Genomic DNA, 144,179 nt, shown 5'->3' with positions numbered 1-144,179 from the left:
TTTCATCCTTCAACCCAGACTTCTTTTGCATTATCACATGCTGGTAACAGGACTAGATTTATTCTGCTGTATCCCTCATTGTAAACCATGCTCAGAGTTAGCTGTTACAGTTACGCAGTCCCTGAAATTTCCTTTCCACCCTGTTTGTTCATAGATTGCTGTGGTGAGCCAGGATTGCGTGCTGTTTGCTCGCTCTGTGCGGGAGAACATCAAGTACGGCTTGGAGGATGCCTCTGATGAGGAGATGTACATGGCTGCAAAGCTGGCCAGCGCCCACACATTCATCATGGGTCTGTCAAAGGAATACAACACAGGTCAGAACAACAAACTCAGCATCTATTATACTGGTTCATAAAAAATAGTGATTTTGACAGCAAGTATTCTCCAATATCCCTGACTCCACATTTACATTGCATTCTATGTGGTATCAAAATGATTTGAATGGTCTTAAATCAAACTTTGTGAATCCTGCTGATGAGTACTGATAAATTGAATTCATTAAATGAAGTGATCCTGTAACCAACAACATTTTGGCATTGAGCCTCTAGCCTAATGCAACAGACTTAATCTATTTCCCAAAGATTTAAATGAACACATTGTATTGTGTCTTTCTGCAGATGCCGGGGAGAAGGGTGGCCAGGTATCTGGAGGCCAGAAACAACGCATTGCCATTGCCCGAGCTTTAATCCGACGTCCAAAAATCCTGATACTCGACAACGCCACCAGTGACTTGGACACAGAGAATGAATACCAGGTAGGAGATTCTTTAGTTACTCAAACTTTGCTCATTATTTCTGTTTGTTATCTATACTCTTCTTTTAAACATGTAATAACACCAAGTCATGATCGCACTCAACAGGTCCACCAATCTTTGTTAAAACAAACCGACAACTGCTCCGTGCTGTTGATATCCAACAAGATGAGTGTGGTGGAAATGGCGAATCACATAATTGTGCTGAATGACGGGATGGTAGCGGAGGAGGGTGTTCACGATGAGCTGCTGCAGAAAGGCGGCCTCTATGCTGAACTGGTGAGAAAGCAGAACCTGGGCTTCCACCGGCAAGAGGAGGAGACCAAGGATAACCACTGAGGCAAGAGGGAGAGGTTTAAATCAGCAGATGGTTTAATGTACATACTTTAGGGATCAAAACTCCAGCAATATTTTAACTATAAAACACAACTTTATTGTGAGAATGCACTTTATTTATACTATAGGTTTTGCTAGAGTTTTGGTGAAGTTGTACCTGAAATCCTTACTCTACAATGGAGACTGTCTGGGGAAAAATGTAGGTACCCTTCAATCAGAAGCCGCTCAGTTAAATGTGTGAGCCCCAACTGCTCCAGGGAGATTTGTTCTTACTTGTATTGGGGGCGATATGAATTGATATTGTGATATATTGTACATCATAAATAATATCGTACATTTTCTGGACAACTACCAAGCATGACTAAAACATTTCATAGTTCATCACGACATCATAAGTCAAGTCCTGCTTATTGATTTGCAACACTGCTACTTACACTGTCAGATACAATACAAATTACAATATAGCTAGGACCCGCAGCCTGTGGGTCCTCCAGTGGTATATATAATCATATTGATATTGCTCCACCATTACTTCCTACTCTGAAGCCAACAGATGTGAATGGGATGCATATTATGGTGATCAGACACTCTCTAACTTCACACACTTTGCAAATGTAGATGTACAAGAGATTCAGCCAGCTTTGAGGTATTTTATATTGCAATATTTAAGATTGAGTGTTTCGTAATGTTCTGTTTGTAAATATTTTTTTATTTGTCTTTGTTAATATTTGTAAAAAGCTCTATGATTGTTGTCTGTTTGCCTCCCTTTACTTTTGCCAATAAATAGTTTGAACTTTTCTCTTTGACCATTTTTTTGACATACAGTTTTACAACAGCAAATATTTTATTATGGGAATTTCAGTTATATAGTGGCTTGCAAAAGTATTCATACCCCTTGAAATGTTCCACATTTTGTCACGTTACAACCACATACGTACATTTATTTTATTGGGATTTTATGTGATACACCAACACAGAGTGGCGCAACATTGTGAAGTGGAATGAAAATGAAACGTGGTTTTGATTTTTTTTTTTTAAATAAAAAACTGAAAAGTCAGGCGTGCAAAAGTATTCAGCCCCCTCAGTCAATGCTTTGTAGAACCACCTATCGCTGCCATTACAGCTGCAAATCTATTTGAGTATTTCTCTACCAGCTTTGCACATCTACAGACTGATATATTTTGTCCATTCTTCTTTGCAAAATAGCTCAAGGTTCAGATTCAGCATCAGATTGGATGGAGAGTGTCTACCCTAAACATACGGCCAGATTTACAATGGAATGGTTTAAATCAAAGCATAGGCATGTGTTAGAATGGCCCAGTCAAAGTCCAGACCTAAAAACAATTGAGAATATTGAGAAAGACTTGAAAATTGCTGTTGACAGACGCTCTCCATACAATCTGATGCTGAATCTGTAGTTTGAGTTATTTTGCAAAGAAGAATGGGCAATAAATAAATCATTTATTTATATATTTTTTTTAAAACCACGTTTCATTTTCATTCCACTTCACAATGATGCGTCACTTTGTGTATCACATAAACTCCCAATAAAATAAATGTATGTATGTGGTTGTAACGTGACAAAATGTAGAACATTTCAAGGGTTATGAATACTTTTGCAAGCCACTGTATATCACACCTTGAAGTGCCCTGCACGTGTACACTTAGGATATATATCAGTGTCTTTCTTGACAGCCAAGCCCAGCACTGACTTTCAGAAAATAAATGTAGCCAGCTCAGGCTATTTTGGTTGTAAAATGTTAAGGCTTAGCCAAAAAGCTTGAGGCAAGTGTGTTGCTTTTAGTACAGAATGTAACAGTTTGAGAATAACCTGAAATCAAATCAATCACAAAGGTTTCTGGGTTGAAAATACCTTGTTCATTTTCCTGCATGTCGGATAAAAAGAACAAACATGTTCAGCCCACTCATTGCCCACATAAACTCCAAGCCAAAATAATTGTCCATACAAATACTTTTTGCCACCTAAGGAGATGTGCAGGCTAAGTAGTAGTAAATTACTCCTTGTGCATAAACTGTCAGGAATAAATAGAAATGCATAATAGGCATTAATTTAACCGAAAATAAATACAAATCATATTATTTTAGGAACTGCGAGTTCCAAGATATAAACAAATCAAAACAAAAACGCCAAGCATTTCATACAAAAACAAACCCTTTATAATTTGATTTTTTTTTTTTGGAAATTGAACTAGGCTACTATTTTTTAAATTCCATTTCAACATAGCTATTTCACAAGTTAACCCTTTCCCCCATGCTCTTTATTGTTTGTTTTTGCTTGTTTTAGCCCATAGACATATATACGTATAATAACTATGGTTTTAGCCATGGTTTTAGCCTATTTGTTACATAGCCTACAACCCAGAAAGGCTACCTAGCAACCCAGATACCAAGCAACCCAGATACTACACAGATAGCCTAAAATACACATATAATAACTCAGGAAGAAAAAAAACAATTATCGGTGAAATAGTACTTTGAAGACAACGTTTTAGAAGAGACAAACACAGAAAATCGACGCAGTGCTGCGTATGCAACCACAGAGCTTCTCCAACAATACAAGAACAACATGTACATGGGGCAGGTGGGCTTGTGTTCTGTTTGACGGGCGCCTGGTTACAGCCAATAGGAGCGCAGAGTCAGCCCGAGTGTGACAGGAAATACGCAACACTGCCACGTGGTCTGTTTATATAGCGTCAAGCGGAAGCGTTTCGGCGCCATTTCATTGCAGAGCTGCTCAGTGGTCTTTCAGTGGTAGTACAGCGTCAACAGCGGTGGAAAAAAAAACTGGATTGTAATAACACCCCGCCTACAGCCAAATGGAAGCGGCCGTCAACCCGCCTCACGACAGGTAATAAAGCCCAGAGGATTTTTTAATCGGTTTGCCAATACAAGTAGACTAGCATTTAAATGTCAACATATAACGTTAGCTACGTTACTTTAACTGTTAGCCTCCCGGTCACATCGCTAGCTTGTCAGCCGACGGTTGCCCTGGTAAACAGACTGGTATAACTCAGCTTTTGTCTGACTTTTGCAGCTTACATGGTAGACTTTAGCATCTTATTTATATTCAGCATCAGTAGTGACTAATGAGCTTGCACAAAGAAAAGGCAGATGACAGCTGCAGCCCCACCGCTGCTCCCCGCCCCGGCTTTCTGTCTGTCAGTCGGGTCCATTCATCGCTCACGGCAGCCTGGCTAACACTAATCTCCCAGCTCATGTGACTGTCACGTAAGATCACTAGTAACACCTACACATTGCATGTCAATATGCTTCTAAAACACATCAAGAGCTAACCGAAAAGGCAGCATCCCCCCATATGTCCGGTATCGCGAGCTAATACTCTGCTAGCGTGTAGCTCCTGCACCGGTGAACAAACGTCTGCATGAAGTGGCAACTTGACTAGGATCGACTGACAGGTGAAAAGTGTGTGACCGTCTCGTTTCAAATGAAATATTTATTAATTTTCTGCTTAGCCCTTTTGCCAGAACGTCGCTGTCCGTCATTCAGTTCTACTTGTCATTGTGAGGCAGTGTTTACAAACAGTGAGGGCGGGGCATTCGAACCACGCGATCGCCAGCTGTTGTATTTTAAAAACCACTCTCAATTCTTCTCTCATTGTTTTGATTCAAATGATGAAAACAATTTGTGTTGTCAATTATTTGAGTAATAATACATTTTGAGTAGAAGCAGAAGTTGATTTGACGCAGGTTTGCAATGGCAATTATTATTAGTTAGCTAGTAAACACTGTTTTACACTAGTTTCAATTGGCACTGTCAATCGTATAATAAATACACTCGGTTGGATTATTTTAGGCACTAGTTCAATTTCTCTATTCAAATTAGCTTCATTGGCCTTGACAGATCAGATATCATTATTGCAGGAAATGATTAATGTTGATAAATTATTTGCAAAATACACAATGTACAAATGTCAACAATCAATTGAAATACAATATAATAAAAGGCATTCATTAATTGATATAGGTATTTTTTTTAAACACGTTTAAACATTCAGCAACATTTATCTACATAGCTGTAGTGTGACAACCCTATTAATGTTATGATGATTATAACACAACATTAGTGACTGAACTCAGTGGCACACATTTCATTTAAACAGGTCTTAAATGAATACTTTGTTGGACACTCTGTACTAGGAAAATCTAACCAGCAAGGCCCAAAGTCAAAGGAAAACAATTCGGTCAAAGTCGGTCGAAAATTGAATTATTTATTATCTGGAAGGTTATAACTTAACGTATTCAGTGCACAGTGGCTCATGTTTTTCTCAGTGTTCATGCGGTTCAGCCATTGTTTGTGTTTTGATTCTGACCTGAAGAAGAAAATAATCAGCTCACAGGCTTTGCCACAGTTTGTGTGTCAGTGGGGCAGGTGTGTGTGTGTCTTGAACTCTAGGGTGACTTTATGGTTAACGAGTGACATCTTCTGACTACACGGTCTGAGAAACCTGTGTGTCTGTGTGTCTGTGTCTGTGTGTGTGTGTGTGTGTGTGTGTGTGTGTGTGTGTGTGTGTGTGTGTGTGTGTGTGTGTGTGTGTGTGTGTGTGTGTGTGTGTGTGTGTGTGTGTGTGTGTGTGTGTGTGTGTGTGTGTGTGTGTGTGTGTGTGTGTGTGTGTGTGTGTGTGTGTGTGTGTGTGTGTGTGTGTGTGTGTGTGTGTGTGTGTGTGTGTGTGTGTGTGTGTGTGTGTGTGTGTGTGTGTGTGTAACCACAGCCAATACTGAAGATGCCTTTTACTAACTCTGGTCATTCCTATTAAGACATGTGTCAAACGTTTGACAGTAAACACACTCGATCCTTGTAATTTTTTTTGTCAGTTCTGTCCCAGTTGTGTAGTAATTTAGATAATTTTTTTTTAAAATGTTGCATTTATTCAGTTTATTTGTGATCATATTCCATTGAGAACTTCCAATATATTGAATTGGAAAGCAAGATAAAAAAAAATCTGACTTTGCTAGTGTACTGGGTGCTTTGCTTTGCAATTTTTAACTTTTAGAAAAGTGCCTGGAAAACTCGTCTTGTTGACGATGTAAAGTGCCAATGAGTGATAAATGTAAGCTCATTCGTAAGTGTTTTTTTCTTTTAAATATCATCACTGTGAGATATTAAATTGAACTCCTTATTTCTGACATGTGCTTGTTGTGCTAAAGCTCAAGTATTTCATTTTTCCCACGCCATTTTCCCATGTTATGATAACATTTTTATGAGCGGCCAAAGAAAAGAAAACAATTGTGTATATGTATGTGAAGCTACATGTCGTTATACTGTATATCCCATACTGGGGTCATCCTTACTATAAGAGATTGTTTGTTTTTGTTAACTGGTGATGGCGGTTCCCATAACTCTGCTAAAAGTAGCGTCCTATTGATAGTCCTAGTACTAAAGATGACTGTTTGCTGAGAAGGCAGAGCCATAGCTTCATTGCTGCTCATGGGATGTTTGAATGAAGCACGTATAGGCTGCACTTTCTGACGTTGGCAGATTTTCCATGAGTGCGTGAGTGTATGGGAGTCAGTGGACATCAGATTGATGAATCGATAGCGGCATCAATAATGGCAAAGGTCACACTAGCAGCAGGCCTCTCTCTAGTCTCTCTGTGGACATTGCACATCTTTGTATTCCCACGCAAAGATGGGTTCAATGTTCTCTTTTTTTAATTAATCTGTTTATCATATAGTGTAAAGTAGTAGGGACGCACAGAATGTTTGGTGACCAACATGTTTCGTCCTGAAATAGCAAAAAAAGCACTTTTGGTGTTGGCCGACGTGAGTGACGATGAGTCAAACATGGCCAAATAAACATATTTTACTAATTTATTTAATTTACATTTCATTGTGCTCTTTGTGTAATGTCTGCTTGAATGTTAATTTTTTTTACATAGATATTTTTGAATTATAGTTTTATAAATGTATTTCTTCTTTGAAAAGGAAGACAAAAAAGTACTTAGTACTTAGTACGGCATCCAAAACGGTGGAATATTTTGTCAGATTATAGTCTGTGATGAATGAGTATGTTGTCTCAGTGAGACTGACATCTTCTGTATTTACAGAGTAAATTAAGTAATATTGTATCATAATCCTAGCTATAAACATGATTTTCAGGAGTTGTTTACATATACATATACATGATTACATAATATATACATAATTATTATTATTTTAATTGAATATTATAAAAGCATTATATTTGTTAAAAAAGGCATTTTTCAAACTTTTCATTCATAGGTTAAAGTATGTTACCATGGCAATCAGGATACTAAAAGAACATTTTATTTGAATATTCTAAATATTTCAGAACAAAACAAAAACAGAATCACATGTCCATCGTGATCACAAGAACAGAATAGAATAGGTCATGTAGTCCTGTCAGGTCTTACATCAGAAAAGTGCAGAACAGGTAAATAAAATAGGCTGCATTTATTTATTTTTTATTTTTTTATATGAAAGGGTCAATGTAAAATAAATAATTATAAAAGCAGCTGTTTTGTTGGAAGTTCCAGGAATACACACACCCTGCTATGGATATAGCTCCACTGCATTGTGGGTCAGCCTCTTTAGGCAAATGCTAAGGGAGCAAACCCTGACAGAAAAGCAGTGTGTTGGCGGTGCACTATAGGCGGGCCTTAACATATCAAGGACCCGGCAGCCTCCTGCAGTCAGGATGGGGACTGGTTGTCTTGGGACCACCCATGCCACTAGGTTTACCTCTTCCTGGCGAAGATAGTGCTACTTGTGTGAATGTGTATGATTGCTGTATGTTGAGGTGGTGGTCGGAGGGGCCGTTGGCGCTGAATGGCAGCCACGCTTCCGTCAGTCTGCCCCAGGGCAGCTGTGACTACTCTTGTAGTTTACCACCACCGGTATGACTGTGTGTGAACGAATTGAACCAGGAACCCTGTAAAGCGTCTTTGAGTGCCTAGGCAATAAAGCGCTATATAAAACTTATCAATTATTATAAATTAATTGTTATAATTATATGTTTTATAATGTGTTTTATGTATTCTAATCTTGCCCCTGTAAAGCACTTTGAGTGGCCTTGTGTCTGAATTGTGCTATATAAATAAACTTGCCTTGCCTTGCCTTGCCTAGTACAATTTCATTTTTGCAGTGCTGAAAAAAAAGGCATAATAAATAGCAATATGATGTTTTTATTTAATTCTAACCAACTTTATTGTGAGTTAGCATGTCTGTCTTTACAGATCCTCTTCATCTTTCTGTGTCCTTCCCTGCAGCTCTCTGGGGGGGTTGTCCGGCGGCGGCATGGACCAACACAGCAGTTCGGGCAAACGCATCCGTAAGCCCTCGCTGCTGTACGAAGACTTTGAGAGCCCGTCTCTGCCCCACACCCTGCCCCAGACGCCCCCTGTCCCACCTCAGCCCCCCGTCAAGGACCCCAGCCGGCCGGTACGCATGACCAACCAGCTGCAGTACCTCCTCAGGACGCTCATCAAGTCTCTGTGGAGGCACAACCTGGCCTGGCCCTTCCACGAGCCGGTCGATGCCTATAGGCTTAACCTACCGGTGAGTTAAAGGTGCACTATGGAACTGAGAGGGGCAACTTTTCCCGCTAAATTCCAAAGGTATATTATCATATAAAAAAAAATCCCTTGAACAATGTTTGAAAAAAAAAAGAAAGAAAGAGAGCTACCTGAGAAGTTACTGTTTCACAGTTTTTTTCTAAAGCAGCAGGGACCACAGTTTTGTTTACAAACATATTGTGTCTCAAAATAATTTTGTTTTGATTTATGATGATTGAATTATTCTATATTAAAAATTACATGTAGAGTAAAGAAAGTTTTGTTAAATAACTGCAGGTCCTGCAAATGTAAACAAATCCCCCTCCCCTGAAACAGCATACTAGTGCAGCTTTAAATAGAGGTGCCTGAACCAAATCACTTTCACTTTTATTTGTTGGGTTCTATTTGTGTTGCCAAGGCTCAGATGTTAAAGTAAAAATCCCCTACTGAATGCTCCTTCTGTTACATTCAATAAATGTGTAATGTTGTGCCATAAGTTTCTCATAAAATCTTCCTATGTGTCTCACACTTTTGTCACTCTATCGTTTTGCACCTTTTTTAGGATTACCATAAAATTATCAAACAGCCCATGGACATGGGGACCATCAAAAAGCGTCTGGAGAACAACTTCTACCGCGGCGCATGTGAGTGCATACAGGACTTCAACACAATGTTCACCAACTGCTACATCTACAACAAGGTACGTTAAAAGGTAAAATATATCGTGTCCATCGTGTTTTTGTCCTTTAAAAAATAAAAAATAAATCGTACCTACCCTTTCCTTACCAACATGGCCTCATCACTTTTACTTTTATGAGCTGGACCTTAGTCACAGTAGTGATAACACACTTTGGTGTTTTAACTGACGTAACAAAACATTTAGTGCTTTTTATATTAATGATCCAGGCCCGGGGATTTTCTTAACGTTGTGAGAAAGGGACATTTTAAACCTTTTCTTTATTTCCCATGAGAAAGTGTTAATCTAATACTTTGCAAACTGAATCTTATGTGGGATACTCTGCGGTCCTCTGTAATAACAGAACATGTGCTGACCTGTATGTTTTGAATGTGTGCTAAAGCAAGAGAGAAAATGAAAATGTCAAGTGTGGCCAAGGGTTTCTAAATTGTCCCAGCACTTATAATCTGTTTTAGTCTTATCATCTAAACCAAAGTCCTTTTCAGTTTCTGTTATAGCTGTTTTGTTTTACTTTTGTCTTTCATTTCACTTGTTCCCAGAACAAGTTGCAAGTATTAAGTTGTGTCAAACACATGTTAGGTATATAATACACAAATGACTTAGTTAAAGGTGCAGTGTGTAATATATAGCTTAGCTAAGGATTAAAAACTCGAATTCATTTGATATATTAAAATCTGTCCCAAATAAAGTATTTTTTTGTACAGTTATGGCTTATTTTCAGTGTACTTATGTGTTTGATAAATGTATTTCCTGGCTAGCCGACAGACGACATTGTGCTGATGGCCCAGTCCTTAGAGAAGATCTTTCTCCAGAAAGTTGCCCTGATGCCCCAGGACGAGCTTGAGCTGCCTCCTCCAGCTCCTAAGAGCAAGAACAGCCGGGGAAGAGGTCGCAAAGCTGGTCAGTTTGTGAGAAAAGCTTATGTTGCTGTAGCTGATATCACTCACTGTTGCTGTTGCCCTCATTTAGCAAGCCATGTAGAAATGTAAAATTATTCAGGTCTCAAGTGGTAATAACTACAAACTATTCAGACATCTATATTTTGTCACCTGTCATTCTGTAGCTGAGTTCTCTAACTAAAGTGTAACATTCTGTATCTCTCAGCTTCCAGGGCTCAGCAGGTGCCGGCGGTGTCCCAGTCAGCTTACTCCCCTTCCTCCTCCGACACTGGGGATTCCATTATGGCCAACTCTCCCCAGACTGTGCTGACCAAAAGCCTGCCACCAGCCAACATCATGGGCCTGCCCCCTACACAGCCCACAACCAAGGTACATACAAAAAAACATAATAGTGATAGTGACAATGTTATTTTCTGCGAGGGGCGTTTAAATGTTTATGAGACAGTTTAATTTTTCCTGTAACAGCAAATGAGTCCATCAGCGGAAACAAAGCTATTTTTATATACAGTAGTTATCCTTTGTTCGCTAGACAAAAAAAAATTCTGCAGGCAGACTGGAACATCCTGTGTTTCCCGAATGATACTAAATCAAAGTTTACATTGCTTCACCATCGTTATATTACTATTATTAATCTGACAATATAATATAATAATATATAATGTCACATATAATGTACAAACTACCTCACCAAAAAAAATCTGTAGTTTCTCTCTTCGCTCGCTTCCTAAACAAATGTACACGCCGCTGGCACGCACTTTGTCCAAAGGTGCCGCTAGAATCAACAAAAACAGAAAGTTTCTCGTACCCATATTCATTACACAAATTATAATGATTTGAACATAGCTACAATATTGTGATTACACTGAACTACAATCTCTTTATTTATAGAAAAAAGGCGTGAAGCGAAAGGCAGACACCACCACCCCTTCCACCATGGGCTTGAGTGTGAACATAACTGGAGCAACACACATGGTGGGCCTAGGGAAGGGAGGCCACGGGGGCCAGGTCCACGAGCCCTCCATGCACAGCATCTCAATGGGAGGGATGAACCTGGACACACCACCTGGGATGGGCCTGGTCAGGAGCTCCGGAGGTCCCGTCCTGCTGCAGCCTATGATGGCAGGCACCGGCCGCAGAGTGGGCAGCGGACGGCCCATCAAACCCCCCAAGAAAGACTTGCCCGACTCTGTCCAGTCTCAGCCCTCCAGGAAGGGCAAACTAAGCCCTCAGCTGAGGCACTGCAGTGGGCTGCTGAAGGACATGTTGTCAAAGAAACACGCCGCGTACGCCTGGCCTTTCTACGCTCCTGTGGACGCAAGCGCACTGGGACTACACGACTATCACGATATCATCAAGTGTCCCATGGACCTCAGCAACATCAAGGTAATGTCTAGTATGCTTTTAACTTGTGGAGAGAGTTACAGACAATCCATATACTGTAGCTACTACTTTGTTTCAGATAGCAAAGTAGAATTGTGTTGTTTCCCAACGTTTAATGTTGGCTTGTCCTTTTTAAAATTGAACAGACTGTGATGACGAACACAGAATGAAGCATTTGGGCTGCAAATCTGTAATATGGTGTTAATTGCAATTCTCCAATTATAAAGAATTAAATTGAGTTAAACAATCGTCTTGTTAAAGCCCTAAAATTGTCCATTCTTAACCCTTCAGAGGAAGATGGACTGTCGGGAATACAGAGACGCTCAACAGTTTGCGAGCGATGTCCGACTCATGTTCTCCAACTGCTACAAGTACAACCCTCCTGACCATGATGTCGTGGGCATGGCACGCAAGCTGCAGGTGAGTCCAGCTGGTCTGTTCTACTTTTCAAATTAAATAAAAATAATAAGACAGAAGTGAAAAATCTGCAGAATGTAAGGAAAGTCTTTTCTGAGATAGTTCAATGATAAAATAAAAGAACTACTTATATAGCACTTTTCTAGTCGTTCTTGACCACTCAAAGCCATTTAAACTGCCATCACACTCACCCATACACACACACACACACACACACATTCACACGACAGAAATCCTGAGGCTTTGATCTAACTAAATGGTTTGCCTTTCATTAACCAATTCACACACACTCATACACAATTTGGGGTTCCGTTTAATGTACGTTTCTTCACTTCCTCCCCCCCTTACTCACTCTTTGATTCTGGCCTTTTTTGCTCCACAGGATGTGTTTGAATTCCGTTTCGCCAAGATGCCAGACGAGCCACACATGGACCACACAGCCATGTCAATGAGTGGACATCAGTCGTCCTCGTCTTCCTCCTCTTCCTCCTCCTCCTCCTCTTCCTCCTCCACCTCAGAGAGCGAGCCCAGCAGTGAGAGTGAAGAGAGCGAGAGCAGCCCCAACTCAGACAGCGAGGAGGAGAGGGCACATCGCTTGGCTGAGCTACAGGACCAGGTCTGCACACAAGTAAGTACTATTCCATTTTCCAGGTGACTTCATTACAACACGTTTAATGTCTAAACAAAAACTTGTAAACCCAAATCCCCCAAATCATTCTATGCAATTAGGAGAATGAGTTGCACGATAGTAAGCATCTGAAAAGAGTTGGGCATATTTATCATTACAAATGAAAGATATTGTCGTTTAGGTTTGATATATTTTACGCATATTCAGTTTAGATGAGGCAGGCTATGCTCTTGTTCTAATTACACAATAAGTATTTTGTGCCTATCATGGCAGTGATCTGCCAGAACATTCAAATTTCAATCAGATTTTTTTAAATGCTTATTGAGACACCCACATTTGATATCATATATTGATTTTGACTCTTTTAGACCAGGTTTCCAAAAGGCTTAATATTATATTATTTTTTCTTCTTTTCGTTCTTAACAGCTCAGAGCTGTGCACGAGCAGCTGGCCGCCCTCTCTCAGGGCCCCATCGCTAAGCCCAAGAAGAAGAAAGACAAGAAGGACAAGAAGGAGAAGGAGAAAGAGAAGAAGAAAAAGAAGAAGACGAGTGAGAAGCGAAGTCGAGTCAGCAGGAGCAGAGCCGGCTCCGAGGAGTGGAAACTGCCCGGAGGCAAGATACTGAAGAGCAGCAAGTCGGCCAGAGCAGGTGTCCCCCCCACCAAGAAGAGCCAGGGCAAGAAGAGTAACAAGAGCAGCAAGTATGTAGTGGAATGAATTACCCACCTCACCAAATGACCGTCATGCTGTATCACTATTTTTAAGCTTAAAGGTGCACTATGTAACTTTGGGTTTTTCAGAGAAGTGAGCATGTTTGTTAGGTATATTCTTACAACGGATTAACAACCTTCACTCACAGGAAAATTGGATCCCTGGAGCACTGTTATGAAGCTAGAAAGTTACCTGAAAAGTAACTGTTTCACTGTAGTTGTTGACAGCTCAAAATAATTTTTGCTTTGATTTATGATTATATAATTATTCAATACTAAGAATTACATGTTGAGTAAATATGTTTTTTGAAACTAACTGCAGGATCTTCAAATGTCAACAAATCCCCCCTTAACCTGAAACTGCATAGTGCACCTTTTTAATAAACACAATCCTGTGTATTCCATTACCTTCATATAGACTCAATCGGCTGATGTTAATGAGCTTTTTCTCCTGACCGTTTCGCTTTTGCAGGAGCTCCAAGAAGACTCCGTTCTACCCCCCTCTGGCGCCCCCCTCCCTGCTGCCCCACTACGACTCGGAGGAGGAGGAGGAGATCGTCCCCATGTCCTACGACGAGAAGCGCCAGCTCAGCCTGGACATCAACAAGCTGCCGGGGGAGAAGCTGGGCCGCGTGGTCCACATCATCCAGTCCAGAGAGCCTTCACTGAGGGACACCAACCCGGAGGAGATAGAGATCGACTTTGAAACGCTCAAGCCCTCCACGCTGAAAGAGCTGGAGCGCTACGTCATGACCTGTCTGAGGAAGAAGCCCCGCAAGCCCTACGAACAAGGTAAATGGAACGTCCGCTATGGGAAGTACTGGGGTGCTTTGGTTTGGTAGTCAAGTCTGATGTGGACTACTATCAGTTTAGTACCTTAGTTTTCAATGCGTCGCCTTTACCATGACTGTGACGGCTGGTGTGTCAGGTATGGGCAGTCTTTATGTCTTTACGTTAGTACCTGTGCTAACTAAATAGCACCACCTGCAGGCGAGCGATATATGGTACGCAGGTATAAAAACAAAGGTCCTTGTAAGTGTGCATTTATTCCGTTCTTCACCTCCATGTCGTGTTTTACAATGCTAAGCGGAGGGAGCCAATCAGAAAAGAGTATTCAGCCAGACCATGGTATAAAGGCCTGTGATGTCCGCTGAGACACTAACAACTTCTTCTCATCTTTTCTGTGTGCAGCAGCAAAGAAGGGCGGTCTGGGCAAGTCTAAAGAGGAGCTGACTCTGGAGAAGAGGAGGGAGCTGGAGAAGAGGCTGCAGGATGTCAGCGGGCAGCTCAACTCAGTCAAGAAGCCTTCCAAACCTAAAGGTGAGCTCACTCATCCCCATTCTATACGGGCACGTCTTCTCATGTTTACCACATGCAACTTTCTTTTTTTTAAATACTTTATTTTTTGATTTTGTTTTAAGAACAAAAACACACAACTGTAAAAGTGAACACACAAACAAAGTCAAAATAGAATAAACAACTTTTTACTGACATATTTTACAGGCTACTTTAAAGGTATAGTGAAAACAATTCTGTATTAATACACAGCCCAGGCAATTTAGTTTACATTTCCTTTGTTTAAACACTTATTTACAGAGCCTAGGCTGTGTATTAACACCAGATTTTATTTTTCAGTACAGTACAGACAATAAGTGGATTGTAAGGAGATCTTCGCTGATTTTGACAACCAGAATTGCGGACTCCACCTTTAATAATTCTCTTCCTTGTGTGACCCTTATTTATTTCCTGTTACTTCTTCTCTCCTCAGCGGAGAAGCCCGGCGCGGCGGAGACCAACACACAGCCCACACGCCTCAGTGGCAGCAGCTCTAGCTCAGACTCTTCATCTTCCTCCTCCTCCTCCTCTTCCTCAGACACCAGTGATTCAGACTCCGGTTGAGTCACTCTCTTAGCGCCGCTGGAACGAGAAAGAGAAATAGCTAATAACTCAGGGACTTGGGCTGGCCCAGGACACAACACACCCTGACACAGTAGTGGGCTGAGATATTAGATACCATGGCGAAGAAAAAAAAAGCACTCCAAGTGGACTTTGAATGTGGGACTGAGGGACGTGAAACAGCGTCTCTGTGGATAATCGTAGAACCATAACACTAGATGCCTTGGTTTCCCCCTTCCTCTCCCTTTTGTAAATACTTGTAAAAATTAATGTTTCTTTTATAAAGAAGAATTTTATGGTGATCCCCCAAAGAGGGACGCGGAGTAATTAAGGAAGTGGAAAGACGGGCCTTGCTCCAAATCTGCTTTGGCTGTGGCCTTTCCCCTGTGAGGGAATGGAAGAGTGTTTATTTATTTATGTTTTCTTCACCCGCATTTCCTCAAGACGTTACTGGAATTTGAACCAGCAACCCTTTGGCCGCGAGCCTTTTATTTTTCTAACATCTGGCCTTCTGCCATACTTTATTTTTAGACCAAACCGCTAAACTCTAGCCTTATCCATCCAGATTGTTAGTACAAAAAAAAAGTTTTTGGACAAAACAATATTGTTAAGAAGCTTTAAGATTCCTTCTCATGTTCACAGGGTTAAGAGCGACTGAGCAGTAAATATAAGTACAAATCTGCTCTGTCATTTCCAGGTCAAAATGTAAATTTTGGATTCTTGTCCATTTTATTTAATTTAATTTTTTGTTATGTTTCTACTCAATTAATCGCAGTTCAATCTCAGTTTTGACATTGAGCTTAATGCTGCACTTTTACAATCTGTAGTAGTTGAAAGTGGGTGTATACGGTAGTACAGTATAGAAATGTCTTAACATACTGTAATTCCAAAAAGTTTGCAATTAGGTAACGTACTGGTTCAGTATGTATCGATTTTGCCGACAGCACTATCCTCCTAGAAGCCCACCAGCCACTTAAAGACGGACTTGGTCTTATAAATATGAATATAACTAATGAAGCACTGCCCTTAATTGTTCACAACATCCCTCTTTGCGTTACATCGGACTGTAACTGAAGTGTGAATCTGTCTTATGAAGAGCCCAACACAGGCTTGCTGAATGTTACGTGATGATTGTGCAGGTTCCTAATTTTAACATAAATCTTATGAACATGTGACGTATTGCTTTACAGTTTTTCTTAAAGACATTTCTCTGTAGCACTTGAAAACTCTCCGTGAAGGTTTCTTAAAAGAAATCTTTTGGCTTCTCTGCACTTACTGGAACAAACAATGTTGACTGAATCAAACTGAAACCCATAAAGAGACAACCAAGCCCTCACACTCTGTCCATGCATAGTTGAATGTCCAGTGAAATACTATATGCTTGTATATACTTAAACTGTATTTGCTGTTGCACAAAATATTGTATTTCTGCTTTTTCAGTCTTTTTTGTTTTCAGTTATCTTGTTTCTTTTACTTTTCTTTTTTCTTTTTTTTTTACCTGCTGTTACTTCTCATTCCAGTTAACTGTCTTAGTTGTTTCCTGAAGAGCGTTCATACGGGCATCGCTGCCTCTGGTGTGTTGATTAAAATATTCTCTTCTGTAGAAAGTCTGAGACTTTGTCTGGCTGTGTTAATTCCATTTCATATTTGATAGTTTGGATGAAGTGCTGAAATCATCTGACAAATATTTTTACACCCTTTTAATCTAGGATCCATTTGAATTATTTTATAATTTAACTGTTGGTCAATAAAAGCTATGTGAATACATTACTACTTACTCTTAGTATTGTGTTGCACAATTTAATGGACTAAAACAACAACTGATTTAGAAAATATATTCTGGAGATTAATCAAATTCAAAATTACCTTTGACAAAAGCTGACACTGAATTTAGGTTAGTCAGGAGCGCAAATTAATTCTCATCGTTTCAATTACATATTAAATTGCAATAAGCTATACTATAGCATGAAACTTACTCCACATATTAACTTTTCACATCAAGCCAGTCCATTTTTCGGCTATTTGCATTGAATTCCAATAATTTTCTCTAGGATTAGGGTTGAGCTAGGGTTGCTATCTCCCACAAGGAAAGTCTGACTCCCCTGATACGTACTCCACTTATTACTATCAGTCATGCAAATATACCCACCAAAGGATTTGATTCTCAGATGAAGATAAAGCAATTTTGAGAGGGGGTGCTTTTCACAGCAAGCCAGTCCATTTTGGGTCAATTTACATTAAATTCCATTAATTTTTTGTAGGGTTGGGCTAGGCTTGCTATCTCCCACAAGGAAAGTCTGACGCTCCCATTAACATCAGTCATGCAAATATAGTATGATACTACAATACATTAAGGAGTTCTTTTATAGCCTTTAAAAACACAAGATATAAGCTCTTAACCTGATATTAAAAAAAAAAAATCTAAAATTACTTACAGGATGGTTTCTCCCAAGGTGCACATATAATGTAATTATGATTTTCCTCCACTAGGTGGCAGCAGCTACTCATGTTAAAATAAGTCACAGATTCCTTCAGAGTTTAATATTCAAGGTGGAAACATAGCTGTCACTGAGATACATGCACAGTTTGGTTTGTGTATGAAAAAGTCATCTCGGCATATGAATCAGTGTCAGTGTGATGTTTTTGTGGGACAATTGGTGGCCAGCTGTGAAACCTGCACAGTTTGGTGTTTTGAAAATCTAAAATGCATAAATGGAGATTAATCTGTTCCCAGTAAAGCCTAGTACTGATTTTCATTTGTCTTCCAAAATGCAGTCAAGGTAAGTGATTTTGTAAAAAGCAAAATATTCATGATCGTAAGAATAGCAATTAAGAGTTTTCTTTGTAGGGCTCAGGTAGGCCAAACCCAGCTCAAAATAAATCCATAAAATAACTGTTCATTACTATATTCAGGATGCAGTTTATTATGAAAAATGGCTAAATGCTTTCGCCATTGAAGACTTACCTTGACATTTTGATCAGCCATTACACTATTTTAAAAAGTACACGTTTTTTTCCTGCCTCTGAACTATTAAAAGTTACTGTAGTGGCCATTTGTCCTCAATAAAACAGTAACTTGAAAATAAAGAAATCAAACAAAGCAACGTAATCAAAATAGCCACTGAGGCACTAGGGGGACGAATCTTACGCAGGGTAGGGAAAAGAGTCAACTGTCCAGTCAGGAATTTGCGTTTTTGAAGGTTTATTTTCCGATCTTACAAGCAAACAAAACAAATGTGCAACAGCGTGGAACTGGCCGCCTCATCTCCTTTGTCTCTCTCGTACAGCTGGTAAAAAACCATGACCCTACCCAGTGCCTGTCTTACCTATGCTCGCCTACCTCTATATATAGGCACCTGGTGCGCCACAGCTGGCCAATAATTGCAAAACAAAAGCATAAATAAACTCAAATTAACTTTAACTTGTAATGCAAACGAGAAAATAAACATAAAATAATCAAACTATTTTATATCAAGTCAACAAACTAAATAAATGTTTTATAAGTAAATTTTACAACTGATTAGCTCCAACAGTTACTTTTTTCTTCCATGTGCCTAAACTGACTGTATCTTGCAGGCCAGCCAGTTCTAATTGAAATCATCGTGGTTGTTTCGAGGCCAGTGTGGCTGATTGATCCAAAAATAACCAAAATGTAAGTAGACACTTGGATGATGTCCGGGGCTAAATTCTCCAAAGCGCAGATGCCAGATTTACTCACAAATACAACCTGAAACAACCTGACTGTTCATTGCATTACACCATGATGTCATGTAATATATTTTTAATCTGCTCAATTAAAATGCAGGCAAACACTCGCTCTGCTTCTTGCCAAAGACACATACATGTTCCCTTGTAACTGCCACTACAACATCTCACCAATCATAAAGGGAGAAAAATAATCCTCGAGAGGTCTCTTGTGAGGTAAATAAAACACTTGAGTTGTTACTGATAATTTGACGTCTCTGTTAAATCTGCAAGCTTTATAGCTTTGGGGCCCTGACAGTCAAGGTGAGGCACTGCAGTCAAAACAACGTATTTTCAAACACTGCTAAATGTTTTGCTTCCATAAAATGTTTTCTTTCACACTAGTATAAACCATTGCTATAAGTCCTAAACCACAGTTGAGGAATGGTCAGTAGATTCCAGTTTTAGTCTCCAAAGCTGCAAATAAAAGCTGTTCAATGACAAGCAAACAAGAAACACCTGTGCGGCTCAAATACTCAAGTGGCTGGGCTCACCATTCCCAAAAGTCAATCTGGATAACATTCTCCTCACAGGAACAAGAGTCAGTGGGATCACTATGTTGTAATAGGGAGCAGCAGTAAGCGCTGTCGTCAAACACAAGTTAATGAGATGAGTGCTCTTGTGAGTATTCTTAAGAGGAGAGCAGGTATACCAGCAGGGACAGTCCTAGCCGTGTGCAATTAACCTCTCTGGGTGTAGAATCACACATGTAATTGTCATTGCAGGTTAAAGGTTCTGTCACCATTCAGCGTTTACTGTGGAGCTTTGCACATGGGGACTTCCTAGTATAGTGGTGTGTTTATTTAAGGAAATCTCCCGTTGGTTTGGGAATGAGTTATATAGAATAAAGCCACAGCCCATCATTTGGCACTGGACCCATTATAAGGCTAGACATTGAGAATGATAGATTTTAAGATTGATGTTGATGGATGGTGATTTAGGACTTTAGTTAATGACTGGTATTTGGCAATTGGCATGCTGTTACAGGCACAATTAGTTTAAGTATGGACTTGACTGGTATCAGCTTTCAAAAACTCATATCAGCAAAACTTGTGCTATTTTTAATCTGTATGTGTGTTTTTTCCCCATAGAGGTTGAAGCGTAGACACATCAGCAGGCTGTAGAGGTGTGTGTGTGTGTGTGTGTGTGTGTGTGTGTGTGTGTGTGTGTGTGTGTGTGTGTGTGTGTGTGTGTGTGTGTGTGTGTGTGTGTGTGTGTGTGTGTGTGTGTGTGTGTGTGTGTGTGTGTGTGTGTGTGTGTGTGTGTGTGTGTGTGTGTGTGGTGTTATCCTGGGGCTGATTGGAGTTGTCACAGGACTCCGGTTCATCTTGAAAGCCAACAAGTCCTGCCAGGAGAAAGACGCATCAGGACTAACACCTGCATTTCGATGTCAGATGTGTGATCGTCTTTATCTTTGTGTTTTTTCCCTTGAGGGAGTGATATGAGATGGAGTGAAATTTCTTTTCTTTTCCTTTCTTTTCACACCTGAATGTCTCATGTTATCTGTGACTGTTATTTTTTTCCATTTCTGTAGCAACACTGAATAAAAACATGAGCTCAAAACTTACCTTAAAACTTAACTTCAATTATCACAGTGTTTGAATAAGCTTTTCTGACGCAATGATCAGAAATAATGAACACCTCTTGACTCGCAGAGGGAACAAATGCTGAAAATATGACAAGAGCACAAAAGCCCGGAAACATTTTCTCAGTATGTAAAATATCCTATTGGTTACTAATAGCTAACAGTTCACAGAGATGATAGAATACTGTAATAAAGTGTAGGGTGGAACCAATGTTGCCTCTAAACCAAGTATAATTGAAAACAAAGACTAAGTCTAAAATAGATCCAAACGGTTAATTCAGTTTTAGTAAAACATAGACTTAGACTTAGACCTAGACTAAACTTAGACTTAGACTAAATTTAGACTTAGACTTAAACTTAGACTAAACTTAGACCTAGACTAAACTTAGACTTAGACTAAACTTAGACCTAGACCAGGGGTGTCCAAACTACGGCCCGCGGCCCGCTTTTTATTGGCCCGCGGCCGATTTTAAAGATATAATGTAATATGGCCCTTTTAATTTTTAAATAATTTAAATGCACTCATTATATTACAGAGAAATATGTCCCATAAAAGAAAAAGAGCACCAAGCCCATCCCAGAGGACCCTGCATAATATTTTATTTTAAATTAATATTATTATGGAAAATCCATGTGTCCTTCTCAGCTTCTAATTCATCTGGCACAGTGTCTCCATTTTTTTTCATACAAAATTCTTTTCCCTCTCAAAGTGCACCAGATTCATGCATTTCACTTTAAAAACTTAAAAAAATCTCCCGGGGGGGCATACCCCCGGTCCCCTCTTGGAGGGGCGGGATCTCGGCTGGCTACTATTTTCATCCAGCTGGACATTGGACGCAAAAGCAGAAAACACTGGGTGTATCAATGGCATTTAACAAGAGGGGGAATGTATCTGTTTAATGTGCAAGGAAAGTGTTGCCGTGAAGAAGGATTACAATTTACGAAAACACTATGAAACTAAACATCAGAGCAGCTACATGTCCTGATAAATGTATTATTTTTGCAAAGTGGCCCGGCCCTTCGTAGATTTTTCTGTATGTGGCCCTCAGTGAAAAAAGTTTGGACACCCCTGACCTAGACTAAACTTAGACCTAGACTAAACTTAGACTTAGACTAAACTTAGACTAAACTTAGACTTAGACTTAGACTTAGACTTAGACTTAGACTTAGACTAAACTTAGACTTAGACTAAACTTAGACCTAAACCTAGACTTAGACTTAAACTTAGACTTAGACTTAGACTAAACTTAGACTTAGACTAAACTTAGACCTAGACCTAGACTTAGACTTAAACTTAGACTTAGACTTAGACTTAGACTAAGTTTGACTTAGACTAAAGGTGTTTCCCCATTTGATCGAGAGGACACGTAAAAATTCTGAATGTGTTCAGCGATCAGATGAAGGAGAGGGGAGTGTCTCCCGCACAGTGCCAACAGATTCACGCTGCGCAAGAAGTGTGTGCTTTTATTTTTCTTCCCATGTTAACGGGACCGTCAGTACTGTCCCCGTGTCAGTTTGGAGCTGAACTGCGCCGAACTGACACCCAGCTGGTACAGAGCTAAATCAGCTGAGTGTCAGCTTGAGCCTATTCTTCTCGTGAGCCGCACGTCCAGCAGCAAAAATTATGTTTCACATCGTAGGCTAAAAGCCACATAACGTGGCATTGTCATAGGGCTACATATTAAAACCTTATGAAACAACAATAATTTTATGTTTTTCCTCTTTATTTATAGGCTAGATGTAGGCCTTTTTATTATTTTTAACCCCATATTATATCAATGATATATTTCGCAGTTTTTACTTTGTGCTTCCTGCTTCTCTCCACCCCAGAATGTCTGAATGACCTCAGATCACATGTGGTTTTGCTTCGTAATGCTGGTTCACCTGCAAAAGGGGCAATATGAAAGTGGACCACACCAAACAAGAAAAATCAAAAATCTATTTGGTCTGTACACTAGCGGACTTTCCCAGTGTGAATACACCCTAAGTCAAATCAAATCAAATCAGTTTTATTTGTATAGCCCAATATCACAAATAGACATTTGCCTCAGTGGGCTTTACAATCCATACAGTATGACACCCTGCCCTTAGACCCTTAGCTCGGGTTAAGTTAGACTTTTATTGTCATTATGATGATAATGATGATATTTGATATGATGATATTTGACTATGAGTATGATGCCATACACACACACACACACACACACACACACACACACACACACACACACACACACACACACACACACACACACACAACATGAAACAACGTATTCAACCATAGACTGTCCACTAGGTATGACTTGGGTTGGGAAGTATGTTGGCTTTGGTGAATTTGGCATGATATGAGGAATGCAGCCCATTTCAACAGCCATACTTGGAAAAATGAAAGAAAGAAAGATTCAATTGGAGGTTCTTTGCATAATACAACACAGTCTCATTCAGAAGGAGCACACTGGACAGATAACATAGCCTACGTTCCTGCAATTTGGACTACAGATTTCTAAGCAGGTTATTACACAGCTTGGAGTGCCACTTCATTTGGCCTAATTTGCTTCATTGGAAAAGGGAAACAATTCTTCATTCTATAATTAAATGACTTGTAAAAAAAAAAATTTGATCCATTGACTTTCTCTCATGCCCTGTGCCTTGAAATTGGCTCTCCGTCCAGCAGGTCATTAAGCTAATTTTTTCTTTTTTAATCATTTCTCCACTCCAGTGCCTCCGCTAGTCAAGGCCCATCAGACCAAGCCAGCTGACTATGGGTAGCTTGAACCCCCAGGCATTTTTTTGTGTTCTATATACATGCATATTTACCTTTAAATGTTCATCAATAATACTGTCCCCATTTTAGATAAATAAATCCGAATCTAATGTGAGGGTGAGCTGGCTGATATTAAATTGTAACTGTGTTTTGGAAGGTGCTGTATAAATAAAGTTAATTTATTACTATTACTATTAGGCCTATAAGACAGTGTACTCTTTATCTTCTCTCTTGCCTGGAGTTGACCCCAGATAGTCTAAGTGCTGAAGGCCTGTATTAGGTTACACTATTAAGTTTTAAAAATAGTAAAAAAAAGTGAATAGTCCCTCTCAACATACTGGTTGCTGTGCCCAACCTACAGTGAAGATAAAATGTCATCGTGGGAAGATGACATGCTGTTTTATTATGGCACATGGCAGAGCTCCTCCTTCATCATGTTTGCCAACCAAGGACTCAACTGACATATTATCCTTCATAAAAGTGACATAATGATCTTTTAAGATTAAGAAGACTTGTCTTGAAAAAAGACTCATCCTCCTTCCATGACATGTCACAAGTGTATGATGGATCCACATGCGTACTTACTACTGAACAATATTGATATTTGGGTTTAATTGAAATATGTAAATCACCTCAATAAACATCCCTTACATAAGGTGATATACAAAAGTAATCTCTTTGAATACTGCAACTGTAGTCCATATTCACGTTACGCAGCAACCAACACCCACCAAAAATGTCTGACTTGTTAAAGAAAGCTTGTAAACATTTGAATTTGTATATATAATTTATTCATTTAGCTGTTCAATTATTTAAAAGATTCTTCTTTCCTCTGTGAAGATTTCTCTACACTTCCACACTGAAAAAGAAGCAACTGTTGTAGTCTTCAACATACCTGCTCAGCAATACATGCCAGAAAGACTAACTTAGTTCATAAAGGCACACACACACACACGCACGCACACACACAAAACCTGTGGTAAACCTAAACAATTGTCCTATACATGTAAGTTAATTTGTATTAGCTTCATGTTCATGTGAAATTAATATGACCTCCAATGTATGAAAATAAATATATGAAGTGATAACTTTATCATGAACCTCCTTATCAGAGTCCTTATCCTTACGAGTCCTTTTTCATTAATTTAGTAAAAATGGGCTTTCTGGGTTTTTATCTTGACAGCAGTGATAAGGTGCAATGCAGTCTGAGCTGATCATATCTAGAGGGAGACCACATCAACTACCTTCTCTTGTAATGGCACTGCACTTCTCAATCTATATATCATTATTCCCCGGGTAGCAGCAATCGTTACAGAAAATCGATTGCAATACTTCATAACTGTGTAAAGGCTCTCTTGCTATAGCTGAACCTCATATGTGGATTCAATTTGCAAAAGCTAGCACAGACCTGCATATTTCCTGCTGCTTGGTTGATGAAGCACATGTTCAATTTGCCATCAGATTCACTGCATGTTGTAATGTTAAAGATAATTGAGTAATAAGAAGCTTAGCAGAGAGACCCCCTCCCTTTGTCTCTGAATTTCACGGAGAAAAAATCTTTTATTTTTCCAACGCCAGCTGTTCGTTCCCAGAGCGCTCCATGACTCTGTAAATGTTTCATCCTGAGGCGAGTGGTCTGTTTTGGAGTCGACTGTGAAGCTATAAGAGCGTTGAGCCTGAACCCTCTGGTTACTTGTTAGTTGGCATTTTCAGAGTGAACACAGTGACTCACTACTACTGTCAATATGGCAAGTCTGTTGACCGTTGTTGCCATGCTGCTGGCTGTATTTTCCAGTGGGTTGTGTCAGGAGAAAACCTTTCTGCAGCGAGCCGGTAAGGCCTTCAACGAAAGGCAGCACAGATCTCTGCTAACTGTAAGCAACGGAGAGAAGTTTGGAAACTGGACCTGGCCCGAGATGTGCCCTGAAAAGTTCTTTGCAGTTGGCTTCAGTGTCAGGGTAAAGACACTGGCTCATTCATGTGTTACAGATAGTCCATTCAATATATTGTAAGCCTGCTGTGGCAAGGCAAAGAAAACAAACATCTGTTTGAAACCAGTTTTATAAGTTCAGTTATACTGTTATGATTTCTGATTTAACGGAATTTCAAAGACTATTTAGTGTTGTTTAAAAAAAGGAAAACATACAAAACAGACAGTTTTGATATTTGCATACAAGAACATTGAAGTTAATTTATCACGTTAGACTAGAGTTATAAGTGTGTGGCTTGACAAAAATGAAAATAAAAGTTGAACCAGAGAAGCTATGACGTTGGTTCACATTTGTTTTCAAGGCCTTCTGAATGCTCACATTTTTAGTTTGATGTAATCGTTCCTCTTCTCTGCACTGGGCAGGAAATGAGTTTCTAATTCCAGCCAAAGCTAATGAGGCTTCAGCAGGGTGTGAGTTGAATCAATCTTCTAAAGGCACAATCTGATCTGTAGAGTCGAAAATTCCCTGTCTGTGTAACTATTCCTCCAAGGCAGCACAGCAACAGGGAAACACAGAGGGAATGTGTAGTTAAAAGGCAAATTCACTATATGGCACTATATTTTGCTTTAGTTACTTTGGTTAATCTTCAGTTAAAGAGTTGAGAATCCACTTCACTGCTATATATATATGAAGGGGATGGATAGAGCAACCAAAAACGGTTCAATGTGTCAGATAAAGTTGGAAGAATCAGACTTAATGTAAACCTATCCTTCCTTCTTTTTGCTGCAGTCACAAACAAAACATAATCTTCACAGACCTAAAAACAACAACATTTGAGCAATGCACATCTCAGTCAGTTAGATGAACTCAAAAAGAGGAGAGAAACACTTGTACAGATTCTAACCCTTTCATATTTTCTATTCTCTCTGCACAAACACACACACACACACACACACGCACGCACGCACACACACACACACACACACACACACACACACACACACACACACACACACACACACACACACACACACACACACACACACACACACACACACACACACACACACACACACACACACACACACAAAAAAAATCGATCTACACTTTGAACTTTCCCACCAAATTTGGCAGTTTTCTCACCACAATAAGATAACAACAAAAACAATAAGATAACACTCTGTTTCGATCACAGCTGTCACTGCCATGGGAACTGTTTTGTGTTTCCTCAGGTGGAGTCTGACCAGTATGTGAGTGACGACACGGCCCTGAACGGGATCCGCCTCATTTGTGCCAAGAGCGAAGACCGAAGCTTCCTGTACTCTATTGAATCACACACTGGATAGTAAGTCGCCCACTACAGTAGCACTTTCTCATGAGTTGTAACCATTTTTAAATTTTTTTATTTGGAAATATATTTATTCTGAAGAAGTAAATGAAAAATGACAAACAAAAGAAAATGATCGAACAGGTGGTCACTGGTCAGACATAAAACAAGTTATATTTCCAAACAATGAGAAGCATAAAGCCAAAGAGACTTTCCAACAAGTGCTTTACATGTTTGAAAAGGGGCGAGGAGAAGAAAATCTTAATTAATCTCATTCCTTCTCCCTATGCCATTCATCCATAATTACTATCTAATCAGCTTCCTCATTGCTTCAAATCTATATTTTAATTAATATAACTTATATTTATCTCTAGATTAATTATTAATACAGTTATCAATGTATGTGTCTTATATTATCCTGATGTGCAACCTGCTTTGAGCAATGTTTGAATATCAACTCATACATCCTGGCAAACGGTTTGTTTTTTCTACCAGAGTTTTATTTTTAAAGTGTGTCCACTGTCAATTGAGCCATGTACATTTCCTCTGGTAATACAATCATTTATATTTTAGAGAGCCAGTATTCAGCAGGAGGAATTCTAATGTTGGACGGTAATGAACATATCAATAGAAATACTTTGCCTCATGTTGGGCACTTACGCTGAAATGTTTTTTATTGATGTCTTTGGAAACGCAGCTGTTTGTTGTTGTGGCAAGGTCTATCTTGTGAAAAATATCCTATATCTCAGTAGAACTAACCTGGCTGCACTACAAAGGTTGAAATAATTTAGATAAATAAACTTTGAAAACAGCAGGAATCTGGAGAATGGCAATTTCCCATGATGTTCACAGGGGAAATGAAAGCACCACTTCAGCCAGGATTGCAAATTAGGTGTACAGATGTTGAAATGTCTTGACGTCCCTTCATTGTTTTTTTTAAGCCCATGTTTTGGACCTTCCTGGCCCACCCACTCACAATGTTTTAATATAATTTGTGCAAAATAAACAAGATTAAAAATAAACATATAAATACAGGTGTGACAAAGTAAAACCCCTGAAAGCTCGTCAGAGCTACCCACTTAACTTTAAGATCTCACAAACACATTACAAATGCAAAATAGCAGCATAAAGTTTTTTTTCCCCCCCATATATCTCCAACTCTCCTTGTCCAGCTTCGGTGAGTGGTCCCAGGCCCAGTACTGCCCCAGTGGGATGCTCACTTCCTTCCAGATCCGTGTGGAGCCCCATCAGGGTCTGTTTGGTGACGACACGGCCGTCAACAACATCAAGTTCCGCTGCAGCAGCAACCCGACGCTGGAGGGGCCCGGAAAGGAATGGGGACAGTACGGACACTGGAGCTCAGAGTGTGAGGATGGAGGGATCTGTGGCATCGAGACCAAGATGGAGGAATACCAGTACGGACTGGACGACTCCACCCTCAATGATGTGCGCTTCCACTGCTGCGCCAAGCCTCAGCAGGTAAGACAGAGTGGCTGTGAGGAACTAAGAAATGATCATGAAACCGTCTTTTTTTCCCCCCTCTGATGATAATTAATGGTGTCCCGTAACTTAAGCACTTATTTAATCTCACTCCCTCTCCCAATGCCATTTAATTATTAGTCACGTAATTAAATGAGACAAATAGATTTACGTCAGACAGACTGGAACTTTGTTTATGAACCATGTAAACTTGGCTTCACCATCGTCATATTACCATTATTCATCTTCATATAGATACAGAATGACCTCATCGCGATGCATCCTGCGGTCTCTCTTTCACTCTACCAAGTCATCCAAAGGTGCCACTTGAATAAACAAAGCTGAAAGTTCCTTGTAGTCACTTTGAGCAAAAGTTGTACAACATTAAAAAAAAATATCAGGTTCAAGTAAAGTCGTACATTCAAAATATTACTTGAAGTTAAAATACAGAAGTTTTGTAGAAGTTAGTTACTTTCCACCCCTGGTGACTGTTTTCCTGTCAAGATCAATTAGCTATGGAGCAGTTCAGGCATCAAAGTTGGCACACATCCAGCCAGTGACATTAGGCGAAGGGGAATGTGTTGTGAGCATGATGCCATATCGAGTGGCTGTGCCTGAGGATTCCTCAATGACTTGAGAGTGTTTTGTTGATGACACGAGACGTTCTCCAGATGTTCCCCGGCGATGGAGAGACTTGAGGAACTTTAACAGCAGCTGTTGCTGGGGTTTAGAGAGGTTCTCAGTATCATAGAGATAGGCACAGAGTATCTTAGTGATTCTGATGTTAAAAGTATGCCTTCAATATGGGATTTGTTTGCTATTAAATCAACTTCAGAAGACATTTCATGATCCTTTAGATTTACCTGGCTGCCTTTCTAATGTTGCTTTGTGAAATACCCACCATGGTTTTGACATAATTTCAGCTGCACCATGCCATCTGTTTTTTCCAACTGATAAACACTGTAGAGGTACATTATGTCAGAGAGTCTGCAGTGTTGATTCACTGTTGTTTGTGCACAACATCTCTTACCTCTAGGGGAAGGTAGACATCTCGCCAAACTGTTTCCAAGCCTGAATATGTTATTAGGCTGTTTGAAATCTAAATGAAGCAAATCCAAAAATACACCAAAGAAAATAGTTTTATTATCATTCTGGTTCAGATCAAAGAAAATGAGCCATGGCTTTGAAAGCTAGCCTATACGTCTGCTTTTTTATCTCATTCATTTATTTAGGCACAGTGAGTCATCGCAAACACAGACATTTAATCCCCGTCGGAGCTTTTCTCTCGTGGCATTTTCTCTCTCTCTGCCTCTCTCTGAATATATCGAGACTGTGGAAGTGTCTATTTTTTCTTGCATATTATTGCTTGCCTGGTATGATTCATATTCATAATTCATAACACATAACACTAAGGGTTATGTTCAAGAAATCATGGAGAAAACGGCAGCTGATAATCAGCTTCAAAATTACATTTTTGACCTTGATAACAGAAGGTGAAACTACATCAACTCTCTGACTTCAAGGTCCATTTGGTAATCACTTTAGGAGCATTGAGTCATAACGCATGGTCTCTGCTTGCCCAGTTTTATGTAGATGACGTAGCCTATTTTAATGACTATATTAACATATTCAGTACATACAGTCCATTTCTATGCTATTTATGAACTTGTATTGTTTTCATTAACAGTGATCGGCGGCTGAACATGGAGCAGACCAGAGCAGCTTGATCCAGTCCGTCTCCAACACTCTGAACTAAAGATGTCAAAAAATAAAATAAAAACACTGAATTGAATTTGCTGCCGTCTCTCCAATGGTTTTCCGGATCCTGAATCTCTTGATGTGCGTGCATGGTGTCAGTTCCTTCCTTATTAATAATTCAAATACCACTGACTGAGATCAAAGTTTAGAGCAGTATAAAGTGACAAGCGTTTGAGAAAACATCCACAGCGCTGAACAAAGTCGAGGGCCCACCCCCCCCCCCACCCCCCATTCAACAGGAAAAACTGAGAACTTAAGGAGTGTCGCTTCAAATCAAGCACTAGACTTCTTTTACATCATGTCATCACATCATCACCTCCCATCCTGCCAAACCAACCAATGGGCTCAGAGCAAAGTCATAATAACCGTGAGCACAAAACAGAGAAGCTGACACAGGCGTTTTCCCAGAATCCCCTGCTGGAACTGAGGCAATTAAGAAGTGACAAGAGAGCGGGTATTAATTAATTTACAGTTTAAGGCCTGACAAAGGTTGATAAGACTGCGATTGGCACACACAGAGGTAATTGTGTTAATTCATCTGTGGGTAGTTAATCTGCTCAAACAGTTTGTGTGTGTGTGTGTGGGTGTGTGTGTGTGTGTGTGTGTGTGTGTGTGTGTGTGTGTGTGTGTGTGTGCGTAGGGTTCGGGAGGGAACTCCAGGATGTTATCAAACACTGCGGTAATGGTTTTCAGTAGATTTTGCCAGTCAAGGCGAAGTGATTATAGTCTTTAACACACAGCTACAGAGAACCTCTGTTACATGAACACTTCTGGTTACTTCATATTCATGTTCAAAGTGTACTTATTGGAGTCAGATGCTCAAGTGCACTCGGAAAACCGAAATGCTAATATCAGCTATACTGTTATTATATTTCTGCTGGTATAACATTGATAATCATTTCACTTCATATAGAAGTCCTTTGTGCAGTATTTTGAGGTCTATTCTACTGCACATGCGGCTCTTGGGCAGCCACTAGATGGCAATGCTGTTTAAAAAGGAACTTCAACCCACATCTCATAAACATGACTTTATGACACGACCATAGCAACACATCATCATCATATTTAAACATCTAAGACTGGTTTTATGGGAGCAATGAATTCTGGATCAATTAATTCCACTCTGAGCTCCTGGCATATATAGCCAAGCAGCTCCAATTCTTAGTGAACCTCAGATTAACTTTGGGCACAAGACACGCCTAGAACTTGGCATTGAATCCAAACCAACCCCACCATGGACACTGCTACGGTGTCCAATACCCCTAAAATAATTACACTGACAAAAAAATGGGAAAAATTGGTTATTTGAAACACGCTGCCCTCAGCAAGTTGTTGTGTGTGACATTAACTCCGGGTTCTAGAGCGTAACCTTGTGCATGTAGCGCCGCGGGTCGTAAGTTTAATATCCAAACCACAGGCTCAATGTGTTTCTGACCAGCTTAGCGGTTTCACACCAGCGGCCCCCAATCTGCCTCGAGAGCCATTAACGCCGACTGTCGTGAACGGAATGGATGTGGTGTTTGTGGTTTTGGTTGAAGGGAAAAAAGCCCTCCACTTAATGACCTTACGCTCCCGTGGGCTTACAGCTCATGATCTATCACGCCGGCTGTGTTGACTCAACTGTAAATATATTTCTGTTCATAAAAAACTGTTCATAAAAAACCCATGATTGAAACCCCCGTAGGGTTATAATCATGGGTGCCTGCCTTGGTTTCTTATGTGAAATATTGATGCATGGGGGACAGTTTTGGGACTAAATGGCATTGTTGTGTTGGTAGGGTGCAATAACTATAAAGTTGATCTATTCCAAGGTTTCCACAGTAATGAGGGTAATAACCAGATGGGGTAAATTAAAAAAACAAAAACTAAACAAGTTCACTTCACTTAGAGACCAAAAGTCCCATTTCCCTGCTGCATTCTTCCCCTTTCTGTCTTTTTTAACCGAGTTTAGTGGACTACAATTGTCATCTTTCAGTTAATTTATTTCTCCAAGGGCAACATGCTGTCATTGTTAATAACTGGAAAACAACTTATTGGTGTTGGCTAATGACAAACAGATAGCCGGAGCACTTACCATTGTGTCTGCTGATACTCAAGGTTGCAGGTTAAGGCTGTTTTACACAAATACAGTCTCAGTCGTCTTCTGAATAATTTGCAGACTGGAATGGCTGCTCTATTATTTTCAATTATAACCTTTTTACAAGTGCAAGTAAGGCTTAATTACTGCTTCATTTTTCCCAAAATGTGATCAAGCAGTCCTCATTGTACAGGTTTGGATTTATAGACAAATGTGTGGTTCTGCAAAGATGTTTCGTTTCTAAAATAACCTAATTGTTGTAAAGCAACATCTGTTACCAAATAATTAAAAGCTCATTCACATTGTTTCATTTTAATCAAATGTCAAATTCAAATCTACTTTGTGACAGAAGTTTTATCACAATTGTGTCTAATTGTGAGCAATATTAAGACAACAGTATGATAAATAGTGAATGGCATCTGCTTTGTTTTTTTGGACTCGATCTTCTCACTTGATCAAACTCATTGATTGCAGGAGGTATGCATGTGTGCAAAACATTTTCATTCATCTGGAAAAACTAAATGGCATTAATAAGTGCACGAGTCAAATCTAGTGCCAAACCATAGTTCCTGAAAAAACTTTACACTTTAATTTCTTATAATAGCAGCTGGCCCAACAAAAACACGCAATTTTTCCCTTTGACACAAAAGAAGCAAGGACACATGTAACACATTAAATATAAATCATTTTATAATATACAAATTGTACAGATGTCATGAACAATAGGAATGTGGACAGACTCAGGATAGCAAAGATAAAGGATCGTTTTTTTCTTCCTCGATAGCAAACACTGCTATGCAAGTGACATCAGCACATGATCAAAGATACTCAACATTCAAGATGGCAGCCGAGGTGATAGAAAAAAAAATAACATCAGAGACCAAAACCTAAGAATACATTTTTCCAGAGGCTGTGAGCAAGCTAAAGTGACAACACAGGGGAAAACGAAGGCGTCCTATTGTATCATGTTCTGTCATTTTTACTCTGCATGTCTCACATCATTGTAGTACACAGGAAATGAACCACTACTTAAAACAATTTTTTTTTTTACTGCATTACAAAGAACGATTGCACCAACGCCACTATTGAGGCTCAGGGACGATTATGCTGATATAAGACAGGAAACTGTAGAATTTGTTTTACTATTACACAAATGGATCGAGGGCTGCAAATGTCTGTTTAAATCTAACATTAGTCAAAAGGTCTCTCCTACTTTTCATGGACGGTTAAGTTAACATGGTTCTGCATCATTTAACTGATGAAGTGTCAGATCCTAGCCTCGCTTTTCTCTCTCTCTCCCTGTCTGAGTTTTTATTTTTTGTGTAATTCCAGACAGGGGAAAAAAAATAGAAGAAAATAACATAATTACCCACAGTCCCTGGAGTGTACTCATGTCAGAGGTGAGACTGCACTGCAACCAATCAGCCCTTATCAGGCATAGTGGGGGCCCTGAAGGCCGTGGCCTCAGGTAGGACAGACGGATGCAGGGCCGCTTGTAAACTTTTGTCAAGGTTTCCGACCGTGCGTGTTTGTGGATGTCCAACCGGGGAATGTGGTGGGAGTCCAATGTCACATGAGATCACCTCGCAGCTTAACTGATTTTCCAAACTCTGCTTTTTTTTAAGATAAAGTGGAACACGATCCGTCTGTTATTTTCACAGGATGCCAGAGGGGAGTAAATCTCACAGTTTCAGATAAAAGGAGAAAGGCAGGAATACTGAAATAAATTCATATTCATAAAACAGATAGATGACAGTTATGGGACGTTTTATCTCCACAATGGGGGAGAATGAAGAAATTGATTAAATCTGAGGAAATGCTGTGAGTCGGCCAGAATTGAGAATATCCAGAATGATCTCCTCTCCGCTATCAAAAGGCGTCTCTTGGTATTGCCTTTTCAACACAACAGTCTTATTTGCTCCTCCAGCAGCTCGGATGCAAGAGGCAGCATCAAATATTCATACATACTATATGAATACAATAAGTGCTTATTAAAGCTCGAAAAGCCGAAAGCTTAAAAAGTAGCTGAGACAGTGAGGTAAACAAATAAAATAACAAAAGAAAAGAAAAGAAAATACCACAGATAATATTATGATATGACTTTTATATCTTTGAGTCAATATCGGAGTGGTTATTCGTCATGTGTCGGTGCAAAAAAAAAAACTCCTGTGTACAGGCTGGGGAAAATCCATTCTGGCTCATATGTGACCCCTTGACCTTGTCTGCCAGTCTAGCGGTGACCTCATGCTCATGGGGACTGGGCTCCGTCATAGTGGAGGGTGAGAGGACAAGGAGCATTATGTTTGAGGGGGTCAAGCCACGAGGCGAACCCCTTTACGCTTTATATAAAAACCAGCAACAGTCCCTCAGGAGGTAGCTCGAAGCAGTCAGTCAGAAATACATTTTAGCAAAGCTTTAGCGGAACAGCAGAGGCAACACACAAGTCACCGGAAAAACTCTCGAAAAACCAGAACATTCACAATAAAAATAAAATGAAAAAACATCTTAAAAAAAGAAAAGAAATCATAAACATATTACCTTCATGTAGACAAACACTTCTCCGACAAATCTTGTATTCCCCAACTTCACTCTGATCTCCAGTAATAAAGCAGGGAACAAACAGCTTCAAGAATACCAACACTGACTGACTGACTGTAGCAAAAAAACGTTCCTGTTTGACTAGAACAAACATATAACACTGAAATCACCATTGTGCCTCTAAAATACACTTCTAAAAGCAAGATTGTGGGCCATTTACAGTATAGTCATAAGGCTAAGCTGGTCACAGTTTTTTTCATATTTTCTACTCTACATTAAAAACACTTGCCATTTTACACATTTTGAAAAAAAAAAACCTCAGCGGCGGGTGGATTCATTAAGGAGAGGACTTATTCAGCGCGATCGATCTTACTCTCTTCCGTTTCATCCCCCCCAAAAAAAGTGGAGACATTCTTTCCTGAATACAGTATCATCTATTCTCATAAAACACAAAAGATCCAAACGATGACAAATGATAGTCTGTGTGAAGCGGGACAGCAGGTAGTTTAAGTTCTTGATTAGCCGCGTATGTGAACATTTTAATAAATAGCTCTCGTGGCATGTTTTATGATGAATTGTGTCTCTGTGTGTGTGTGTGTTATTTCCTCGCTACATTTAGCATTTTCTCCTCAGTGCAAGCGATTCCCCATGACATCACCGTTAAATCTGAAGGCTGTTTGCTTGACATGTTGGGGTGTTTTGCTGTCAATCCCCACCCCCCCTCCCAATAAGTGACCCCACCCCATTATAAATGCACGCTTCCTGACAGATATCCCACTGACAAAATCCATTAGCGAGCTAGCGAGATCTCTGCAGCGTGAAAGTCTCAACCTTGCTCCCTCCCCTACCCCCCACTCCTCCCCCCCTCCCCCATTTTAAAATGGAAAGCCACACGGTGCCGCGAAAAATGGCACATTATGACTTGGTTATTGTCAGAAATGATGTCTGGTAAGAGGTACTTAAAGAGCTGGAGGTAAAATAATGAAGGAAATCTCAACGGGGGGAATGTGCGACGCAAACGGCTGTTACTTTAAATGAGCCTATTTATTTATTTTATTTGACTCTCTTATGCTCTTTGTGGTCTTTCTATTTTCTTGCTCTCAACCTCCTTCCTTTGTCTCAATTTCTCCCTGGCAATCTCTCCGGTTGTGGTCGCGGTAAACACCAAGGCTTGTTCCCTTACCGAACCGCTTAACCTCGTTTTTTCCACGCTGTGACAAGTGCTTTTTGTTTGTGGCCACTCTCTGGAAATGTAATTAAAAATGCAACTTTGCGTGAAAATAAATCTTCACTTGTGCGTGTGTGTGTGTGTGTGTGTGTGTGTGTGTGTGTATGTAAAAAAAGCTAGCAAGGTGCCTCTAAATATGAGCTCTGCCCACACGAGCTGCAGACGTTCAGCTGAATTTCACTTCCTTATCTGACGGCTGCTTTGAATATGGAACATTCTGTATGCAAGGTGAGCTTAGCGCACCACACCAAAGAGTGATTATCGGCTCTCTTTGAAGCACTTGACGGCTTGGAGCTCAGCGTAAACAATTATCTCTTCACCCTACTACTTTGGATTGCCTGTCGCAACAAACGCCTTTCCCATCACCTCTAAACGGCGCTCTCCTCCGAGTTCTCCACACGTCATTTCTTACGTACGGTGCACAGAATCAAGGAACGGGAAATGGTGATCACATAAAAAGCATTTACCATTTTCTGAGCATTTACCTGCCTTTATATCGTCAGTGGTGTGCAAAGAAGAGCTGCACAGCTCGCAGGTAAAGGTACACCTTGTAACAGGTGTATATCAGGGTAGAACTATTAGGACTTCTCAAGCTATTTCTCCGAAGCAAGCAGGATAACTTTCTTAGATCCATTATCCTTAACAAATGTTTACACTTTTGTTTTAGATGTTGGTGTGACCACCCCTTTGAACTGTTCCTTTAACTTTCTTCTTAACTACAATAAAAAACCCACTCAATCTCTCTTCCTTCGTATTCAACCTCCTGTTGATCCTCGTCCAGTAACTCCAGTGTCTCATCATTGACTATCCTGCACCAACGTCTCCTGATTTGGATATATACATTCAGTATGTGTGGTTATACAGTAGGGCTGATATATATCTGACAGTGACTTGAAGTCATTCTGTAGCTATACTGCAACATGTTGCGGGGGGGAGGAGGGGGAGGAATCTTCTATGATAGATGGTCGGTTTGGGGGAATGCGGCAGCGTCAGTGATCGCAGCCCTTTTTCATTGGGATTAGGGACAACACTGTGAACCAGTTCTTCAGGTGGGGTAATCTGAGAGGTAGGGCAGGGAGAAAATAAAAAATAAAAACTTGATTTAGACAACATGGGTGCTACTCTGGAGTCTCCTCCGTGCTTTGATGAGCCTGGGAATCCGCCAATATCTCCTTGGCGACTACCTCCTCCCCTCCGTTCTGCTCTCCCGTCTTGTGTTTGAAGGCCTTCTCTTCGCCCTTGTCTTTCTCCTCGTCCGTCTCGACCCCGTTTTCGATCACGGCTTGGACTTCTGCTTCCTCCTTCTCCTCCTCCTTTTCTTTGGTCTCGCTCTGTTGTTTTTCGACAGCCACAACGATCTCGGTCACTTCCTTGACACCGCCGTTTTCTGAAGGCTCTCCGTTCGCTTTCGATCCCTCTCCATCCACTCCGTCACCCTCTTCTTCCGTGCCATTTTCTGCTCCTTCGTGCCTCGTCTCTACTCCTCCATCTTTCTTTTCGACATCATCCTCTGTGCTGATTTCGATCCCATCTTCAATCTTTCTATCTTCCTCACACATCACCTCCCCCATTCCTCTTTCTCTCGCTGCCTCTACGTCCATTGCGTTCTCCCTTCCGTCCCCACTCCTCTCTCCTTCTTTCTCAACCTCTTCTCTGTCGTTCAGAATCTTGGGATCCTCTGCGTCCTTCTCCGCCTTGCTCTTTTTCTTCTTCTTGTTCTTGGCCGTCTCTTTGATGCAGTTCTTGTTGGACTTGCCTCTGGACTTGAAGATCAATTTCTGAAACATTTCAAGTTTTCACATTAGCATGTTAGTAGATTGGATCTTAACGATATGAATACGCTTTTGGGCAAAAGCAGTACACACACAGACTTAATTAAGAATGGATCACGCTGGATCTAATATTGCACCGGGACAACACGCTAATTTAAATGAGTCTCATTTTGATGCCAAGAAGGAAATGGAGGCCATTTTTTGAGGGGAGTTATTGGTGCCTCAAGGCCTGCAGTCTGACCAAACAAACTAAAGGCTAAAATCTAAAACAAAATATTTTCCTCAATTACTTGTAAAACCTCTGCAGAGGTCTACACACTGTAGGGGGTATGGAGAGAACTGCAAAGAAATGGGAAAGAAAATCTTGTTAACACTAGCAATTCTCAGGGCCTATTCTATTGGCTGTTGTGATGGCGGTTTAAATTCGGGTCAGAGAGAGTGTCAACATGGATTCATTCCAGTGCGGACAAAGGTTAGCTATAGAGGTTATCACCACTATTCAGGGTCACAGAGAAAGCATTGCCAACCCCGCTTGGACAAACAACATATTAAGTCTGTTGCGGAGGAATTCCTGATATCTCAAACAGCGAGGAGTAGGTTTACATTCTGTCCATCGTTGTGTGTGTGTGTGTGTGTGTGTGTGTGTGTGTGTGTGTGTGTGCGTGCGTGTTTGTGTGTGTGTGTGTGCGTGTGTGTTTGGCTCCTTGAAACAAAAACAGCTGTGCGATTGGAGATGGCAAAAGGTAATATTGGCTTTGGATCGATGGTGAGCAGGTGACAGAAGGGCTGGTGAGGGAGATCTACACATTAGCCAAGAAATACAGAGTGGAATGTGAGGACGCGTATACCTTGTTTTCTCTCCTCTTTCGGCCCAAGACCGGTCTCTGCAGAAACACAATCTGTTTGGTGGACAGGCTTCCATCACTGAAAGATGAGGACAGACGGGGAGAGAGAGAGAGAGAGAGAGAGAGAGAAAAAAAAAAGAGAAAAAAACTCTTAAAATCTTAACATTTCAACAGTTATTGTATTTCTTCCAGCAAACACTTTCTTTTAGAAGAGATTAAAAATGAAATGAGAACGGGAGTGGGGAGATGGGAATTTGCGTCTTGACAGTTTAAAACAGTTAGAAAACAATCTCACAAAACACTGACAGACCGCTTCATAATTTATTGCTTTCTTTGCTTGAAAAGATTGCAGCCGCCGAGCTCCAAGATAAACACAAGTATAAATAATTTGAGAGAAATCCTGGGATAACACAAAATGATCCACTGTCTCTTTGACCCTCCATCAAGATAGTCAAATGATTGCTTGACACGGCTCATGCTTCACACCCTTATCTGACAGGTTTAAGGATAGAGAGGGCCTCCATTTTGGGCCCTACCTCTCCACTGCGGTCATCCTCCAGTGTCATCGCTCTAGGAATGTATTGTTTTAAGGTATACTTGAATAACAATGCAACACCATTCTTAGATATAATGTGAGGCTTGCACGAAAACTGATATTTCACACGAAAGCGGGCAGATATTGCATGTATGCCTGACAGTCTGCGTGCAATTTATGAACATCTTCAGCCACTTAAAACGTGTTCTTCTTCTCTTTTTCCTCCATTCTCCAAATATAATCCTCCCATCCCAATGCACATGTCACACTGGTGTTCTGCAGAGGATAATCTGCACGAGAACTCGAGCTGACGGATTAATCGTGGCAGGAAATGCATATTAATTTCTGAGTGGCTTTCCTGTCTCTCACGATCTCTCTCTCTCAGTTTCTCTCTCTTTCTCTCTCTCACACACACACTCTCTCACTCCTTCATCTAGTCACCTTTGTCATGCAAAGCCCTATTCATAGTCCAGTGTGCTCTCACACAAACTACTGTACCACCCTGCTCAGTTTTACCTCCCTGCTTTTTATCTCCCGTGACGGACACATTTGTGAGAGTTTTATTGTTTGTTTCGGCTTCATTCCTTCTATCTATCTTTTTATCTTTTGTTTGTATTGGCTTGAAAGGGGGGGATATGTCGTCCCGGGCTGTTATCTGACACTAGTTCAATAACACATACACATAAAGGTTAGATGCTGGCTGAAGTTAAGCTGGCCCCCGCTCAACCTTTTACATGAAGAAAGATGGTTTATGATTGCTGCAGAACCCTAAAAGCCTGCTACAAATCTTCCCTTTTTCTCAACATCAAATGGGCTCAAGAGTCCAACGGCAGAAGGCTTACCATCCCAAAGCCCACCACGACTTGCTTTTTCCATTACCCCTCTTCCTTCCCCTCGTTTATCCATGGGCTATTTTCGAGGCTGTCAAGAATGCTGGATGGCTTCCTAGAGAATCAAAGCTGAGAAACTATAACCAGAGAAGCCCCATTAAGATAGAAAGGAGTGGATGGCTTGGACAATTACAGGCCTTTACTGAACCTATACTCTTGGCTGTCACAGTCAGACGCACTATTATAACTTGAAGCCATATAGAACGTCGATAGCCTGTGTCCATTTGTAGGTGATTTGTAGCCGTTGGTGGCTTTGTCTTGAGGAAAAGATCTACTGTGACTATCTCCTCTCGATCCATTACCTGCGCTGAAAGAAAAAAATGTGTTTTAATATGCATCCTAGTCCCTGTAAAATGGTGTGTAAACAAAGGGTATATAAAAAAAGGGGCCCTAGCAACATACCCGTTTACAGAGACTAGGCTGTATCAACACTGTTTTTTTTCCAGCGCATACACAGTTTGGACTGGTGGTGAATTGTGGGGAGATATTCACTGATATTGAGAAAGTGATTTTGACAACAAGCATTCTCCAAAATCACGGACTCCTCCTTCAAGACTCTATAACGTATATGTTGTTGACTGTTGAGTCTCCACAAACTGTACATACCTGCAATCATTACCTAATTAGTCTGAGCCTTCTTGTTTGTCTTGTTTACTTGTTTCATATTTCACGTATAGAGGATTTCTCATTTACTGTAGTTAATGGCTTCAAAATGTAATTACCATCTGCATTACTTGAATGCGGGAACACGCTCTGAAACAACTACATGAGTTAATGTTGTGTGGAGAAGCCGTTGAGCACCAGTTAACATTCATTTCATAAGCTGTTGAGATCACTGACTCTCATCCGACCCCCTTCAAGATGAAGTGCAGTCTGCAAACCCTCAGTCAACATAATAAAGAGTGGATTTGTACATTTGCTATTAAAATGGAGAATCCAAAACCACAAAAAAAACAAGCGTAATGAGTATTGTTAATCTGCAAAATCATCATCAAACATTATTTTCGACGTGCAAAATGTTTCCAAGGCACGTAGAGGAATGAGCTCTGTCGTGTATATACTGTATCTAGGCCGACTCTGATTAATTAGCCATGTTGTGCTGTTTGTGTTGTGGCATTTATGAAAGAGTAGAGAGAGGGAGGGAAGATAGGAAAAAACAAAGGATGAAAATAGAGAGGTAATTAATCAGCTGTATGCTGTGAAAGAGCAAAACGTGACCAGCTGTATGGTGGGGGCGCAGCGAACAATCGGTCAGTGTACGGACTGTAAATGCACACTTCATCAGTATGACACAACGCATCACACCATTATGGTTAAGAATTGTTTGCCTTTTCTTTTTCTTGCAAAGAATACCTTGAGTGATTTTTTTGTATGTGATTGGGGACTAAATCCACAGTCCTCAGTCTTGTGCAGAAATGCATTTTAAAGTTTCGCAAAATCTGATTTAAGTTCACAGTCTGAGTTAGATGTATCAGGTGGGGATCCTCAAAGCCTATTTGGTATGAACTTCTTTTGTGTGGGGAAGGCAAGTGGGGAATTTAAAACAAACCTGCCCTGTGCAGCTGAACTTTAGATGACATTTACAGATCAAGGACTTACTATAAAGGATCGTGTGTAAATGTTTAAATGTGAGACTATTAAAATAACATTTTGTTAGTCAAGTATAAGGAATGGAAGTGCACTATATACAGATACAAACTGTTCTAGTGCTATTTTCTTACTGTTTATTTGTTTTATTTAGAAATCTGTTTTTCTTCCATCTGTGTGTGTGTGTGTGTGTGTGTGTGTGTGTGCATGTGTGCGTGCATGCGTGTATGTATGCATGTGTGTGAAGCATTGACTAACTGCATTTACAACAGCCCTAAAGTATGAGGTTTCTAATAAAAATCATCTTGCTTAATCACACCGGAGCAAACTATTTGACTGCTACAGTAAATTATCAGCATGGGGAAGAACAAATTCTGTTTTTTTTTAAGAAGACGCGCAGCCTTTGACCATAAGCGGATGTGCACTCATACTGCAGCCGTGAGTGATGAGTCAGCACAGGCTTAGCCGAGGAGCCGTTACATTTCTCTGAAGAGATTTTCCACCAACCGCCAGCGCCGCCGCTCGCCTCAAAGCTCAGCCCACATTGAAACAGATTTAGGTCAATATCTTCTAAAAAGCCTTCATACTCCCCTTCAACAATATCTTGACTAGAACAGACAAGGTCCACGTGGTTATAATTCATACTGTGTGTTCCAGTTTTTACAGGGACACTGTTGCATAGCGCCTGTTACAAGTTAATACTACTGCATCTTTGTCGTTAGATCGAACAATAACTTTCCACACGAAGCACAAGTTGTCAGTTGTCATAGTGTGCAAGTCTTGTGTGAGCTTACCACAACTAAAGTGGCAGTTGTAGTAGTGACATTTTGCATTTTCGTTGTTACACTTTTAACCCAAAAATATTATACATATACTGTGTATATCAACAGGTCTTGCCTATACTATTATTGATTTGAAGGAGTTTAGCTTTTACTTCCACTTAGACTCGACATATTAAGGTTTTACGATTATACAATCTATGATAACATGATTTGTCAAACAAAGCTCACCTGTGGGTTCTAAATACTTTAATGCATTTGTTAATTGGTATAAAACAAAAAAAGGCTTTTAGCTGCTGTTGTTGCAGTTCCTAATGGACGCCAACAGAGGCGGTTAGAGGTCATAGATCACTTAACGCATCTTTAATATCCAGATGAGTGTCTGTATACCTGTTAGTCTTGACTACAGGAGTTGGCAGCACACAGGTCAGCCTCCATCCATACGTAGCCAGGGACTGTAGCAGGGGAACGTAATCAGCCTTCACCTGCAAACCCTGCGAGAGAAAACAAGATGCCCATAAGTAAACTCCAATGAACCCAAACAACCCTTAACACCGGCACACAGAATACCCCGTCCTTCTCCACTTAAGACACACCCAGCAGCATAGTGAACAGCATGCAGGCGTATTATGCAGCAGAGTGAACTGGCTGCTGTGATTACAGCTGTGCAGCATCAAGAGAAGCAATGAGATGCAATCAGCCGCTGTCAGCATCACTTAGGAACTCAAACCCCAGTTAAAAAACACCTTCCCTCTCAGATGTGATTGTTTTTTATTCCTTTTCTTCCTCAGGCCCGACACACACATTGTATCAAATCAGGGACATTAATCATATGCTACAGTTCCCTCCCTATATGTATGCCAGGCGTGACAGCACAGTAAATCCTGGAGCCAAATAGACTGCTTATGTGAAAGTGCTCACTTTGTCGCAAAATTTGAATGCTGTTTCTATTATTGAGCCATGGTGCCTATGTGGTATGTATTCTAACTGAAATACACAGATCGCAGAACACACACACACACACACACGCACACGCACACACACACACACACACACGGCACACACACACACACGGCACACTCACACACACACACACACACACACACACACACAGTTCGAACAAGAAGACGTGTGCCTGTGGTTCGCCATTCTTGCCATGTCAAGCACCTGCTGAAAATGAAAAACCACATCGCGTGTCTGTCAGTTTGCCCGCACTTGCAACAACAATATCCATTCGCACGCACACACACATAAAATAGAAAAACAACAGCACTACAACACTCACAGAGCTGCCAGTTACAGTTATAAGGAAAGGACTCGATAAACCTGCCTACGTGTAGATAAAATGCCTACATTTATTGGCTATGCAAAATAAAATTGTATTTTTGAAAGAGAGCAGAACAAATCAAAGTCTCTGCATTGAGGAATTTATTTTTTTATTTTTTTGACAAATACATTCCAGACGGTTACACTTGGTGGTTTAGTGTGACTAGTGATATAAGTCAAGAAAAGCAGTGAACGGGAACACCTCAGATCTTCTCAGAGTCTATTCATAGAGCGCTGATCAACTGTACGAGAACAGAGAGTTGAGAAATGCATCACACCTACACACGCCACATTAGCCCTCACTGTACTGTGAAGTGTGAAAGTCTTCTCTAATTAAAGCAGCACCCAGATGAGGTATCTGGAAATACTTCCACACACCCATATCACACGGGGGCAAATGAACAGAAAGAAACATGTTATGTGCAGTTTAATGATGACATGTGGAGTGTTGAACTTCACCTTTTTCTTTAAAGATAACTCTTGCTCCTAATTCGGAGTTGCCACCATGAATCATTTGTAACTTCTCAACTCATGGTGGCAGGGGAAGTAACTGTTAAGAATAGGTTTTATTGTGGTAACCAGGGTGCTACTTAGCAATTTTAAAGCTGCACTTTTCTGAGTTATGTACATCTATAATGTTTTAGCACATCTAGGTTTATAGTGACCACTGCACAGAAGTAACAATGTTTATTGTTCTGCATTTATTAAGTATAAATATTAATATTCTTGGAATGGCACTTTTCTCGTATCATATGACATAAGCAGGGAGGTAAATTATTGCGAGATAAACTTCGACCACTCCTATACGAATAACATAGAAATACTTTTAAATGTGGAGTAGGCGATTCTTGATGATTATTGTCGTCAAAACACTTTTTGTCAAAATCAGTGCTTATCTCCTCACGATCTGCTCCCTTTACTTACTGTGTGTGTGTGCTACAAAACAGAATCCAGTGTTAATACACAGCCTAGGCTACTATGACCATAGTACTTTCCTACTACTATTACCTCTATTAATTCTGCAGCAAGGTCTGGTGGGTGTAAACAGAATAAGAGTAAAGAGAGCTTTTCTGAGAGAGAGAGAGACTGTTTAGCATGCAGTGTTCGTTTTGTGCCATGAGACAGACTTTAAGTCAAAACACTTAAACCCACTCCACCGCACGCAACACCTCATTATTCTTCCCTATGCAGTTTCTTATTGACCAGGATGACGGTACATGAACAAACAGACCTACAGCAGTCACACATCAAGTCGTCGGTTGCAAAGAGCTAATCGTTAGAATACAAGACAGACATTATTTACACAAGCATTACTTTCTAAAGTTCCTACGGGGAGCGGTGCATCTACACAGTTTATGTTGGAACCACTCCCAGAAGAACCATGGCTCTCTTTACTTACAAAGCTTGCCCGGAAAAAGTAAATTGAGAAATATTTCTTTCTGTAATGGCTTGCTGTTGTTCAGAGTAGGTGGGAGTTAATCACAGTGACCTGAGTCTGGCTCCACTCTCGGCCTTGACTTATTATACACAGGGCAAACCTTGCTGCATCAGCACTATACAGCATCAACCTGTGAGCTCAAGAAAAACAAAAGTAATCACACCACCATCTTTGATTTTGTTATCTGAGAGACTATAAAGAAGGACCAAACAGTAAAGCTCATTCCATATTTATACTCAGTCCGCACATTGTCATGCCCTTATATTGTACATTTTCAATTACTTAGTATACTGTTTATTGCACATATTGTTAATAACGTTCTTCTACTACTTATCTTATTTGATTCTTTTGTACTTATTCCACTGTGGGTCAGAGAGAAATGTAATTTTCGTCTGATATTGCAGAAATTGACAATGAAGTTTACTTGACTTGACATAAAGAGGAGAAAGGAGCAGTAGTTTAACCACCTCCGTCAAAAGCTACTTTAAATGAAATCCAGCTTTTCCTTTCCTGAGATCATCATCCTCTCACAAAGTCAAACACATTTGTACCGTGGAGCACAGCGGCCATGACCTGCTTGCTAAAGGGCATCTCTGCAGGAAGGAGTAGAATATGTCAGACCATTTTATAATCATTATTTCCCATAGCAGATAGTAGCTAAAGCAACAACTTTCGTCAGCTCTATTCTATATCACCCTATGGGGATATAATACCCAGTGTTTAGGAATGTACAGTACATCTACCACAGAGTTTGTTTTCAGGCCTTATGGCAGAGGAAGTTCAGAGTGCACTCTCACAGTGAGCTCAACGAAAACACCGGTGTATTGTTTTTTCTATTAAAAACTCCCCTCCACGGACTGTGCAAGGTAGACATAACATACCACAATTGTGTTTTTCACCAGCTCCGAATGTAGCTGTAATTTTGCTGACTACCAGGGGTCAACCTGATTTTTTTTTTTTTACAGACACAGTCCAGTAACGATGAAGCAAATAGCTTTCAAATAAGTACATTCTGATACTGTTCCTGATTGGCTATCGCTCTGCCCAGGAGTGTTGTCACAGCAACAGAAAATGCAGCAGGCACTCAGTTTGAAAGCACTGCAATAACCTACGTGTGATTGGCCCTTTTCAAACAAATATGTTATTACATTTTTCACATTATTATCTATATAATTTAATTTTTACTTATCATTTATTCATATTTATCTCACTTGTGCATCTGATCAGGTCTGTGTTCAGATAATATATCAACTCATTTGCCAGAAGTTATGTAAGGGTTAATGCCCGATGAGGTGTCCATGTATCATGTATTAATGGACACCGTGGAGGCGAGAACTGTTGACAGAATGTAAACAGTTCCATCTAGGTGTCCATACATCAGGGGTTAATCCACACCTATGGAATGTTCTCCAGCCAATCAGAATAGAGTATTCACACAGACTATGGTATAACAATGCTTGATTTGCACTCTAGCTATTGGTTAAAACACAAAATCAACAGATGACCTCGTCTGTTTGTCCTATTAATCCTAAATCAAATGTACATTTATCACAACGATTTAAGGACATATTGTTCATTTTAACTTAAAAGATACATTGGGAACTTTAGTTGTACTTTAGTTCTTGACCTTGGAAACAGTTCTGTTCATGTTGTCAAGAAAACATTTCACCAATAGCTCCATTTGGTAGCTGTTCTGAGGTTTGTTGTTTCACAGGATCTAAAAATATCACAATAAAGACCTTCCCCAAGCACACCTTGGAACCATCTAGGGATCTTTTTCCCTGCTGAAGATTGCATTACTGGAACGATGATAAACCTTAATATGAGACATCCAAAGTGCACCAAACTTTTTATGAGGCATTAGCTGGCCTTTGAGTCAAGACTAAAGTATGTAGCCCGCTAACACATGCAGAGTTGGTTCAGATAACTAAGAGTCAGCCATTGCACAGCGTTACTGTTCCTCCTGTCCTGTTAGTGAAAGCTTATAAGCAATATTAGTTGTTGATGATTGAAAGTGATGATTAAAGCAACAGCTCCAATTAGGCGTAATATAAATAAGAGATGGCCCAGAGGAGCTTCTCTGTTTTATGCTTTGTTCAATTTGCCTGCAGGCTAGTTAGCTAAAAAAAGAAGATGATGTTTTGGGTGAACTGAACTGACTGTTAACCACAACCTACTTTTTTTTTCGAAGAATGCAAGAACCACTTCTTGTGTCATGGCAACATCAATATTTAAAACGCAATTATCTAAGTGTCTCTTTGGTGGCATTGATTCCACTTTATATATATATATATCTTTAAAGGGGCAGTGTGTAATATGACATCATCAAGAAAGTTCTACAAAGTTCTAGAATGCAACGCTCCCTGGGTAACCCCACCCCTTTAGAATAATAACAGAAGCTACAGTGGCCTTCAAGGACAAGAACAATTCTAAATTTTAAACAATGCACCTGATGACATTCCAAAAACATGGATGCCTCCATAAGACTTGCCTGCTCAATGTACAAAATGTAATAATAATATTTATAATTCTCCGCTCAGGAAGATAATTCAGATTATTGGCAGAGGTGATTTTACACCAATGAGGACATATTTATGAATGAGGATATTGATTTTAGCTAATAAATTACTTAAAATGTTACACAGTGTCCCTTTAATGTCACAAGGGGCCCCAAGAGGACATTTCAAACCTCTGGAATAATTAACATTTTATTGTACAGACAGTATAAAAGAGAGATTTTCATACAGTAGTTTCTCATGTTACATATTGATCCCTAAAGCAATTTATAAGTACTTATAAATTGTACTGAACTGCTTGATTAAATTTGACCTTAACTGATGCTTACAAATTCACAATATGGTTTTTATTATCCAATTTTAGTTTTTACTAAGGTACAAATACTTATATCTTACTACACATACTAAAAACTGCACTCCTACTGTATACACCAAAACCTCTCCCTCCATCGGCATCATTGTCACCTTGTCTGACAGAGCGGGGCGCGATCTCTCACTTGCAGGGACAGTGCAAATGACTCTCTCTTTCTCTATCTAGGTCACCTCCTCTCTCACCTATACAGTCAGAGCGGATAGAGATATCACGGGCAGGCGACACGCGTTAAACAATCAGCTCTCGGCACAGTGTGAACACAAGCAGGCCACAGCAGGCACACACAGACACAGAGCACACAATAAATCGTCTACTGTAGCCTATACTTTGTAAATAAGGCACTAGGCTTGATGTTACGAAAAAACATAACAAATCTGCATCCTGTGTTCTTTGCGGCATCCACTGAACTCAGTACAAAGTGTCTCCTAAGTGAACCTGATTTCAAGATAGCAGCGAGTGAGCACACGCACACACACACACACACACACACACACACACACACGCGCACACACGCGCACACACGCGCACACACACACACACACACACACACACACACACACACACACACACACACACACACACACACACACACACACACACACACACACACACACACACACACACACACACACACACACACACACACACACACACACACACACACACACACACACACACACACACACACAGCGATATGTTCATGTGTGTCTGACTTAGGTTTCTTTTTCTCTGTCTGAAAACTGTTTTTCTTCAAAGATTTTCTCCCTGCCCTACCAGCGCTATGATGTGGGGCCTTAATCCCACTTTTTTTTTTCATGGAGGCTGTGAAGTGCCGCTCTTCAAAGCTGGGGGGGGGGGGGATGCAAGTGAAATTCTGAGAATGAGTGACAACAATTTTCAGCGCTGGTTAAGCTCCTCTCACTTGCTTTGACTTTGGACTGCCATTTCTTAAATTTTTGAACTTCGCTGATGTGATCTTTCATGGTGTCTTTTTTTCTGCAGGACAATTTCTCTAAACTCTGCTTGCAAATGCAAAACATGTTATGGTTGTATCTTTTCGGTTGTGAGTTGTCAAGATCAAGGAGCGAGCAAGAATTTGTACGTGGTTTAGAGAACATTTTACCAAGTAGAAATCAGGGTACGAAATCCAGGGTAATCAACAAGAATGTTAAAAATGGTAAGCTAGAAAGAAAATCTGAAATTCAAGTAATAAACAGCTCCTTAAAACTGCCTTCATATCCCTATATTTATGAGGTCATACATCCTTTTGTGAAAACCAAACTCATGAAAACGGTATTTTTGGTTCTTGCAGTACTAATATTACCCATAAACGAGATGTTTTCTTGTGGTAACCAGGAAGCTAGTTTTTGCAATCTGTCTTGTTATTACATCCGCTCCTACAATTGTTCTCAGTAATATATAAAGCACTGGGAACCACTGCACAGAGTAATCATTTCCTCTCTGTGATTGTAGGGACAGTAGCAGTGCAGCTGCGTCTCTGCTGTACCTAATTAGAGTAACAAATGCCCATGCCAGTATTATTGGTCTGGTAGGTAAGGAATGTTATAAACGATCAGTAATAATTTTTATATATTTTTTTCTTATCCACCTGTGTTGGTTTGTGGCCTTGAAGGAATAATGTAGTTTTTATGTGCTGTGGTCTTGTGATAGAGATCCATGCTGCCACCCAGACATGGAGGTGAATGGACTTTGTTCGCTGCTCAAATACAATTTACCCCTCTTTATATCAAGGTTTGGTGGTCATTACAGACATGGCACATAAAACCAAGATTACTGTATGTGCATGGCTTGATAGCACTTGGGGTGCATGGTGCTCCACTGGCATTTGGGTAAATTGACCCTTATAAAGGATTATCCTTTCACAGAAACAAAGTCGATTACAGTAGCTGTATATTGATTTTTTGACCTCTTCAACCCCATAAAAGGAACACTTTGAACAGCAAGATTATGTCAAAGTAAATCTAGTCATTGTACGGAGAACTACACAGCTTGTAAAAATGTATGTACAATGTCTTCATTGGCTGTGAAGTTTGAGAACACTTTTGTAATCTCAGTATGGACTTTTGAAGGAAAACATTACGAAATTACAAACTGTCGACATGGAGTTTGAAACACATGGTTATTTATTAGACACAAAATATCTAAGGAGATACATTGGATCACAATAAATTAAGGATTCTGCATTTTGAACCATAAAATACAATAAACTCAGGATACTTTACTTGAAAATGTCACTCAAATAAATTGTAAGGAAGTGCATCAGGCTACTAAATTGTTGGAAAGCTATTTAAAGTAAAACAGCATTGCCCTCCTTCACAATGGAAGATAACATATTTTTTGTTCAAGAGGTGTACTATTTCATTAAAAACTCTATGGTGCCTGTTCAACTGTTGGTGTATTATACTTATAGCGGCTAAAACTTCAAACAGAAAGTAGTGAGTTTAGCCCATCTCATCTTGGCATCAATTCAGGTATAATGGACGTCGGTCGCACAGCCAAAAAAGGTTTTATACCACATTCTTGCCATTATGCAGTAATACTTCCAAATGAAAATAATCAAAAATTCTGTACACAATACAATTAAAATGTTTAATTAATGCTATAAATATTCCCATTTTAGTGTTATCTTGAGACTTTATAATAGAGCTTCTTGCAAACCATTGATTTTTCATAATGGACCTACTGGGTGGCAGACCTGAGGTGCATAATAGTGCAGTAAACAACATTTTAGGAGGGTATGAAAAACAAAATAGGATTAGGAGCTTCTGAGAAACATTAAGACTCCTCGTAAATGTCAGCTGTATGTGCTAAGGTGAATATCAGTTCATCTTTTAATATAAAAACACACACATACATGGCTGTTTTCGTGACTCTGGTGCTCCTTCACTGTATTATCTAATATCTGGATAGAGAAAAGACTGGAACAAAACAACCCTCCTGCTAATGCACTTTGTCCCTCTTCATAAATACATTCTCCTGAAACAGCTCATGCCGGGCAAAAACATATTAAGTCCGAACCCTGGCTGAGGTCTCTAGGAGAACATGTTTTTTTTGTTTTGGTTATTACTCTGGTGATAGAAAAAGAGTACATTAGTTACAAAGCAGCTCCTGTATTGATTCTCCCACAGGACACTAATTGGACTTTTATAGCAGAGAGAGACCCTTGATAAGTTATTCATTTTGAGCACTATCACCAGCACCATCCATATGGTTCCTATCCAGGTCATTTTACTGAGACTGTTGTTCAGGGCAACTGCTGCATCTTCATTTGTATTTAGGACATATCTGTCAAGGTCTGTGTTGTTTTGCTTTTTTGTGATACAGCTCAAAGAAATGTCTGTATCAACTCTTTAGCACTGATAGCATTGTTTGATGCTTTATACATCCAGTCTGCAACACATCTTGTTTATATATACATACACATTTCACTTGCTTGTCATTTCATCCATTCTGTTGTTTCCCTCCGGGCCTGTGTTCTGTCATTTAGTTCAAACGGTTTCCATAGTATTTGTATCTAAGTTTGTCAGTTTGACATTTTTGCTGCCTGTTTTCTCTCGCAATTTATTTCGATGATTTGTTTTGAAGTCAGAATTTTTTGACCGATGAGTTTTTATTTTTATTTTTTTCACATTTTTCACAACATATTTTTCATCGCATTTGTTGGCCTTTTATCATTTGCATTTCAACAGGATACTTTTGGACAACTAAATAAGTAACTTAAGATAAATGTTTTTGTGTCCTTTTATAAGGTAGCCTATCAATGTGGCTGTTACGTCTTGTTAGTAAGGCAAGTTTTGGGTTATATGTATTTTTATCCTAAGTGTATAGGCCTACTTATTGAAACTCTTACTTATTGGCAAGCTCTTTATGAAGATCGATGTCAAATTTTAATACAGACTGCGATTTATGTAGTCTGTGTTCATCAGTGTTGCGCAACTTTCTTCCAAAAATATAATCAAATAGGCATTACGTTTCACTCACTGAAAAAAATTAAATACATTAGTTAAATAATATATCTCATGGTCACCTTGGTAACAACTGAAGATCCGACACCATTAAGGCTTGGCACTTTTAACATGCTAATCCTCTGATTGGATGTTATTCGTTTATAAATGAGCAATTAAAAACTCTTTCTCTTCCCACCATCCACTTCAGTGATAAACAGACACTGTTCCTTTCCACTTGACGACAATATATATGATTGCTTGTCCTGAGTAGAGAAACTGTTTTTTTCCTCTTCATCTCTGAGATTCATACATTCCAACACCTGCCAGACTTTTGGATAAATAAAACTGCAAGGCATTTTGGGTGAAAAGAAGTGGATGTATATAAAGGAGTTGAAGTAGAAAAAAAACAGCCCCCCTCTCAATCAATATTCTGCCTTATCTTTCATTGTAATTATCCTGGCACTGAAACAATAATGAGCTTTGAGGATATTGAGAAAATAGTTTTTTTTTGGCAGTTATCACAATGAATAGGGATGATGTGAGGCCCTGATCGCCCTTTGTGAGAGAGCGTGTTGTCAATCTGATTGGGCACGGTGCACATTGCTCGGGTGAAACGTTTTTTTTTAATTTTTTATATAAAGTCCCAATGGGAAAACAGTTGATTGGATCTCCTGGAACACTGGGTGATGGTTCAGTGTCGTTCACTGTTGACGTTTGTGAAAGCCTTGAAATCCATTAAGCTTTAACAGTATTACCATTCATCTATAGAGGAGGAGGGGGAGGGGGGGGGGGGGGGGCATCACTTCTGCCGCCATGGCGACTGCAGGATTTCTTTTTTTATTTTATTTATTGGCACATGAGGCCATCAGCGCCGGGGCTGGACAATCAAAGAAGCACATTTTGGGGACAAAAGTCTCCTTTCACACTCAGACAGCCACGGGGCTGTGAGAAAGTCTAAATTCAATTACAAAGATAACATCGGCAAACACATACAGACGCACACAAAACCAAACTCGACACACATGCACATACAACTGCATGCACAAACATGTATACAAAGAGACAAACACACAAATGCACACACACACACACAAGTGCACACACACACAAATGCACACACACACACACACACACACACACACACACACACACACACACACACACACACACACACACACACACACACACACACACACACACACACACACACACACACACACACACACACACACACACACACACACACACACACACACACACAAAAAAACAGATGAAAGGCAATGAAATGGCCGCAAACCCTTTAACTATAGACAGAAATCAATTTCCAACTTGGAACTTGTGCTGAAGAGGGGACACTAATCGGCGGGCAGATAAGGGGCTTGTTTGGTCCAGATAAGACAAGCGACCGCTACACATGTCCCAAAAATTGAGATTTGCCAGATTTGCCTTTGGGGTCGTATAGGGGGAAAGGTTTGGCTGTAGAGTGAGGATGGGGTTGGGAGGGTACAAGGTCTGGGTGATAACTGATTTCAATGTCAAGAGGCAAGGGGACACAAGGGGATCCAAGCTCAAAATCAAATATACTCTGTTGTTAAATACCACGATATTGGTATGGAAATATCGATTGCTGACAGATAAAAGGAAAAACAAACATAAAGACTTCTAGTAGGGTATTGGGCAATCATGAACCTTTGTGGATGTCTAACAAGTCTCTCCAAAATCTCACATAACGCCAAAACATATCATTCACATAATTTTTATATTAATCTAAATATTCATTGGCCCCTCTTGCCCTATGCATGGGGACAATATAATCCTGAAAGAGAGCTCTCTTATCAGTGTATTAGTTTTTTCATCATTGCATAAAGATGATCCCTCAGAACAGGATTTGCAATTGCCCTTCTCTCTAAAGAAAAAAACCTGGCTACTCACATCAATGACGGTCCACTGCTCCACTACAATGGCGTCGTAGGTTGGGGTGGTTGCGTTGGGTTCGCCCTCACACCCCTCCTGGAAGATGAAGACACTTTCCACCGACTTAGGCAGCACGTCTGCAAAGAGAAAAAGAAAAAAAAAATCCATATGAAGAAAGAGTATTTACCGAATGGAGTGTGTGTCTGTCTCGGTCCTTTCGTCCGCTCCAGGCCAGAGGAAATGGAAGCATATCACTCAAACACATTCACACATATAACCCTGTATTACATAGCCGATGGTGCTGGGCCATTTGTATGAGCAATGTGCACGTATACATTATGCAGGGAGACAGTGTAAGAGAAAGGAGCAGGTATTCCCCTTCTGGGATGTTAAAAAAAGAGAGGAGAGGAAACATTATGTGCTACATCAGTGGTGTTCAGGCTGTGCTGTTTTTAATGCTAGACGGCTAAACAGAGGCTAATTACAGCAAGGACACGAGGTGAATGCAAAAGCTGATAGTATTCATAGGATTAGGACTGTGCACCACTACTATTAAAATGGTTGACAGATATTTAGCGATGGCAAAATGTATAGCCATTGATTTAATGAAGTATAAGTCTGAAGGCATTAAAGCAGAAATCCTTTAGCTAAGCCTGCACAACTCACCTTAAAAAGACTTGAATTAGGTGAGCCACACAAAGACATTGACGTTGATGCTTCAGGGCCACTAGTGAGATTGTGTGCCGCTAACCAAATGGATTTTCTAAGCTTCTCTCCTGTTGGAGGCTAACAATGGCAGGATTGGCATCCGAGACAGAAACCAGACATTAGCCGGGACCCCTCCCCACCTGATGTCTCTTGTTATTCATTTGATGCACATGCACATTACATGCATGGCACACACACACACACACACACACACACACACACGCACGCACGCTAGCACACATACACACACACACACACACACACACAATACAAGCCCCATGGTCCAGTCTCGAGGCCTGAGTGCTTTCTCATTACTCCCACACCATTTACACACTAATACAGTTTGCCCGTCCTGGGCACCAACATGAGACACTCCACATTTCATTACTGCGCCCTAATAATAGGGGGGATTTGAGGCCGCTGGAGAGAGGTATAGGGAACGGAAGAAAGAAAGAAAGAGAAGGAGGGAGTAAGAAAGGCATAGGGAGAGATAGAGTGGAGGGTAGACAGGTTCTTTTTTTCCCCCGCCCCCCAGAAAAACCCATTTAGGACCAGTGCACGCTCAATTGAAGACATCTACCGGCTCTCTCAAATACAGACATTGTCCTTGTTCAACCCCATCCACCCGTTCGCCCTATTCTCTTCCTCTGCTCCCTCCAATGCCTCTCCATCTCATTCCCAGCCCCTTGGCGTATAATTGGAGAAAGAAAAAGAAAAAAGCATTTTCATAGTCACTGGGAGGGAGGCCCACAACCACCATCGGTTCTGTGCCGGCGTTAACAGGGCTCAGTCAGGTGAGATGGACACAGAGTTTGTGTGGCGTTACTCTGTAGGGGAGAAGCCTGTCTGTCCCTGGTGATAACACACACACACACACACACACACACACACACACACACACACACACACACACACACACACACACACACACACACACACACACACACACACACACACACACACACACACACACACACACACACACACACACACACACACACACACACACACACACAGAGGGCTGAGTAGAGTGTGGAGAAAGATGGAAGTGAAAGAGAGGAGGAGGTTGGTTTGCCGAGGGCGTCGAGTCCCGTCGGGTTGCGTGCACGAATAAACATTATCTGGATCCTATTGACTGAGAGCTGAGCAGAGCAGCCGGTGGCGGGCCGACTGAGAATTACTTGTTTACACTTGCAAAAACCACCGTGTGTGCTCCGTCAGTAAAATTGTTCTCAACCCCCCCCAGCCCCCCCCCCCCCCCGATGTGACACACACACTCAAGGTCACGGCGCGAAGCATGCAAATACAATCGCTACTGAAAACAGGCAGTGACAGCATTGGGATTTAAAAGACACAGAAGGAAATGGAAGGGGGAGAGTCAAGTTGCTGGAGTGGCAAGAAATGGCGGGCAAGTGACACCCGGTGACACACAGCAGCAGAAATCATAGAACCCAAATGACAGGGGGACAGGATCAACAAGCAATGCCCTGTGTGTGTGTAGAGAATACTGACACACATACTGAAACTAAGTGTTGAGTTTATAGTTGTTTTTGTTGGTGTGTGAGCATTTGAATTGAATTGAATGTAGATGCAAGGTCTTTTGCTGCATAAATCAATTCAGTTTGAACGCGTCTTCCTAATATTCATGGACATGTTTGTGAATTGCTGTTAGATATCAATTGCTAGCACACAGTGTTTTGAATGAGCAAACAGCAGATCAAGTGTACAGCCAGTTGTTCCCATGGAGACATTTGCAGCTGGGCATCACAACAGCCTGGCTTCACATAATGATTATTTTAATAATCAATTAATCTGATTGTTTTGTTGTTGTATCATCTATAAAACATTGAAACATGTTCATCACAATTTATAAACGCTCACTGTGATGTTGTTTGGTCCAAGCAGCAGTGCAATACCAAAAACTATTTAATGGATGTTGTTAAGATAAGGACAACCAGAAAATGGCCTTATTTGAGAGGCTAGAACTATACATTTTTTCTTTACTTACATAAGTAATACATTAATTATTAAAATATTCGACCAAAAGATTGATCAACTAGCAAGCAAGAGCAATATCAGGCATTGCCATCTTAGATGCAGGTAGCAAGTGAATAGGAAAGTGTGTCCATATGAGAATTCTTTGAGCAGATATCAGCTCGGAAGCGGAGGCCTTTCTCTCTGTGTCCTTAAATGCCCTCAAACTCTCCTGGTTCTCCGCAGTGTTCTGTGTAAGTGGCCTTGGTTTCACTCTTTTATTTTGGCAATCCGACTAGTGCTATTTGACAAAACAATGTCTGTATTGGAGCATGGTGGACACAGATACACAGTAGAGAGGAACATTGCTCCGGGGCTGGTTTGAGGAGTCTCTTAAGACATTATTGGTTTGACTCACGTTAAATACACTCAAGCACAATGGAGTAGGGGAGATTGGGGTAAGTAGGCACACTTTTTACTCTAGTGAGAATTCCTCATCACCTAAATATCTTTCAATAGTCATTCCTACATTAAATTGAAGCTTAAGGTGTTGGCTTGAAATGTGTACCCCTCACTTTTTCTATCTTATTGTAATAAAGAAGAAATTAATCGTCAAAGACACCCTTACACATTGTGACAACCAACCCCATCAAGGGGTCGGTTGTCACACACTATGGGGTTGTTTGTCACAATGTTATCTTAATGGGAATAATCTTAAAAAGAAGACGAGAAAGCAGAACAAAATTTGAACGTGTAATTGCATTGTCAAGTTGACAAATAGGCCTACATAACTTACTGTAGCCTTGGCAGCTGGTCTAGTTTGGGATGCACTGGGTTGTTTTGATTTTGTTGCCCTTTTTTCTTTTGCATGCTAGCTGCCTTTTCCTGCTCTATTCTCTCCTTCTCTGGGGTGTCAGTGAGGACACAGCTTGACAATTTATTTCGTTATTGTGTTCCTTTTCTGGCTGCAGCCTTTGGATAACATGTGACAACCAACCCCCCAAAAAATGTGACGACCAACCCCAACTTGAATTTCTTGCTAGCATCAAGGCCAACAACCATCTGACAACTAATTAGCTTGATAACCACAATCTAAACTATAGTTTACCCTTCACACTTTGGATGGGTAACAAGTGTTTTGTTATAAACCCATTGTGTAAAAGCCTAGAAGAAAAATACTGAGGAGCTAAATATTTTCAATTTGACATGAAAAACACAAACAGTCCTCTCACCTCAAATGCAGCAGTCTAACTCCAAGGAAGACTATGTAGGTGACCTCTGACCCCAATTGTGGATATTTACATACCAAAATTTCACAGACAGCGCCTTCTGGTTCCGAGATATAACGATTGTGACAACTAACCCGTGTGACAATTTACCCCGTTCTCCCCTACATAAACGGCAGATATTCAGCAGAGTAAAATCAATCATGAATTGTTTCTACTGGTTGAAACATGAAGAAAGAGCATTAACCTTGATATCATTTGCATTACAGTTTCTTTAGTTTTTAAATTGAGTGGAATCACATAATTCACAGCATATGCATGTTTTGTGCAAACAATGCAAGCGTGTTCCAGTCCAGCTGACTGCAGCGAAGCCGGAAGGTGACCCTGCCCCAGGTCATGTCTGCTGACATGATTTAAACATGTGTGCCTCAGAGGGCTGCAGACAGGCTGCTGACAGCTTATCTATATTTCAAACAGGACGAGTGGACATCAAGAGAGAGAGAGAGGGACAGATAGAAAAAGATAGACAGAGGCAAGGGTGTGTGTGTGTGTGTGTGTGTGTGCGTGTGTGTGTGCGCGGGCGTGTGTGTGTGTGTGTGTGTGTGGCCTGGATGTGGCTCTTCCCATCTGGCGTCTGGCAGGCTGGTACCTGCGGGTTACCGGGCAGACTTCAGCTGGTCAAGTAGGACATGAGGATAGCCAGCATGCTAAGGGGGATTTCCAAGTGTATAATTCATTTGCTTTGGTCTGAATTTACAGTAGATGATGCCGGGGTGAAAAAGTCCAAGTGGGCAACATGAAGGCAACTGTGAGCCTGCTTTATTATTAATACACAGAACAGTTTCCAATGTATACTATTTTAATTTTGATAAGTATTCATTAATTTCCATTTTCCACTAAGTTCCCACTGCTCGTATGCTATATGAGCCCAGTCATGTGTGCAGGCAAGAGCAAAGCATGAAGTGTTTAGTGATGCGTTCAGTGTGCTTTGGAGCTGAACGCAGAACTAGTGGGTATGAGAAATGTTTCCTCCTTACAGCTGTGGAAGGGATTAATCCTTCATTTATCTTGGGAATCACACGCACATAAGGTTTTTACATTTTAAACTTGTAAACATTTCAAGATGAATATTTTGGTTTTGTGATTAAAGCACACGTGGGAGAGATCATCATCAGTCTAAAACATGGTAAATACTACTTAATGGACTGCATGAAGCACTTTTTATCCAATATACGCCAATGGCAGCGAAACCACCATGCAAGGTGCTGGCCTCAATATTGGCAGTAGAACGGATAAGTCAGTGCCCGTGCAGCCATCGCGACCACTTTGCAGTTTAGTGTCTTGCTCAAGAACACTTTGACACGTGGACAGAGAGAGACCGGTGAGCGCCAACCCTGTGGATCAGTGGATGACCCGCTCTCTCTCTCCTGAGCCACAGCTGCACTTCAGCATCAGCACTATCTGCGCCCCTAATGTGGTTGAACCCTTTGTTGAGCTTTTGCCCAAAGCGGTATTAATCTTTTAAAAATGGGATTATCCCAGTGCTCATGAGATTTCCAACAAATAAATGTCATATTTTCTCAAATGATTTGTTTGTTTTTACAGTTAAGTGAGAACAGTGAACTCTGCTGCCATTCGTATGAGCCACACAAATGGGAACAAAATATATTGACTGACTGTTCAGCTAAGACCCTAATGCACGGTGATTCCAGCAAGATGGTTTGACTTCACTTTCGACACAATTATAGAAGCTTCGAGATGGTTTCAATTTGACCCTCTTTGTCTTGCTGTGTGCTACGCCCAAATACACTGAACAGACAAGGAACACCAACTAACTATCTGCATTAAGGGAACACAGTGTAAGAACACTAAACCGGTCTTGTGACTGCAACTCAGACGTAAGAGGACACACGCCGTGCTGTCAAAACCTATATGGCTACAGATAACTGCAACCACTTAGAAACACATGCATGCTTTCAGAATATGCACTTAAGTATGCACATATGGCCACACATAGCAGTTCTACTTCCACCTCTCGTCGCACATCATTTCCATTCCTTGAATTTATTTTCACAGTTAAGAGATATAAACAAACACACCCATTTTGGAATTTTTATAATTCAAATACCCTCCCTTTTTCTCAGCCTCCTTTTCTCCTACCATTGGCTTTGCCCAAATTTAGCAAGCAGAGAGGGCTGACTGTCATGTGTATGAATAGCTCAGTGTCTCACAACCGGTCTACAAATCCTCATTGCTGCTTTGGAGATAGCTTAAGCTAAACAAGTAACAAAGGAAAACTCAACGTCAACACCATTACTGTCAGTTCCCCCAGTAAACAAATAAAACCCACCCACACTGCTACCAACTCCAGGGATGTTGTGTGAACTGGTGTGTATGGTGTGTATGAGTGTGTGTGCGTGTGTGGATGTGTGTATGCTTGGGTAAATGGATGTTTGTGGTATACAGTATGTGCAAGTATGTAGGCCTACAGTATGTGAATATGTGTGTGTTTGGGGGCAGTGCCACAGTGTGTATGAATCTTTAAAGCCTGTCTTATGACAGCGGGGCCTGTGTGCAGCCAAAGATCTGTAAATTCAATCAAATTTCACTGTAATATTCTACCCTGTCGCTCAGACGAGGTCTCACCAGAACCAGACAGGACTTTCACGGTCTGAGCGATCCGTCACACACACACACACACACACACACACACACACACACACACACACACACACACACACACACACACACACACACACACACACACACACACACACACACACACACACACACACACACACACACACACACACACACACACACACACACACACACACACACACACACACACACACACAAACTATGCCCCCTAATGCTTTCCCATCCAGCTTCACCATGGAAACACATCTTTAGAAGGAGCGTTGGGGACACGGTATGTTTTTGTGAGAGTTCGTGTATAAGTGTGTGTCACTCTGAACAGCCCTATGTCAGAGACAACAGAAAGGTAGCACAGTATTTAGGAAAAGGCCATAGTTTCAGACTTAACAGTGATGCATACAACAAAATGCAGATAATGTGATCTATAATCATCACTATGAACAACTACACACTCTAATGTTATCAGAGTTACATCATGTAGTTGTCAATAAACTAATTATCCCTAGACTGTTTTTTTTTCTTGCTAAACCAGCAAATGCATTTGAACCACAAACATGTAATATAGATTTAAAATGTTTTTAAAATGTTTCAAAATGTGAATAATTCCAAATAATCAAGCTTAATAATAAACTTGGGTAAACTGGATTTAAATGTATTAAAATGGAGAGCATATAGATCAGCGAGATTAAATCATAGTGAAGCAGCAAACAGTTCAGGACAATAAACCACTTTATATGAGTCATAACTATGCCGATACGCCAATGACGCGATATTTGCCGGGCGTTCACATTGTCCATTACCCTTCACCCCTGTGTGATTAAGGCATGCAGCTCTTTGAGTGCTGTCAAGTTTCAAGACCATATGTGACTATTTAGGATTTAGTCTTTAGTCGATCAGAGCTGCGGGGATAATTAATTTGAATTGATTACTGAATTGAGAGCTTTGCATAACAATTGGCGCAATTATTCATAATTGTTCCTAGCGGTTACTGCTGACTCACAACACAACGGTGCTGGCACTTTAATAGTTCTTTATTGTATTTGGTTGGCTGATGACGAATATGTTTTTTCAAGAGTGCCAAATTGGACTTCATTTGTCTCAAATTACCCAGAAATCCAACTGTTTAAAAGTTTCAGGCAGGTTTTCAGGATTTCAAACTGAGAGTCTCTTGTTCATAATTACATTGTTATTCAATGAACAGATGTGGAAAAATGTCCCTCAAAACCACAAATGTCAACCTCATGGTGATGTCAGGAAGGAAGTAGGAAATGTCATGGGGATCATACTGTATATTTGCTCCAGATTTCACATATCAACATATCCGATAGTTGATGAGATGTTTCAGTCTGGGCCCAAAGTAGTGGAACAACCGACACACGTATTTTGCAATTCATAATAAAAAGCAGGCGGTTTCAGCAACACTTCCTCTTAAGCGTAAATAATGTTAAAACAATATTAGTACGACAAGATAAAACAGGGAAACAGAAGAAGGTCAGTCTTTGGAAAGAACACAATTACACAATACACTCATTAGACTGCACGTGTATCTGCCAGTTACATGAAAGCTGAAGCTCTGTGTCTCAAAACAAAGCTGTCACTGTCACTACGACCTCCCATCCAACTGTCTGTGTGTCAGCCCATAGTCCTTCAGTGTGCTGTTTCTCTGTCAAACACTTCCTTGATGTCTATGAGGTTGAGATGGTCTCCTGCCTTGTGTCGAGTGTTTCATCGTGTGCTCAGAAACTGGTCTCAAAGAACTGAAGTTGCTAAATTTGGAAACGGCAGGAATGGATACTGATTCAAAACCCAAAGCTGTTTGATGCAATTAGCTGCTAACAACAAACGGGTTGCTGCTTTGATGTCCTACTGCCAGCCGCTACCAGGAGACCAACATCCACAAAATGCAGCTTTCACCTCAGTAAAGTTGCCTGTTTTTCTAAAGAGGTTGAGCTTTAAGCTATAGTGCGTAACTTGTTCTTTTAAATTAAAGGTCCCATATTATGCTAAATGCACTTTTTAAATGTGTTCCAACATATCCATGCGTCCACGGTGTGCCTAGAGACTGCCAAAATATCAACAAAAATAACAATCTCTCCTTTTCTCACTCTCCCCTTTTCTGAAACCCCCACCCCTCCCCCCCAATATACTCCAGTCAGAATTCTCCCAGTTTCTGACCTCACAAACTGGAAAGCCAGAAGCTTCCACTGTGCAGCCCACACCCCTATTTCTTATTGGTCCACGGCCCTGACAGACAGAGGGCGAGGCGTATCTGGCTTCGCTTCCGGACAGGGGGCGGGGGCAGCTCAAAGATTGTATATTTACGAGGGGAGCTGCAGCTCTTTTAAAAAAATAGGCCATTGTGAGATTAGCTGAACATCAGCATAGTACAATAAATTATCTGAAAGTTTTTTTCAGCAAACAATTAAAAAAAATCGATTAGGGACCACTAAGACCATATAATATGGTGTATAATAGTACCGAAAAGTGTATAATATGGGAGCTTTAATGTTGGTTATATCCAAGCCATCACCAAACAAGTTGACAGACAGTTGATTAAGCCTATCAGCTCCACAAAACTCTTTCTGTATTTCTCAGTATGGCAGTGTTTACAAACTAATGTGGCCCCCGAAATATTTCAGTTGTCGATTCTACTGCTTAGAAAAAAACCTGGACGTACAGCAGAAGGTATACAATCCATGCGCGAACACCAAAGGCTTACCTCATGTAGATGCGCCGACAGTGTTGTTGTAATTACTCAGACTTCCTCATGGGGGCAACAATAGGTTAAGCACTATAGCTTTAAGCTATAAGCTGAATTCAGTCCAATAAGTCAGTGAATGCAGAGACCACTTCCATAATGCAGCTCATCTGAAATTGCAGTGTTTTGAAGTGAAGCCTATCTTAGCAGCGCATGAAAAATGCAAACGAGAGGACCCTAATATGTAGAAAAAAAAGTAATCATAATAATACACTTCATTACTCCATTCTCAGGACATAAAATATGCAAGGAGGCACTCATTTGTTATCAGGTTAATTATCTATGTTTCAGAGAGTTGCTGAGGCGTTCTCTTTCCCGGCTTAATGAATTATGATTCTTATTTACTCTGGCTGCCTGATTTCTCCAGCGTCAGAGAGAAACACAGAGAGCCAACGCCGCCGCTGGGGTCTGATGGAAGAGGAAAAGCCAGACGGGAAATAGTTTAAGCGAGGATAGCGAACTGCTCCACAAACTGCCGCTTTTAAAGAATCATCCATTAATAAAGAGTCTGACTGATAATGTCGCACACTGGTGAAAACAGACTCCAAAACAGACTCCATCCATCTCGCATTCTGTAAAAAACACCATGGCAGTATCTCCATTTTTCCATCACTCCCTCTTGCACTACAAGAGTGATAACATTTTTCTTGTTATTTTTGCAGACAAAATGACATGTTGATGGTAAGCAAGTTGAAGGTATTTGTTCATAAAGTAAAGTGTGAATGGAACCACTGCACCAAATGTCACACTGATCCCTCCAATAGTTTTTGAAACAATTCATTCAAAACCACAAGTGTCAACCCAATGGTGGCGCTAGTAGATGTAGATTTTTAAGCGAAAAACTTTGACCCGCTGGACAGTGTATGTAGGCAGTTGTACAGTCAATGTAACACAGAGGGTCAACACATTGAGATAGAAATAGAATACTGTTGTTTAAGGGGTGTGAACATCTTCAGAGTTGGGTCTTGATTGTCTGAGAATGGTCTTACACTACGATCAAAAGCTTGACCAATACAGGTAGCCATTTGATTCAAATTTATCAATCCTATAGCTAAATGGAACTTTGAATATAAAACATCCGGTTGCCACATCTCCTGCAGTCATTCAATGTATGATTGCACCATTTCTTGGAACTGTGGAGGAAGTATTATCCAGGTCATATACAAAAGTTATTCAAATATGTTCTGATTGTTTTCTGACGGAACATGAGTTCCAGCTAATGTACTATTAATGACGCACAGGCCAAGGTGCATGATTACCTCACTTTATATTGTTCTAGAGGTCAATGTGAATTTGGCAGCTGCTTAATAATGACAGTTTAAGTGGAAATACTTTGAAGGAAAATTGGCAATACGGAAACCTTTTTGAGATTTAAGAGAACCTGCAAAAGAACATTTCTGACAAAACAAAGACCAAAGGTGAAAGTTCTCCTAAACGGTTAAGCGGAAACAATGATACTATGAATTATTTATTTTATTTTTTGATCGTTTCTACGTTACAAACCTCTCACTCTTATGTTTCGTTGATTGTGTGTAAGTACAGTAAGTTTGAATCTTTAAGAGACCACTATCTTTCTCCCGGAAAAAAAAGAGCGTTTTATGTCAGCTTACCGTTGGCGTTGCCCAGGTGGAAGTATCCGTCGACCAATGAGGCTCCGTTGTTGAAGTGCTGGGTCATGTGATCCAGCCAGTTGGCCTCCACCACTCTGACCCCCTCCTCACAGTTCTGGACCTTCAGCGGCACCTTGACAGTGTAGTACTTCACCTGGCCCTCTCGCGCCACAGGGTGGTTGTACAAAGCCAGCAGCTCCACCCCTGTAGAGACGAGACACACATTGATTTAACTCAGTTCAGGGTTGTGACAATACAGATGTAGCCTCAGTGGAAGTCCCTAGTTTTATTTGCACGATTATTGAATATTGGCCCCAGTCCAAGGTGTAATTTGGCTCCGCACTTTCCCTCTCTCCTTGCTGCCAGAAGTCATCAGAAATTGCCCAGTAAATGGTTGGCGGAGAGACAGCAAAAGTTTGGCTTCACAACACACAACTTATATTGCCAGACAAACATCTATCTGCAGCATTATAATGAAAGATTTAAAGGAAATTACCGGTTCTTGCAATCTTTAAGGACTTCTTACTTTGGGAGAAGTGATATATTTTTCTGTAACTGTTAAAGTAACAACTACACTCTGAGCAATGTGGTATTAATCCCTTGTAAATACATGTATTTCCTCTGAGAAGAGCAAACAAGGAAACTAAGCCAATGTGAGTCCAAAAGCTTATTGGCCAAGACATGTTGGCAACATTGTTTCTAGTCGTCAGCTGTCAACAGCAAACAAGAATTTGTGTGGTTTCCTGTTTTCCAACCGGTTTGATTGTCTCGCCCTGTGAAAAAATTATGCACTGAAGGAGATGTAAAACGTCCAAAACAGATGGATGGACAGCTCAGTAAAGTGGGCAGCATTGACATGGAAATTAGTATAGTAAATTGCGACACATGCGAAGTAGAATTACAGAAAGGCAGCTTTTCTATACTTTTGCATTGTCAGTTGTTTACTTGCATGTGAGACAATGGTAATTTTACCATATTTATAAATATCTGTACTCTACAATATATTTCTTTTTGCAGTACACATGGAGTTTGTGAGAACCTGGTCGTTTAACTTGTGTAACACTTTGCGCAGCAATTGTAGATACACCATATGTGCAACTGCTTTACATACGTTTCTGTTTCTGTCTTGTTGTACGCCATCGTGGGCATGGACAAATTTGTATGCAAGACCCTTTAATGAAAACTTCAACATCATTATCAAATCATGAACAAGAGTCCCACACGGCAGACGCCAAATAATAGTGGAGAAATGAGAAAGTAATACAAGATGAGATTTCTCTTGCCCCGAGCTGGACTCACAAATGCGCTGAAAAAAAAAAGCTTTTCCTAGGATGCTGCCTGCTTCTCTTCCTCTCGGTTTCTGCTTTTTCAACAACAAACGTGAAGCGAATCAAAAGCAAATTTGATCATATTCATGCTACAAGTCATCCGCGTATTCCTTTAATGTTTCCCAGAAGTGATGTTACTCTGCTGATGCGGAACTTAAAAGAGATTTTATTGTAAGCGAGGTAATTCATAGTATAACCTTGAATAATGCATTAAAGGGCTCTACTGTTAGCTGATGTTTATATCAGGCAGAAATATACATAATGCAATGGGCCTCAGGAGGAAGGGGGAAAAAGGCTTGGACATTTGCCCACGGTATACGTATGTCACAGCTCCTCGCTCATATCATACTAAATCAACCTGGAAATAGTTTTTCATTTGTTGTGATGTGAGTGAGTGAGATATTTGCTCTGCCTAGCTTTGGAAAAAAACAAAACAGAAAAGGTGATATGTGAGCGGGGTTTAAATCAGGCAGCAAGCAATTCAAATCAAATCAAGTCTGGTAACATTTTCTCTCTTTGCTTTCCAATGCAAATGTCGGACTGTCATTCCCCAAGTGAACCAGATGGATGAGCAGAATGTGCGGCACTGCCACCCACCCACACACACACGCACAAACACACACACACACACACACACACACACACACACACACACACACACACACACACACACACACACACATACTTTGACGTGGGGTGGAATTGGTGGCGGGGGGGAGTCATGGCTCAGTCGCTTTAATTCTTGTGTCCGTCCGGCAGACACCCAGGGAGAATGAATCATTTATAACCATTTCTTGTCTGGCTGGTCTGACTGATCTGACAGCTGGCCACCAAATTCCCTAAATCTTGTCATTTGTCGCTCTTGGGATAAAGTTGAAACACAGGCACAATCTATTCGCATACCCTTACCATGTTACCCATGTTACAACGATGACAATATGGCAAACAAAGCTTGGACAAAACACAGCAAAAAAATGACTGTCCATTCTAGATGTGTCTGACTTGCCAAAAAACATATTTTTTTGTTGTTGCAATCTGAATGAATTAAACTGGTTTACATTTTATTATGCAAAAGCCTGACATGGTGTATCACTGTCGTTCCACAATACCTTTCTGTTTGTCAGTGTACTACATGCGTACGGAGGAGTATCAGGGCCACAGGTAGGAGAAAAAAATTTAGAAGAGGATTAAAAAAATATATATATAGATTGTTTTTTTCACTATGCATTTCAAGAACAAAGTCCAACTTTAATTTTTTTTTTGAAGATTTTTTTTTGGAGGGGGTTTTTTTTTTAGGAATATTTTTTTGGGGGAAGATTTATTTTTGGACGGAGGTTTTTTTTTTTTTGGAAGGTTTTTTTTTTGGAGGGAGGTTTTTTTTTTTTTGGAAGGTGGAGGGAGGGAGTTTTTTTTGCGGGGGGATATTATTTTTTTATGAATATAATTTTTTTTTTGGGGGGGGGGGATCTTCCTCCAAAAAAATAATCTTCTTAATTTTTTTTCTACCCTGTGGCCCTAATACTCTTCCGTACATGCGGGTCATGAAGATAACTGCTTTTTTAAAGAAAATGCCCAGTGTGTTTGGAGTAGCAGCTCCTATTCTCTGTAATCATAGTATAATTAGATAAGGAACAACATTAAATCATATATAAAACACACATACTATTGTATTGCTATAATGGGACAGTGATCGGATTTGTTCCATTCTCTAACTGCTTGTCATAAAATAACATCCACTAGTGAGAAACATGCTTCCAGGCCTCTGTCTTTATCACCACATTATGTGACAAAGGTTTGTGTATAATAGCTGAGAGGTTTCCATGCATTATATTTTGTTACAGCCTAATTACGCTGCTATGATGATGGCACCAAAGCATCTGAAATACAGGTGGAGGGCTAGGTAGCTCGTTTGCTAACCATCTCTCTTAGTCTGGAAGGCATGGTAATAGTAAGTCAAACTGGAGCCTTTCATGTGGCACGCTGAGTATTTCAGAAAATAGAAATCTGTAGGGCAACGTCAGTGATTTAAATAATCACATGAGAAGCAATTGAGTTTAATGAGATTGTTTTGTCAGTGTGTCCCACAATTACCTAACCCTATAAATAACCACAAGAAAGTGTGTGACGGAAAAAGAAACGAGGTGAGGGCTGTGCGACACAGAGCAGCAGAGCAGCTTGACTCCCACCTCTCTATATGCAGACATTTTAAGTCACTGAATTTACCTTGAATTATTATGCTGTATATAGTTTGAGGATGGGCTGTGATTGACTAGCTTCAACGCATTGCTCTATTTCCCCCAGCCGCTAGTTGAAATGCAAATGTCAAAATGCCTGCAGCTTTGCAAGGTAACACTGCTTTTATTAAAAGTATTTATAGTATTTTCTTTTCAAATGGCGGCCAATGACTGTTGCCACTTTGATTTGCAGTCTGTAGTGTCTTCCGGCTACAACATCTCTGCAAGATAAGTAATTGCTTTTGCTGCATGAATTTAGACGGTCAAAATTGTGGATAAGAATTCATAGAAAATCTGATAATAGGAATAACATGATTATGGTGTCAGATGATGATAGGGTTGCACACCACTTACACCATGTGTGATTTTCGAAGCCAGGGCTCAAACTAGTGACACACCAGTTACATTTTTACTCTGACTATGACAAGCTAGGGATGCTACACAAAAATCTCATATTTCCTGTGAGAAGAGTGGACAGTATTTTTGGGAAATCCCACAAGGTTATGTCATCTTTAAACTCCATTAGTAACCATAACCATAAATCTCTAAAACAAGCCTTGCCAAGCTCACCACTCCCCCTGTCCAATTACATCTTGTAAATGTCGGGAGCAAACATTACCGTAAAAAATAAATAAAGAGGGGATATTTTACAGAGAAACAGTGATATACGATGTCATTTGCTTTTTGACTATGTAAGAGGAACAAGGTTTAGAAGCCACAAAGTCTTGCACGCACGCACGCACGCACGCACGCACACGCACACGCACACACACACACACACACACACACACACACACACACACACACACACACACACACACACACACACACACACACACACACACACACACACACACACACACACACACACACACCAAAGAGAATGAATAAGTCCTGTGAACCTAATCACACAAATTCATTCCATAAACCATCGACCCATAAGCCTTTCAGAATGATGTCTGTGTAGCTAACCTGACTCCTGTTGTCTCTGGCATCGCGGCTAACAAGAAAATGAGCACATGAGTGAGGTTAGGACATTAAAGGCATGTTGCTTGAAAGGCTTATCTGTTGGCAGCACCAATACTCCAAATGATGAGGTCGCCGGCAGTAACCCGTCAATGATCTTAGCAGCTTGGCTTTCCATGACATGGCATGTCATTATTTCAACGTCTGTTTCTATAAACTGACGAGGTGGACACTTATCCCATCATAGGAGAGATAACATCGATCTCAAGGATAAAACCAAGTCATATTGACTAGGTCTAGGACACTGAAGAATGCAGACTGATAACCCTGAGGTTTACAATAAAGCTATTTGTTTCTTGTTTGTTTTAACTTTGTTATGAACGTCATGACTACAAACTCAATTCATGTATTTTTGCTTTGACGGAACAGATATCTCAGGCAACTAAACTTGGACAATATCTTACATTTTTCGTTTTCTTAGTGGCTTCTTATGAATCTTCACTTCAGTTTCAACACACTTTCTTATCCGAACTATCTCCTACAAATTACATTCATATCATACTGATTAGCATAGCAGCTGAGGTTGTTTTTTTTATCCAGGAAAGGTGACCTTCTAGTAGAGCATAAGCGTTGTTAGGAAGAGAATGGTTGGGTGTACAAAACACAGGACATTTGTGTTGTCAGGTTTAGGCTCTACGAAAAAATACTCAAACAAGGTCAGGGAAAGATAATGTGCATTCCCACATCTTGTCTTTTGCTTGTATTCAGTGTTGGCTTTATCATAACCAAGTTATTTGAGCTGTCTTAACATACACATAAAACTATTTATCTTGCTTAAGGTGCCTGCAGCGGATAGTGTAGAAGTAAATAAAATATGGTTCAGCCTGAGGAGCTGCCTCGGTCTCGGTTTGTCTGGGCCTGAGTACCGGTTGTCCTCCCACTGAAAAATTGTCCTGCCGACGCTAATTGCATAACTGATACCATTTCTCTGACATTTGTTCTCCTCTGTCTATCTTCCATGATTGGCTGAGCGATGCCCCGGCGGTTCTCTCCCTCTGTCTACCAAGCACTCTCCATGCTACTCAACTGACTCCGAGTTCTGTGCGGAATCAGCTGTCCTATGAACGGATGCTCCCCGCCTGCTATTGCCTCACATCAGCACTGATTCACCGTCCATCAGGATAGTATTATTTCTACTCGCTTGCTTGTTCAATCTTTAAATTCATTTTTGCTTTGCTCATTGGTTGCCTGTCTGTCCTCTTCCAGTCTTCCCTGGTCGTGACGAGACAGTGTGGATCTGGTCCCCCCTCCGGTAACATCTGAGAATGGACCATCAACGCTGAAGATGTTGCAGTGGTTAAGGACGCCACCTGGAGACGTGGGATGTAATCCCGGCACTGGAAACCTTAGTTTTCCCTGGTGGTGACGAGACGGTGTGGATCCTCTGGCAGCATCTGAAGTCTTCCTGCATCCACACTATTCACACTTTACTTTAGTATTACCATGTAATCACCTGGTCAATGATCAAATTCCTTCGTGATTTTCTCTACTTATGACATCTTTTGCAGTATGTCCGTCCTGGGAGAGGGATCCCTTACTTTGTCGATTCTCCCTGAGATTTCTTCAATTTTTTTTAATCCCGGTAAAGGGTTTTTACTGGGAGTTTTTTCTCAGCTGAGCTAAGGGTGTAAGGGCAGGGTGTCATATTGTACCATATTGTATGAAATGTAAAGCCCACTGAGACAAATGTATTTGTGATTTTGGGCTATACAAATAAAACTGATTTGATTTTGATTTGATTTTATAAATGCTTTTCTCAGTTTGCTCATAAAATAATTATCAAGCAGGCATTTCATTTCCTACAATACGTTTTTTTTCAAGCAAGTCAATTGTATCTGAAAGTCATTTATGTCACGCAGGGAGGGCTGTCTTATCTAGACATAAGTGTTCTACAGCTGTACCTACCATGCACTTTTCCATTTGCTCTCCTTCCAGAATCTCTTTTACTTCAAAACCCATCCAAGCATTAGAGTCTCTACAAGCTATGGGGCTCAGTTTCTATCCCAAGCTCCCATCTCTGGGATGGAGATTGGCTTTGGACCATAAGCCACTGAGGTTTTTTTTGCCAACACTTGCACAGTGTTCACCTCAAGATCTGAGGATTAACGTGGACAAGCCAGCGGTAGCCGGGAGATCTTGGGCCTCCGCGGCAGACTGGGCATTAGTAGAGAGGGACATGGGAGTTTGGCAGGCTAGCCCCTTTACCACCCCGTCTGGCTGCTATACACCGGCGCTGCTGGCGTTGTCACAGAGATTGAGGGGGGGGGGATGGATGGATGGAAGGTGTGGGGGGAAGAGAGAGAGAGAGAGAGAGAGAGAGAGAGAGAGAGAACTGCGAAGCTGAGGGTGGTAGAGGACCAGGCAGTGGGGGGATTATCTCACTGCAAAATGCGCTCTAGGGAGGCCCAGATGGACCAGTGGGCTGGGGTCTGCTGTGCTGCCAAGTGTGTGTGTGTGTGTGTGTGTGTGTGCGTGTGTGTGTGTGTTTGTGTGCTACCAACCGTACACGTATGAAGATGGAGACACACACGCAAATAAAAGCGCAAATCATGTGCAAATCAAAGAGTGCATTCATTATGCAACAGCCAGTATGAGGTTAGCTTTGAACTTAATCATATTGCACACTGTAAATACAGATCTACAGTGTATACACTTGCGCGGTAACACTCCCACTGGGATGTGTGTGTGTCTAATGCTCAGTCTGCACATTGCTCCGACACATATCACAAATAGACTGTGTGAGAGGAGTGGAGACCACAGAAGTGGGGTGATGGTGATTGGGTGTCTCCATCTGTCAAACCAGAATGCTCAAATACTGAATAGCCAAAACTATAAATGTTGGTGCTAAGAGATGGGCAACTATGTATGCTTCCGTTTCTCTCTTAAAGCGAGTCATGAAATGTGCAGTTTTTGTAAAAAGCCAGACAAAACTCATGTTATAGTGCATTTTCCACACACTCCCCCCCGCGCTTCACCGGCTAAGTGTGTCTGTATGTCTGAATTTGTATGCACCACAGCCACAAGATGAATCCTTTCGCGTAGCGGATAGAGAGGATTATATCCCAAGGCGGCACATTGTTGTGTAACATCGAGGCAATAGCATGAAATGACACCTCCGCAGATGCCAGGCGTTTCTATGAGGGAACTATGGGCACCACGCTTTGTTCTTTACTTACACAGCCCCAAAGGTAAGGTTTTCAAATGAAGCCAAGAGACGCACAATACACAGATATGGAGACAGACATTGTCTAAAGATTAGAAGCTGTCAGTTTACATCTCTGTGAATGTGTGAGTCAAGAAGCCACAGTTCACAGTGGATGCCCTTGAGTGCAGGACTTAACCCCTAACAGCTTTGGCACTTCTGGGACCAGCAGTCGACTGTGCTGTGTCATAGGTGCGAATAGGCCAGCTAATCATTGTTTGAATTGATAAATGCTTCGATAACATGTCCATAAATTATGCAGAAACCAATGCTGAGGTGCATCAACATTGAGCCTGTGGCATTTGCAGCCATTTTGTTTACTAATGTTTGAAGTTCTGACCTTTTAATTATCTTAATTATCATCCCTCATTAGGGCTGTCTGTGTTATTTGGAAGCATAGCCACGTGCCAGGCCTCATGTCATTTGGACTTGAGAGTCTTGTGAAGTTTTAAAGCTTTGTAAAGTTCTTTACAAGTTGACCTTCAATCGTTGGACTAATTAGTGTTTTTTCCTTTAAAGAGTCTGTTAGAACAAATAACGAGAACACATATTTACTTACTCCCCTCCGATGCTATGTGGTGATGCAAATACTTAAGCTTTTATTGCCCACATTTCCAGATTTCTGGCCCGATTAAACAGGATTTTGTTCGTGTTCAGTTCGAGTTTGATAGAAATTAGACCAGCTGCGTGAGTTGGAGTAGATTTTCTGTTAATGAAACACGGTGTGGTGTTGGTTTCAACATGTACATATATACTGTATATGCATACACTTGAACCGTATGTGGATATGCTTGTGCTCAGTGTTACTGCAGCACATGGAACGTTTTGTCATCACCCAATAAAACCTTGGTTCCAAAAAATTCTGTCAACACACCCTTCACCCGTTGTGAATCTTTCATCCACCCTCTCACTCGGATGTCTATATTATTTTTCAACGCATGTTAGCTCTTTCAAATGCCAAATGCACATGTATTTTTTAACTCAACAATGAACTTTCTGTTTAGTACTGTTCATAAAAGTAAAAGTAATAATAACAGTAAATGTTCATAATGGCGGTGTTAGAAATCACTCACCATCTCCCCTCCTCTGACGGTATCTGGGCCTCTCCTTTGCTTCTCTCTCTCTGTCTTTGTTGTTGTTGTGACACGGCGAGTCTTCCTCCGTCAGCTCTTCACTGTGCACCACGTCTCCCTCTGACGCTGGAGACACTGCAGGCGAGACCTCCACCCCACTTGCAGAATGGTTCCCAGTGTTTTCACTTTGATTCTCCTCCCCATCCTTTGACTCTTCCTCTGCCTTGCACGCGGGTTCCTCATCCCCCTCTTTTTCCACCACGTCAGCCAGTGCTCCGGCTCCTCCGTGGTTGATGGGACTTGAGGGGTTCGAGGGGCTGCAGGTACCCAGCGAACCGAGCACAGAGCTGGGGCTGGAGTGCAGGGAGAGGGAGGGGGTTTCTGGTTCTCTGATGGTGGTGCACGGGGCCCCGTAGGGTTCCTGGACAAATCCCACGAACATCACCCCTTGGTCGGCAGCATCCTGGATCTGCTGTAAGGGAGCAAAAATAACTTAACTTAAAAAATAATCTTAAGTTAAGATGAAATGACAAATGCTACTAACTCATGTCCAAAAATGCTAATTCAGGATTCAAATGAGAACAACCTATGAAGCAGACAACAGGTTATTTCCCAAGAGAACTGAGAACCAAACTTTCCAAATTAGTTTGAGATAAACATCTTTGATATGGAAATGGTTTTCCGCACAAAATGATTCCATGGAGCCTTCTACGTCTGTTGAATCTTTGTTTTTTTCTCCACCCTTTTTGTTTCTTTTGTTCCTTTCCAGCAGCTTCTCCAATCACACAGTTGTTGATTAGATTGGAGTGTGTCCACCCTAAAACCCCAGCCAGGCCTGGTCCGCATCCCAAAACAAGCGCTCCTCATTTTTTCACTGTCTTATTGTCATCTGGCATTCAATGTCAATATTGGGATTTCTGCCACAGAGCAAAATTGAAATGTTAGCTGTCAGGGAATGTTAATGATGCCATTTTCCATTTGAGCCCCCATTCCCCTCCCACCCCTTCCACCAACCATTGCCAACCCCCCACTCAACCCCCCACACAAAGCCAAGGCGGCGCCTGTCTCTATCGCGAGTCGAGAGTGAGGGAAGAGAATAAAAATCAAATCAAATGTGCAGGTTTATTCACTATGAAATTAAATTGGAAAACAGTCACGTTTGTTTCCAGCCGTATTGTTTAATATCGGTGAACGTTCTCTGGCTGCTTCCACATCACATTCCTCATACCAATATGTTGAAATGGAATTGCCAAGATAAAAGGGAACAACTGTTGTAGCTAATGTAATGGTAATGCAGGCAGTCAGAGAAAGAGAGGGAGGAGAGAGAGAGAGAGAGAGAGAGAGAGAGAGAGAGAGAGAGAGAGAGAGAGAGAGATGAATAGCTCTGACTGTCTAATGTTGCTGCAGTTGATAGCCAAGTACATTCGAATAGCGGGCTGTAATGATCAAATTTATTTTTAGTACCATTATTATTTGATTAAATCTCTTGTTTGACAAAGTAGAACCATTCAGATTAGATTTTCTTCCCCCCCGAAACGTCTTGCCAACTGTCCAGCTTCATAACACGTAAACTCAAAATAAGTACCATTCGTCTTTTCAAAATAATTCAATGTGCATTAGTAAATCACAAGCAGTCCTGGAATCATTAGGTGATTGACTGATTACCTGACCAACAGAAAATGAATGGACAAGCATTTTGATAATTTGTCAATCTCTCAAGTCATTAAATGAGAAAGATTTGAAACATATGCTGGCTCCAGCCTCTTTAAATTGAGGTTTGGCTGCATTTCTCAGTTTGTATGTAAAATGAGTATTCAAAGAAAAAATATGTCTTCAATAACTATAATCTTGTGTAAATGGAATATGCGCCTGCAGCCATTCGTGCTGCAGTATGATGCTGTGGTTTGAGATAACTCCCAATGACAATCTCAACGTGAACGTGTTCAACAGTTAATGTGTATTGTGTTAAACACTTTAGTTTAGCATGCTAGCAAACTAACATGACAGACAGTATGGCTGGGGCTATTTGACGCATTAGCTTTGTAAGAAGTTGGTCAAACATTTTCACATGATGATTGGTAATCCCTTAAAATTAATTTTGCACCAAAGTTATGTTAAGTTGCAGACCGACCAACATTGCATTCCTTTATGGTGTTAGGATGGCACAATCACAATACGTGTAGATTTTTTTTTTCTGTAATGTAAATATCTTTGGTTTTAGGTATAAACCATATACAACTTCAATAAAACCTGGAAACAAATGACACAGAATACACGGTCTATCATGTCTACTGTCAGACAGTATGGAATAAAACAATGATAATAAACACAAAGCCACAAATGAAAGGAGAACAAAAGTGAAACACTGGATGTAGAAGTGACTGATTAATTATAAGAATAATTGTCAGTTACAGCCCTTCAAAATCCATACACACTATTGGCTATTATTATAAGTTATTCTCCTAAAGCTCTATAACATGCTTAATTCAAGAAAATTAGATTCATAAGGTCCAAAAGAAAAAACTTTGCGTCGCACATGACATGATGCCGAGCACAAACTCGATGGAAAATATTCTGGAAGCGGCTTTTCCTTATTCTGACACCAGAATACCAACAGCCTGCAGTGAACAAAAAAAAACCCATTTCAATTTTGACTGGAGACCACATTTCCTATTTCCTCCCCGTTAGTTATTAAAGTGGCACCAGGGGGAGGTGTCTGAAGGTCAAGATGAAACCCCCGCAGAGAGAGATTGAGAGAAAGGCGGAGCGAGGGAGCGGGGAGAGATGACAGAAAGAAAGAGAGGCAGAGGGATAACAACAGAGATTGAGAAGGTGGTGATGAGAATGGCGAGAAAATTAACGGTTTGGGATGAGAAGAGAGAAAAATAGAAAAGAAATAGAGGCCACCTTCCATTCCCCTATACTTCCCTGCTATTCAGTATGGTAGAAAAAATAAGTAAAAGTATATCCCACTTGTATGCCTACTACTGCACGCTAACTACATATTTTAAATGGTCAGCTATAGTATGTAGAATAGTTCTAAAGAAAGTGTATGCGATTTGGAATGCAGGGCCAATTTCAGAGAGGGACTGAAGGGAATGGACTTCTCCGCTCACTCCTCTACTCATCCATGTCCACTTGTTTTTTAATAGATTTCTAGCATGGCCTCCCCCCTCCCCCAGCCTGTAGCAGCTCACTAGATTAAAATGATATAACCAACAGTAATGAGGTCCTGCAGGACTGCGGTTGCATGACTAATCAAAGGGCAAAATGTACAGAGAAGTTCAGGAGCGAGGCTTCAGAGGCCCAAATAACGGTCGCTAATATACAGATTAGGTGGCAGGGGGGGGGGGGGGGGGGGGGGTGAGTTATGATTATGCAGCATTACCAGCTCACAGGAGAGCAGGGTTGGTTCATATACATCATCCAAAGTGCCATTTCAAAGCAGTGCATTCATAACTGTGACATACTAAAGCAACACAGCCAATTTATCATCAGATCAGGGGATTTCAGCTCTCTAGCTCCTGTCGGCTGTTTTCATCTCGTTTATAGAAAATACATAAATGTTCAGTGATTTGGTTTTGCTAATTTACAGTAGCCTTAAAGCCATTTGGGAAACACAGCTTTTAGGATATTGCATTCATACATTCAGGCACTGCAAAATTGGAACAATATGCTGTATTTTTGAAACATAAATGTCTCCCTCTGTGTGAACCTAGAAATAAATCCTTTCATCCAGGGATGTCTGCGAGACAGATTTACAAAACAACAGTTTGACGGAATATTAGAGGAATATTCATGGGTCATGGTGTTACATATAACAGCTGAATAAAAAGAAAACATGTTAAAATGACAGCAACCGTATAAAAAAGAACCAACTTAGGAAGGTTATTGAAGAATTCTGACTTTGTTCAACTTCATACTTCATATGACAGCTGCTGGTATTTTACTGATAGATTCTGCTTCTGAAATGAATACGCCTTTTTTTGCATGGAGTATTTCTACACTGCTGCATGGCTATTTGAACTTGAATCAAGGTTCTGAGCTCTTCAGGCTGTTCTTAGTATCATTGATGTGATGGAACCAAGTCAAAATGATATTCAGTTAAATCAGGTCAGGTTGACTCCTGCTGTATTGCAGAGTGTCTGTGTGTAAATATGTATCATACTCAAATTGATCTGAGTGGACCTGCTAGCAGCTTGCAGTGAATTTGAATTACAGCAGAAGAAAATTGTGTTATTTTGAGGTCAGATGAGATTGTGAAAGAGTGTGAACTGTAAAGTATAGGTAAAAAATAAATAGTCATGTATTGCAGAACAAGTTGACCGCTGCTGCTCATTAATTGGTGGTGCATCATCCTGTTTCCATTGTCGGTATTCTCTCTCTATGTGGGTCTGTTGGGTGGACCACATTTTGAATTGGGTCCATTTATTGCCTGGTCTGTATGGGCTGGGATGGACTGTTGTAAAGTTACCACTAGTTCATACCTGGCAGCTCCTTAAACACACACACTTCATCAGCACTATACCCCAGTAGTTTCTTTGTTATTTTTTTTTGAGTGGCAATTGTGTGAACAAAATAATTGTTTTGTCACTTCTCCAACATGGTGTACTTTGCTGGCAACTGCTGCACTCCAAGCGTTCTGTAACAGGCTGCTGTTGAAAGCCTGCAACCTTGCGAGCAGGTTGACTTGATTCAGTTGTAAACATACTAACATTGTGTTCACTGAACCTTCAGACAACGTGACACGCTGAACAAAGTCATTTGAGTTTTGGTGGCAGACTGACTTTATATTCTGGTATTGGGAAAGCTTGTTCTCATGCTTTTCTGTATATCTGCTTTAAACGTAAGAGTGTTTTTCATTATGCAGTTTCAAAATAAAGTCCAAATATCGAGTGAACCAAATACAATTTTGAGAATAAACTTGTGTGTTATTTAAAACACAAACGATGCATCTGTGCTATCATCACAAGGCAGACAATGGGCTACAACATACTGAAACAAAAGGTCTTCTAAGCTTGATTAATAACATATGGCTATGGCTATGTGCAGCGGGCTGTGAGATGAGAGGGCAGGGAGATTGTCTTGGAAGTACAACTACGTTTGAATATGTCAACATCTTTCCAGCTTCACTGCAATCTCGAGCTGTCAAGTTTAGTCTTGGCATTGTATTCCGTCTTTATTCACAAATGTTTTTCTCGAAATGCATGATGAAAAAAAAAGAAAAACACTTCCTCCTCCTAATTTGTTTTTTGGCCCTGATAGTCTTCCGTACATTTGGATCTCTGACTCAAGAGTTTGATTTTATGCATCGACTCGTCCACTTGAAATGAAAGCAATTTTCTCTGCATTTCTCCCTCCCTACCTCTCTCTTTCTCCCTTCCTTCCTTACCTGCTTCCTTCCTTCCACATGGGCACAAACATAAAAAAAAAAACCTTGATCTTGGCATTGGTTCAGCAGCCCCTACCTTCTTGACGTAGCCCTGGATGAGCTCTGCGGTGGGCACTTGCTCGGGCGACAGACACTCCTCCAGCTGTAGCTTGTACGGAGGGACGTCTGACTGGCTCCTTTCCACCCTGCAGGCATCACGGAGGGGGGAGAGAGGACAAAGAGGGTCAGCCTAACAGCCAGCAAGCCTTCTGGACACATTATCACAATACATGAGGAAACCCATGCTTTGAAACACATTCAGAGAGCAGTCTGAATGTATGAAAATTAGTTTTTGAATTGATTTGATTTAGTAATTTAGATTTTGTTGCTAAAAAAACAACAGTAACAAGGATACATTTAAAGGATATTAAGTAAAACACAGTCAAAGGAAACCCAGAAACCCCTCAAGGGGGTGGCATGTTGGGTTCCTTACAACTGATTAAAAAATACATAACATGAAGAGAATTAAAAAAAAATTTAGTATAGGAAAAAGGGCCAGAAGAAAGGAAGAATCAATAGAGGAGAGAAAAACAACCAAAAACGATCTTAACCATCAGTGTGCATTACATTTTTTTTTCAAAAAGATTGGATTCAGAATTCACACACACCCAGGCATCCTATCTGTAACCCTAAAACAACCCCCATCAACAAATTACACTGCATCAAGAAGCTTTGTTAATGTTATTGTTGCGCTGTGGAGAGCCGAGGGAAAATACAATAAAGCGCTTAAGTGAGACAAAGATCCACACGGATGAAAGAGAAACACATGGGGAGCCACGGAAAAGCAAGGGGGGATTCAATGCAAATCTCATCTCGGCCAGCGCCCCCCCCCCCCCCCCCCCCCCCAGCTGGGGCCGTATCAGTACTTTGAGCGGAGAGAATCTATTTATATGGGGTTGTATTTTCCTATTCTGTCCTCTGGAGGAAATCCCAGAGCTAGCCCCGAAGAGACTAATGCTCCAGCTTCCACACCCCCCCGCTTTTTATCCTGTTGACAAGGGGAGGAAGGCCGACACACGCACAATGTACGTGGTGGGTGTATACAGTAGGTGTGTGTTTGTGTGTGAGGGATGTGTGTGTGTGTGGGCTGTGTGTGTGTGTGTGTGTGTGACGGTTGTGTGTGTGCTCTGCGAGAGATCTGGGTTTTACACGGACACCTGATGTGTGAGAGGGGAAAAGATGCCTGCGTGCATTCTGCTGTGTGTATTAACGGCTGTGCTTGCAGCTTCCCAGTTCATGCAAAGGCTCCCTCTGTGAGTGCACTTACTGTACAGTATACATCTCCCTGCGTCCTTGTGTGTGTGTGTGTGTGTGTGTGTGTGTGTATGTTCCTAATGCTTATCATCACAGTGATTTTTCTGTCATGCCCCTGAGCAATTTAGCTATGATGGACAATTGGAAAATTGTAAGAAAATAATGAATTGCAAAAGAATAGTTTGGGGGTTAATTTGCTTATTTGCCGTTTTGTAACTAGCCAAGAAAAAGTTCAGAGCATCTCCATTTTATATTTTATATGGATTATGTATGGATTTGACAAGAAGGTATTAATGAGCTTCAGAGATGCTGTTTTGGGGATTTCTCATTTATTGAATTTTTTTTTAAAGATTTAAACAGACCTTGGCTATTCCTATTCCAAAGCTTTTCTATGTTGTCTTTTTTTCACATGGGTTTATGTTATTGACACAAAAAGAACAAATCAGTAGTATTACTAGTTAGTACTTCGCTTAACTTTAGGGGTTTGCAAGAGACAGATTTAAGAAAATAAATGGTTAAGAGCGGAGCTACAGTCAATAGCCAAAAACTCAGGATCCTAAACTTCCCATAATTCAACTCAACAGTCTCTCTCGCCCCTTCCTGCTTGGTAAACATCCAGTTTTAAAAACTTTAAGCCCCTCAGTTTGTCACACAGGACTTTCGATTAAAAACAAGTTGAGTTGAGATAATTTGATTCATTTTTTAAGACTTGACGAAACCCATTATACAACGGTTTTACCCCGGCTATGTTGTAATACCTGTGACCAGTAAATTGACTTTAATATCTCAGTGAACCTGTGAGCAAGATAAGCCTCTTCCTATTTTTCTTGATGAGCTGAACCTGCTTTACTTTTCTGCCAAGTCGAAAAAATATGGCTACATATACATTTGCATTTCATTTTACTGTCTGAATAAATGTCGATAACCTAAATCTTCACCAGATGGCTAGAGTGAAAACAATATTGTAATTTCTCACATGAACTTGACTCACACAGTTTTAACATCACTGCCATATCCATATAAACCAATGGACCTCGATTATGTCATCCATCAAAAAACAAATGCAAAACATCAACAGTCACCAAGCACACTTATACTGTCACAGACATCAGTCGCTATGCGTGTATAACTGTAGCAGCACACAGCAGAGCAGAAGCAGAAACGGGGCCGACTCACTCCTTAAGTATAAACTTCACACACTCTCTGTGAAACATTCATTACTCTCGTTTTTCTCTGCGTCACATCAATCAAAGGAACAATGGCAGGAGCCTGGTGGCACTGTCAAAAAATGTTGGATGTATCCCCTGTTGGTAGCTACACAAAGCGCAACAAACCAGCTTGGTTATGCTCCAGGCACATCATCAGAGAACAAAACAGAGAGAAAGACAGACAGACGGTAAATAGTTTTTTGTGTAGTTAAGTGCAAACAATGTGTTGTCTTTACTTTGTTACATTTTACATTAGTTTACCTGCACTATAGACCTTATGCAACACTGTACAGAGAGGTATGCACGTGCCCTTGTGTACTGCAAGTTAAAATGCAGTTGCAGACATGAAAGGAAAAGCTATTTTTACATAATGCTATGAATTCATTTTGAAACAAAATTAAAACTCCAGTTCATCATTGAGAATATATCAATAAAATAAAATGTTTTCAGCTCTCAAACTGGCACTTTAGCACTAGAGCTTGGTTAAATATTTTGCCTTCAAATCTTTCCACTGAGAACATGTCACTTCTTTTTAAAACGACGAATAACTCATTTTGGAATTAAACTGAATGAATGAAAGGAGACTTCTTGCAGGCAGAGCATCAGGGAGAGAGAGGAGAGAGAGAGAGAGAGAGAGAGAGAGAGAGAGAGAGAGAGAGAGAGAGAGAGAGAGAGAGAGAGGTGGGACCAACAACTCAAACAGTGTGCTCAGTCCTGGAGGGAGGCCTGGGGGATATAAATAGCAGCCGCATCACCTGCAGTCCATCTTCTCTGTGTGAAACGGTGACTTTTCATGCAGCGTGCAGCGCCGTCTGTCAACCTCCGAGGTCTCGTGTGGTTAGAGGGGTGTCAAATGCCTGCCTGCCTACCTGGAGCTGCTTCCCTCCTGCCTGAATGCACCTGCTCAACCCCTCCCCCCCCACACACACACACACACAGACACTCATACCTCTCCCTTCCCTTGTCTACCCACATATGGGTCACATGCTTTGTTTCACCATGGAACATCTTGTGTCGGACTAATCACTCCCACTGGAGCCGAACGTTCACATGGTAACTAATTGTGTATTACCTGTTAATGGCTCGCTTTGGGATTCCTTTCTTTTAGCTAGAGCAGTGGCTACATCATTTGTTATTGTGCGGTTTTTCCAATTATGCAGTGTTCACCGAGGTATGAAAGGGGATTGTGTGTGTTGACATATTATCGTTCTTAGTGGAAGTCAATCTGGAAAAAACAATGCTTATAGCCGATTTAGTTTTTGAAATCTTCTCAGAACAAACCTGCAAGTTCAACGTGATTTGATGAATACATTCACGTTCACAAATGGTCACCTCTCTTAATTATATGATTGGCACCATTTTTGATAATAAGCACACATTTTACAACATACTTGAATTGGGTTTCCAAAGCCATAGTCACTATCACAGCCCATATGAAACAGCCAAAGATGCAGAATTGGTACTTGAGAATAAGTCTTGAGTTAGACCGAGCATTTTGCAGAAATCTATACAAGAGTGTCAAATATTTCACTTAATGAATCCTCTGGAGACCCTGAATGTTGATACACAATTTCAATTTTCTTAGTGATCCATCCAAAACATGGTAAAAACTATGGGATAGAGCGACATCGCCTGCGTGGCTAAAACATACTCAACACGGCTTTGAAAAGTAAATGTTCAAATGTTGTGTCTTTTGTTCAACATTGTGAGACCTCCTGCAATGGATTTGCAATTTGCACTTCAAACGGAAATGATCACTTTACTCTAACCTGTTTCAGGACATTACTTGAAAGGAGTTCAATTGCACCTCATGTGTACAATAAAAGTGTTCATCATGCTACAGAAAGACAGTAAAAGCTGAATAATTATAAGGATTTTTACATCATAGTCAGTGGATGTTGTGTTCTTTTGGCATCGGTGACCGAGCCAACCACTGAGCCACCTTCATCACCCTCCGCTCATCTATTAGCGCCACGACACAGTCACGTAGCATCTGAACCCATGTTTAGCACTCTGTCACCCGGAGCTTTAATAACATAGCACACTTCTCCTAATGTCACATTTTCACACATTCCTGAACAATTTCAACCGAGCGAATCCCCTTTTATAATGGCTTTTTTGGCGTCCATATCTCTTTATCTCTTACACTCTCCGGCCTTCTCCTGCCTCTCAAGCCATCCCTCTCTTTCAGTCGCTGAGCACACGGCAGCTCCTCGCAATTACCCAATAATGATGAATAAATCCCATCAGACATTGCCTGCTGATCTGTAACCCTATTCCGTCGCAATCAAATTCAACACTGGGAAATCTGACAGTTGACATTTAAAATATTCAAACGGCCCAATCCATCCTGACTGCACTGCAGGTTTTTTTTTTCTTCTTCTTTGCCACAGCAGGTTGTAACATGGGGGGGGGGGGGGGGGGGTGTCCTCTGCCGGTGACAAATTGGAGTCTGGGGTTTCCAAAGTTATACCCCACTTAACCAGACATGTCAGCGAGTTGACAGTGTCTTAACATTTACAGATGACACGCCGCTGTATGTACACAACCTTTGTGTAGTTCCCTGACTGTGCACGGATTCCTGCAGCATCACCGCCTCCCGTGTAAAGTGCCTTGTTGGCTGAGCCTTCTTCACACCAAGGCTAGTGCTGCAGAGACCTGAGTGAGTCCACAGACATACTGTGCATGCTAAAACAAATATGCCTAATACAGCTGCTGTATGCCAGTCAGATCCTCCGTATTGACTTTCGCTTTGTTTTCAAAGGGTCGCAAAGAGCTCAACGTTTTGGAGCGACGGATGAATGGCTGCACACTGTCATGCTTTTAATCCCATTCACTATATCCCACCCCACACACACATACACACACATTTTCCACCAAGCCGACCTTGTCTGCTTCTTCTTTGATTCCTGTGTCTAACATTGAAACGGAACTGGTGAAGAGAACGCTACATTTCTTTTTTTGGTATTTCTCTTACTTCTTTCTCTTCCTTCATTTTTCATCCCTGGAGGAGATGATTCCCCTGGGGGTCTGGTGCTGATGTGAGCAGCTGTCTCCACGGTGACAGACACTGGAGATAAAGCCCGGGCCCTGCTTTCAGGCCTATAGGCCATCAAAGGATGGTGGACTCCTCTGCCCTTTTCACTCAATATCTCTTTCTTTCTCCGATATTTTTTGATCCCATTCAGCCCTCCGTCTGTCTTCCCATCTCGACTTCTACACACTCCTGCTGTGAATTCCTTTTTCTTCCATTATGATGTGGGTTCTTTTTTTTCAGTCCAAGGCAAAGACATTTTTTTTTTGTTGCTGTGGCCTTTTCATACAAAATCGATATTTCTGTTGTCCAGTTTCGCTGAGGCGAAGAGCTAAGAAGTGTTTGTAGGAATGTGTGGGCATGCTGAAAGTAAAGCCCTGAGGTGTTCTACACAACGGCATGGGAGGCAATTACTAATGGACACAATCTGCAGGGAAGGGAGGACAGATAAGGTGCCCTGCTTTTCAACTACGTGACCTTCTAAAAAGTGGCTGGATCACCCCACGATAACTGTGTTAGAGTCACCTTTACAAAATAGTTGCAAAGCGATAGGAGTCATTTCTCTTAAGGTTTCCAAAAGTAAAAGTCAGGTAGATTTCTCTTCATAGACAATTGTGCATGTGACAGTTTTAAAGGCTTGAACTTTCCCGATTGAATTAAACATAAATGATGAAAAACGGAGTGAGAAAATATCAGGCTCTTTAATTAAAGGTTAAAGGTACAAGGCTGTGTTCATCAAAAAAAACATAATCGAAAACAAACTACGACTCCCAAGTGTGGCAGTGAGGAATATCCAATAACTGAGCTTAACAATCTGGTTTTGAGGACCCACTGATGCTGCACTGAAGCTAAAGATTACACTGAATAAGACATATAGCAGTTGCGTTTAGCTTTCAGGTTTGGGCTCGATTTTAGATGAAATCAGCAAGATAAACTTTACCAATAATATGGATGCAAGTGTGATGAACAAGGATAAGAGTAAAGCTCATCGTCAACAAGATTCAAACGTATCTTTGATTGTTTTGGTCCCACTTTAGTTTCTAACTGCAGCTGAGGTAGTTGACAGCAAGCGGTGCATATCGTTAACACCTCACACTGCAGCAACTCTGACAACATTTACATTCTATAAAGATAAAACAGACTGTCTGACAAACCCAAATTAACTTGTCATGTTTGCTGTGATGAATCATTTTACGCTGTGGAGGTTGTTTTTCGTACGAAAGGAATAGTAAAAAACAACAACAACCGTTAATTGTTTTTCTTTTGAAGGGAGGAAAACAAGCTCTTATATCTCCAACAAACACCGGGCATGGATGAGGGGAAAAGGAAAGAGCAATGCTAGACATTTGGCATTAACTTTAAACTATTATTTCCTCTAGGCACACAATTTATGCAAACTCTCCAGTCACCTACGAATGTTCAATCATCATCCGCATATATTTGCACCAACCAATTAATTGCTTTCTTTCTAATGTATTACTTTTTGAATACATAATTTAAACTGCACTTATCCATTGTCATGTTTTGTTCATTTCTTACTTTGCTTGTACACTATAGTTTACATATCCTTCATTGAACCCTTTACATTTTCCTTCAAATCTTAGCTCTTGCATGTCATATCATCTTAAATTAATCGTTTCAACAATATTCCCTCCGGTCATCCTCCGCCTCCCTTCTCAGTCACATCCCTGATCTATTATTCATTTATTTTTCTGACGCCACCAACAACAACAGCAGCAAAATGCCTCCACATTAAATCTCTCTTCAGTATTTATGTTACATGTTTTGTGTCGTCTCTGTTACGTGATCAGTCTGTGGTTGCATTAGAAATGGCAGGGAAACAGCATCTCCGATTATTACACTCTTTACGCTAGGTTGCATGAAATATCGGGTATTGGTTTTTCCGATGTTATTGCACTGTCGATGTGGGTGAGCGGCGCTTTAGCTAAATGACTGAGATGTCAATGTAGATTAGTGCCAGCGGTGTTGCATTGATGCTCAGCAGTGGAGAAATTACAGAAGTGGTTTGTCTGCGCTCACACAATGGGTTTGAGGCTGTGAGGGATCTGTGCTGGATTCTGCTCAGTGTGTAAGGAGATTTATCCTGTACAATGTAACACACTTAGCCGCACGCACACACACACACACACACACACACACACACACACACACACACCAACAACAAAGACAAATGTAACTGCCTCAACAATTTGTATGTGAAGCTCAAAACACATTCCATAGAAGTAGTGAAAGGTTCAAGTACTGCATATCTAATCTCTTAAGAAAGAAAGAGGCAAGACATTGTCACACACACACACACACACACACACACACACACACACACACACACACACACACACACACACACACACACACACACACACACACACACACACACACACACACACACACACACACACACACACACACACACACACACACACACACACACACACACACACACACACTACAGCCAGGGAGCAGTGTTTTGGTAAACAGGGTCTGGATTCATTGGACTTCAGACAGTCCAGCCACTGGGGCTTCAGCTGCTAGACTCCGCCTGTCTACAAGTCACTGCTGCCAGGAAACAAAAAAACAACGTCTCCTCATAGCTTCTGTCTCTTTGATTGTCATGTTTTTTTACTTGACCTGCCTTTACAGTGCGTGGTCCAGAATAAGCAGATTTTGTGAACCCCCTGGGCAGTCGGACCCCCTTTCAAAACAAAAGGATGAATTCTCCCAAAGGGCTCCAGTGGTTTTTCTGCGTAAGTCCAAATAAAGTGATGTTTATGGAGGATTGTGACCACCAGACACAAAGCAGCCTCCACTGTCCATCAAAACCCCTCCTACATGCCCTTCAACCACCCTTGGAGTGGTTCCCTGGCGTCCTGCCCTGACCCAAACATACACACCCACAGTTACCAGGAAAGAGGGCCTCCGGTACAGGCCTGGAGGGCAGATGTAAGGGGTGCGGGGTGGGGGGTGGGTTGTGACTTTGGGCCATGCAGCCGGTTTTGGCTGGAGCATTGAAAAGGGTTTTGGAGATAGAGGATTGAGATTATTGCTGACACAAGTCCAAATAAAGCTGCCCACATGACGACTTGCCGAGCCACAAAACAGATGCTGTGAGGCTCTGGTGGAGATACTGAAGTGAACACTGAGAGGTTGTGCGACTGATATGACATGCAACATGAACCTCTACGGTTTTGCTTAAGGCAAGACTATGCTCAAGCACTGGTTAAATTTGAGATTTAACCTGTTAGTTTCTTTCAAATACTCTGAACCAAACATCTCAGCTTCTAAAGAACTTATATCAACAACACTTTCCATAATCCTTCTTGGCACAATATTCGGAAGGATATTACAGAAGGATTTGTTCATATGTTGTTCATTTTCAGAGTTATGATACATGTTGTCCTTAAGAACATGTCTAAGACACATTTTTTTGGAAGCTATTGTGGAAAATCTCTCTGCTCGCATTCATCCCACATTACTAACATAAAAAATAATGTGCAAAACATAAAACAGTAGGGTTTAAAACTGCATGATCATTATATAAACCCTAATGTCACTTATTAACTAGCCAGCAGACGGTTTTGTATCATTCAACACATGAAGACAGACAGAGCACAATCTAATTCCCATCAAGTCTTTCTCTGCATAATGAAACCAATTTAGGTTCATTAGTGATCTCTCCACATATTTTCTTCTGTGACTTGAATGGCTTAATTATTGGGTCTTATTCTCAGGGGTGTTACTCTGTTGTGCTAGGTCCCTGAAAAAATGATATCCTGAGGGCCAGCCCCCTGCTCATTGAATACATTTACATTAATGGGGGCACTGTTCCTTTATTCCAGAAAACCTTTCACCCCACGGATGATAGTGATCTTAATAACTTCCCATCTCTTTGTAAACTTGTGGCTTTCAAAATGTATTTTTCCCCTCTAGTATTTTGCAGTAATTTCTCTAAAAGACAGGGACAATTAGCCTTAAGTACCAGTATACACAATTATGCTTAATATTCCTTGAGCTGACAACGTAATTATACCGTTTGCACACTCAATATTTTACAAGAAATCTGGAAAATGCCCATTAAATTGTCTGCAGAGAAGTAGATGTACGAGTTTCCTTTAACTTTGGATGGGTGGGAACTAATGCTTTAACCTTGTTTTCCTAATGTAAATGTAACCTCCAGGTCAGATACTTATTACAACAACAACAACAACATATTACAGTAGTGAATCTCTCTGTAGCATGCAGCTCTTACCCATCATTGATTCTGACCAGTATGGATCGGTAGAGCTGGTGCTGTGGGCTGTTGGACTCTGGACCACAGGGGTGGATGAAGGGGTGAATGGCTGCCAGTACGTAACCCTGCTGGTACAGCTCCTGCAGCTGGCCTGGCAGCTCCCGCACAGAGGACAGACGCAGCGTGGACGTCCCACCTGACAGACACAGAGCAGGGAAAAGAATACGTGAGACATAAACGATTTGTATGTGGACTCTGGCTGAAAAAAAAGGTTTATTTTTTCCACACATCCTTCCAAAGCAATGTGTTACAAAAGAAGAATTTTCTTAGGATGAAGACACGGTTGCATTTAAAATAAAAGTTGTTCCAGCACTTTCAAATAAAATTGAGTATTAAATGGACGTTTTTACTGTCATGATGTCATGAAGCGCTGTCTGCTTTTCTTCGCAGTGAGACTCACAACATCCCTTTAACACCTGGCTTTCCATGGACACTTCCACACACACACACACACACACACACACACACACACACACACACACACACACACACACACACACACACACACACACACACACACACACACACACACACACACACACACACACACACACACACACACACACACACACACACACACACACACACACTTATACATAACACCTGCATAAGAGCCACAGCAACATGTTTTTCCCTTATTGCACCTGAAATTTGACATTTGCAGTGGATAATGAATATAAGTGACGACGGTTTACCACAGATTCAGCCGTCGCAGTCTTCATGCATATCAGTGAGTAGAACAGCAAGAAATATCAATGGCATACATGAGGTGATCTATTTCTATCACACCAATGACGTAAACAGATCAGCAGTAAGCCTCTTTTACATTCTGTCCATTTAATGAATGTATGAGGTCTTTATTATACAGTATACTGTACAGCTAGAACTGCCTGACTTTTACCCATTCGTACAGTACAAAACATACGAAGAAACACCAAGCTGGCAGACAGACAAGAAAAAGAAAATTGCATTCCAAAAAAAGAAAAAAGAAAAAAAAGCATGTGAAGATTTGCAATTCAGATACCGACACTGATTCCAGAGTCATTCCCAGTTTGTTTTGCCAATTAGCATCACGCCTATGGCTCCATCCCCTTCAATCTGGGAGATAATAAGAGTGGATCAAAATCCAATCAAGGCTGATTGCTTAGGCTCCGTATCCAAGCAGCTCTCTGTATATCTGTGACACTGGCTTTGATTCCGTCTCAGCGCCACCTTAACTGTCCCAGTAGAGTGGACAGGGGCCTGACGTTAATGAGCGACAATCAGCTGTTTAAAATAGAAACTTAGGGACAATGTTAATAAGGAAAGCTCTTCCTCAGCATTCTTTTCCAATCTAGTATATAGCCCCAACCAACCCCCCCCCCCCCCACCCCCCTTCTCTTCCCCCAAGGGATAAAAACCTGCAGCTGACAGCCGCTGGTGACGGTCTGGTTCATGGAGCAACCAGCTGTGTTACAACAAATATATACACACACACACACACACACACACACACACACACACACACACACAGCTTCTGTCAGGCAACATCGGCCAATCAGGACGTATGGTAATGAGTCCGGGAATGGGAAGAGCGGTTCAGGTTCAGGAATTGGAGCAATTACGTTATAAAATGGAACACTTGATGGGAGGAAGAAATGACAGAGGTCAAAACAAAGAGAGAGAGAGAGAGAGAGAGAGAGAGAGAGAGAGAGAGAGAGAGAGAGAGAGAGAGAGAGAGAGAGAGAGAGAGGGAGAAAGAGAGAGAGAGAGAAAGAGAGAGAGAGAGAGAGAGAGAGAAAGAGAGAGACTGGCGAACGCATGGCGGCTGGGATCTCAGCAACACAACACAACACTGTACAAGGCGACATACCGCAGGCCAAACAGCTGGGGCATGTCGGAGAACACCAAGAAAACAGATCTGGATGCAACACTAAAGACCAGGGAGGGAGGGAGAGGAGGGAGGGAGAGGAGGTCTGGTAGTATGTACGAGCTGTCACAAGACATGGGAAATGCTGCTTCGCCTAATTAGAGTCAATGAGAATACACAGGACCAAAAAAGGGGTCGAAACCATGGGAAAAAGTCTAAGCACAGGAGTTAAGAGGGAGGTCGAGCAAAGGGCGAGAGAGGGTGGAGCAGACTGTAGAGAAGATGCTAGTCAGGGGTTTTGACTGTGTTTTGACTCAGGTAGAGTTGGCCACGTTAACAAGATGCATAATGAAGTCCTTGACAAAGCTATTTTCAGGGTGCATTTAAAATCAGATTACCCTGTATATAAAAACACCCAAACGGTAGACATAACGTTGTGTATGTTATGTGTGTTATGTGCGTTTTTGATTGCTTCTCCATGTGCCTCAAAAATCTGCAAAACCTGAATGTAATTGGTCAGTACTCGAAAATTCCAGCCCTCCAATGAAAATGTTTGAGTTGTATAAAATGGTTTGTTTTTAACGCCATACGTAACCATTGAAGTTGTCGTTTTTTTCCCCCACGATCCAACACGAGTGCATCAGGGTCAGAATGAAGGTCAGTCGTTCATCCTCCCTTTTAAACTCCTGACACCACGCTACCACACACGCTCTCACACATACTGTGAGCTGTTAGTTCTGCCTATAACATCTGTGTCATTTATCACATTCGGCCGTTTTGCGAAAACAAACACAAAGCCCCTTCGCTGGCAACCTCCTGTGACTCTGCGATAGTAATTCACAGGCAAGAGTCTGATTTATTGACCTGCACATACTACTGTCTATTGAATGTTCTACAGCTCTTTACATTAAACACATACAGTGCCATTTGCTCCACTTATAGTATACTGTGCCTTCATATTTCATACACTATTCAGAAGCAGGAGCCATCACAGCGCTTAATTGCACATGTAATTACAGTAGGCCTGTGTTGTATGATTGTTGATGTGAAAATGACAAATATGAAGTTGTAATTGTTGTCTTTATCATTTAGAGGGGACATATAATTATACACTTGTCAGGCTTACAGAGTCAGCATTAGACAGAAAATATCACTTTTATCTTTAACTCCAGCTCCAGTACACTGCAAATACACCATGATTGACTTATGGTGGATTTTCACATAGGGTTTCTGTGTGATTGGAACTTGGGACTGGGTGTAAAGCATATTCGAGAGGTGGCGTAATTGCATATAAGGACAATGCAAATATATACGAAAGTGGACGCGAACAGATGCAAATTGGGCCAAGGCTGCACAAACTGAGGCACAGATGCAGCAGCGATGGGTTTTTGAAAATGTTTCAGTTTGAGCAAAAGTCTTTTGACTAAACTAAAGCTGTATGACTCATTCATGAACATAGAGGGATTAGAAGAAACGGAGAGGTGTCTCCTGGCAAGTTTGGAGGATCAGAGGCTGAGCTGTCACACAATCGCAGCACAGGCACACTCTGCGCACACACACACGCACACACGCGCACACACACACACACACACACACACACACACACACACACACACACACACACACACACACACACACACACACACACACACACACACACACACACACACACACACACACACACACACACACACACACACACACACACACACACACACACACACACACACACACACACACACACACACACACACACACACACACACACACACACACACCTTTGATGTGTTTATTGCCGTCTGTACCGTTGCTACATAGGCGGCTTGTTTGGAGTAAACACAGAAAGCGGTCCCATTTTGTTGAAGTAAAGAGAGGTGCAAAGTATGAGTTGCATCTAATAAAAAGAGTTGATGCTGTTGGACTGCAAATGCCTTTGAGCTGTGTGATAAAAGGAAACATCAGGTAGCAGCTATAATTTGATTTGTGCCCCTTCAATATCCGTAATTGATCCAGGAATGAGATTATTATAATCCATTTGCATTGAATATGTCACTCCACATCTTTACACCTTGACAAACTGCATCCTCTGGCAGACACATTTAACCCAAGGCGAGAAACTGCAGGCAAAACATAGTCTGTTAAAGCACCTGTCAAGTTTGAGATGTTATTTTGCTTCCATGACATATTTTGTTTCCAACACTGCTATAAATAAAAATTCCAAACATTTTCTATTTTACCTATACAACCAACTTTAACAGCTATTATCACTATTAGTTTATTTCCAATACTCTTGACCAACTCAAATTTGCATACATATTCCAACAATTCTGAAAAAAATCCTAAGAGAGAAAATGATTCATTTGTGAATCACACAATGTTGAGAACGTTTCATGATGATATCTAAGTTCAAAATGTTACCCTAGTCAACTGCAGTGTCTCGTCTTAAACTCTCATGTGACATTATATGACTTGTTGTTTTATAACATGCCGATTGTTACACAAAAATGTGATGGTCTTTCAGCATGCTGCACCACATCATCAAGACTGCAACAACAGGAAAGGGGGATTTCTGAAAGAAGCCCGCCAGCACCAATCAGGAGGAGGCAGCTCCTGTGAAGTAGCTAGAGAGCTGATTCAGTTTGGATCCCGACTAGCTTCCTCGCGGGCACAAATCCAGAGGTTCATTGTGAAACCACGACAGAAGCAAAAAGAGGAAGAAGAGGAGAGGAGAGGAGAAGGGGGGTGAATCATATGATGTCCCCTCTGGGCAAGTGACTGCTTCGGTTTAAAAATATACTCCCCCAAATTTCTCAATCACACTCTGTCCTACTGCGCACACAATGCAGGAGCGTTAGAAGTTAAAAGGCGTGGAGGATATTAACACAAAGAAATAGGCCGCCATCGCAAACGGGTGAAATGTATTCGTCTCCCCCCCCCCCCCCTCCTCTTGCCGACTGCCTTTGGAAATGGAATTAATCCTTCTGTGATCTGTGATTTAGATTTTCTCTCCTTTCCTTCCCCTGTATTCGTTTCGGTGCGACTGTGAACCCCCCCCCACCCCACCCCAAAGGAACACTATTGCCTGTGTGTGCGCGTGATTCACCAGGCGGTACATATTAAGTGGAAAATGAAAGCGTCTTTGCTTGCTCTCTGATCCCCCCCTCGGTTTGAGATGAGTAAATAAGAAATGGTTTCAATTAGGCGAGCGGGAACACAGCCGCCGGCGACTTCTTAAGTTGGGCTTTAATCGCTGTGTGAGCCGCTAATAATCTCATCCAGAGGCCTTCAAACACACAGGCGCTACATTTATTTATCAGACCAAAGTTTTTTATTTATCACGCTGTCCCCAGAGCAAAGCGTGGCACAGTGCTAAATCTCATGCTGTTCTGTGAGGATGTTTTACTATGGTTACTGTGTCCCCGAAAGAATCCTGTTATCCAAGGAGAATGCTTTTGTTTGTGTGGTTGAGAGGCAAATTAGCGGCAGTATATCTGCTGTATGCATGTGTCAGTGTTGATGTTTTATATATTTAAGGACTACAGGGGAGTCTGTAGCAGGTCAAGACAGGCTGATACATGGTAAACTTTCTCATGGAAAACTTGGCAGCCAATTACTTCATCTTGTCTTCATGTTTACCCTGGAAGGAGATTTTTTTCGCACCTATCAACAGAGGAGTGGAGGCCGTAACTCACAGGAACAAATCGCTATGTGACAAATAATGAGAGAAAAAAAAGAGGCCAGAAGGCTGACAACCAACAAATTAGTTTTTCTGGAAAATTGTGTTAGAGCAGAGCTGTCAAGACACAGACACTGCGACTAAACACAGTATGTATGAATGTATGAATTTATGAAGGGATTGATTGCAGTGTCTTCAGGGGAATGGAATGGATGCACATTCAGAGGCTCAATGTTTATGTTGGGTGACATGTTGGATGATGTCAGAATGATATATCAAAGCATTGCACTATAGTGATCACATAGACATTATAGATGTGGCTAAACCTGTGGTTCCAGCACAACAAATGTAAAGAATGCTGTACGAAAATGCTGATTTCTGTGGCAATGGGGCTTTGCGTGGATGACTTATCAATAGTACAGAGACTTTGTTGTCCTCTTGATTCGCTGTTGATGCAGTTCTAGATGTTTACTGTCTTTTTCTACTTCTAACAAATCCATACTATGTTTTTTTTTTAATAAAATCTACATTCAATTTGGGGTTTTTAGCTAATTCTTGGCCTTGGAAACAGAAAAAAAAAGATCTCTCCACAAGGCCCTTTCTGTAGATAGTTTCAAAAGCTTTTTGATCATATCTTGTGATCTTTGTCAGAACATGGAGATGTTCACGGTCAAGAGCGGACTTTGAAAATCAGCTTTTAATCCAACACGGATGACAAGTCCTTGAAATGCTCAGAGAAAAAAATGGAAATTTGACATTTTACGATTCCATAAAAAGAGAGAAAAACTACTTCAGCCGAGGTAGACACTGAAATATGATATAAAGCTGCAGATCAGCTATTTGATGGAACGTGTGTGTTAAGATGGGTTTCTTAACAACGTAGAAATTGAACCATTTGATTATTCAATTGCAAACATGTCAAAAAGATTGTCATTGGTATAGGTTAACATCAAACAATAAAACAAAGGAGAGAGTAGAAGAGGATGGCAAAGAGGAATAGGGCATTAATAATAAAGGAAGTAAGAATTAATAGTCTTGATTTACTGTAAGAGTTCAGTAGTGAGAGACAGGTTGTTGTGTGATCAAAGAGAGTCAGAAGGAAGAAGGGTGTGCGTGCGTGCATGTGTGTGTGTGTGTGTGTGTGTGTGTGTGTGTGTGTGTGTATGTGTGTGTTTGTGTGTGCGTGTGTGTGTGTGTGTGTTTGTGTGTGCGTGTGTGTGCGTGTGTGAAACAAGCTTCGCCTGCCTCTGCATTTCAGTTCAGAGGGAAGATGTAAACAAGCAGTTTGAATATGCATACATCAGAGAGTTCAACCAAGGAGCAGAGTAAATAATAATAAACTAACGTTCAATTTATTTCCTCCCGATGCCAACCTTCCACACACGTCCACACACATATTGAGCTGACTCATCACTTGCAGCTGTCCTCATTTCATGGGTCTCATATCTGGACAAAATCCACATTTGATTTGATGAGAAAAGTGAAAGAAAGAAGAAGTGTTATAGAAAATGGGGCGTGACATTTCGGAATAACTATAATAAAAAAATAATTTGACAGCTAAGCAATAACTGACACAAACACATGGATAACTCACATGGATCAAAGTTTTGAGCGAGGCAAAATCTGTGTTTGCCATATGGCCACTCATAGAGTTCTCACCCACACATACAGTAGTCTTTATCGTTGCCTCGATGATGGATGGGATATGCACCGCACCACACACACACACACACACACACACACACACACACACACACACACACACACACACACACACACACACACACACACACACACACACACACACACACACACACACACACACATACACACACACACACACACACACACACACACAACAGCACCTTAAAACATCCCTATCACCGCAAGATCTGAAATGCTGTAGCCGTTCTCCCTCACACACAAGGACATTCAGTGCATGGTGGCTACACTGAGGTTTGGCTTTTACTTTTTTCACTTGCTATTGTGGAAAGATCCTGAATTTGAATGTTTTCAGAATCTGGCCAGTGTTCTCTTTTAAAAACATCTCCTAGGAAAAGCTATCTTTTGAGTGACAATTCACCAACAATATGAAATACTACCAAACCTAGCTGTATGATATTTAAAACACAGCACTTAGTACTATGAGACATGGTTTAAATTAACAGCTACCAGGAGTTATCATGGCAACAGTTGTTGTATGCATCCCGAATATCCCTGATATCTGAGCAATCCGATTGGCGCTATCCTCCATGGTTGCAGTCACAGTTGGGTAGCTATAGCTGGTTAAGATGCATGATGTAAATACCAAGCCCCAACCTCAGCGATTTTTTACGAGCATCCAATAAGGAAGTGAACACAACTGTAGTAACCCGGAAGTGCCACTGGGGGCTGGATGCAGAAGACAGCCATTTCTCATTGACTCCAATGTTAAACATGCCGTTTTCACAGTATTATTAAACCTATTTCAGGCTTGGATTAAAAAAACATTCTAGTCTGTATGTTTAGGTCATATCTCCATAACAACACTGAGGGGGTGAATTTTTTTGGACCACGCTAGTTTTTATTCTTTTGGAAGTTAAAATGTATTGGCGCGATCTCTTGAGTGACAGCTCTCCGCCCGTTGTCCCTCACTTTGCCTCGGAGGTATACGTCAGCTATCTCCCTCCCCCCGACGTGAGGCGGAGTAAAAATCTCACAAAATGGCGACGCGCGCAAACCAGGATTATTGGATGCCGTGTGAATAACTGAGGTCAGCCCGGATGCTACATCCATATTATTTACTATCTATGGTAAATACAGGCAAGATAAAGGCTTTTGATACTGTAGGCTGCCAAGTTGAATCCCTCCAAAGGATTTTAAAATATATTAGAAACATTTGTCCATGTTTTCAGTTTGCCTTTGAGCAGGGCAAGTGTAGCGTATGTGTCTAAAGGGCAGCATCCGTTAAGACGCCGCCACCACCACATATGCTAATGCTAAGGTAACTTTGAGATAATTCTTACTTTCCATGAATAATAAAAAGAGAAAAGATCACACTACTTTGAATGGAAATCCTGACTCTGACACTTGCCCACTTCCCCTTCTCAAAACCATCTGCCATGTAAGCACCTCTGGGCTGCAGCCTGCCGCATTTCCATCACTCAACACGTTTAAAAATAAATGAGTAAATATGAAATTAATAAGCTGAGAGATTGGAGCGCCGAGGCTCTGCACACACACACACACACACACACACACACACACACACACACACACACACACACACACACACACACACACACACACACACACACACACACACACACACACACACACACACACACACACACACACACACACACACACACACACACACACACACACACACACACACACACACACACACACACACACACACACACACACACACACACACACACCATGCTCTGCCTCTGGGAGAAATGTTTCGACCGCATTTGCATAGGGGAAGAAAATAGACCGGCATATATTATCCAACCCACCTCAACTGATTTCTGATCATGCTGCTCTCTCCGTCTCATCGCTCATTGGGTGATATCGCCTCATCATGATAAGAGAACTGTTTGTTTCTGCTAATAGTAATGGCTCAATTAGCGGCTGACAAGTTCATGCTGGTGCACACGGCATCTTAGAGGACACATTGTTTTTATATTCTTTCAGATTTAGAAGAAGTTGATGAAAACGGGTTTATTTCTGGTACGATACAACATGACTTCAAGAAGCTGTCTTGCACTGACTATTATATTATATTATATATGCAATTTTCCGATTATGTACATATACTTTACTTAAAAGCAACTTTGATCAATATTTCTGTATTATCAATGGATCACAGGCCATGCTGATATATGTGAAAGTGAAATAATCAATCATTCTGCAACATCACACAATGCATATTCCCTTCAAATAATAAGTGATAAAAATCCATCAAGAATAAACCTTTGCACCTTCACAAAGTTCTGATAAAGGCGAACAACTTGACAATATACTGTAATTGGCCTTTTTGGAAGTGAAAGCACCCCCCCTACTATTCTCTGTGTGAAGTAGTCATATCGTTATTCAGTGTCCAATTAAAATGGCCTTGGTCTCCTCAGGAGCTCTCCACTCCTGTGAGGACCACCTGCGGTCCCCCTCGCCCCGGTCTCAGCAGCCCGCCTTGAGTCATTAGCCTTCGTACAGGCTCCAAATGGAAATGCCACTGACTCCTTTTATTTTAGCCCTCCCTCTCCCTCTCCCTCGTCTCCGATATTTCTTCTCTCTCTCACCCCCTTTGCCACAGGAGGGGGAAAGTTTCTCTGCTTGACTCCTTGGCACATTTAGCCTATTTTTCTGCTTCTACTCTCTGCGGGGAATCCGCCCCACTCTCTTCAACTCTCTCCTTCTCTCTCTCTCTCTCTCTCTCTCTCTCTCTCTCTCTCTCTCTCTCTCTCTCTCTCTCTCTCTCTCTCTCTCTCTCTCTCTCTCTCTCTCTCTCTCTCTCTCTCTCTCTCTCTCTCTCTCTCTCTCTCTCTCTCTCTCTCTCCGTCTTGCTTATACGTTTATTTTTCTTTGCATGCCGCCCCCCAAAAATCCATCTATTCCCGACACTGAGTAGAAAAGAGCTAAATCTTTGAAGGGTCTCTTCTGCTCTTAACCTCTTTTTATCCACCTTACATGTGAGTACAGTAGGCCTATCTATTTTTATTTTTATTTGTATGTCGTTTCTTCCCCTTAATGTCAAGAAGACAGAGCAAGGTTGTGAAATGAGAAAACTGTCTGAGCATCAGCTAGTACAAACAAAATATTTGCTGTATATGTTTGTGTTGATTCAGTTTGTGTTGATTTGCAAAAGCAGTGTATCTAGTACCATGCTGCATCATTTCGACACTGTATATGTCTTCCATTTTCCAGCTAGTGCTAACTTTGGCCACAACAACAGCAACAGCAATGGATACATCACATCAAGAACACAAAAGTTATGTTATGTGACACAAGTTGTTAACAATAATTATTGTAATCGTTCCAATTTAATATGTAGGCCTAACAACAATGTAGCACATCTGAAGGTCCTAACCACCTTACAGCATCCATGCTACTTTGAAGTGAATTACATCATTAAGATTCATGGTGTATGTCCTTGTTCAGGTGAGTGACCTAAACATTATTCTGCAGTTGAAGACAGAGTTTAGGTCGTTTCACTGGCCATTACATCGCTGCAATGTGGGAACAGTATCGACCCCTCCATCATTTCACCTCCCTATTTTTGGTCTCTCTCTCTCTCTCACTCTCTCTCTCTCTCTCTCTCTCTCTCTCTCTCTCTCTCTCTCTCTCTCTCTCTCTCTCTCTCTCTTTCTCTCTCTAATATCCAGGACGGCATCATTAGCAGTGGGGGCTCAGAGTGCAGCTCGAAGAAACCCTGGGGCCAAAGCTTTGTGCCTTAATTACCCACCAAATGAGTCAACGGGAAAGTCACTGGGTCTTCTGGTACCTCCCTCTGTCTCTCTCTCTCTCCCTCTCTCTCTCACACACACACACACACACACACACACACACACTTACTTTATTCACGTCACTCCCTTTGACTACAATCCTTAATCACTCATTCACTTACTAGTACACACACACCCACATTCTCACACTTGCTCTTGCTACATCCACTTAATGACTGTGGTTGCACTCACTCACTCACTCACTCAGTGATTCCCCTGCTTGCTTACCATCTCTGACGGACACACACGTATTTATTCACTCACTCGCTTGTTTGCCCATGTCCCTCAGACTACAGCCAGCTTAACCTGACAGAGCTGTTTAGGTGCACAAACAATTGTTTATTTATTAACTGAAACACTTAGTTACTGTGGAAAGACATGACGTTAAATGTTCCTTCATCCTCAAACAACAACACTGTGCATCACAGTCAACACAGGGTAGGAGCTGGATGAACCTGTTCCATCTACTTCTGCTTGTTCTGTGATCATCAACAGTGTTTTGATAAAGCTAATGCTAATAATTGTCCTTGTGTACCTATCTCTGTTGTGAGGCATAATATAAACATAACATTGTGATTTGATTGCAGCTCACGAAGGCTGTCTTAATGCTACCAAGCAAACAGTAAATCCTGTGCTTCTGCTATTGATACTTAAGGTTAATAACAACACCATCTTAGTTTTCCCTGTGCATTCTAATATGCTATCAAGGCCCAAAAACATATTATTACTATGTATGGTGGACCAAAAGAAACTGCGTCAGTTTTAGCCAGCACATATGAATCTACAGTCAGTAGTGAAGTAAGCATGTAAGCAGAACGGCACTTTTGTGGGTGTTCTCCCATGTTGATACAGCACTCTGAACCAAATGCACAGTCACTGAAGTTTTGCACTTAAAACTCAAGAGAGTACACTTGGAAAAAGAAAAATGCTTATAAAGCTGGTCATTATGCAGCCTCTGCAGACAGATAGATTGATTAAAATCGAAGTGGATCTGTTCGGCCGGATGCGTCTGAGAGCCACAACAACCACAACTAAAAAATCGACCAAATGAGAAGCCAAGCCGTAAGGGTATAGACATGCTAACACACTAACACACACACACACACACACACACACACACACACACACACACACACACACACACACACACACACACACACACACACACACACACACGCACACGCACACGCACACGCACACGCACACGCACACGCACACGCACACGCACACACACACTCGCAATGTCAGATCAGGCAAAAAAACGCATGGCCATCCTGCAAAATAAGTTGAAACTGACTTGACTATTTCTTATTACCATGGAGTGAATATTTGTTGTATTTGATTGGTCAATAAATCACCATATTGGCCAATCAACACAACAAGTGCTCACTCCTGAGTCCTGATTAGTAATAGTTAACAGAGTATTTCCACTGATTTACTCTGAATCCCAGCAACAAAGGGTTAAACTGTCGCTGTGATAATTCTCCTGTTGTAAAATGCTTCATCTTTATGTTATAATATGTGTTGCCATCTCATAAGCATTTTAACATATCAGTCATATTACTCACAGACCAAACGGAATTGTATTTCAATGGGAAAAAAAACATTGTATTCATTGTTTTTTTTTACCATCCGAACACTCACTCATTCACATTTACAGCATGTATCATCTTTCGACTTGTACTTAACAATTCAATTTATTTTACCTTCTTTGCATTACTCTGTCGCAATGTATCACACTCACTTCACTTCGAATGTAGAAAAGCAATCAGAATACTGTGCATTGGAGTGGGGTTATTCAAACCGAATGATATCATATTACATAGGAAATCATTGCTTGCATGTGTGTGCGCACACACACACACACACACACACACACACACACACACACACACACACACACACACACACACACACACACACACACACACACACACACACACACACACACACACACACACACACACACACACACACACACACACACACACACACACACACACACACACACACACACACACACACACACACACACACACACACACACACACACACACACACCCTGCTTTCACACCTCCTGCGCTCTCCCGCCTTACATTCTCACAGTAACACTGAGACCAATGGGATCACACTTGCCTGTGGTTCAGAACAGTCTGCGATGGACACGATGAAACCTGCAGCGCTAATACTGTAGAACCGGACTGCTGAAAGGGTTCAAATCCCACGGCCATGAGGTGCTTTATTAAATTATACTTAAATGTCACATGGAAAATAAAAATAAATGCTGTTTTCTGAGTACTATTGATTTCTAGATAACCCATATCACTCTGGCATTATTAGATAAATGTGCGTCTGCTTTAACAAAATCATTGCCAGAATGGGAATTAAGCTGTGAGCAGATATTGAGTTTATCAGCTTTCTTATGACCTTTGCTTTTAATTAACACACTTGATTGAAAGACACATTTTTATTGGAACCGGTTATGTTTTTTTCTTTTTTTTTCTGTGCATTTTTAGCCACTTATTTCCAATACATTTCTAGTTTTTACACTGGTGTTAAATGACAGATACACTTTCACTTTTCGAATATGAACATTTTCAAAACTGCAGTTAAAGTTTGTTTTCTTCATACAAATCCATATTTCAGCTGTTTGTGATGTTGACAGCTCAACCCCAACACATTAGCCAGCTTAGAGAGTCTTACCATTAGGGTAACGGGCACAAAAGGACAGGTTTAGAAACAAAAACTATTCAAAACGCAAACTAGTGCAAAAGGGAAATCTGGACACGGCGAGTGGATGAAACACTCTTTTTTTTGCTCCTTCAACAACTCTTGTTAAGATGCCCTTGAGCAAGGTGCTTTACAGCCCACTGCTTGGATGGGGCCAGACGTGTAGTTATACATGGGCAACTCCAGGGTCTTAACGTCTGCAACTGAGTGTGTGTGTGTGTGTGTGTGTGTGTGTGTGTGTGTGTGTGTGTGTGTGTGTGTGTGTGTGTGTGTGTGTGTGTGTGTGTGAAGGGTGTTCCATGAATAAGAGCCCACAACAGCAGAGCTTTTTCTGGCTAAATAAAGATGAAAACAAATAGACAGGATGGTCCTGTTAAATGCTAATGCAATTGCTTTTTTTCTCTCTTTGTCTAGACAGAGCATTTAAGGGCTGCCCGGAAAAAAAATTTGCTCAATACATATGCATCGCTCAATCGCCGTCAAGAGCTCCGGCGGAAGCTTTTACTGGAGATAGGGAGTAAAGAGAAAGAAGGACAAATTCATCTACTGTTTCCCCGAACATTGCATTATGAAGGCACACGGCTAATTGAACAGACGCCGGTTGTCTTGATGGGGGGGGAAAACTACCTATAATATGTTTGAGCCAGTAAAATGGGTTTATATATAGAAAGAAAAAAGGTCCATATCTTTTTGTTCTCTCTCTGTCTTTCTCTGTCTTTCAAACTGCCTCCGTCACCAGTCTCGAGGCTGACAGGAGGCCTCCAGAGTGCGTTTTGTCCGCTCTATACGCCACCCTCCTCTTGCTGACAGCCCCTCAGTTGCCTGGAGACGGCGGCGGCGGGCGCTTGAGAGACAAGCTGTGGTAAATGAGCAGGTTGTTGATCAAAGCCCACGACAAACGGCTCCACCGCTGTGCTTTCAAAAGTAAATGCCGCCAGCCCCATTCTCACTTCCTGTTCTGCTCTGCGTAACTACAAGTTGCGAGATTTTTTTCCCCCACACGGTTCAGTTCACCCTGACATTAGCCTCATATAGAAAAATCAAATCCGAACAATTTCTGTTGTGAAGTGTCGGCTTGATTGGGGGGTTTCTTGACGTTAACGTTGCCAAAGAGTGCACATTTGAATTTTGAAACATGCAATGATTAAGTTCTATCACAGGCTTTGGGATGTTTTAGTAGCACAGAAAGCTCACCATAAGATGCTATCCGCTGTTGATTGTGGGGCACGATTTATTCTGTACTCCAACCAGAGATAACAACCAATGTTACCTTTTAGGCAAAAAAAAACTGAACTGACTCAAAATTGCAGAGGAAAAAAGTTTTTGTAGGTGTATGACTCTTTTATAAATTCTTACTTCAGTACTTTCACTGTTGAATGCAACAGATGACTATTTAAAGTTGTTGCTGTTAGGACATTTGTGCGTCTTGGCAGTTGTGGAAGGATTGAGATGTTTTACTTTACAGGAGCAAAATGTGAAACTCTGCCATTCCAAGTGAAGTAAAGGTGCTTTCAGACAGCGAGCACTTACCACGGCACCTGCCACACAGCAATATCTGTCTCGTGAATTTTAAATGGCGGCAGGAAGGCGCAGCTACACTCTACTGACGACCTGTACATTAAACCACAGGCTGCTTATGCTAATCTTATATCAGCACATACTGTAGCCAAACAGACCAGGTTAGGTAACTTAAAATACAGGAAATGGTTAGCAATATATGACAATTCAGCTAAGCATCATCATAAACTATTGGGACAGACCAGGTAATCAAACTTGTAAGCTAATGTTCCTCTTATTTTGTCAACTGACACTATGTTCACTGCTGCTGAAGAGGTATACAGTATGCACTCAAATACCAACGCAGTGACCAACTGCCTTGTTTTTCTTCACAGGGAACTGCAGTGGCAACTTGAAAAACTGTTCAACCATAAACAATTACTCGCCAGCAGCAAACACTAACTAAGCATACAAGAGAAGGCCTCTTTGTTCTTGACATAGGGGACTGATAGGAAACTACTTTAGAATTGTGTTTATACTTTCGTGCAGCTAAATTAACTATATGATAATGCAAATATATTTTATTTGGTTATTAGAGTTTAATATACCTAATATGCAGTAAGTAATAATCACTAGAGATGACAAATACTATTTAAGTACGATACCTTAGTAATGACTTAGTTACTGTCATCACTGTGTGTTGGTGTGCAGTGATGTTGCAGACTGGGAAGCCCACACACACACAAACTCCTACTTTAAAAGCACTTGTATACACAGCCACCGAGCTCTTGACATTCCTCCAGTTCACTGGTTGAGATGTCTGCACTGCAGTGAGAGCCTGTTCTTGCCTCTTCAATAGCTAGCGGTGCCCAGACGGTAGAGACATCCGACATGTCACTTTAGATTCCCTGCTAGCGAAAAGCTTGTCCGAAACCACCTGGGCCGGGGACAAGTTCAGTGACAGTGCAGAGTGAAGGCGAGCGTGGGTGAAATCGGGAGTGTCAAAGGTATGGCTTTGGGACGTCTCCATTTATTACAGGATGAGTTGTGATCCAGATTGAAGGAAACATCTGGGAGCTTGTACATGTAGCGGCTCACTTGTCATATTCCACTTTTTTTCCTTCTGACATCTGAGCCCGACTTTTACTACGTGGGATAGTAATGTCTCCCATGGGCGATCCTTTCTGTGACTATGTAGATCATTTAATAAAAAAAGAGTTCTTGATAAGTTTCAAGATCTCAAATAAAAGATGTGTGCACAACTAAAATCAGTCTTTGAATAAACCATCCAATTAATTTCCATCAAGTTGTCGATTTTCAATTTTTTTTTAATATGACATCTTTCCTGGAAACAAAATATTGATTATGTGTTGCCATCAGCAGCGCAGCGGCAGCAGGAAATCCTAACCCTTCACAAACACTCGCCTCAACAAAAAAGTTCAACTTAAATCATATTGTACAAGTCTCAACATTCAAAGTGCAGCGGATGCATTGCTTGGGGTTTTAGAAAAGCAAAATGTGTTATCGTTAATATGCAAAGGTCGAACAGAGTGCACCAAAAGTCCCAGTGAAAAATCGTATCAAAGACAACCCACAACCCAGTTTTAATATAACACTAACTGTTTTTCTCCTGCTGACTCCACCGGCCCACTGTTAGCGGAGCCTGTTCCACACTTACAAGCTGAGGAGTCAGCCTAAAAATAACAACAAAGTGTGAAATGGTTTCAGGCTTGCAAATTGCTCTCGACTGTGAAACTGTACAAGGTTATCTTGTGACACGGAGCAGTTTAAAGTTAGTATCTGGTGCCTGTGCTGCCCGGAGTCTCTCTAAACACCTTCACACGCTCAGGATTATCTTCTTATTTTATTCTACATCTTCAAGCTTTCGGAATAAGCTTTTGACCGTGATATACTAAGGGCTTCCCCATTATGCATGCTATACCTTAATCCCTGATCCATATTTCATGTGTTGCAATAAAACAAGCCAAATGTTGTTAGCACCAGTTAAGGGTGTGTGTGTGTGTGTGAGAGAGAGAGTTGGAGTTGGATGGTGTCAGCAGAGATATAAATGGTGTTGACACCAAGCCCGACAAATAAAATAGCTGTTGCTCATTACCTCAATGTATTTACCGGTAAAGCATGCAGACCTAATTTAAATGGACTTTTTAATGAGCTTGAAGTTTTTTCAAATGGACACATTCTCTTTGAAGAAGTTCTTTGCTAAAAAAAATGCTAACACCTGTCATGTGACCTGTAGTTGGAAATGAAGCACAAGAATGCAGGGGTTCAGTGTCCATCCAATTAAGTTCAAATAAATTACATTCTACAGTCTAAGAATGATTAATAAATAAATACATACATTCCTTTTAAAGTCATCACTATTACAAAAGACCAAGTAACGCTCTACCATGTATTTCCTATTGGGTTAAGCAACGGATTGTGTAGCTTATAAAATCAACTCTCCTGTTAAATGTCTAAATGCAGCCTTCAAATCATCCTCAAACTTTTTCAGTTTGAAACACAGGTCGCTTGAACTTTTTTAAGATTAGCATCTCCTCAAAGTCAGGCACTCTTATACAGTGGTGACCTTGGGATACATTAAGCTTTTAAGCATTTTACTTTTTACATTATGAAATGCATTTGGGAAAAATTCAATAATTGAAATAAAACAGAGATAATTCCTGGCTAGTGCAGACGGTTCTGATGTCATTTTGGTCAGGGGAGAAAAGCATCAATCACTTTGGATGTGGGTGACATTAACATCCTCCTCCGGGGACTTTGGATGTCTGTACAAAAGTTCATGGCAATCCATCCAATAGTTGTTTGAGCGTTTCATTCTGGACCAAAGAGCCTGACAGACCGACTGCCAGAGCTGTGCTGCTGTAAAATAAATATATAAATACAATGCATCGCTCCTAATCTTAATTCATACTTCAAAGTGGAGGAAAACGAATGACTGCTTTAAGACAATTGAGAGTTTCGCTGGGCTGCACTGTAGGGCCATGGGGAACCAGGGACGGAGCGTATGCTATTAGCAACACAGTGCTAATCCATCACCCAGCCTGAAATAATTAAGTCAAATTATAGACGCCCCCCAACCCCACACCTTAATCTCCCTCCAGATGGGGACCCATGCTGAGCAACAGGTGGCCTCTCTTCATACAAACCTGCATCCCCATCCCCACGCTGTCATTTGAATCCTTAGGAAACAATGGTGGACGCAAAAGAGACAGACACCCGTGTGAAATATGAGACGGATGCGTAATTATGACGAAGTAAGGCGCACGTGTGAGCTATCTATTTCTTAATTAACCACCGACTGTGCCTCCGTGACATCTGTCCGCGTCTCTTTTGACTGTGGTTATTACAATAGGCTGAAAAAAGAAAGGCAGAGATTTGCAGCTGCGCTCACTTTCACAGTTCAGAAAGCTCAAGTTGTCGTGTATTGTTCTCTGGTGTGAAGCTGCAGCTGCAAATAAGTGCACAACGTCATAAGTCATATTTAGAACTCATTACATTCGTTTGGTTGAGGATAATAATTAGAAGCTAATTTTAATGTTCCTCTGAAAGGGTTTTTTCACACAAGTGTTCAAAGCTAATATCTGTAAACGATGGTGATCAGTATCTTTTTCGAGTCACAAGATACAATTTAGGATGTGTAAAAGTAAAACTCAGATTGTGATACCCCTTTTTTTTTACCCCCTAGTATTTCACCTTGAATAATAAGTAAAAATGCCTTGAACAACTGCTTGTAGCTGACCAGTGCAATCAGCTTTTGCACACTGTGTTTATACATCATCATGAATGCTGTATATGGGTGCTGTATCGCCTGTTGTTACAATGGAATAGAGAATGCCTGTGTTGCAGCTGGACGTTGAACTCTGATTGCTTTCCCCTCGTCTCTCTGACTCTTGTTCTCTCTCTCTCTCTCTCCCTCTCTCTCTCTCTCCATTCCATGCCTGCAAATTCATCGCACCGACAAAATCGCTCTCTGCATCCCACGTGTGTGCCAATGCAATCAAAACCGTAACGGGCATGCAAATTGACCCCAATCAGCATCCTATTTTTGAAGGCCACCTCTTGATGTAATGGGTTGAAAAACACAAGCAGGTTTGAAACGTCTCCATGATTCCCCATTTTGGCTCCCGGGCAAATTGTAAGTCTACACGCTCACAAGGAATGAAATCACATTAAAGGTCTGCGGGGCCACTGTATGTACACAGCTAGTTTGAGACGTGATTCACACACTGCTGTCTAAAGATGCTGCTTCAGTGCAGCTTCAGACAAGAGCCGATGTGGCTTTAGCTCATCAAATATGTTCCATGAAATTCTCAGCCCATTCTTCAAATAGACTGACATAAAACAGTTGCTTTTATCACTTATTCTTGCTATGAGTCCAGTAGGCTTTTACTAGAGAACTGATATCCGAGTAAGGAAGGTCTAGCAAGGAGGCGGTGCATCAGAAAGAGGCACACAGCTTCTGCCAATTCCCACTAACAAGAGGAAACTTCAAAGGTGCTCTTTTGAAAAAAAAAAAAAAAAAAAGGCCCGGCTTCCAACTCCTAAAACACAGCCAGAGTGGTGGGAGGAACTCGCAGAGCTTCAGAAGGGTTTGGAAGTCTCCGCTGGAGCTGCTTAATGGGAGTGGGAATAGATCTGGCACAAGAAAGACACAGTTGTGGAAAGACATCCACAACTCTAGCGCTGAAAAGGACTGTTAGTTATGATATCTCTAAATCAGTGTTTCATGGTCTGTCATCTATGCAGGAGATCACAACACTACCAGAAGCCTTACTAAGCCAAGGTGTTAAAGGAGAAGACCTGATCATTTAGTAGAGTAGGGTGAGAATTCTGACATCTTTGATCAATTCAGGAATCATTTATTGGTTGTTTTATAGTGTAGTGCCCTTTTCTTTTGATAGATCTAAATGCAATGCCTCTTAATTACAGTTTCATCCTTGGAACTGTATGTTACTGTTCCTTCTGAGGACATTATCTCTTAGTCTTAATGTAAAAGCTCACTCATGTTCTAAATCCACCCTTGGTTTTTGTTTTCAGCGTCTATTATTTTGGAAAACTGAAGACTTTCATTTCACATAGGCTACATACCTTTTTCTAACAAATTATTGATGGCAGGCAGCTATAAAAAAAAATTAAAAAGTATATTTGTTTACTGCTGTGCTTTAAAGAACAGAGGGATTTGGGGGATTTTATGGTAATAGCTGAAATTCAGTCATAGGTTTTTAGACATATCTTGAAGTTCATTGAAAATTGTAGCTGCTCCCACCTGTGTGTGAATTGATGTGAAAGGGACACAGAGCTTTACAGGAAGAACAATTCATAACAGTACGGTGGAGAGACCGCCGAGAATTTCATTATCAAGCCGACAAATCAAAGTTATTTACAATGTTGGCAGTATTTTCGCAGCCGGTCGAGAAAAAAGTATGGAAATGGAAAATGTTGAGGGTTGCGCTTTGTAATATCATCTTGAGAATATTCACTGTCGGGACTCATAACTCAAAAACTCATAACTCAGATGCTGATGATTGTTTGTTTTCACTTCAGCTGAGAGATCACATTGCCCCCCTATATTAGCTGAGGAAATTGTCCGAGCCCTTGAGTTCATAAAATCAATTCACAGCTCCCCGGAGGAATGTCAAGTATGCATTTTTCACGAAGCTTGAAATGGAGTCTGTCTATGTTTTGGGTTTGACAAACAATATGCAAAACACAAATTAAGAGTTTCACTTCTAAAAGTTTTTTTTCTAGCTAATTGAAATCTCAGATCTGATGTTGGAACTAAAAATATATTTTTCATCTTTGACAACACACTGTAAGCCGCCCACTGGCCAAGGCCAGAGGGGTCACGTCCTGTACATTCTCTTGGTGCGGCCTCACGGGCGGCGTCTTTTAGGAGAACAGCTAACAATAGCATTGACCGCTGGAAAGATCCTCTGTTTTTTTTTCTCTCTTTTCTCCACACACATAAATACATTTGTTCCTCTCTGGGAGGTGCATGCTATCAGGGCCATGAAGGGCTGAAGGCCAGCGGAGGTGTTTTGTTAAATTTAGATTGTTTGCTTGGCTGCTGTGGAGACCCCCTGATTGCATTTCAACACAATCAATACTGGCATATTGGATCTGAGTGAGACGGCAATAAGAGCCAATAAAGCTTCGAGAGGCCGCTCGCTCGGGCGTATTGTCTGTCAGGCCCGGGAGAAGAAAAAGAAAACAGCGGAGGCCACGTTAGAAGAGGCAATAATATACAGGCAACACAGCAGCGTACAAACACAAGGAGAGAAAAAAACATCACAGAACCCAGACACACAGAGGTTCAAGGACTACATAAAAAAGACATGCCATCCATGTGAAGAGACACAAGCATAGAGGCCACACACAAAACCCAGTAGCTAGAGACATTTTTTGTCAATTAAAGTATCTGCAAACGAGGGATACATGGGCACATCAACATTTCTGAGCTAAAATATGTTTCATATCAACATTCAATTATATTGCGTGGACATTGCATTACCATGCAATATAAAGTCACATGACTTTCATTATTTGTCGTCACTTTTATCTTTAGCTTTGGTTTGATAATATACAGATAATATACAGCATTAAACCAAAGCTGACATTAAAGGAAGTGGCAGCCATCTTTGTTTTATGCAGTCAAAAACTTGAAAGTCATATACAACGTCTACTCTATACAATTGAATGTTGATATATAACGTATTTTAGCTGGCATGATGATGGCATTTTAGAAATGCTAAAATGCCATCATTTACAGATATTACAAAAAAATTATCTGGCGACTGGGTTGCAGCAAACACAGCCCATATCTTGGTTTCTATCTCTCCCCCCTCATTTCCTCTCTCTCTTTAAGACACTCACACTCACTTACTAATCTAATGACGCACACAGGTTCCCCCACCCACATGCAGAATTCATCACAAAAACAAAACTCGGGGAGCCTCAGGATGTTTTAAGCACTGGCACGGTTGACAAGGTTGCTTTGAAAGTGCGGTCATGACTGGAATCACAGACTTTTTCAAGGGATTTTCGACTAAAATCCAAGTGCCCATGAAGATTTACCAAACTTTAGAATACAGTGTGAATCTACCTTAATTTTATACGGCTGCTTGCTTTCTTTCTTTTCTCTCTCTCTCTCTTTCTGTCTCTCTCTCGCTTATTGCCTTACCCTCCATCTTATATAGTGTATTATGACTACAGCCAGCATCCAGGTAGAAAACTGTAAGGCACCCGCCGTCGTGCAGACCTGAACGACTTGAATCAAATCAAATGGAGAATATATCTTCTTTAAGTGAGGGAAATTGCAATTGCTGCAACCCTGTACGTACACACACACACACACACACACACACACACACACACACACACACACACACACACACACACACACACACACACACACACACACACACACACACACACACACACACACACACACACACACACACACGCACGCACGCACGCACACACACGCACGCACGCACACACACACACAACACACCACATACTGGAAACTGAACTGCAATAACAAAGTCTTCAGACACAGGAAATAGTCTACACAGAATACGAAGCATGACAAGGAAAGCTAATCTTAAACATGCCGCTATAAGCAAGAGGCGGGTAGAGAGGGAGAGAGGGACGGAGAGAGGGAGGGAGGGACGGAGAGAGGGAGTGGGGGAGTGGGGAAAGAGGAAGGAACAGAGCAGTTTCCTGTTGCTGAAAACTTTTGTCAGCAAGTTGCAGACCGTTTGAAGCTCAACGAATGATAAAACCTGCTGAGCTCCGGCTGTGTCACGCCTAGAAACGCTGCTCTGACATCTTTGTCTTCTCTGCAAAACGATGGCGTGGCATTTTGCTGGCTGACTGGCTCCAAAACAATACAAGTATGAATTCCCACTTAGAATGCCAAACTAACTATGGACAGGGGCAGGAAACAAGAAGCGGCGACACGTGTCTGAATGTGTTACTGTCTTACCCGGACGGCAGCTAATGCATATTTCATGCACATTTCGAAAAAAAAAAAAGGTTCCCACAATTGACCAGTAATCACATTGGATACCTTCATCAGGAGAGTGTAATGACAACGGCTGGTTGTTCCAAAGGAGATCTGGGGTTATTCATTCAGCATTTTTCCAACTCATAATCACCGCTTGCCAGTTTCGATTTTTCTCAGACCATCGAAAAAAAAACACATTTCCCATTCACCTCACTATTCGGCCTGCATCTAATTCACAATCATGTTTTGATTTGAGACGGCTAGGGCACAGTGCGGCCACCCCCCCCCCCCCCCCCACGGGCAGCATGGAATAGAATGAAAATATAATGTAAAAACCAGATGACCGTGAATTCCGTCTTTCAATGTCATTCTCCCCTCCAATAACTGCGATTCAATTCCACCTCTCGGAGCTGAGGAACCAAAGGATAAATCCCAGCCCCCCCCCCCACCAGCAACCAAGGACTAATCTCCCCTCGGAAAACCACTCTGGCGCAAGGCGTTTCTGCTGACCTCTCCTGCAGTCTGGTCTTATAGCGGAGTGGTGGTTTGGTGTGTGTGTGTGTGGGAGGGGGTCGGGGGGGGGGGGGCTGCTACGGTGTGTCACTCACCTGCCGCCACTGCTTCAGCTCATATTAACAAGGGGACCTGGGGCTCTGGGGGATTTTGCATTTAAATGACGTGTCTACCCTCCTGAGATGATATCAAACGGTGTATGTGTGTGTCTATGTATATGTGTCTTGGCCGGTGTGTGTGTGTGTGTGTGTGTGTGTGTGTGTGTGTGTGTGTGTGTGTGTGTGTGTATGTGTGAGTGACTGTGTGAGTGTGCAGGCCTCACTGACTTTGAAGTCAAGGGGCGAGATCTTTAAGATGCAACGTTCTGAGCAAGTTTTAAATATTTCATACCTCCTGACATTTTCCACATTTAAAAATCTCATTTTAGTGGGAGGGGGGATAAGATTCATGCCACCCATCCCCCCCCCCCCCCCCCCCCCCCCGAGCCTGTATTTCGCTGCTGTTTCACTATGAAATGGCTTCTTTCCACACCATCTAACACAGCCAACAGCCAGACGCTCTCTCAGCTCCCTGTAGCAGGGTCATGATCTCAATATCAAACAGAGACCTCCGCTTTTAGTTTTTTTCTTCGGTTCTTTCAGACCATACTGAATGGGAGCCGAGTGACCATGACGCTGAACGCAGGCTCCAAAATGATACAGCTGACAACAACTCATTGGTGGGCTGGGGCTGATATTTAGTAGCAACGGAAGGTTTTATTACCTGCAATTTACTCTTCCTTTCATCACTGTTTTCCGCAGTGAAAAGGTGTTATTTTTGTACATTTGGAGACTGGTAAGTAGCCTGCGGGGCCATTGCAGTGGCAGCGGCAGTAAGCAATGATCTAATGCTGTGGCAAGAAGTTAATGTAAATATGAAGCACAGTGCAGTAGTCAACATCATGAGGGCATATTTCCTCCAAGAATAGCGAGCTAAAAGGGGGGGGGGGGAGGAGTCTTCATTTTGTCCCCAGTTAGAAGTGCAGAAGATGTTTCTGGTAAATGGATGTATTTATATAAAGGTTTTCCTCTATCGTGCATTTGAGTGGTAAAGTTAGAATGGAACCTGCATTACTTAAACATTATACTATTTCCTTGCAACATTTGCTTCTGTTTAGCAAATAGCATTGCAATTGTTTCGGATGTTCCTTACAGACGCACATAAACCAAACAAACATAATATCATTGATTTTCTATCACAACGCATTATAATAAAATAGATTCAAGTAATCATATTACACATTACCGTAAACATAATCAAATATGGCATTACTGTCTCACTGATGTAAGATAAGATCTGATTCCCCTTGCCTCATTCAGCCCTAAAGCCATGACAAGAATACCCGTGTTGAACTTGAAAAACTTCTGCACGTTAGTATCTACGCTGCTGGTTTCGGCTGTGAGCAAACTGTCAAGTAAAACAACTGGCTGAATTGTGCTACATCTCACACTGTATGACTGTAAGTACCAGTATTTATGTGCCCGCCCTGCAGCTCTATACCACACAGACTGCTTTCATATTCATAATCTTCGACTGGGTCTTAAATATTTTACAGGTTTCCCGCAGAAAAAAAGGCCAGACACGTGAATCATTACCAACGCTTACATACCTGTTTCAAAAGGTAATTACAGCCATGAGTAACACGCTAACCCTTCGACCCGAAAACATGCTTATGCAGTGAAATAACGCAGCCGTATACAGCCTCAAACTAAATGTGCTCCTATGGGAAATAGGAACTTATTCTTTAGATGAAACAACAAAGAAACATAGACGGAGGCGTACAATGACAGTGACAGAGAGACGTAGGCAGGAGGAAAGTGATTACAGTAAGTACCGACCACCACCATTACAGAGAATACTTAATAATAATGTGGCCGTGAGCCAGAGACAAGCGCGCGCGCACACACACACACACACACACACACACACACACACACACACACACACACACACACACACACACACACACACACACACACACACACACACACACACACACACACACACACACACACACACACACACACACACACACACACACACACACACACACACACACACACACACACAACAATACATTTCAACATAAAAGGGAGGCACCCATCCACCTCCTTGCCCCGCCCGTATGTCAGTCCCCATATGAGGGGAAGAATAAAAGCCCGCTTGGCCCCCTAGACGCCCACGTTTCCCTGGCTCCTCCATCCATCCAGCCTAGTCAGCCTGACAAACTAATGGAGAGTAATCAACTGTCAGGGCCAACACGCAGCACACTACATCTCCCAGCTTCCCGTACCATGAGCCCACAAACACACACACACACACACACACGCACGCACGCACACACACACACAACACACACACACTCCGCCAAAGCCCCCATCCACCATCACTTTAGCTATAACTGTCATGTGCAGGAATAACAGAGTGATGCCTATATATAGCATCATATCTCCACCCCCGGCCTGGGGCACACACACAAACACACACTGAATCTTCCCTGAGCACATTGACTTCCCATTCGCTCACCTAAAACCTTAACGACCTCCATTATATAATTTAACCTCAATCTTGTCTTAATTCTACATCTAATCTTTAAGTAACCTCGACCATAACCTGTGTGTGTCTGTCTTCCAATCAGCTATTGGCAGGTCGAAAAGTCCGTAGAAGTTGGCAGACACCATTGCACTCCACTTTGTAAATCGATATATTTGACAGCTTTCCGCTTCTGGCAAAAGGACAGCACTTAGAATGTTTACAGATACACTTACAATTACATTTGAATAATTTCAAGAACAAAACTTTTGATTAACACAGCCGTCACCCAGAGAGCTTTTAATCACATTTCTTAAACTTGCAATAGCAGGCAGCATCAGAAACAAGTTGTGAACATTTCACTAGCCCCTTTTACTCAGTCATTCCAGCATATTGGCCGAAAGACAATCCACCAATATAACAGCATTGTAATATAACTTGTAACACAGCCAACAAAAAAACTAACCACACACCTAACACTTTCGTAATTTGTATCCAAAACCTGAGCTTTCTTTAGGAATTATCTTGTGTTTAGAAAACCAACACACACACAAGCACACAATGGTCATATTTTCCATACACATGAAGAATGCACACAGAAAGATTCCACTGAGCCCTGAACTTTGGGTCTTTACATCTCAGGAAGCAACACCCACCTCCCATCTCATAAACACCTCAGACTGAGGACAGGAAGGAGTGGAGTGGGTGGGGGGCTCTACCGGCCCTTTCACTGTGTTTGTGTGTGTGTGTGTGTGTGTGTGTGTGTGTGTGTGTGTGTCTGTGCGCGCATCAGTGGAAGGATGCTCTCTTTGTAAAGGGAACTGATTCATCTCCATATTTTCATCCACAGCACAGGAAGCCCGCGGATTCTGTTTGACTGTCAGCAACTTCTTCAGAGTTAACTTGTTTACAGCTCAGCGGGGCTGCTGTGGCCACTGTATCTCACACCAAGCAAAACATACGGAAAATATAGCTGACATTTTTTTTGGAGGATTTGAGGATCAAACCCGTAACCTTGAACCAAACAATGCCTCTACCCCAGCAGGCCACCCTTTACTTTGTTTCCATCCCCTGCTAGCGAGCTGGACTCTGTGCCACCGTGCCATACATAATTGATGGGCGCCTAGTAGGATGTTTGGCGTGGATTGGGTTGGAAAATTCTATATCATTAGCGCAATGTGAAAAGCATGGCTGACTAATTGTCAGAAAATAAATTACAACAGCGGCTAATTAACACTTCATCATTGTAAAGAGAGTCTTGACATAAATTACAGTCACTGTGCTGTTTTTTTTTGTAAATATGCATGAGTGATAGATTACTTCTCGCATCCGATTCCTCAATGTTTTTTCTGCTGGGCTTATGCAGGTGTATTGGCCTTTTCCGAGGGTGAGTAGACAGATTAATCACACTGGAGGTAGCATGAATCAGTAAAAATACCACACACAGACACGCACGCGCGCACACACACACACACACACACACACACACACACACACACACACACACACACACACACACACACACACACACACACACACACACACACACACACACACACACACACACACACACACACACACACACACACACACACACACACACACACACACACACACACACACACACACACACACACACCGCAGACTCCTATAGATTGCAATGCAGATCGGCCTCAGGCAAAACCTGTGAGGCGTATTGCCGTCTTCTCATGCGGAGGCATGATGCAGCAAAATGCAAACGGCCTTGAGCTATATTCATAAAATCTAAACCGTGCATGTGGAAGAGGCAATCATTTCGATTTTTTTTGACAACACAGCACAAAACGACCATAACATAACCGCAAAAGGAGACTCTTATAGAATCCCTGATCAGTGGGAACTTTTGCTGTGCCAAGATTATAGCTTTAATTGCTCAACCAAAGTTGGTAAAAATAAAAATAAAATCCCACAAAAATTTAAAGTATTGGGGTTCATATACAGTACATACGCATATAGAGTAGTTATTATATTGAGTGGACTGTTGATTATAAAGAATAAAGGTTGCAAAGTATTTAACACCATCTTCAAGCAGATGGAGAAGCAGAAGGATTCATGTCTTACCATCTTTGCCGATGAGGAAGTCCAGGAAGCGGTAGGTGTAGGCCACGCCCACCTTGGTCTCCACCTGTGGTCTCTTCAGGGTGGAGTAGATCTTCCCCGGACTGCTCTCCTCCGACGTCGGCTTCATCTTACGCAGCCCGCAGCCCATGGCTCCACAGTGTGTGTGTCTCTCAGTGCAACGGACTCTGTAAACCAGACACAAACAAAACAGACTGAGACAGTGTTTCGTTGACATTTGTGTGTCTCGTCATGTGTGTGTTTCGCCAGTGTGTGAATGAGTTAGAAATGAAGTGCACATGGGTAAGAAAAGGTATCAACACTGCAAATAAATGACGTGTTAGCATTCTAACTACAAATCATGTGAACTGCAAAAGCATGATTTTCTAATGTTGTCATTTCCATCAGGCTACAAAGGTTTCCATTGAGATAGAGAAATCAGTTTGCAGGTTCTTGAAATTTGCACAAGATGTGTCACTCATTACATTTTACACCAGATCTGCATTATGTCTGTTTAATGATCTCAGTTATTATCCATTCCTCACAACGATAACATATATTTTATTATGATTTTTTATTATGTATAGCCATATGTTGAACTTAATCACATTGTTTTAACTGATCATGTGTCTTTTATGATAAATGTTGACGGTCGAGGTAAGCAAGAAATACAAGTTTAAGTTTAAAAGTTCCTCAAGCTATACTTAGTGCAGTATTTGAGTCAATGTTCTTAATTACTTTCCCCAAGTGGGTATGACTGACTAAAGGTCAGATTCTGTCACACAGTGTGTACACACACAAACACAAACACAGACATGTATACACACAAATATGAAAGCATGCACTGCACTCAAGATACCCATGATTCCTCAGGGATTTCAGAAGAAAAACCAATAAAGAAGAACATGCTGGATAAGCGTGTCTCTAAAAGCAAAATAAATAAATAAACAGGACTAAATGAGCTTGATTTTTCACGGTTTGCCTCTGCCTCGTTCCCACGGCGACCGAATTAACAGAGACAAGCGTGGAGAAAGAGGAGGGGGCCGCCTCACCCCAAATGGGTTGTGACAGCACCACTGCCTCTCCATGGGAGGCTGACTCTGGGAGCAGGTGACATCCTATTGTGTGCCACTGATGAAAGTCATACATGGATGGATGGATACATGGATAAATGTATAACTAGATAGATGGATAGATGGATAGATAGATGAAAGCCCTTTTCGACCTGGAACCTCTACAAAGGCAGCGGTGGAGCACTCCCCTTCCCTTTCCATCTCAGCTGAGGACGAACCCACTCTATTATGCTCCTTACTAATTACAGTAGCCTTGGCCGGACACTCGGAATCTGAGCCAGCCGGCCGTCGCTTCAGAGATACGACAGGACAGGAAGTGGGGAGGGGCGGGGGGAAGTGGGGGGTATGGATGTAGGAAGGAGGGGAGGGGGGGGCATAGGAAACGAGCAGACGTGGGGCTCCGTTAATGAGGTGAACGGCAAGAATGGAAAAGGTGAGACTCAATCAAGGGAGAAAAAAAGGAAATGGGTGGGGGGGGGGGGGATGGGTAGGCCGTGGTTTGGGAGATTGTTCGTCGGAGAAAGGAAGAGGTGTTTTGGGAGTGGGTAATGCATGGCAAGTAGAGTCTGGAGGGAAAAGAGAGTGTGTGCAATTAGAAAGAGTTGAATAGAAAACGGGGTGATCAAGAGAGAGAGAGAGAGAGAAAAAGAGTGAGAGATGAGGCAGGAGATTCATTACGGCTGTCATGAAAAGCCAGTGTTTCCAGTGGCACTTACACGGACAGTCTTTGTCGGGCTTTGTGAATCCCAACGTGGATCACAATCATATCTGCACAAGCCTCGGGACGGCTCCCTGAAATGAACCTCTGGGCTGATAGACCGGTGATTAATAACAGAGCATGCTGAGTCCTGCCTGCATTCTTTAAGCTTCACGGTTTGTCTCTGTGTATAACTACAGAGGCCTCCTAAACGTTTTTTTTTGTATACTGTATACAGTATATTCGAGTGTGTGTCCTTGCCAGTCAGCATGTGCCAAGCCGCACTGATGTCTTGCTTTGGTTTTAAAAGAACCAAAAAAAGGTAAACACTGAAGCCGGCAAATTAAAAGTCCCTAAAAGCACTCCGGTCCCCCACTTACATTGTCACTCAGGACTGCGCTGTGCTAGAGACCACCACGCAACATTACAAATGGCTCTACCATCAAAGAACACAGGGTGACAACAACAACAACAATATAAAAAGCCTGAATTTCTCCCCAACTCTTGGATTTCTGCTGTTGCCTGTACAGTTGCGTGTAAGTAGCTTTCATCATTTACCCTGGCGAGAGCATAGGAACAACAACAGGGAAGGCGAGGCTCTGTCATGTAGTCGGCAAGGGGATGGAGAAGACGTATTGAGAACAATGGGATGGGGGGAGGGCGGGGGCTATGAGGAAGGGGGGTGGAAGGAAACAAAATGGAAGGGTTTGTATTTGCATAGCTCCTTGAGACCAGAGAGGAGGCGATGTGAGTTGGGGCCAACAGGAGTATTTTTAGAGCCGAACTGACAGAGGAAATGTGAAATGTTTGTGATTTTTTTTTTCTGTTTCTTGCCTCAAACTTCTCCTCTGAGGCAGGAGCTCCGGGCATTTGCAGCCCACCTCAACTCCTCTACACCCTGTCTTAGTTTTTTTGGGGGAAATTGACAGGCAGGGTAGGGTAGTAAGGGATACTTCACAGGTTTGGACAGATGCCGGGTATAGCTACAGAAAATAACAGGAAAGAAGAGCCATTGATTTCCCTTTCGCTGAATTAGCAACGATCCTCTAGCCGTTTTTGTTCTATCTTTTGTCTGCCGCTAATGGCATTTTGAGGTTTTATTCGATAAGATTCCCTTCCTCATGAGCCCCAGATTGACGATCAAGCGCTTTGTTGTAGCGGTGATGCACTTAGCTTCGGCCCCTTTAAACCCCCAAAACATCCCAAAGCACTTTGTATTGTGCTGAATGTGAAAGGCAACGTCGGCGAAGCGCTTGTATTTCCCTCACCGTGTTTTCTAACTGTCGATCAACAAACACTTTGTCGGCCCAAGGTTTGCTTTGTTTCCTGTGCACACATTGGTCACTGTGGTCATTAGCTGTTGCTTCCCTGGGGATTCAGTGCATTATTAACACTGAAGTAATTGATTTTGGGGGTATTAGGAGAACTCTGCATGGTGAAAATTACAAAACCCCTGACATTTTATCACGTTTTTTATTGTCCACGTTTTAGCCAACAACCGCTTATTTACCAAATAAGACGACAAGCAGTAACATCAGTAATCATTAAGAGGTGTTTTTCCAGCCACCTAACAACCTAACACATTTAGGTCCAATGTTCACTCTCGGTTTAGCTCTGATTTGGTCTCCATCAATTCCTCAGAGAAATAGCAGAATCTGTAGATGCTAATTTCCCCACTATGCTCATTAGCTAGCAGTTACAGCTATGGTGGTGCATTACTTTTTCATATAATTGAATGTTGGTTGCATTCAAGCCATCGCCAAACAAGTTGACACAAATTTGATTTCAGCTCCACAAATAGCTCTCTGTACTTCGAAGTATGGAAGCGTTTATAAACTGTTATCGCCCCTGAAAAATCTGAAAAAAATCACAATAAATATTTCAATAGTTGATTTTACTGCTAAGAAAAAACCTTGACGAATTTTTCATTTCATTTCATTTAACTTTTATGTATCCTCGAGAGACCAATTGAGGGGTGACCCTCATTTACAATGATACCGGTGAAGGAATAAAATCCATGCGTGATCACCAAAGGTTTACCACGTGGATGCGCTCACAGTGTTGTTGTAATTACTCAGAATTCCACATGGGGGAAACATGAGTATGCACTATAGCTTTAATTAGTTGAATAGGAACTTTGCAGTCATTCATTTAATTCAATGTAAAAAAATAGTGTCCTAAAATCCCACCTTCACTTATAGACATCTCAGCGCCCAGACGCATCTGCTCCGAACGATTTCCCTTACAGCTGTCTGAGTGAGATCTAGCCCGTATTATAAGACCATGTTACAAGGGCTTTGATAGCAACGTTGAGACGCTGAGATCAAACCCAGCAGCATGAGAAGCTTCAGAGTGGATTAATGGAGGAAGACATTAATTAGGGCACTCTGTTCTTGTGTTCTTCGCCATGTAGTCTCCCTTTCTAAGCCAGCTGTCTCTGTCTCTCTCTCTCACACTGTATCTGACTCAACCTCTTTGACTTCTCCTGACTTTTGATCTTTCTAATCTGACAAGCAAAGTGGAGGGCTGGGCCTGCATTTGGTGGTTGGTTGTCTACTGCTGCCGGTAGTGGTTCAGTATCATCCATACTTTAGTGTGTGAGGAGTGGTACTCGAGGGCTCTCTAAGTTGGAGTGGTAGGAAGGAGATGACAGGACTGACCTCATGGGAAAAAAACAATAGCAGTGGTTGAAATGCTTCAAGTGAACCGCGTTTACTGTACACTTTTACTGAAGAGCAATCTCCTGTGATCGAGTCATCTGGAGATACATCACAGTATCTGTTTTATGAGATACCATTTGAGAGGTAAATAACAGAGGCTGAAGTGACACGACATATGGTCGCAAAACAAAGAAATATGGCTGTCTGACTGGCTGTTATTTTGTCTTTTAACTTCCTGTCTACACCCGAAGTGGGAATGTGTTGCCTTGTGAAGATTGACATTCGCTACTTGTGATCATCTTGCTCTTACATTACAGCAAACATTAGACATGAGACTTTCTATACTAGGGAGCACATTTTATAGTTTCACTATTACACAGCAAACTCCAGTATTCAATGACTCATAGGTAAAGCATAAAAGAAAAGGCTACAATGACACATGTAAGGCTGGCTGAGCTAGTTGTTAGCGCTGTTAAACCTGACCCTTTGTATGCAGTAAGTATAACTTTGCACCAAAGATCAATCTGATCCGAGACAATCAGTGACTATAATCTTAAACAAGAGGCTGAGGGAATTGATCAGCCTCTTGACTGTGTTTCACATTTTGTCTCCTACCAACAGCATTTGTTCCTTATATCAATCATTCTCTAACCTTAACTATAATGTTTCACCATGCTTTTACATCTGTAGTTTAGTTCAGAAAATATACATTGTTCCTCTCAGCTCTGGTCCATTTCGCTGTTCACACTGGCTTTGTATAAACCAAACTAAGAACCGTGAACTTGAAGTCATATAAAGTGACTCATTGATTGAACTGCTTTCGGTGACTTACATCTTGTTTCATCAGCACTATATGGAGTTCATGGACCGGCGTCGCCGGGAAATCAAATTTCCAGATAACCGAGAGCAAGTCACGCTTCACTTAACGGAACCTTCAGGGTTTGTTTATCTTCTCTGATGAGCTCACGCCGGAATAGTTGATCATGAATATCATTAGCCGGGGAATATAACTTGGAGCTCATATATCATATTGTGTATGGATAGTGACAGACAGACTGAAATGGGAGAGGAAAGACACCTTGTGATTGTACCATTACTTTGTCATTTAAATTATCTGTCCCTTCATTCCTATTATTCCAAAAACGGTTAATTGTGATTATCTATCTGACCACCAAAACCATCTGACTATTTCTCCTCTCTAACTCCCACATACGACCACTACCTCCTGCCCTGTATACACTTTTTCTTACATTCTCTTGCAGTGAATGTGATGCAGAACACATTTACCCACCCATATCAAATAATGCAAAGTCATGGACAAAATTTGCACATGTATTAGAGTTGCACACCTGTAGAATATTTTCTCACTACCAGCAACAGTCACAAAGGCTGTATTTTTTGCTTACAAATTATGCCAAATGACTTTTGCACCACATGTCTCCCTATGTGTGGAGCACAGATGATTTGTGCATTAGTAGAACTAGGGGGCGGGCGGTTGGTGCCTTCAATTTTGTCAATACAACCCTGACCTGCTCTTGTCTGCTCAGCTGTCTGCATTTGGCTCCTGTCCTATGTGCCGTATGCACTCCAGCTGTGACAATAAGGGGAGGGGGGGGGGGGGATGTTTTCTATGTTTAACTCACTATTTATTAGAAATGCTAAATAAGACAGGTAGGACACACACGCCGACCCACATAGGAGGTTACTACGTTACCATAGTTACAAAATTGCATTGCATAAATAAAGGCTATACATCACTTGTAGCCTGAAGATAGGATTGTTTTCTTAACAGTTTTCTAAAAGCAGATGGATTTCATAATAGTTTGGCATTTTATCAGAGACAACAATCAGAGATGCCAAATAAAATAAGGCTCATAAGTATTTTTTTTTCTTTTCTAGAACAAGCAGTTACAAACAACCTATTTTTAGGAATGGCCACATGACACACGGTGAATGTGTCCAAGAACCTCATGTCGAGTCTATATATCCTCTCGCTTTTAACCTCACTCCCTGCTGCTTCGGGTGATGGTGTAAATGTAAACACACTACATTTAGAAATCCCCTACTCTTCCCTTTCCCCCTTCCGTACGTTCTTACCACCTTGAATCATCACCTAAGTAGGACAGAGAGGATGGAAAAAATGGAAAAACCACGGAATGGAGGGAAAATAAATGGTCACAGAGGCAGGATGTTATCGCTGTAACCTTCAGTGACTATACAGTCCTTTTGAGAGGGAGACCTTCAATGTGTTGATACATGGTCCTCTTTTGTTCAATTTGAATTGATGATATAATCTAACAAAAAACCTGTGGTTTAAACAAAGTACTGTAGTGCCTGAAGGCTTGAAAAGTGGGTTGGCTCCATGTGGGTTAATACTCTTTCACTTGCACTGTTATCTGGTGTATATACCGTTCACCTGCTTACATTTCCTCGTAAGCGTCAGACATAAAGAGCTAACCTAGTGATCTGAAAGCTGAACTATGTATTTAGCATATGTATTAAATTGACTAAAAATGGACTATAGGCGTTAACGACCATACACAGCACATGGGTGGACAGAGATGGAGGGGGATTATGGATTATTTTCACTTATTTTTACCATGAATCTGGGACACTGTTGAAATCCATCAGCTCTTTCGAATGTGAGCAACAATGGGGCGAAAAGCTGAAAACTTTCCCCGAGCTACCACTGAACATGCAGGGAGGCATTGGTGTGTCCCATTCACTCTCAATATGGTAAGTAGCGATACCCTGGGCAGAAGGTCAGAATGAACATTTGATGGGGTTCTGTATAATACAAACATGTACTGACCGGTACTCCTAAATTATGGTGGTTTGAGAAACACATGCAGACCATTAGGATCCATTGTTTACCACTTAGACCAACATGCAACACTCTCTTTGCTACAGCACAATGCCATGCTAATTTTATATCAAGAATGCCATACATGTATTACATTGAAAATGCTACAGAAAACCTTAAAAACAGAACGTCCCCGACACAGCCAAACCCTTCCACGCTCCCGACAAGGAGGCCAAGGGTGGCGGAGGACAAATTGCTTTTTCACCACACTGAATTTGTCATGTTCGCTTTGAATGCCCAAGGACGATACATAATGGCAAGCATGCAGGAGGGAACAGAGAAAGGAAAGATGAGTGGTGATGAGTGAGGTGGAGAAAAAAATGTCCAACTAACAATTGTGTCTGCCTGAGATTCTCCGCCGTTTCAAGGCTCCGGGTGGCTCCGCGGGTTCGCTGTGACCGCGTCCAAACCTTGTCTCTGTATACAGTCTCAAGGCCCGGTTACAGTAGACACACACACACACACACACACACACACACACACACTAAGAGGGAGCTAGCTTTATTGCCATGGGAACCAACCCCTCTATGACTATTCCCTTTTTTGGAGAATAATAGGCACCAATCTTTCCATTGCATTGCCAGTTACTCTCTTTCTTCATATTTTCTGGACTACATAAGCTCTCAACACTCTTCATCACCACGACCAGCTTCCTCTCTCTCCCTCCTCCTCCTCATTCCTTTCTCCGTGTGCGGGAACAAACACTCCTCTCCTCCTGTTCCCCTCATCTCGACTTAACCACGATTTTGACAGTCATGGCTTTCATTAAAGTTGTGCATAATCTAAGACTATAGACACACTGGGATATGTACAGTTCTCCCAAGTGAAACATTACAAAACATTGTCTCATCCCGGCCCACACAAACACTATATACCATTGCAGTTTTGTCGAGCCGCAGCCAAAGGAACGCGATAGAAAGAGGGATTGTTTGTCAATTTTGGGGGAGAAGCAGGAGAGAGGAAAAATACTTGGTTAAAAAACAAAACATTCTTTCGGCTGCTCCCCCCCACCTCTCCTTTTGCTATTTTTCGCGAAAGCACGGAGGGTTTTGAAGAGATTTCCCGCGAGTGACTCATTGCTTTTCTGTGAACTTCCTTCAGGCAGGGTCATTTTTTATTAAAGCCAGACGAAGCCAAGTTCTTAGGTTTTTCAGACACCCCTATCGACATGTCCGTGTTCAACATTACCCAATCGATACGACTGCAATTTTCTCGACCCCGGCCATTAAGACAGGAGTCGATTTGCCTCATAGAAATATCAAGGGGGATTCTCTTTTTCTTCTCTCTTCCTTGATTCAAAGCTGAGCTACAACAGAACGTATTGAACATGGGCATTTTATTTATATATTTTACCATCTTGCCTGAAGGATTCATCCTAGTATGCTGTCTCAGGTCTAGCACGATGCTAGAGGCTTGAATAACTTACTCTCTTCAAAAGCACCATCACTGTCACCTAGCATGGGAGTATAGGAGGTAAATAATATTCGCCTGAGATCTTGTAACTGAGCATTTCAGAGGGAAGAGATGTTAGACTTGCTGCGGAGGCTGCCATCAAGATGATGCTCTGTCATGAGAACTGCAAAACTCCCACGGTATCTACTAGCTTGTAACTCAGCCAGGTTTTACTGCCTGAAGTGTACTGCCAATTAAGGCTACCAAACTGGATTTCGGTTCAACAAATTAAACTATCCAAATGCTCCAAACCATAAAAGAAAATTACCTGGAATGAGGCACTGAATATCTCTGGAAACACACTCAACCAAAGACTTATCCAACAGGCAAATTATTCTGGATTCAAATCCCTGGTGTGTTTACATTTCATCATGTCCCAATATTGAAGCTTGTGTGAGTTTTTGTCCTACATCAAAAAATCTGCAGAGTGGGACGAATTTGAGACGCGTTTAAAAATAACCACCATTCAATTGGATGTAACCTTGATTTCTGTGAGCATAGAATGTTCTGGTCTTATGTTGTGTCTGGTTGTCTATATACGTACTGAGTGGAGAGAGGAGTGCACGTTGTGGTTTACGTATATAAGCCAATGCTTGCCAATTACCTTAATCAAATTTCACACCACACAGGGGGATTCACTGTGCCTGGATCAGATAGCAAACATAAGTTGATTAAAATACATGTTTGCATAGAGACCGGATCGAAAGAAAATCAACACATGGCTCGGGAAAAAATACACAAACTGATGGGGCTGAAAGTGAGGATTCAGAAAGCAAAGAAGTAACATCTGAAACTGTACAGCTGCTACCGTAGATCTGTGTTTCCACGTTGAAAGTTCAAAGTAAAAGTCTTGCAATGCTTTTTAAAGGGCCGGCTCGCCCATTATTACAAAACGCTACTTACTTAGCTCTAGTGGTTTCCTCACTTACAGTAGCGCTTGTGGTTGTGTGCGATGCAGTGAGATTTACAGTAAGTGCCTGAGGTTTGAGTTATACTTGTTAAGTCATAAATAACAGTAAATAAATCTAGTTATAGATATTGTTATGTCATCAATAGAGGTTAATGGATCTAACTTTCTAAAAACAGAACACATCAATTCTGCAGAACAAATGTTAATAATGTAATTAAAAAAAAGAGTTTTTCACTTTATGGACGTCGCCAAAGGTTAGTAAGACATTTGCAATTTTAACTGTAAGTTATTCACAGATATAGTATTATGCATGTTCTGTATGTGTTGTGTGTCTGTTGTCATTTTGTTTATGCTCAAGTGGGAACGTGTATCATGTTTCAATGCTGTGGCAATGGGAATGTGTATTATCATTGCCGCCCATACGCTGTTCTCCTTTTAGGTGTTTTTTTGTGTGTTTATCTATGTATGTTTCCCATGCTCCTTCTCTTTCTCTCTCGTTCTCTCTCTCCCCCCCCTCTCTCTTTATGTGTGTGTGTGTGTGTGTGTGTGTGTGTGTGTGTGTGTGTGTGTGTGTGTGTGTGTGTGTGTGTGTGACGCAGACAGACTGAGACAGGGAGAACTCCTGACCCACCGACACTGAATAGCTAACGCATGCTCCACAACGCACCAGCTGGAACTAATTAACAGCAGTTCAGTCAGTTTGAGCTCTCTCACTCACTTTCTCTCTCTCTCTCTCTGGCACACACACACACACACTCTCTCTCTCTCTCTCTCTCTCCCTCTATTTCCTCTCTCTCATGCCCTCGTCTTCCTCTTCCCTGACATCCCCCCGCCCCTTCCTCCTTCACCTCCTGCCATCGCTCAACTTGTTTTTCCCTTTAAATATCCTTCCCAGACACACACACACACACACACACGCACACACACACATGCTTTGATGAACTCATGTACCTGAGCACATCGTCAAAGCATGTAAACATTCACTTGTAAGGACAAACACGGAACATCACCACGTATGCTGCACTAAAAAGGGGGGAAAAAAGAATAAACCTCATGGAAGCCCACACTTTTCCCTTCCAAACACACACAGTACAGCATATCACAAACACTCCCCGTCTCTCTCCTCACTGTAGTGGGAGTGGGGTGAATGATACTAAACGTACGGCACATCTTGAAACACTGTTAGGGTTTGGTCCGTGATTGGCTCCAGGTACAGACATTTTTGGCATTCCCAACTCCACTCGCTACAATCCATCACGCATGTGACTTCAAAACAAGCAGACTTATTGATGTGTGCATGATGAATGGTAAAGTTTGCTCGTGCCTGCCAGCATGTTTTCTTATGTGTGTGTGTGTGTGTGTGTGTGTGTGTGTGTGTGTGTGTGTGTGTGTGTGTGTGTGTGTGTGTGTGCGTGTGCTTGTTAGTGTGCAAACAAACATGCGTGTGTGTGTATGTGTGTGTGTGTGTGTGTGTGCGTGTGCTTGTTAGTGTGCAAACAAACATGCGTGTGTGTGTGTGTGTGTGTGTGTGTGTGTGTGTGTGTGTGTGTGTGTGTGTGGTAGCAGTGGATTTAGAGCTTGCTGTCGAAACACACACTGCTCAGACGACAGACTTGTGGCTCGTAGCATCGTCCAATGAATCAACTCTCTTTGGTAAACAATCACCACCATGCACCACCCAAGTTTACATTGTGAATCAGTAACACTACATCTACTAGGAATCCAAATGCACACACACATTCCACACACCATCTTCACACAAAACAGACAGAGCTGTACTTACCTGTCTCACAATATGGTTGGAAAGTTCACTGCTTGGACTCGAAGGCAGCAACTGGACCAGAGCTTCCAGCAGAGAAACGCATTCTACTTGGAGGGAGACCAGCACACATGGAATGGATGGATGGATGGAGGTATACAGATCCAAGCTCACTGAGGTTACTGTGTGTGAGCTGGCTGGCTTCAAGAAAGAAAGAAAAAAATCCTCCAAGCAAAGGCACCAGAGAAATCAGAGCGTCTGTCAGATCTACCGGCACCTCCAAAACAGCAGCAGCAGCAGCAGTAGATCCAGCGGTTTTGCTTCTTGGTTCTTCCCCTCCCTCCTTCTACACCACCTAACGGAGCTCTCAAACACACTTGTAAGCTCAGCGTGTTTAGGTCATGCTCAAAGTATGCCTGTGTGTACCGATGTTTCTGCAAGCTCAGGGAAACCACATCCTGTCACCATGTTCACCTCCCTCCCTCTGTCTCTCTCTCTCCCTCCCTTTTTTCTGTTTCAATCTTTATGTTCTTTCTCTCTGTCTCTGTCTTTTTCCTGTGTCTCCCCTCCCCGTGATTGTCTGAGGGCGACTGAGCGTCTGTTCAGCAGCACAGCAGCAGTAGCAGCAGCAGCCTCTCTCTGCCCCTCTCTATCTCTCCGGCAGCCGCACCAGTTCCACTCGGCTGCCTGAAGAATCCGTGTGAGGAGAGGGAGAGAGAGAGGGAGAGGGAGAGGGAGGTGGGGAGGGGGCTTCAATGGGAAAATACCAGAGTTAAAGAGAGACAGAGAGAGAGAGAGACAGAGCAGGAGGAAGAGGAAGGGCGGTGGGTGTTGTTTAGGGAAGCGGAGGACTAAAGAAAGATGGGCGGACAGAAATAGCAATCAATAGTTTGAACAAGTGGAAAGAAAGAAGGATAATGATGTGCCACACATTGCCCAATACACACAGACATGTACCTAGCCAACACATTCACATCCCTGAATAAGGGATAATTGGTTCATGTGTGGTGGTTGTTTGTTGAATGTGTGTGTGTGTGTGTGTGTGTGTGTGTGTGTGTGTGTGTGTGTGTGTGTGTGTATGTGTGTGTGTGTGTGTGTGTGTGCCCATACACATATGCATAGCCTACATATACACATACATTCACATGTGCACACTATGGGACAGTGTTTTTTGAGAGCTGGTGATATGTTTGACTACAAAAGAATAAGGGGTACATCATGTGTGGTTGTTTGTTGTTATCTGACTGGATATAGCAATAGTACAATACAGTAGTACAATGCTATCGTCAAAGAGGTGTGTGTGTGTGTGTGTTTCTGTCTGCACTTCAAACCTAACAGTGGACTTCGGCGTTGTAACACATCCATATTTTATAGTTTTTTTGTCTTTATAAATTAATAGAAATTGAGGTCCACACCTTGTTAATGTAGGCCGATAGTCCACGGATAGTGCAGGAATGTGTGTGTGTGTGTGTGTGTGTGTGTGATTCTCCGTAATGTGCACTCCTCTGTAGTGACTATGCATATTTAATATGTCCGGGTCAGAACCCCCTATGGCTCTGCATCTATTATTTACGCCGGTTGGTATGAGAGGGACCACCACACTGGAGTAACACTCGACTTTCTGTTACATAAACTGTGATTTCGCCCACAACAACAGCTACTACTACTAGAGCAAAAACATCAACCAGACTATTCTTGCTGGAGGCGAATACAAAGTCTGACATCAGCGAATAACTTTTCCTCACTGTCTGTCTAAAGCATGAACTCTGTACAATGCTTAACATCTATGGAGAGAAAGAAGCTACATGACTGTGTTGTTCTCAAGCTGTCTGTGTACAGAATTTGATGGTTGAAATATGTTTCAGCAATTCAGACTTTAAGGTCATTTCAAGCAGCTAAGATCACTATATAAAAATGACCAATGGATTACATATAGCAACTCTTTGTGAAATGGATCGAGAATTACAACCCAAATATGCAGTTCCTCATAGCTCTATGGAGTGTTAGCAACTTCTGGATAATTGTTTGGGTTTCGGGGCACACAACGTTTAGCAAAGAATATTGGACAAATAAAGGTGATAATATGTCAGTGATGTGTTTACAGCTTGTTCCTACTTTTCCCAAATTGGCAAAAACTTCATCAGTCATTGCAGATTTAAAGTGAAACTGTATTTGACACAGGGAAAAGCATGATGGTTGAGTTGTTGTTTCAAGCTGTATTGTTGCATAGACGTAGACATGCACATGTGACACACTGAACCTTGTGTCTGCAAAGAGACACAAGGGTTGGAATGGATCCTGGTGGGTGAAATGGTCAGAGCATGTGAGAAACATTGGCTTGAAAAGAATGGTAATAAACTTTTTTGTATTTGTGAAACTATCTTTCCATATAAATGACCAACATATTTTCTTGAGGTTTGAAGGTTCACTATTGATCTTGATATAAAAAAGGTGCAGAATAAGGGTCTTTTACAACAGTGATTCTATTAACAGGCCTTGGCATCAGTTTCTCAAGGGTGTTGAGAAAGCAGCGGAGAAAAAAAGTTCTGTCTACACAGCACAGCTGTTGTATCCAAAATATTAAGATATTTCTTAGCCATGCAAGCAGCGTCTGTCTGTCAAATCACAACCTTGGTCCAATATGAAATATCTCGACAACTGCTGGATGAATTGCCTTTAAAATGTGTTCAGCCGTTGGTCATGCCCCAGTAAATTTACCCACATAACTTTGGTAATCCTACCAAAATTCCTCTATCAGGTCAACAGGTCAAAATGATAATATTTCCAATATGTTGGTCTTAGACCAAATACGTCCTAAACGAATGACATTCTGAGCCTTAGCTGTGTTCTGTTTGGTTTTAATTAACATATTTTAGCATGCCAACATGCTTAACTAAGATGGAGAACATGCTATGTCTTACGGCCTCCACACACATCCTGCGTCTACCTCTGGAGCGTGTCGCCTTACCTTACTGCTGCGTCTCTCTGACTTTTCTCGGACACACATGGAACGTCTCAGCAGCAGCTGCTGCTGCAGCGCTGCTTCTAAAAGCCCTGTCTTTCAACATAGAGTTTTCATAGATAATTCCCATTAAAAATGAAGTTATTTCCTGTCATTTATGATGCATATGATTTATATTGAGTCTAATATTGAGTCTGGACAGTAATCCGTGCGCCCCATTGCCTTTTTCTTTTTCTTGTTGGAAGTCTTATTTTGAAAGGGACACACCAGGAAATGGTGAAACTACAGCGAAAGCTGCCGGTATGAAGTCAATATGACTCGCAGCAGAGTATTTCTCTATCAGTTAAAGCAGAGAGACCCGAGAGAGACGCGCGGCTCTCAGAAAAAAAATAGGCGAGCCTCCTGAGGTAAAGGGGAGCGTCGCTGCAGACGTGCCTCCGACGCGCATCAGCAGTGCGCCTGAGGTTGGATGTGTGCCCGCTATAGGTTGATTACACGGTCAGTGACAAAAAGTCAGACGCAGACGCGAGGTAGACGCGCAGTAGAGGTAGGATATGTGTGGAGGCCGTTATGCATGCTAAACATGCTGGCACTGCGTGTTAACATGCTCGTTAACATTTAGCTAAAGAAATTATGTTATAAATTTGCTTTCATATAAAATTAAGCAACTTTTTAGTTTGAGAGAATTGTGAAAATGTTTTTTTCAAACAAAGCCCTATATGTCAAAATTAAATCCTTCAAATAATTATTTTAGAATATAATTTTCTGACAAAGGCATATATAATCATTTCCATCTTGACTGTGGTGAACACCTGCAAAGTATGAATTCACTCAATGGACGGAACTAAATGCAGTAAAAATAAATGTCCATTGACAAGCTGAGAAGAAAGCGCAGCTGAATAACACGAGAGACAAAGGATGACTTTTGATGAGTTGCCCATAATTACTGGTGAAGAGCTCCACGTTCTGTGATTAGGCTTGCCGGCCTTAACACAACGTGATCATGACATTGGGCTCTTCTCAAAGTCATTTTTAGCCTGATAGGGGATTCAATTTGCGGTGGATGTAGCTGCCATTTCAAGGAGAACCTTCATTGTGTCGCTAGACGTTGGTACAAAACCTAACTGCAGGCTGCAAATTAATGATATGTCTCTTTCAAAAGATGGAGATTTCCTGCCTCTGTTTGCTGTCACACCAGGAGCCCCATTAGACTTGAATCAGTCTTCCTGAAAGCGGAAACTCGTATCTAGATCTGGGCGATGTGGATCTGATTTTGGAAGGGCGTTTTTTTCAACATTAAGACCACTTTCACTTGAAAAAAAAGTTCAACGTTGAAAGGGAAAAAGGGTCGTTCTGCTAAAATCTTATCTTTGAAACACCCATGGAGGGACCTGAGGTTGGAATTAAGGAACAAAAGAAAGGGAAGTTCTTGACATTGGGTGGATGCCTGCCTGGCTGGTTTTCAAGGCCTTTAAACTTAATGGAATAGAACAGATGCCAACAATGCTGAAGCCGTGCTGACTGGCGCTGAAGTTCTGAAGGACACCAGCAGTGTGATTTCTAACATGCTTTGGACAATATCTTCAAACATGCCAAAAAAGTGAATTTCCTTTTTATGGCCCGTTTTTCACAGATTTGCCTCGAGGGGCATATTTTGGTAAGATGACATTCACATGATGTCATCTTCAAATCTTACACATCAATAGGTTTGTTGTTAAGGTCCGAATAATGCACTTTTGATGTTCTGTAACTTATGGGGGAACTTGACCTTACTGCTACCAACGGCCACGAAGGGGGCGCTGCTGATTATACAGTATGTTGTATTATGTTTTCCCACTGAAGAACTGAAATGGGACGAATAATGTGAGACGAGTATAAAGACAGGCAGTCAAGCGTAGTGTTTGTGCAAGCATTGGTCTTACATGAGTGGCTGAGAACTCAGACGGGCAGTTGGGTGGAACAAAACAAGGGGAACTCAGGGAGGCTAAATAAGTCTCCTAATTCTGCTCTCAAATAATTACATTGTTCAATCACAGCCTCTATTATATTCAAGGCTTCATACAAAGAGCACAGTTGTTATTATGTCCAGAGTTTGACGTCAGCTGATTCTACGGCTCCTCTGTGACTAGAGATGTAACAGTGCCCCCCAGTGTTTAGCATGGGAAGTAAAAGTTAGTCCAAAGGTAAAGAGCATACCATGTTTTTCATTGTGACCTGTTTTGTTATCGTGCGAGGGAGATTGTGTATTTTTTTTCCCCATGTGTCTCTTGCTCTTTGTATAATTAGATGTATGCATAAGGATGTCCTGTAGGTTATTATTTCTTTACTTAAATATTAAAATCTAATTTTTAGTATTGCTCTGCGTGCAGTGCTTATATCCCATTTAAATGTCCTACTCTTTACAGGGTGCTTGTTCAGCAGTACATTAACGTTCATAATGTATGTTTGTGCTTACTAAAGAGAAAATGGAATAAAAAATAGATAATAAATAAATGAAGGCATGTATTTGGGGAAATATAAAATCCTACCATAAAATCTCTCGCAGATAAAACTGTGATTTATTCTAATGATTAAGGTCAAGTGCTGAATTAGACATGGCCTGTGTCTTAAATCACTCCATACTTTCTCCCTAGTGCTCTACATTTGCTGTCCTTCACTTTGTTTGAGTGCGTACATTTCAATGTAAACTGTTTGTACTATAGCGTTCCCACTTGAAAACATAGTTTTCATAGCAAATACACTACTTTTTCCATGCTGTTTGCAATGTGGAATAAATGTGAAAATGACTGTTTGGTGGAGCTAATAGTAAAAACACAATTTCATAAAGATAGACAGTATGCCTGCATTCAACATTCATTGTACTAGAATATACAGAGTAAATGAATGAGAAATAGTTTTTTGGAAAAAGCTTCAGTCAATGGCATTCTTTGCTAAAATATGAAAACCATGACGACCAACATTAGCGCATTAGCACTAGCACAATGGATCTTTTGCACAATTATGATAAACGTAGGAAGGCGCAATTAAGAGTTAACCTATAATATAAGTGTGAAAACATTTACCAGTTCAACGTTTGATTATTTTTAACCTGTTCCCTGTATGGACTCTTCTTGGGCAGTGTGTGCATACATTCTTTAGTCTCTCCAATGGTCAGACACTGGATTAAAGCAACACAGGTGAACAGATTTCCATCAAAAGTCTTCAACCCTTTCTCAAATAATTTCCACTGAGCCTTGTTGCTGCATTAGGCTGTCAGTGTTCTGCCTGGGTGACCATCTCTAGCTGCACTCAGCTCTGTCTGGCATTGTGTTCTATAATAGTGCCTATTACTTTAAATGGTGTGCCTTCACTCTTACCTAACAAGGAAAGATGTTTCCTTCCCAAGAAAAACCTTACCTGAATGTATATAAAGCCATTGGTACATAAGGCACTACACCCATGATATCCATCATCAACATTGACAGTAATGACTGTGGTTTGCATTTTGTATTGTCCTGCTATAGTTTACAGTTTATATGGTGCTGCGTTTAGACACATGGTAGCTTTATCTTGCGACTTAACGCTCCAGGATCCTCCAGGACTTCTTTAAATGCCACAATGAGGTTCACTTATGGCCTTATTAAAATATCTCAGCTGCTATTGAAAAGACTGCCATGCAATTTTGTGCATTATTTTCATTACATTGCGACATACAAAAAAGTGCATTCACACTCAAAAGGAACAAATGCAAACAAACAACTACAACTTGTTAGAAAGGTGTGTTACGAGTGCTTCTTGAAACTTGGATATCGAAGTATTGAATATGAGTGAAACTCTATTGTCAAAAAAGGGTTGTGTGTGTGTGTGTGTGTGTGTGTGTGTGTGTGTGTGTGTGTGTGTGTACAGTATATAAGAAAACTGGCAAAAGGGCACTTTTTTCTAGTCCTGATGCAGTCATCAGGTCAAACTTGTATGGCAAAATATCTGCAAAACAAACACCAACAGCTTCAACTTAAACATGCTATACATCTGAGTATCGTCATAATTTTTGCATTGTCATCGTGAGCACACGTCAGCCTGCTTATTGATGTTTGCATATCTAAAAGCCGTACAGTCCCACAGAGCTGCCAGAATCCCTGTAAAGACCTAGCCTTGTTTTTTTCCTTTAAAATGGTTGATTAACCCAAGGTCAAGCCAAAAAATTAACAGGTGGGAAAAATCAGCAAATATCTGTTTTTTCTGCTGTAGCGATAATGGTACATGTATTCCCTGTAAGGTTTAAAGCAGGTGTAATCATAGTCTAGCCTCCAGGATACTTTACAATGGGACAAAAACTATATAAAAGTTTTTCAAAGCAATCTTTAAAAAACAAGTAAACAAGACTCATGCATATATTGCAACTAAATCTTATCTTTACCACGTACCCATTACACTGCCTGAGAAATGACACAATAATGCATTACGCGAAGGGCTGATAGCAGCATAATGCTTATTGTGTATTACGACATATAATCAAGATTCAACCAGAGAGGAATGTAGTTTGTTCTGAACATGATATGCAGATATCATTGTGTGTAGTTCACACACAGTTTCTTAGTGTCAGAGAACCAAGTGGTTTCTATGAAAACAGCTCCCTGCGTCACTCTTGGAAACTGGGGTAATGAGAGCAGTGATAGTGAACCAAAGCGGTAAAGTTGTGGGTTGAAAACCCCAAAACAATGAGCTGAAAGAAGATGCTAAAATGATGTGTAGGGCAAAGTTGAACTACAGGGTCGGATGATAATTATCTGTGATTGGATGCACTGTTGATACAAAAATATCAATTAGTGCAGCTTCAATGACCTCATTTCCTGCAAAGAAAATCCCAGAAATGACTCAAATAACAATTTTAGTTTTTTTTAAGCAGAATAAAACTAAAACTTTTTGTTAAGCAGAATAAAACTAAAAAAATACCATGTAATAATTTGAATTCAAATGATCCATTTTGTTTAATCAGTCATATATTTCAAATAACCATCCAAAACTATTATCAAGTCTTACATTTCATGTTTTGATTACATAACATTAACAGGATATGTTTTCTAATTGTTCTTCAATTCTGCGATTGTGCTGCTATTTCTGGGACAATCGTTCTACATCTGTCTGCGCCTGCTTTATCTAAGAAAACAGTCAGCAGACACACAGACAGGATGTTCACTACGACACAGACATACATAAGACACATTTCATTTAACATTTTCATCCCTACTCCAACTTGTTTGCTGGACCCACGTGTTGCTTTTGAGCCTAAGCAAGCATTGGGTGCGTCTGCAGCCTAAATGAGCTGCAGAAATTTAATCCATTTACATACAGCCCCATATAACTATATCTTGTAATCTCCAAACATTCCATTCCTTCTGTTTACCTTGACCACAGCAAGCTTTCTATTATATGCTGTGTAAACTTGATCTAATACATCAGGTTGTCACTACACCCTAAGGCCTAACAATTCCTTGTTTACTCTCTGTCAGTTGCGGAGTTTTGAAGAAAAAAAGCCTCTTCATTGCAACATGATAGACTTGTTTCTTGTCAGGTTCCCATTGTGTGAAACCCTGGAGAGGGAATGTGTTATATCTAAGGCCATAGTGGGCATATATAAAAGGAGGGAGAGGAGAGTGCCACTTTACCTCCACCTCATGAAGACCCACCAAGCAGGTATGCCTCTCTCTATTTTCCTCAACATAGTTTTAAAAAGGTTATTCTGTTGATGATATGCATGATTAAAGTAAGAAAAATAAACTAGAACATAACAAGAAAATATAACGTAGTCACTTGAACAGCAACATGATCGTTATGTTTATTATTTTTCTATTATATTGGTATTTCCAAATATAACATACATTTTTTTTTTCAGTTTTACTTTGTTTTTTAATCCTCACTGTCCGTAGATATCATCCTTATGAACAAGGGAAATGTTCTCATTCCTGATTTGCCTCTTGGCAGTGCAGCAGGTGCACTCTGCCTGCATTGCGGTGAGTCGAAGTGTAACGTTTTTGAAGTAGCCTATGATAGAATGTTGTAATGCATTGTGTGTTTTTCATAGGTGGGAATGTTTACTTAAGTATAGGTTTTGAGTACAGTTTTGACGTTCTAATACAGCACTGGAGTGTTTTGATTTTGTGAGATTAATAGGTTTTTATACTTAATCATTGTGTATTTTACCGTTACTTAAAGCGGCTACGAGTAACATTTAAGTATCTTTTAAACAGCCTCATGTTTCCTCTGATAATCATAAATTACCTTTAACAGCAAACGAGACCATCAGTGCAAAGAAAGACGTTTTTAAATAGTTTTTATTACTGCTTTTGGTCTGGTCACACACCCAGTCCGATTTTCGGCAAACTACTAGGCTAAAATAAAACATCAGGGTTACTTGGTCCCTCCTCTTAGGCTACCTTGATTTGTGTTATGAAAAGTGCTATACATGTGCAATACATATAGTCCAGGCAAAATAGCGTTTTTCATAGAATAAATTGTAAAATAATTTTTTTCAGCTCAGATCATTTCTATGAGGTGTCCAGAACAACATACTAAAAGTCCTAAGAAATCCTAGTTGAGGAAATATGTTTAATTCTCATTCTCTCATCAATCCGAGATGTGTGCCAATAAGGCGAGACACCAATACATCCAAATAGGGCAATTTTTTTCCTTTAGTCCTATCAAAATAAAACTTTACACAATGAAAGTATCCATGACAATTAAAACATTTTGTATTTCAAGTTTCTTTGAAAATTAATTTGAATATGCAAATGAGCTATACACTAATCGTACATGCCCAAAATAAACCCAAATAGGCTTAATTTTTTCCTTTACTCCTACCACAATTAAACTTTACATAGTAAAATTATAATTGAAAAGTAACTTTTTTTGTTTCTTTTTAAATGAATTTGAATATGCACATGAGCTCCACACTTATTCAATATCCAATCATCGTACTGCCAATGGGTGATGGCGATGCTGCTTTTAGACTGGCCTCTAACCTGAAAAACTGCCTGGTTTACCTGCCAGGGGTATAACAGGTGCCTCTCATGAATTAGATTACCCCTCCCCTAGCTAGTGTAATTTTTTACTTTTTTCAGTGCCATTCCCTTTCCTATGTCAAATAGACGAGATTATCCATGCCTGAAATGGCATGGATAAAGAGGAGATTGTCACACACCGTGGGACCAAGTAACTCCTTTGTCTACTTTATGCACCATACAGTGCTGCTTGAAAGTATGTGATCAGGTGGGCCAAATTGAGTGATACAATGGACCAAAAAATACAAACATTTTTAATTATCATGGATACTTTCAGTGTATAAAGTTTAATTTTGATAGGACTAAAGGAAACAAATTGCCCTATTTGGATGTATTGGTGTCTCGCCTTATTGGCACACATCTCGGATTGATGAGAATTAAACATATTTCCTCAACTAGGATTTAGGACTTTTAGTATGTTGTGCTGAAAAAAATAATTTTACAATTTATTCTATTTTTGGCCCCAAAATGCCTTACTTTGCCTGGCCTAATAGGCTCGTTCATTACACAGAATAATAAAAGCATTTTTATTGGCGGATGAGCCATTTGTTGCAAACCTAATTTTCAAACTAAATTACCAAAAACAATATACAAAACGACCCAAAGATCTTCTGAATTTACTTGAGTGAGATTGAAGGGTTAATATGTTTGATGCATGTGCGCTCACCGGCCGGCGGGGACACAATTCTTATCAGCGGTAACTTGGCACGCTATCAACACACACCTCGGAAGAGAAGGTGCGAGGGGGGGGGGGGGACTCGCCTCCCGCTTTGAATGCACAGTGCACGTCAAAGCATAACGTTAATGCGCGTTCAGAAAGAGGAAGTCACGACACTCATGTCTGTTTTCAAAAAAAGAAATTGAAAATGAAAGTCCCGCAAAACAAATGTTATTTTGGGGATTAATTTCTCCGCGTGAGAAATTTGAGGTGTGGCGTGTGAGAGTGTGAACTGGTTGATTTGCGTGCGTCTCACGGCCAAAGAGTGAGACTTGGCAGCTATGTATTGCGCCCTTCTCAGTTCACACTCGCACGCCTGGCAGGAGCTAGAAAACAGCTTTGCGACAGCGGGCGTCGTAAAAATACTACCGCTTTTGTCCAAAGGGGACGCCAACGTGCCATGTTACTCGTAGTGGCTTTAACTGAGCCTTAATTAGCTCAAAAATAAACAGATGAACGTCCACTTTGGGAAATTACATTTTGTGAAATTAAACCTCAAAACTTCATTTTCAGGGATCAAAGAAACCCACGGATAGCTTTGTAGTATTGATTTAGATATCAGACTTCTATATTCCCAGTAAAATGAAAATCAAACAATTCCAAAGACAAATTCCAAAGATTGTAGCCAGCACTACAGTAAGAGCTAAAAGCACAGCGAACCAATTAGTTCTTATTTTCTTTAAATAAAAAAAGTAAAGTAAGATCATTCTTAATTAGTCCCACAACGGGAAAATGATACAGCGTTACCGCAGCAAAAGGGAAAGTGCAACAGCAGAGTGAACAAACAATACGATAAGTAAGAAACGTCTATATACAAAATAACATCAACGTTAAATAAACAATATTAAAATAAGTTAACAGACATATTACAACAATATAAGAAAATGAACAGACAGCAGGATATAAGGAAAAAGTAGAGAAAACAATGCACAGTTTAGTGTACACTGAGCATTGGTATTGCACAGATAGTTTGAATTAGGCAAGTCAAAATGTCATTGCTTTTGCTTTTGATACTGTATTCACATCATGTTACAACTACCAATAAAAAGTAAAGGACTTGTCTAAATGTATTTCTCCTGATTTACTGATTAAACTTCCATTTCTTCTCATTTTCATATGCACTTCTCTGCCTCCCATGGTGTGTCCACAGGAAGGTAAGCACATTGTGTTGAACTTTACACAGAGGTATTTTATTTTCTCTGACAGCACGCTGATAAATCTCCCAGTAAGGTTAAGGGATTTAGCACAATCGCCTTCTATTTGTTCTTTTCTTATGTATAGCCATTTCAGAGTAATTAAACCAGGATATGTGTGAGTCATGCGAGTGTGGATATTAAGCCAGCAGAGTAAATATCACCCTTTATTGTGTCTTTAATCTGGTGTTTACCCATTAGTTTGATGTGTGTGTGTGTGTGTGTGTGTGTGTGTGTGTGTGTGTGTGTGTGTGTGTGTGTGTGTGTGTGTGTGTGTGTGTGTGCGTGTGTGTGTGTGTGTAGCAGACATTTGCACAGAAAATACAGCAGTTCAGACTGAGATCGTTGATGTACATAATGCCTTCAGGAGAGCGGTGGAGCCCAGTGCTTCTGACATGCTGAAAATGGTCAGTCCTGCTTTTTTCTATTCACACACTAATAGGTGGCACGGATAATATTTGCTCTTCTCACAGCATTTGTTTTTCCTGGCTAATGGAGGAAATACAAAGACAATAAAACAATAAACTGGGCGAGGCCTTCTGCACAGGGCCTTAACATCATAAAAGTATTAGACAGCTTTTCAAAATCAGGGTTGTATAGTCTGCTGATTAAGAGCTGACTCAGCCTTAATTGTCATGACAGAGTGAACTTCCTGTAATAGTTAAAGTAGGTCAAAAGTATACAAATATGGACGTTACAAATAATGAAAATAAATGCCATTTAAAATATGAACATTTATTGACATAGATAAATATGATCACATGATGTAACACATATTTTTTTTCAATGTTATTATTATTTCATTGTAATCAACTTATTCCAGTCTTTTCAATGAAGGGAGCCAAGACTGAACACTACAAATGCATTGCACACAATTTAAAATTTGTCACAAAGGAGAAAAAATAGGATTTATTTCCTTTTTCCCCAAAACTATTTAGATGTGTGAAGGTTTAGCAGGTGTGTGCACAAAAAAAAGTGAAAAAGAAAATGTCTGTCTTTATTGAAATTCAGCTTTGGCCTGAAAGGCGTAATGCCACTTTAATTACAACCTTTTCATAGATTAAAGCTTCAAATGGAAAAAAAATTCAAATAAAAAATTATCCAGTTTTCATATAACCTTTATCGCAGGAGAGGATGGGTCTTTTCTTACAAACTTTGAAATGAAAATTCTTGATTTGATATTTTTTCTTTTTCTTTTCCAGTCTTACAGTGAGGATGTGGCTGTCAGTGCTAAGGCTTGGATTGACAAATGTAACCTGGAGCATGGAGCACCCAGCACCCGCATGATCAATGGTACATTTCTCTTTCCTTTATTCCCCCTCTCTCTCTCTTCTTTGTTGCCCTTTTTACCTTGCTCCACATATGCCATCACCTTAAATAATACCTCAGAGAAAAGGGATCCCTGTGAACTGACTGCCCTATTGATTGATCATGAGAGTCACTGTGAACACTATCTTATATCCAGTCTTAATGCCTTATTTTAATAAAAACTAATTACAGATTGGGATATGTTATCATGTGAAAGATATCATCAATAGGCCTTTTGATGAACGCTGTTGTATCTGAATAGCTTAATCTCCCAAGACATGCAAATATTAACAATGTATTTCTCAGACGTTAATCAGCCCTGTCATGTGTTTGTCACCATCGAGCAGGATATGAATTAGGAGAGAATCTGTTCTATTCTTCCGAGCCTTTCTCATGGACGAAGGTCATCGATGCCTGGCACAGTGAGGTGGAACGCTACCAGTATCCCAATATCTCCACCAACGGCCTGCATATTGGTCACTACACACAGGTAACACAGCCATGCCTTGACAACGATCATTTTTCAAGGAAAACACAATCTATGTTGCAATGGTAGAAACAGGTCACACAATAATGTTTATGCTTTACTATTGGATAGTCACTTTTTTCAAATTAAAATTGCTATAATCAAATTTCGTTCAAAACTATTTTGGAGATGAGAGTGGCACTGATATGAATGACTTTTTTTTGTGTCAGGTGATATGGAACAGCTCCTACAAAATTGGATGTGCATCAACAAAGTGCCCTAACGGCATCTACTTCTACGGCTGCCATTATTTCCGAGCGTACGTAACCCTCATTCACCCCCTGTACAAAAAAAAACATGACTTTGTTTTACATGTGATTTACATGTCTGACCTTCTTATTTCTTCAACAGAGGAAACTTCCGGGGATATCCACCTTATAAGCTTGGGGACGCGTGTGCTTCCTGTCCCAATAACTGTGAAGACGGACTCTGCAGTATGTACTATTATTTTTTAAATGCATGTAGATTGTTGTAAAGCAGATATGATTCATACTACCAGGAATGTTGTATACAGTGGTAGCTAATAAATTAATGAGATATCCTTTTCCTTTTTCTATTTTTTTTTTCATTTCAGCCAACCCCTGTCCTTACATTAACCGATACATCAACTGTCCCATGTTGAAAGCCACGTCCGGATGCAGCAACTGGCTGGTGTCGAGCTGGTGTCCTGCTGCATGCAAATGTAACACTGAGATCATCCCAATATACTAAATATATCACCACTGAGTCTGCAACATGTTCTTTGACAGTGTTCTGACTATTGAAATATTGGTTGATTCTCTGTCAATGTTGAATTAAGCTATTGTAACTATACTGGTATAATACATTTCATATAAGCTAATAACAATATACCTACAATGTGTCTGGAAAAATCTGTTTTAAACTGACTTAAGTGTTAAGGACTACATCAAAAGCAAATGTTGTGTTCTTTACTTTCGTTAACAGTTTAACTTCTAAATGATTTTATTTGCAGCAACTTGATGTCATTTGGCTTGACATGAGCCATCATGATTTATTTTTTATATTACTGTTGGTGTACAATTACACATGTTTTATAAGTTATTCTTTCATTATAACTGAAAGAATAAAAGGTCTCACTTTACATATATGAAGGGTACAAAGTCACTTTATTTTCTACTTGTCTTATGGTAATGTTCACTTTCAAATGGTAAGCTGCATCTTCTACATTAAAAATTGACTCATTATGGTTATATGTCATTGTTGTATCCATTTGTATGACGAAGAGGGGAACAGAAAATAAGCAGAGCGTTTAGCGGGTCTGGAGCACGTACTCTGATATGAACAAGGGCTGATCAGGTTTGCAGGTCCCTGGTCTGTGACTCATCATAACACTTCATTCTAATATCATCACCTCAGATAATAAACATATTTGCATAGTTGCTGTATAAACCAAAATCAACAAGATGAATCAATCAGCTTTAAAAGCCATGAACCAGCTGATAGTCATCTTTGCTTAGTAGTGTGTACATGTTGCAGGCTGTTGCTTTTGGGTGGCCATCAACCAGTCTAATTTCATAGTTGAACTTGTCAATATTTCATAATGCGTAGATTTTTATTTATTTAATTTTCTATGTTTTTATATAAATGAAGCAATTCAGCATATTTCGATTAATGATATTGATTCTTGGAGGTTGTATAAGTGTTGTTGGCTGTTATAATAATGAGGTTTGGATAAAATAGTGTGCTAAATAGATGTATATGTAATGTAGCTGGTGAACAGAGTGGACCATTTACAGGTATGTCAGTACCTAACTTAGGAGGCTGGGACCAACACATGTGGTCACATGATAAATCTCAGGGGTAGGATTAGGATAGTAAACTGAGCAGGAACCAGAAATAATGTATTTATTTTGAGGCCTCTAAAATAAGATACAGC

The 144,179-nt window shown here is 41.1% G+C and overlaps 5 protein-coding genes across 5 annotated transcripts in view; 4 read left to right on the top strand and 1 right to left on the bottom strand.

Annotated features, from left to right (window-relative positions):
• The window catches only part of tap1 (transporter 1, ATP-binding cassette, sub-family B (MDR/TAP)), a 7,875-nt gene extending 6,016 nt beyond the window's left edge, over positions 1 to 1,859 (top strand). The window contains exons 11-13 of the mRNA XM_080039061.1: positions 155 to 314; positions 618 to 754; positions 860 to 1,859. Of these exons, the coding sequence (XP_079895187.1) occupies positions 155 to 314; positions 618 to 754; positions 860 to 1,090 (528 nt within the window). The 3' untranslated portion in view covers positions 1,091 to 1,859. The remainder of the gene's footprint in view (positions 1 to 154; positions 315 to 617; positions 755 to 859) is intronic.
• Positions 1,860 to 3,837: 1,978 nt separating this feature from the next.
• Positions 3,838 to 16,879, top strand: brd2b (bromodomain containing 2b). The gene is made up of 12 exons (XM_080040063.1): positions 3,838 to 3,956; positions 8,355 to 8,643; positions 9,202 to 9,339; positions 10,095 to 10,236; positions 10,441 to 10,604; positions 11,124 to 11,618; positions 11,907 to 12,035; positions 12,415 to 12,660; positions 13,087 to 13,361; positions 13,843 to 14,162; positions 14,562 to 14,690; positions 15,139 to 16,879. The coding sequence occupies exons 1-12, from the start codon at positions 3,925 to 3,927 to the stop codon at positions 15,267 to 15,269; spliced, it is 2,490 nt and encodes an 829-aa protein (XP_079896189.1). The 5' UTR covers positions 3,838 to 3,924; the 3' UTR covers positions 15,270 to 16,879.
• An 8,225-nt stretch (positions 16,880 to 25,104) lies between these two features.
• On the top strand, positions 25,105 to 29,171 carry LOC307259699 (vitelline membrane outer layer protein 1 homolog; the record flags this gene model as incomplete). Its single annotated transcript, XM_080039644.1, has 4 exons — positions 25,105 to 25,317; positions 26,523 to 26,635; positions 27,790 to 28,096; positions 29,133 to 29,171. 4 exons carry the CDS (start codon positions 25,105 to 25,107, stop codon positions 29,169 to 29,171), a joined length of 672 nt encoding a protein of 223 aa, XP_079895770.1.
• Positions 29,172 to 35,392: 6,221 nt separating this feature from the next.
• On the bottom strand, positions 35,393 to 128,869 carry rftn1b (raftlin, lipid raft linker 1b). Its single transcript, XM_080039099.1, has 10 exons — positions 128,563 to 128,869; positions 117,128 to 117,312; positions 88,632 to 88,809; positions 78,906 to 79,014; positions 73,438 to 73,909; positions 64,575 to 64,778; positions 53,659 to 53,777; positions 42,496 to 42,599; positions 38,318 to 38,393; positions 35,393 to 37,475 (listed from the first exon to the last, which is right to left on the bottom strand). Exons 2-10 carry the CDS (start codon positions 117,273 to 117,275, stop codon positions 36,816 to 36,818), a joined length of 2,070 nt encoding a protein of 689 aa, XP_079895225.1. The 5' UTR covers positions 117,276 to 117,312; positions 128,563 to 128,869; the 3' UTR covers positions 35,393 to 36,815.
• Positions 128,870 to 137,430: 8,561 nt separating this feature from the next.
• On the top strand, positions 137,431 to 142,993 carry LOC307259698 (cysteine-rich venom protein; the record flags this gene model as incomplete). Its single annotated transcript, XM_080039643.1, has 8 exons — positions 137,431 to 137,490; positions 140,406 to 140,409; positions 140,752 to 140,855; positions 141,651 to 141,741; positions 142,104 to 142,246; positions 142,453 to 142,541; positions 142,634 to 142,716; positions 142,857 to 142,993. The coding sequence occupies 8 exons, from the start codon at positions 137,431 to 137,433 to the stop codon at positions 142,991 to 142,993; spliced, it is 711 nt and encodes a 236-aa protein (XP_079895769.1).
• Positions 142,994 to 144,179: the final 1,186 nt, after the last annotated feature.

This window comes from Ammodytes marinus (genome assembly GCF_949987685.1).
Source record: "Ammodytes marinus genome assembly, chromosome: 13".
NCBI lineage: Eukaryota > Metazoa > Chordata > Actinopteri > Uranoscopiformes > Ammodytidae > Ammodytes > Ammodytes marinus.
Note: the sequence above shows the minus strand (reverse complement) of the source record. Positions and strands in the feature narration are given on the sequence as shown.

Bases quoted from the DNA above. Each gene is read 5' to 3' on its own strand.
- brd2b (XM_080040063.1), top strand. From the start codon at position 3,925: ATGGAAGCGGCCGTCAACCCGCCTCACGACAG. The intron at 8,644-9,201 runs GTGAGTTAAAGG...CACCTTTTTTAG, and splicing joins CCTATAGGCTTAACCTACCG to GATTACCATAAAATTATCAA. The intron at 11,619-11,906 runs GTAATGTCTAGT...TTAACCCTTCAG, and splicing joins TGGACCTCAGCAACATCAAG to AGGAAGATGGACTGTCGGGA.
- rftn1b (XM_080039099.1), bottom strand. From the start codon at position 117,275: ATGGGCTGCGGGCTGCGTAAGATGAAGCCGACGTCGGAGGAGAGCAGT. The intron at 88,810-117,127 runs GTAAGACATGAA...TGTGTCTGTCAG, and splicing joins CTTCCTCATCGGCAAAGATG to GTGGGACGTCCACGCTGCGT. The intron at 79,015-88,631 runs GTAAGAGCTGCA...TGATGCCTGCAG, and splicing joins CTGGTCAGAATCAATGATGG to GGTGGAAAGGAGCCAGTCAG.